At 45.8% G+C, this 121,674-nt stretch overlaps 3 protein-coding genes across 5 annotated transcripts; 2 read left to right on the plus strand and 1 right to left on the minus strand.

Annotated features, from left to right (window-relative positions):
• The first annotated feature begins 7,273 nt into the window (after nucleotides 1-7,273).
• LOC141144053 (prostate stem cell antigen-like) lies at nucleotides 7,274-27,064 on the plus strand. Its single transcript, XM_073629408.1, has 3 exons — nucleotides 7,274-7,422; nucleotides 18,845-18,949; nucleotides 25,375-27,064. Exons 1-3 carry the CDS (start codon nucleotides 7,371-7,373, stop codon nucleotides 25,614-25,616), a joined length of 399 nt encoding a protein of 132 aa, XP_073485509.1. The 5' UTR covers nucleotides 7,274-7,370; the 3' UTR covers nucleotides 25,617-27,064.
• A 19,537-nt stretch (nucleotides 27,065-46,601) lies between these two features.
• THEM6 (thioesterase superfamily member 6) lies at nucleotides 46,602-71,119 on the plus strand. 2 transcript variants are annotated; one of them, XM_073629410.1, is made up of 3 exons: nucleotides 46,602-46,702; nucleotides 62,705-63,239; nucleotides 66,004-71,119. In XM_073629410.1, exons 2-3 carry the CDS (start codon nucleotides 62,733-62,735, stop codon nucleotides 66,112-66,114), a joined length of 618 nt encoding a protein of 205 aa, XP_073485511.1. In that variant the 5' UTR covers nucleotides 46,602-46,702; nucleotides 62,705-62,732; the 3' UTR covers nucleotides 66,115-71,119. The 2 variants fall into 2 exon arrangements, with proteins under 2 accessions (XP_073485511.1, XP_073485510.1); XM_073629409.1 differs by lacking the exon at nucleotides 46,602-46,702 and adding an exon at nucleotides 53,067-53,382.
• An 11,787-nt stretch (nucleotides 71,120-82,906) lies between these two features.
• Nucleotides 82,907-103,401, minus strand: LOC141144056 (uncharacterized). 2 transcript variants are annotated; one of them, XM_073629411.1, is made up of 3 exons: nucleotides 103,254-103,401; nucleotides 89,789-89,908; nucleotides 82,907-84,958 (listed from the first exon to the last, which is right to left on the minus strand). In XM_073629411.1, the coding sequence occupies exons 1-3, from the start codon at nucleotides 103,303-103,305 to the stop codon at nucleotides 83,280-83,282; spliced, it is 1,851 nt and encodes a 616-aa protein (XP_073485512.1). In that variant the 5' UTR covers nucleotides 103,306-103,401; the 3' UTR covers nucleotides 82,907-83,279. The 2 variants fall into 2 exon arrangements, with proteins under 2 accessions (XP_073485512.1, XP_073485513.1); XM_073629412.1 differs by lacking the exon at nucleotides 89,789-89,908 and having other exon boundaries at nucleotides 103,254-103,398.
• Nucleotides 103,402-121,674: the final 18,273 nt, after the last annotated feature.

A 121,674-nucleotide genomic window follows, 5' to 3' on the forward strand; every position in this document is an offset into this window, starting at 1 on the left:
GTGGGAGGTTCATCGCAGATTGGGGGGGCAAATCTGATTATAACTAGAGAAGAGGTGAGCAGGGTATCAGCTTAACCGCTTCCGGACCAGCCGCCGCAGTTTCACGTTACTGTACGTGATCTCGCGAGGTCCGGATAGCAGGCACGCAATGACAGCCGGCCACGAGCGATCGTGACCAGAAGACACAGAACAGGGACGAGTGTAAACACACACTTCCCTGTTCTGACAGGAGTGACAGATCGTGTGTTCCTATTCGCTAGGAACACACGATCCGTCACTTCCTCCAGTCAGTCCCCTCCCCCTTCAGTTAGAATCACCTCCCAGGGAACACAGTTAACCCCTTCACTGCCAGTGACATTTTTACAGTAATCAATGCATTTTTAATCGCACTGATTGCTGTATTAAAGCCAGCGGTTCCAAAAACGTGTCAAAATTGTCCGACGTGTCCGCCATAATGTCGCAGTCCCGATAAAAATCGCAGATCGCCGCCATTACTAGTAAAAAAAATAATAATAATAATAATAATAAAAATGCCATAAATCTATCCCCTATTTTGTAGATGCTATAACTTTTGCGCAAACCAATCAATATACGCTTATTGCGAATTTTTTTTTTTTTTTACCAAAAATATGTAGAAGAATACGTATCGGCCTAAACTGAGGAAAAAAAAAATTTTAATATATTTTTGGGGGATATTTATTATAGCAAAAAGTAAAAAATAATGCGTTTTTTTTTCAAAATTGTCGCTTTTTTTTGGTTTATAGCGCAAAAAATAAAAACCGCAGAGGCGATCAAATACCACCAAAAGAAAGCTCTATTTGTGGGGAAAAAAGGGACATCAATTTTGTTTTGGTGCAACGTCGTACGACCGCGCAATTGTCAGTTAAAGCGATGCAGTGCCGAATCGCAAAAAGTGCTCTGGTCAGGAAAGGGGGGTAAATTCTTCTGGGGGCTGAAGTGGTTAAAGAGGAGCTCCAGTCCCCAAAAAAATTAAAAGTCGGCAGCTACAAATCCTGTAGCTGCTGACTTTTAGTATAAGGACATTTGCCCGTCTGGGGATCCAGAGCTGACCCAAGTCGATTCATAAACCCCCTTCAATACCCCCCCCCCGGGCACGGTCACCCCTCTTCCTGCCCAGACCCGTTTTCAGCGCTGTCACACTTTGAATGACAATTGCGCGGTCATGTAACGCTGTACTTATTTTTATCTTTTTTTTTATTGGGACAGATAAAGTTTTCTTTTGGTGGTATTTAACCGCTTGCCGACCACCTGCCCAGGGTTGCCAACCGCCAGTAATTTACTGCCAGTTTGTAAAAAATCAGTGATTTTTTTTTTACAACTGCTAGTAAATATCAGCAGCTGATCGTTTCATGCTGTGTTGACTTTTTAAGTGTAAATTAAGCAAATAACTTTGTTATCGGTATTCCAAGTGTTTCCATATCCTGTTTATACTGTTCAAATATTCACTGTGTTAGTTTTCAATAGGAGTTCTGTCATTTCTCAGGTTGCCAGTAAAAAAAAAAAGTGATCTGTCAGTAAATTTTCCATGTTTTGTCAGTAAAAAAAATGCTGCGGGAGGTTGGCAGCCCTGTCGGTGTTGCCAACCTTCAGTATTTTTACTGGCAGCCAGTAGAAAACAGGCAATTTTCTCCTGCCAGTAAATGCCAGTAAAAGTAAAAGGTTAAAAGGAAGAAAAACCGCGCTAGAAATAAAAAGCAACAACAAAAAAATCAAATCAAAATAAAAATGGATGAAACAGTCCAAAAAGCAGCAATTAAATGTGGGATATAACACAAAACATATTAGGAAGGAGAAAAATTGCGCTAATTAAAGTGATTAAAGTCCGTATATCAAATTGCAGGGCATAAGATAGTTCCAATAATTGCACAAGTGGCTGAATAGATTCAATAAGAGACACCCCAGTGATTGATCCACAGACAGGCGCACCGCCACCCCACAGAGAACACGCTTACCAGATAGCAAGCCAAATGGACAGGTGGCTTTAGCCCAGCCCAGACCTTTGCGGGAGATCGCAGGAATGCTGTATACAGGATGGTAATAACTCACAGGCGGATAACCATAAGCTCCACAGCTCTGTAAGCAATGTTGTAACAATTGGTCCAAAAAGGGATAAGATAGACCATAGCGTGATACTGTCTATATCTTCATTTATTAAAGCGGAGTTCTGCTTAAAAAAAATTGAAAGTCAGCAGCTACAATTACTGCAGCTGCTGACTTTTAATAATCGGACACTTACCTGTCCCGGGGTCCAGCGATGCGGGGGGATCGAAGCCCCGCTCGTCTCCCCCCTCCGCTCGGCGGCGCCGGCATTGCAACTGTGTGGGCACCCAGCTCTGGCTTCACAGCTGTGTAACTGTGGGCGCTCGGCTGTGGCTTCACAGCCGGACGCCGACTGCGCATGCACGAGCCGTGCAATCATCTGGGACCTGTGACATGTCCCAGATAATTGCCTAGAGGGAGGGGGCAGAGCTGATCTCCCTTCCGGCGATGAGGGAAGTGACGTCAAGAGCCCAGGTGAGTAAGGAGGCAGATTACAAGGGACCCCCTAGCAACAGGCATTAAGAGGTGAGTAAAAAAAAAAAAAAATGTCTTCAAATGTTTTTTTTTTAAATTTATTTCATGTACATTAATGACATTTTTTTTTTTTTTTTTTATGGGTGGAACTCCACTTTAAGTCAATTTAAAAGTTGCACTTACTTTTAGTAGAAATGAAAAACACATAAAATCAAGAAGCCGGCCTGCTACTACCGTTCAAGCTCCCGTCCTCCTCAACGAGACAGCGTGGTGACGTCAGCACGTTACCTCCTCCTAAGTAAAAGTTACCAGCAAAAAAATATGGCTGTGACGCTCGTGCTTGGTCCGGAGCCCGCTGAGACCATCGGAGTGCCTGCTACAGTGTAATTGGGTGGCTCTGGCTGAGGCGGTGCCTGAGCATGTCATGTGATGTCATAGTGCAATGGAGCCAAGCGGAGGGTCAGAGCCTCGTGTGCGGGTCTGCGGTATTGGAGCAAGGCAGGCTGGGACCAGGACTGTCAGTGCTGTTTAGACTGGAGGGGACTGGAGGGAGCGCTTGGCTTGGAGAGAGACGGTCACTCTGACTCCGGAGGGGACGTGTCGTGTCAGTGAGATGCCATTATCATCTGTGCTGCCGCACACTTCTGTCATTGTCACTGTGAAAGTCAATTTCACGTGTGTGCCCCCCCCCCCCCCCCCATTCTAATTTCTTGTCCTCCTCAGTCCTGTCCCTGAGCTACTTACTTACTATATCGAAAATAAAATAAGAAATATGTTTTTTGCCTTATTATCTACCTTAAATCATATTGCTAATTGCATATTGTATTTGTTTGTAGTCTAAATACTCAAATTTGCACTTAAAACCGTAATTTTGTAACTTTTGGAAATGCCAGTAAAAACTTGGCAGTGCCAGTAAATTTTGGGTGTTGTGTCAGTAAATTTCAATCTGGTAGGTTGGCAACACTGGAAGGGGGCGAGTGTGCAGATTAGTGTTAGAAGTTTAGGATGGGTAGGAGCAGGCCTTTGACCAAAATGTTTATTGTCTCAGCGGGTACTGGTAGCTAAGCAGTCCCTGTCTATTTTAACCACTTGAAGATCAGGCATTTTCTGGCACCTTTTGTATACAATGCATCCAGGAAGTATTCACAGTGCGTCACTTTTTCCACATTTTGTTATGTTACAGTCTTATTCCAAAATGGATTAAATTCATTATTTTCCTCAAAATTCTACAAACAATACCCCATAATGACAACATGAAAGAAGTTTGTTTGAAACCTTTGCAAATTTATTAAAAATACAAAAAAAAAATAAAAATAATCCCATGTACATAAGTATCACAGACTCCTCCCATGTACATAAGTATCACAGGCTCCTCCCATGTACATAAGTATCACAGCCTTCTCCCATGTACATAAGTATCACAGACTCCTCCCATGTACATAAGTATCACAGACTCCTCCCATGTACATAAGTATCACAGGCTCCTCCCATGTACATAAGTATCACAGGCTCCTCCCATGTACATAAGTATCACAGACTCCTCCCATGTACATAAGTATCACAGACTCCTCCCATGTACATAAGTATCACAGACTCCTCCCATGTACATAAGTATCACAGGCTCCTCCCATGTACATAAGTATCACAGGCTCCTCCCATGTACATAAGTATCACAGGCTCCTCCCATGTACATAAGTATCACAGGCTCCTCCCATGTACATAAGTATCACAGACTCCTCCCATGTACATATGTATCACAGGCTCCTCCCATGTACATAAGTATCACAGGCTCCTCCCATGTACATAAGTATCACAGACTCCTCCCATGTACATAAGTATCACAGACTCCTCCCATGTATATAAGTATCACAGACTCCTCCCATGTACATAAGTATCACAGGCTCCTCCCATGTACATAAGTATCACAGGCTCCCCCCATGTACATAAGTATCACAGACTCCCCCCATGTACATAAGTATCACAGACTCCTCCCATGTACATAAGTATCACAGACTCCTCCCATGTACATAAGTATCACAGACTGCTCCCATGTACATAAGTATCACAGGCTCCTCCCATGTACATAAGTATCACAGGCTCCTCCCATGTACATAAGTATCACAGGCTCCTCCCATGTACATAAGTATCACAGGCTCCTCCCATGTACATAAGTACCACAGACTCCTCCCATGTACATAAGTATCACAGGCTCCTCCCATGTACATAAGTATCACAGGCTCCTCCCATGTACATAAGTATCACAGACTCCTCCCATGTACATAAGTATCACAGACTCCTCCCATGTACATAAGTATCACAGCCTTTGCCATGACACTCAACACTGAGCTCAGGTCCATCCTGTTTCCACTGATCATCCTTGAGATTTTTCTACAACTTGATTGGAGTCCACCTGTGGTAAATTCAGTTGATTGGACATGATTTGGAAAGGCACACACCTGTCTATAGAAGGTCCCACAGGTAACAGTGCATGTCAGAGAACAAACCAAGCCATGAAGTCCAAGGAATTGTCTGTAGACCTCCCAGACAGGATTGTATGGAGGCACAGATCTGGGGAAGGGTACAGAAAAAATGTATTCAGCATTGAAGGTCCCAATGAGCACAGTGGCCTCCATCATCCGTAAATGGAAGAAGTTTGGAACCACCAGGACTGAGCGATCCGGGGAGAAGGGCCTTAGTCGGGGAGGTGACCAAGAACCAGATGGTCACTCTGACAGAGCTCCAGCGCTTCTCTGTGGAGAGAGGAGAACCTACCAGAAGATCCAGCCGTAGCACAGCCATGTGCTCCCACTGTGGAGACGCTCATAAATTCAGTACCGTTAGGACTGCAAGCATACACAGGGTGCCATGAAGAGGCCCTGCAGCTTAAGCATGCATTTGCATATGTGTGCTAACTAAACCCCTGTTTTTAACGCAGACTGTTGGACAGGTTAATTCGGTTGGTCAGCAGGCTGGTTGGTGAGTTGAGCTATGGAATGTTCTGTTTTTGTCTTTCGTGCGTTTGCCCTTCCATATGCTCCTTGCTGTGAAGACCAGTTATAGGTGAGGGCCATTTGTTTGTTACTGATGTAAATATGGTCCGGGGACACACTGGGCACCTTTGCTGCCATTGTGCTACGGCTGGGTGTCCAGTGTGCTCCTGTTCCTTTAAGGGGGATTGGGCTACCTCCAGGCCCACCTGCCCCTCATCTGTCCATTAGAATGCATGTTCTCCCACTGTGGAGACGCTCATAAATTCAGTAGCGTTAGGACTGCAAGCATACACAGGGTGCCGTGAAGAGGCCTTGCAGCTTACACATGCGTTTGCAAATGCGTGCTAACTAAACCCCTGTTTTTAACGCAGACTGTTGGATAGGTTCATTTGGTTGGTCAGCAGACTGGTTGGTGAGTTGAGCTGTGGAATGTTCTGTTTTTGTCTTTCATGCCGGCTGGTAGTTTGGGTCTCCTGGTGGGACGGGAGAGCCCAAGAGACCTGCAAAAGGCGGCGGGAGGTGGAAGGGGGGACGTCCCCTCCCGCTGCTTGTAATAGCAACCAAGTGCCTAGTTAGCCGCCCTGGTTGCTATTACAAGAGAGCCGACCACATGCTGCAGGCATCATCTTATTACAACCACTTGAAGTCAAATGACGTGCCAGGTATGTGATTTGGCGGCAAGTGGTTAGGTTAATAATGTTCTTCTTGAAGGTAGGCTAGTGTTAGCTCTCTGTCTATATTCTGTGTGTGCAAAACCATACGTAATGGAAGAATTGATTTTTTTTTTTAACATTGTGCTGAGGTTTATATGTGTCTGTGAGACTCTTGCTTGTGCCACAGCAATTACAGAAAACTTTATAGATACAAGGAAGCCCAGGTTTTTTATCCATGCCCCTTAAGCTCCTCTCACTGTTAACTGTTTGGAAACACCCACTGCTTGCTGCCGCATGGTGTGTACGCTGTAAAACTACTCTCCCTGGGATGCCCAATGGTGCCTCAGTTTGTTTTCCAATGCAAGCAAAGCCAATGGTGGTGAGGGAGATTGACCCCTCCTGATTGCCAAAATGTAACCACACCAATTTTGTTGCCATGGCATGCTACATGCGCTGCAGGTCACTCTCCCTGACGTGTCCCTCATTCTCAAGTTTCTAAAGTTGGGAGGTAGGGTGACACTAACCTTGCCCGTGTGCCTTCATCACCACATTACCTGCTTGGCCTGGCTTGGAGCTTATGGACCTTTGCAGGCAAACAAGGAGCACAGGTAAGAAGGTGGCCTTTGAGGAAAATATTTCCATAAAGTTTTTGATTCGAAGAGTTCAGCTTTAATTCTCACTATACCCAAAATTCATACATTATTTATTGCTTTCTTGCATTGCTTTCTAGAAAGTACAATGGATGTAAGTGATGAAATCACCCACATAAGTCACATGTAGTCACATGTAGTCAATCATCTCCAGTTGAGTCATTTGTCTATTCAGTATGGCAGTTTTCTGTTGTATTAAATACTGTACATTAAATACAGGTCTGCAGAAATGTATTGTATCTTTTTTTTTTCTTTGTTACATATGTTAAAATAAATACATTGTAATTGCAGAAGGAGGGGAGACATTCAAAACAATCCCTTGAAGGTCATCAGGTGGGAAGTCACGAGTAACACACCTTAAAAGTCTTGGTGTTTGGTCATTGTGGGAAGATAGCATGTCTAAAAGAAAATGTAAAGAAAAAAGAAAAACAGGTCGGTCTTGTTATCTCTAGAAAACCAGAGAGGAGTCACCAGACTCAGCTGGTATAAAATACTCTTCTAGGAGGTCGAGGAACCAGTCACTGCTCCGGAGAGGGATCACCATGAGGAACCTTGTGATAAGTGTCGTGGTGCTGCTCTGCGTAGCCCAGATGGGTAAGACCTTGTGGTGGTGGTGGTGGGGGGGGGGGTGTGCTGGAAGAGGGTCTATTTATTAAAGGTGGAAAATATAAATGACCGTGGAAAATATAAATGCAGAAACATACTGGAATGAAGATGGAAATCTTGAACAAAAATTTATTTCATAGATTCAGATAATTTATCCAAAATTTGCCACTGTGATCTTTACAAATATTTTAGTCATAACTGACCCCACCTGAAACAGAATCTGCTATTTCCAGAGAAGGAAAATAGGGAAATGTATTGTTTTCACCAATCTTTCTTTTTTTTTTTCCCACTATTTAAATCTTCATTTCCACACTGCAACTCTTTATATGGAATATTTGCAAATTGTTGAAAAAAAGCAGTGGACAATTTTGTAGAGTTCCCAAGAACCAACTGGCACTGCTAGTCCTTCTCTCAACTTAATCTCTGTAGCAAAGGGATTTTTTTCCAATTTGTAATGGGAAATATATATATATATATATATAAAATTTATTTTAAGTTTTTGCCATATACTGTGTATATACCGTATATATATGTATATATGTATATATATATATATATATATATATATATATATATATATATTATCAAAATACACAAAAATATACCTTGTATGGCTGGTGTTGTCAAGCCCTTGCGACAAAACTTGCAGAACTAATCAAAAGCCATCTTCCCTGGTTCCGGAAGTCAAGAAGGGGCTCATTATGGATAAAAAAAGATGAGGGGTCAGGTGATATTTTCTAAACAAACTGTTAGAACTGTCATCACTTCATTGTCCTTTTCAAACAATATAATATTGCTATATATAATTAATTAAAAAAAAAAATATATATATATATATATATATATATATATATATATATATATATAATTTTTTTTCTGGAATCCATCAAAAATCCTCTGCAACTGTCATTTTACATTTATATGCAAAAAGGTTTGTCATAATGTGAACAAGCTTTTATTTACAACTCATTTAGATTATAAAAAAAATAACATTACTTAATCTGGTAAAAATTGCCCAATACCTAAAAAAAAAAAAAATCACAAATTCTACTTTATACCTTGTTGTTTTCAAAGAAAGAAAAATGTGATTCTTCTAATCCTCTCTGACAATACACTACCAGCACAATAGTAAGGCACAAATGTCCGCACCACCAAAATAAATGAAATAAAACTATATATATATATATATGTGTATATATATATATATATATATACCGTATATATAAATGGCATCGACTTTGAGCGTACCCAAATTGAACCCGGGTTGATGAGACCCAGGTCAGTGACTCATGGGTTATGTGTACAACAAAATAATCATACAATATTGTATTATGATATATATATATATATATATATATATATATATATATATATATATATATATATATATATATACACATATATATATATATGTATATATATACAGTATTTGCATGCAATGCTAATCCCAAACAACTACAAATGATAAGAAAAAAATATATTAGACCTGTGGGTAAAGGAAGGGTAGTGTATCCCAGATCAGTACTAACAGGTCAAAATCAGGACTGATGCATTTTGCAGCATAACCTGCTTGATCAGCATCAGTACTTCTACAGTGTTTGATTGCCACGATAAAGTCCTGTTTTCCTGGCACATTTATTTACTTATTTCAGGTACTTATATAGCGCCATCAATTTACGCAGTGCTGTACATACACATTGTACATTCACATCAGTCCCTGCCCTCAAGGAGCTTACAATCTAAGGTCCCTAACTATCATTCATACATAAACATACTGGGGTTAATTTTAGACAGGACCCAATTACCCTACCGGCCTATCCAAATCTCGTAATAGGGTGGCATTGAGATCGCCCATGAACAGAACCTGGGCAGGGCAATGCGGAGCCAACCTTTCGTATAGAGGGTAGAGGGACTGCACCTGACTAGGAGGGGGCAGGTAGACATTTACAATAACATATTTCTTGTTGTATATGGTCAGTACCAACATAACATATTTCCCATGAGGGTCTAGATGTACATCATGTATGATACACGGTAATTGTTTACTGATCAGAATAGACATCCCACGGGAGTATGTGGAGTAGATCGTATGAAATGTTTTTTGTACCCACAGTTTCTTAAGAGCCCCTAATCTGCTTTCCATTAAGTGGTTCTCCTGCAGCAATACTATGCAGGGGTTGTGCATTTTCAGGTATTGAATCAGTAGTGACCTCCTGTATTTGGAATTGAGCCCCCTGACATTCCATGACAAGTCAATCAAGGACTATTTACCAGAGTTAGCCATCATGAAAGGCCAGGGGGTTCGTAGGACCAGGATGAGATCGGCAAGCCTCTCCGCAGTAAAATCATCATAGACAAGAGCGTGTGTGAGTCTTCAAAGTAACACGTGTTTGAGTAATAGTAGTTATATGTACATCTCTAAAACATATGTCTTCCTCTCCCCCCAAAAAATAACTCCCTTCCCTAGCATCAAAAAAATAACAGAGCAGCATTGCCAAAAACAGGGGCCAAAAAGAGAAGAAAAAGAAAAAAAACTGATGCAGGGTTTGTTCCCAGAATTGTATTCCAGTGTAGTTGTCAGGCAAGGAATCAGCAGGCATCGAGCCAAGAGACAGCTTCGGTTTCAAAGTAACGGGTGGAACTACCATCCACCACCCTGAGCTTGCTGGGGCACAGGAGGCTGTATTTCTGGCTGTTCTCTCCCAGAGGCGCTTGCGGATCTCCGTGAAGGAGCGACGACGTTGCTGCACTTCAGGTGAGTAGTCAGGGTACAGGGAGATCTTGGAGTTTTTCAAAGGATAGCTCAGTGGCATTTCTGGCGGCTGCCAGCAATCTATCCCTGTCACGGTAGTTGAGGAGCTTAATCAGGTAGGGTCTAGGTGGAGCCCCAGGAATAGATGGTGTAGTGGGGACCCTGTGGGCCCGCTCCACTACAAATGTGGGTGGGAGATCCATGAGGCCTAGCAACGTGGCGAGGAACCCCTCAGCGAATTCAGCAGGTTTGGTGCCCCCGACCCGTTCGGGGAGCCCCACCACCCGCAGGTTGCTACGACAGAGCCCGTTCTCCATGTTCACTGTTTTTTCATGCAAGGATTGAACTTGTTTTTGGAGGATTCTCAGCTCCCTGGAGTCCTTGTGCACCGTGTCTTCTGCCTGAGTTATGCGGGATTCCGCCTCAGACATCCAGGACCGGAATTTGTCCATATCGTGCTAAATTAGGCTGACCTCTGTGGTCACCATGTCAATCTTGGCGGTAAGGGTCTCCTTCAAGGAGGTGATAGCCGCCATCACTGAGGAAGGCTCTGCATCTGCCATGCTTGCAGGTGCTGTCTGGTTGCTCGCAGTCACACAGGATGGGGAGGAGGGGGCAGAGTGCATGGGAAAGATAGCCGCCGGAGGAGACCGGGCCTGGGGCGCTGTGTGTTTGTCGTATTTTCTCTTACCCGGAGGCATCTAGGAGGGCAGGAGTAGCTGGAAACTGGAGAGGCACCGTTTGGACACCAGTATGTGAGTATAGAAGCGTCAGCCACTATATCAGGATGGTCAGAAGGATTAGGTAGAAGCGGAGGTCATCTACTGCACGTCTGCCTTGCTTCACATCCGCACATGCCCCCGGAGACCACTGGTTTAGGGTGTTCCCTACTTTTATGTGTTCAGTTTTTACTACTGTCTGCACCCCAGAGTAACCCCTCTATTTGCCCTGGTGACCACTATTGCTGAAACAAATGTAATGGAAAATGTTAAGTTTTAGCGTTGTCTTTGAAATAGGAATAGGGTAAAAATCTTTCAATAGGGGTACATTTTATGGTGACTGTGACGGAACCGTCTAGTCCACCCAGCTTGGGTGCCTCTGTCAAGATATAACTTCCTCCAGTCTGGACACAGGAACCAGGTATTATAGCTGAGCATCCAAGACTAGGCGACACTATCTTAAATGCAAACTGGAAGTCTCTTTATTAAAACTCAGACACATACTTTATACCCCCCCGGAGGACATTCCCCTCTTGAGGATATTAGCACGGCAAACTGTAAACAGTAATAAACAGCCAACATAAACATAAACAATGATCTAATAAAAGCATAAGCGAATCAACATAAACACATAGCATCCCCCAATTGTTTGATAACAAAGTAAAGTGGTCACAATTTTACTCACATCTCCAAGAGATGATCAGACAGACATAAACAATAGGTGATTCAATTAAAAATGGCGATTCACACCTAGGAGGCACACAATGGGAGAGACATACTCAACAATAAACACATAACCAACAGTGATCCCACCCTACCTCAGACTGTCCGGCACCGGTCTACAACAGTCTATGAGACAATGTGCCAGCAGTCTGAAAAGGTGGAAATAATTTATCTTCATAGATCTCTTGAGGAAGATTGTCGATAAGTGAAGGAGCCTCTCCAATCCAGTCTGCAGGAAGGCCACCATATTCCCTCTCCATTAACCTGTACAAGATTATAATTACACCTTTCCATCCACTCCAGAAGGGAAGCTTTATTGTCCTTATTTAGAGAATGAGTCCAAGTCTCATCACGGGGTTGTTCATCATTAGAGAATGATCTGTTCTCTCCATGGGCCATAATCAGTGGGTAGGAGGTTCGCTCCTAGTCCCCTCCAAAAGCCCCTGTCCCCATGAGGTCTGTCACAGTGACAACTATCTAAAAGGGGAGAACGTGATTGTACAGAGATTGTACGGTCAGATTTTAAGCCTAAGTGGCATCCAGAGGGGGTGGCAGGCAAGTTCTACAAATTCCACACACCTTTTTTTGTGCCTAACTCTGTAACAATCTACACTATATTGTCAAAGGTATTGGGACGTCTGCCTTTACACACACATGAACTTTAATGGCATCCCAGTCTTGGTCTGTAGGGTTCAATATTGAGTTGGCTCCACCCTTTGCAGCTATAACAGCTTCAACTCTTCTTGGAAGGCCGTCCACAAGGTTTAGGAGTGTGTCTATGGGAATGTTTGAATATTCTTTCAGAAGCACATTTGTGAGGTCAGGCACTGATGTTGGATGAGAAGGCCTGGCTCGCAGTCTTCGTTCTAATTCTTCCCAAAGGTGTTCTATGGGGTTGTGCAGGCCAGTCAAGTTCCTTCATCCCAAACTCACTCATCCATGTCTTTATGGACCTTGCTTTGTACACTGGTGCACAGTCATGTTGGAACAGGAAGGGGCCATCCCCAAACTGTTCCCACAAAGTTGGGAGCATGAAATTGTCCAAAATGTCTTGGTATGCTGACGCCTTAAGAGTTTCCTTCACTGGAACTAAGAGGACAAGCCCAACCCCTGAAAAACAACCCCCACACCATGATCCAAGGTCCATAAAGACATGGATGAGCGAGTTTGGGGTGGAGGAACTTGACTGGCCTGCACAGAGTCCTGTCCTCAACCCAATAGAACACCTTTGGGATAAATTAGAGTGGAGACTGCGAGCCAGGCCTTCTCGTCCAACATCAGTGCCTGACCTCACAAATGCGCTTCTGGAAGAATGGTCAAACATTCCCATAGACACCCTCCTAAACCTTGTGGACGGCCTTCCCAGAAGAGCTGAAGCTGTTATAGCTGTAAAGGGTGGGCCAACTCAATATTGAACCCTACAGACTAAGACTGGGATGTCATTAAAGTTCATGTGCGTGTAAAGGCAGGCGTCTCAATACTTTTGGTAATATAGTGTGTCTTCACATTTGACATTTCTGCAATTGTAGAGGCATGAATGCTCTCACTCCCCAGAAATTCCAGCGATTCAGGGGGAAGATACAAATGTACACAGTGTATGCTTTTCGGTAGAAAGGATCATTTCTAAAAAAAGAAATACCTTCTTGTTTATGGTGACCACACCTACCTTTTCTTGTTCTACGGGGATTACGGTTGTCACGCCACATTTTTGTTGTTTCTAAAGGAAATTATTATTTTTAAATAACTTTTTCTGGAGGGTTCTGTGACTCACCCCTCATGGCTGCTGCTGACTTTCCCGCGGTATGGAGAGAAGTCCTGTGGCCCTGCAAAGCTGGAAGATGTTTGCGACGAACCCTTGTCCTCAACAGGTCTACAGTTGTGCTCATAAGTTTACATACCCTGGCAGAATTGATGATTTCTTGGCCATTTTTCAGAGAATATGAATGATAACGCAAAAAACGTTTCTTTCACTCATGGTTGGTGTTTGGCTGAAGCCATTTATTATCAATCAACTGTGTTTTACTCTTTTTTGATCAACAGAAACTACCCGAATGAACATAGGAGCGATCAGCGCTGTGGGGGCAAAGAGGGCGGTCTGGGGGTCCGATAATGGACAGAGCAGGTGATCAATGCAGCAGGTGGAGGAAATACTGGAAAAAATCTTTTGTGGCTCTCACTGCAGCAGCTGAAAGCCGGCGGGAGGGAGGAGGGGATGTCGGCTTTCAGCTGCTGCTCTGTCCAGTGTCTGCATGCCGTTCCCCCTGCTGGGGGGAGGGGGGACAGACTGCAGGGGCCCCTTATTTAAGAATTTATTAAACCCGGAGGACTTGTGAACGGCAACCAATCAGCTTCTGTCTTTCATTTTCAAAGCTTAACAGAACAAGCTAAAGCTAGAATGTGATTGGTTGCCATGCACAGCTGCTCCAGATTTTGATGGATCCTCCACCACCATTGTGGAAATTGCTGGGGAAGCTGGGAACTTTTCTTTTTTTTTTTGCACTTTGTTACTTTTTTTTTTACACTGCTTTGGTCAATGTAGTGAGAAGGGAGGGAGGACATTTATCAGAGGTTGTGGTAATCAGGAGCCATGAGACAGATCATGAGCAGCTTTATTCATTAACTCCTCTCTCGGCTGATTTACCCCTTGTCTGCTGGTGCAATTTTTCGCACACATGTTAAAAATCAGCATATTTTGCTACACTGGGGGCAACAAGGTTGCTTTTTTTTTTTATTGATTTATTATAATTTAAATTTAAACACTTTTTTAAAATGTTTTTTTTTATTTAACTTTATTGCTATCCCACGGGAGTCATATAAGGTGATAGGTCCACTTCATGGAGACATCAGGGGCCATAAAGCCTTCCCTGTCCTCCACTGCAGCTAATCAAGCACAGATCATGCTTAATTAGCTGCTTCCCCGGTCAGAGCAGACAGCTCTGAACCCAGAAGTGACTAAATGCTTGTTGCTTCCGGGTTCATTAGTTGCTCGCTTGCCATTCTAAGCACTTTTCATTGTTCACCATGTAAATAATTTATTTCAGTGACGTTTTTCATCCCAACCATGCCTGCAGAAGCAGCAAAACGGATAAGATCATCTCTCAGTCACTCTGTTCTCTCTTTTCCTATAAGCATGCCCCTTACACTGCCGCACGACTGATTGGCTCTTTGTGCTGCTTCTCTCCCCTCCAGTCTGAGCTCTCCTGTACAGGGACTGGCAGAGGCTGATACCAGGTCACCCTTTGGGGACTCACACTGCTTATATTAAAAAAAATATATTTCTGGATATATTAAAGTGTTTTTGTCCACACTTCTCTTGTACAGTAGGTCACAGGAGTGCGCTCACTTTTGTTTTCCAGTGGCCCCGAATCCGCCAACAGCGCAGAGCAGCTCAGGGCTTTGGAAGGATCCTGGCAATATTGTCGGGATCCACCAAGTTGCCTGATCAACAGCTGACTCCTCCTCTCAGCACGCGGCTGGGAGCTGGAGCCTTCTCTGCCTGTCCCCTCCCATGTCCGGTGCTCCAGAGAGCGCTGAAGGGGCAGAATAGGTGTGCGCAGCCTATTGCATTAGGGTGTGCAGCCCAAAGCTCAAACACACATGACTTCCTCTGCAGTCTCAGCTGTACTGGGCAGTGAGTGGACAGGAAGTGCTCTGTGCTGAGTGGCTTCCTGTTCATTCACAAACTAAAGCATAGTAAATTCAGTTACGAATGAACACAGTGAGTGAGTGTGTTCACTGTGTTCATTTAGAAAAGGAAGGGGCCGGTAAATAACACATTGACTAGCCCTTTCCCCCCACACTCCATCCTGAAACATCCATCGCAGCAGCCGGGGGGGAGAGGAGAGGAAAGGTGGGAAGCCAGCAGCACTGCCGAGGGGGGCAACACAGGGGTAAGCCCAAGCAGTAGAGAGCATCGGCACCGCACAGAGTGATTAGAGTGTGCCCAGGAACATCTGGCACACCCCCTGCACATGCCTATGAGGGGCAGAGAGGGGAGTGGTGACTGACAGTCGATGCTCTCTGCTCTGAGCAGACCAAGAGTTGAGCAATCAGTGGGCCATGTGATCCCCTTAGTTCTTGGACTTAGAGCCGACGTGGGAAATCAGTGGCGGCCCATCCATTAAGTGCGCAGGGTCGCCACCCCCCTAATCCATGCACCTGGCCCCTAATCTAGATGCAGGCCGTCGGACGCATGGCTTTTTATAGATTTTTATTTCTTTTTTGAAGCACATGATTAGCCCCTGAGGCTCTAACTGGCTTTTAAAAGGGGTGGACTTGGGGCGCAGAGCACTGTGCCCCGAGCCCACCCACTTGTGTGACAGTAGTGAATGAATATTCTCTAATGTCTTCCTGAGACCCGATTGGCCAGGGAGCCTTAGGACTCTCGGCCAGTCAGGTCCCAGGACCCATTTTCCTGTTCAGCTGGGAGGAGAAGCAACGGCCCCCTGGCTCTTCATTGGGCAAGCTGGAGCGGGGAGCAGCATGGGCCTCCTAAGGTAAGGCCACTGATCTCCAGCCACCACTGGTGGGAAAGCTGCAGCATAGAGGTGAGTATGGATGTTTGTTTCCTTTAATAATTACAGAGGTGCCTGTCTCGTTCAGCTTTGAATGATGGGATTCTAAAGGATTTCCACCAAGACGAGGCATTGTTCTGTCGCTCGTCACTCGTCGGACACTTGTGTATTGTGTAAACAATAGAAGATTTGTAAAGGTTTTTGCTTAGAACATACATCAGAAAATAAATGCTTGTTGGTAGAAGATGGGAAAGGCAAACAATATAAAGCCGTCAAGTCATAAAAAAGGAAACGCCTTACATTGTTATAACATAGAAGAAAAAAGAAGTCTAAAAGTCTAACCAGAAATAAAAAATGGTTCTTGTCTATTATAATTATCATAAGAAGACCGGCGTCAAGTCCACTGAGATGAGGACTCTTTCCCCCATGTGACAGAGAATGTTTTAAGGTAAAAAGCCCTCAGGCTTTGGAAGCCCTTTAAAGTGGACCTTACACTTTGCCCTGCCAAGGCTTTTCCACAAGCCCCCCACCCAAAGTGACTCCCATCACAATAACGTGCTCCAACTCTTCACCTCAGCCGTCCACAGTTGACAATGAAAACACACCATGTGATCTCTTCCGCTTCTCTGATGAATTCCTCCAATACACTTGTTAGGACCCACCGTTTGGGATGTCTATTGAATGTCTAGGGCTATTGATCCTGCTGGGGGTGATACCCCAACCCCCCCTTTCCTTTTTTTTTCTCTCTCTCTCTCTCTCTCTCTCTCTCTCTCTCTCTCTCTCGTCTTTTATGGTTGTGCTTATCACACTCGTTATTTCTATGCAATGCGAAGTTGTCTCTATATCTGTATCTGTGCCACATCTTTAATAAAAAAAATTGAAGTCAAATAAATGTTGACATTCAGGTTCCTTCTATCTGCTCAAATCTGCATCCCAATCCACACTCCTGTCCAGGGCTCTTTTTCAGCAGGAATGTGGGGTAGTGCAGTTCTGGCACCTCCAGAACTGAATGTATGTAATGACAAGGGGTGCTGCGTGTATGCTTGAGGGTCTACTGATGCTGACTGCTGGGGAATCTGTTGTTGCTGGAAAAGATCTATTTTTGTGGGAGATGAGGGTCTATTGTTGCTAGGGAGGTCTTCTGTTGCTCCTAGGATAACGATTGTTGCTGTGGGGGTGGGGGGGGGGGTTAATCATTGCTGGGAGGGGTCTACTTTTGAGGGAAGCATCTACTGTATTTTTGCTGGTTGCTGGAGGGGATCTGTTTTTGCAGGGGGGTTCTATTGTTGCTGAGGAGGTCTATTGTTGCTGGTGGGGGAGATAGTGTCGAGGAGGAGGGGCCTAATGTTGCTGGGGATGGGTCTTATGTTGCAGGGGGTCAATCGTTGCTGGCAGGGATCTGCTGTTGAGGAGGAGGGGTCTAATGTTGCTGGCTGCTGGGGGATCTATTGATGCTGGCTGTTGGGAGTCCATTGTTGCTAGATCCACACTATATTGTCAAAAAATATTGGGTTGTCTGCCTTTACACGCACATGAACTTTAAAGACGTCCCAGTCTAATGCCCCGTACACACGATAGGATTTTCCGATGGAAAATGTGTGATAGGACCTTGTTGTCGGAAATTCCGACCGTGTGTGGGCTCCATCACACATTTTCCATCGGATTTTCCGACACACAAAGTTTGAGAGCAGGCTATAAAATTTTCCGACAACAAAATCCGTTGTCGGAAATTCCAATCGTGTGTACACAAATCCGACGCACAAAGTGCCACGCATGCTCAGAATAAATAAAGAGATGAAAGCTATTGGCTACTGCCCCGTTTATAGTCCCAACGTACGTGTTTTACGTCACCGCGTTCAGAACGATCGGATTTTCCGACAACTTTGTGTGACCGTGTGTATGCAAGACAAGTTTGAGCCAACATCCGTCAGAAAAAATCTTAGGATTTTGTTGTCGGAATGTCCGATCAATGTCCGACCGTATGTACGGGGCATTAGTCCGTAGGGTTCAATATTGAGTTGGCTCCGCCCTTTACAGCTATAACAGCTTCAACTCTTCTGGGAAGGCCGTCCACAAGGTTTAGGAGGGTGTCTATGGGAATGTTTGACCATTCTTCCAGAAGCGCATTTGTGAGGTCAGGCGCTGATGTTGGACGAGAAGGCCTGGTTCGCAGTCTCCACTCTAATTCATCCCAAAGGTGTTCTATCAGGTTGAGTTCAGGACTCTGTGCTGGCCAGTCAAGTTCATGTGTGTGAAAAAGGCAGGTGTCCCAATACTTTTGATAATATAATAAAGCTTAGCACCACAACATGATACTTGGTCCTGTTTTCTCTAAAAGGGGCAGTACTGGGAAGTGGGCAGGGGGTGCAACCAAGGAACGATGCTCGGAGGTGGGTAGGGGGTGAGGTCAGCGAGTGACTCGAAAAGGGAGGAGCTCCTGCACCTATTCCCTGAGTAAAAAAAGCCCAGGGTCCTGTCAATAAAACAAAAGGAAAGATCTGTATCATTGCAACGCTATTTCTTTTGAGAACAAAAGATGTTCAGTTAGAAAATGAATTAGAAACCTAAAAAATAATATTGCTTCTCACACTTTGATGATACAAAGATGCCGACCATCAGATACAAAATCTAAATTATTGATATATTTAGAGGTTGCACCTTTGCCTATATAAATGATAGTAATAGTGTTCTTACTCTTACAGGTTACTCCTATCAATGCTATACCTGCACTATGGCCACAAGTGATGCATCGTGCACAACGGTGACCAACTGCACCGGATCCACCCAGTTCTGTGGGACTTCAGTTGGTGAGTATCATCTCATGGACTTCCTGGTCTCAGAAAATTTGGCAGAAAATGTTTTATTCATGAGCTGTGTCTAATGCAGGGGTCTCCAAACCACGGCCCTCCAGTTGTTGAACTACAATTCCCATCATCCCTGGTCATGTCGGTGAATATCAAAGTTTTACAATGCCTCATGGGACGTGTAGTTCCGCAACAGCTGGAGGGCCGTAGTTTGAAGATCCCTGATCTAGTGGAAGAGGAGATCCTATGGAATGTCTTCCTCTTGAAGGAACATCACTTTTAAGGCTTGTGTCGATGAGCTTTGTAAACGAAACAACCACAGTGCATCCACAGCGGGCGGGCGGCATTGGCAGGCTGGATCAAGGCTGTTGTTAGAAATCATGGGGCCCCATACAGCCTACCTGATAGGTCCCCCTTCCCCTGGCCAAAAGTGACTGAGGACATCGTTTTTATCAGTCCCTTTTTCTGTAGCCTCAGCAGCACAGATGAATAAATAAGAAGTGCCCTGAGGCTTCCTGCTCATTCACAAACTGAAGCATGGTAAACACAGTTTACTATGCTTAAGTGGCGAATGGACACAGTGAGTGATTGGTACACGATCGCTCACTGTGTTCCTTCAGGAATGGAAAGGGCCAGTACATATTTACCGGCCCCTTCCCCCGCTCTCCATCCTGAAACATCCCCCTGCTGGCCGGAAAGGAGAGGAGGGTAACCAGCAGCTTTGCGGGGGGAATGTAAACATCCCTTGTAACAGAAAAAAAGCATGACAGGACCTCTTACATATGAGATCTAGGGTCAAAAAGACCTCCGATCTTATATTTACATCCAAAATGCAATAAAAAATAAATAAAAAATAACATTTTGTCATTTTAAAAAAAAAGTCTCTTTAAGAGCTATGGGCGGAAGTGACGTTTTGACATCGCTTCCTCCCTGCAATGATATGGAGATGGGTGGGGGCCATCTTCCCCCTCACTCATCTCCATGTCAAGCCAGGAGAAGGATCCGGTGGCTCCGGTAAGAGGCAGAGGGCACCGGAGCGCGGCGGGAGGGGGGGCCCTCTACCGCCGCCGATAAAAGTGATCTTGCGGTGAATCCGCCGCAGAGACCACTTTTATCTGAAAGCGGACCGCCCACTGAAGAAGAGGATACGGGGCTAGCTGCTGCCATAACAACGAAATTCCATTTCAAAGTAGTGACGTAAAATGACGACGGGCGGCGGTCCGTAAATGGTTAAACCACTTTGAGACTACAATACGTAGATATAGGTTACAGCTTTGCTGCATCTTACCGGGGATATTGCTGCAGATATCAGCCAACAGCCATAACCCCAAAATTCTTTTTTTTTGCAGCCAGCGATTCTTTCTGATAAAAGCGATCTGAGCCGTTGAATCGCTTTTAAAAGCAGCGCCCCCCCCCCACCATAACCCACCCTCGCGCACGCCGCTCGCTGGTGTTTCTCGGTCTTACCATTCTCACCGGCGAGCCCAGGAAACGATTTGGCATTTCTTATGGCTGGCCTTAGGGGTGAAGCGAGACCAGATCGTCTCCACGATCCAAGAGGTCTCTCCTATAACCTTCAAAACATCAGATCAAAAAAAAATAAAAAATTATTGATCTGATGCTGTCCAAAAAAATAAAAAAGTTTACATCCTTCCAAAACCGGAAGTGATGCCATGATGTCACTTCCAGTTTTGGGCGGATGTAAACATTTTTTTTTTTTGGAAAGCAACAGATCAATGTTTTTGTTTTTGTTTTTTTTTTTTTTAATGAATTGATGTTTTCAAGGGTAGAGAAGAGACCCCAGATGCCTCCACAAAGAGCAGCTGCCATGCTTTATTTTATTTTTTTTATTTTATTTATGTATTATTAATATTCATTCATTTATTATTATTTTATTTATAATGGATGTTTACATTTCTTGTGATAGCGATAAAAAAAATGATCAAAAGAAAAAAAAAATTTTTTGTTTACAAACTATTTTTATTTGGTACAAAAGGTGGTACAACAAGCTTTGTCATATGCCAAAAAAAAAGGACAATAAAGGTAGTTTACACATTAAAAAAAAATAAAATATATTTTATGATGCTTGAGGGATATCTTTTGCTTTAGCAAGTTAACTTTATAATATTATACTCTATGAATATTGTAAATATACTCATTTTATAATGCTTTTCAGACATAAATTATTAGTAATATCATTCAGTGTTGAAAAAGACATTGGAAAAATTAAGCCACGGGTCCCATTTTTTATTATAAAATATGATTAGTGTTCTGTAATGTGTGGAATATTTCTTCCATAAGATTGATATTGTTAATTCTGGTTTCCAAATGTGTTCATGGAACTGATGAGGATTTCCAGTGAAATGCATTTTTTTTTAAAGGGACTGTGTAAAAATGTATAATTTTTACTAAAATAAATAATGAAAAAAAAAGCTTTTTTAAATTGCCCAATTCCCCCCCCCCCCCCCCCGTACTCGCATGCAGAAGCGAACGCTCACTGTACGTAGGTCGCTCACGCATATGTAAACGATGTTCATACCACACATGTGAGGTATCCCCGCAAATGTTAGAGCGAGAGCAATAATTCCAGCACTAGGCCTCCTCTGTAACTCTCAACATGTAACCTGTAAAAAAAATTAAAGCGTCACCTATGGAGATTTTTAAAGGGGTTGTAAAGGTAAATTTTTTTTTTTTTTTTAAATAACAAACATGTTATACTGACCTTCACTGTGCAGCTCGTTCTGCACAGATTGGCTCCGAACATCCTCTTCTGGGGTCCCTCGGCGGCTGTCTCAGCTCCTCCCCGCAATAACTAACCACCTTAATGCGAGCTCTCTCGCATGGTGGTTAGTTATTGCGGGCGCGCTCCCGTGATACAGCCGGCGGCTATAGCCGCTCGCTGTATCACTCGGCCCCGCCCCCGGCGCGCCGCGTCATTGGCTGTGATTGACAGCAGCGCGAGCCAATGGCTGCGCTGCTTTCAATCCATCCACTATAGCCAATCAGCGACCAGGCTGATCGGCTGAATGGAGGTCGGGAGCGAGCGGCCGAGTTTCGAGGTGTCAGGTAAGTAAAACAGGGGGGATGGGGGCGGCGGTATTTTCAAAAGTTTTTTCACCTTAATGCATAGAATGCACTAAAAAAATGTATACCTTTACAACCCCTTTAAGTATTGTAGCTTGTCCCCGTTCCACTAGCGTAAGCAATTATAAAGCGTGACATGTGTGGTATCTATTTACTTGGCGTAACATCATCTTTTATACTCTACCAAAAATTGGGTTATGAATTGTGTTTTTTTGCATTAAAGTTCATTAAAGCGGAGGTCCGCTGAAAAACAAATATTAAAAGCCAGCAGCTACAAATACTGCAGCTGCTGACTTTTAATATATGGACACTGACCTGTCCAGGGAGCCCGCGATGTCGATTCGTCCATCGGCTCTCTGCTGCGGCCACCGCCATCCTCTGTAAGGGAATAAGGAAGTGAAGCCGTGCGGCTTCACTTCCTGGTTCACTACTGCGCATGCGCAAGTCACGCTGCGCATCCTCTCTGGTCCCTGCTGTGTTCTGTGTCTCACAGAATACAGCGGTGGAGGAGAGTGTAGGCGCCGGAAGTGGCGTAGGTCACCGCAAGCATCGCGGTGATCTATGCCAGGAAGTGGGAGCAAATACCTGTATTAGACAGGTATCTGCTCCCTCCTCCCCCCTTAAAGGTGCCAAATGTGACACCGGAGGGGGGGGGGATCCAAAAATTGAAAGCTCCATTTTTGGGTGGAACTCCACTTTAAAGTGGATTTTTTCCCCCAAAAAAATTACATTTGAAAAACCACTGCGCAAATACTGTGTGACATAAGAAAATCGCAACGACCGCCATTTTATTCTCTGGGGTCTTTGCTAATATATATATATATATACACAGTGGCTTGTGAAAGTATTCGGCCCCCTTGAACTTTTCAACCTTTTGCCACATTTCAGGCTTCAAACATAAAGATATAAAATTTTTATATTTTGTGAAGAATCACCAACAAGTGGGACACAATTCTGAAGTGGAACGAAATCTTTTGGATTTTTGAAACTTTTTTTAACTAATAAAAAAATGAAAAGTGGGGCGTGCAAAATTATTTGGCCCCCTTGCGTTAATACTTTGTAGAGCCACCTTTTGCTGCGATTACAGCTGCAAGTCGCTTGGGGTATGTCTCTATCAGTTTTGCACATCGAGAGACTGAAATTCTTGCCCATTCTTCCTTGCAAAACAGCTCGAGCTCAGTGAGGTTGGATGGAGAGCGTTTGTGAACAGCAGTTTTCAGCTCTTTCCACAGATTCTCGATTGGATTCAGGTCTGGACTTTGACTTGGCCATTCTAACACCTGGATACGTTTATTTGTGAACCATTCCTTTGTAGATTTTGCTGTATGTTTGGGATCATTGTCTTGTTGGAAGATAAATCTCCGTCCCAGTTTCAGGCCTTTTGCAGACTCCAACAGGTTTTCATCCAGAATGGTCCTGTATTTGGCTGCATCCATCTTCCCCTCAATTTTAACCATCTTCCCTGTCCCTGCTGAAGAAAAGCAGGCCCAAACCATGATGCTGCCACCACCATGTTTGACAGTGGGGATGGTGTGTTGAGTGTGATGAGCTGTGTTGCTTTTACGCCAAACATATCGTTTTGCATTGTGGCCAAAAAGTTGGATTTTGGTTTCATCGGACCAGAGCACCTTCTTCCACAGGTTTGGTGTGTCTCCCAGGTGGCTTGTGGCAAACTTTAGACGAGACTTTTTATGGATATCTTTGAGAAATGTCTTTCTTCTTGCCACTCTTCCATAAAGGGCAGATTTGTGCAGTGTACGACTGATTGTTGTCCTATGGACAGACTCTCCCACCTCAGCTGTAGTTCTCTGCAGTTCATCCAGAGTGATCATGGGCCTCTTGGCTGCATCTCTGATCAGTCTTCTCCTTGTCTGAGCTGAAAGTTTAGAGGGACAGCCAGGTCTTGGTAGATTTGCAGTGGTCTGATACTCCTTCCATTTCAAAATGATCGCTTGCACAGTGCTCCTTGGGATGTTTAAAGCTTGGGAAATCTTTTTGTATTCAAATCCGGCTTTAAACTTCTCCACAACAGTATTACGGACCTGCCTGGTGTGTTCCTTGGTCTTCATGATGCTCTCTGCGCTTTCAACAGAACCCTGAGACTATCACAGAGCAGGTGCATTTATACAGAGACTTGATTACACACAGGTGGATTCTATTTATCACCATCAGTCATTTAGGACAACATTGGATCATTCAGAGATCCTCGCTGAACTTCTGGAGTGAGTTTGCTGCACTGAAAGTAAAGGGGCCGAATAATTTTGCACGCACCAATTTTCAGTTTTTTAATTGCTAAAAAAGTTTAAAATATCCAATAGATTTCGTTCCACTTCACAATTGTGTCCCACTTGTTGGTGATTCTTCACAAAAAATTAAAATTTTATATCTTTATGTTTGAAGCCTGAAATGTGGCAAAAGGTTGAAAAGTTCAAGGGGGCCGAATACTTTCGCAAGCCACTGTATATATACCGTATATACTCGAGTATAAGCTGAGTTTTTCAGCACATTTTTGCTGAAAGTGCCCCCCTTGGCTTATACTCGAGTCAAGCACTTTTCTGGTGCAAAGAATGACATTTTCCGAACCGACTTTGGGGCCTGGGGTTCCTAGCACCAAGTGGCCCCGAGATACGGGGGCCCCAAAGTCGGTTCGGAAAATGTCATTCTCTGCTGCAGAAAAGTGCTTGACATTTTCCGAACCGAATTTGGGGCCCTCTATCTCAGGGCCACTTGGTGCTAGAAACCCCAGCTTTGGATATGTTGTAGTGCTAGGTCCACTGGGTTAGCACACCTAATTCCTAACACCGAGTGGCCCCGAGATACGGGGGCCCCAAACTGTGTCCATCTGCAGCAATGTCATTTCGGGTCCCTTTGGGTCCAGAGACCCCAAATTTTGGCCGCAGCTAGGGGGCATCTAATAACCCTTAACTACCGAGTTTAAAGTTCTAGGGACCTATGGCTGCAAATGGGCACAGTGAGGCTGAAAATGGGCATTGCTGACCCTCTTTTCCACTTACAGTAGCTGCGCATTTCTCAACCTAGGCTTATACTCGAGTCAATACGTTTTCTCACTTTTTTGTGGTAAAATTAGGTGCCTCGTATTATATTCGGGTCGGCTTATACTCAAGTATATATGGTATATATATAATGTTTGGGGGTTCTAAGTAATATTCTAGCACAAAAAATAGTTGTAAACAAAAAGTGTCTTCAAGTGGTTTGATGGTCTTGTTGTTGATCTTCTGAGGTCTCTCTCGATGACGGGGATGTTTATGGTAGTGATGATTGTAGTTCCTCTGCAGCTCACCATGAATCCACCATGTTTTTTTTTTTTATTCCTTTTCCTGCAGTTAAAGGTGTTTTCGTAAATTGGATCAGCAAGTTTTGCTCCGCTGCCTGTATCAATGCCAATCAGAACCTCACCATGGTGTCTGCCTCCGAAGCTTGCTGTACGTCCGACTTGTGCAATACCCAGAAGATTGGAGATGCCAACAGCTGGCTCAACAGCTTTGGCAATGGTGCCCCTGGGTTGACCAGCAGTGCCTTCCTGATGGTGGTCCTCGGTCTCCTGAGTTATATATTTGCCTTTTAAACCCAACTCGTTCAGATGGTGCCGATTTTAACCAAAGGACTTGGCCATCTACATACAGAGCAGTCATGAGTCTCTTCAAAAATCCTCCTGCTTCTGCAATATTGCTTGATCCGGGTGAGGGGATATGATGCATTTCCATTAGATTTGATTTTAGCCTTTAGACAAGGGTGCCACATAATGGTCATGATGAAGAAAATACAGTGGAACCTTGGTTTACGAGTAACGTGGTTTTTGAAAGACGAACAACTTTTTTTTTTAAATCCTGACTCGGTTTGCGAGTGTTGTCTCGCAAAATGAGCAGGATTCAAGCCAATGGAGGGTGCAGTATCACATTTGGCCAGAGGTGCGGGGGCGCCGGTGACACTCGGAACAGTTTGGAGCCACTCTGAGCCATTCGGATATACTCGGAATCACTGGCAAATACTCGGAAACACTCGGGAACGGAGTATTTTCGGGCCTTTCCGAGGGTTTCCGAGTTCAGCCGAGCTGTCCCTGAGTATTTCCGAGGCTCTCCGGCCCCCCCCCACCTCTGGCCACATGCGGTATTGCATGCAATAGAAGTCAATGCAGTTCGAATTACCTTAGTTTCCATTGACTTCTATGGGGAAACTCGCTTTGATATGCGAGTGCTTTGGATTACAAGCATTCTCCTGGAACTGATTTTGCTCGTAATCCAAGGTTCCACTGTATGAGGATCTTGGTGTTCTTCTATAACTTTTGCTCATTTATTTGGTTCCTCACCACATTTAGACCTCCTCTTTCACCATCTCTGATGGCTTCCATAGAACTGTTGCCGAGTGGGACCTGTGCTGTCTGTGTGGTATCAGTGGTCGCTGAGCAGAGGTTGGATGCACCTTGCTGAGTCCAAGCTAGAGATTTCCAATCAACCTTGAGAATGAGCCTTACCGATTGTAGAATTATAGGTCTGACTCAGTAGGGGGTGTGTCGGACCTCTGCAGAGAGGCCACTGCTTCCACATATAAACAGAAAAGGCCACTTATCTGTAGCATGCTGGCAGGAGACAGGCTTTTCTACTCTAAAGACACAAACTGTAAGCTTACCTTTTTGTTTTCATGCACTTGTAATGTATTTAGTTGACTTAAACTGAAAGTTCAATTAGGCTTTAATCTTCCTTTTGAGAGAATATGGAATATTTTAAACTTTACAGTCATCAACGTCCATTACTATGAGGCACAAATGACTGTCCTATATATGATTATACATAACAGGCAGCAATATAAAAAACATTCCTTTTATTTCAATTTGTCAATCTTAAATTGCGATTTTTTTTTTTAATTCCTAATAAAATCCAAATGTGATTGTTATATATAGCAATGCATTAAATGCAAACATGTTAAGCAAAGCTGGAAATGAATGAGATTTGTGAACACTGCTTATGTTTTACATTCATTTGTTATTAAAATGATTGCTCTGTTGGGTCTCATTTATATTGGGCTGAAATTTTTTTGCAGAGTTATACAGAGGACTCAGAACAAATCGCATCCGTCGCTTATATGTCAAGACAAAATTGTTTTGTGTTTTACATTTTAGAATGGGAAAGTGCTCAGGTATGGGCAGATTCCAATCCCACCATGACCATATGGGCCAGCTCCTGACCCTGCCCGCTGACTCCCAGACCTCAGATAGGAGTGGCAATGTAATGCAGAGCCGAGGGAAGTCCTAGGCTCCTCCTCAGCTCTGTCATGTCATAGGACATAGCCTAGGGGAGTCCTGGGAGTGCTGCTGCATTTGAGGTCTGGTGAGTAAATTGTACAGAGATTTGTGGTACTGAACATTGCACTCTGCATAATTTATTACTGACCTTTGAAGTCTGAGTTACTTACTACAGACCCCTGCACTCCTCATTAGTTACTAGGTATTGCTGCACTCTCCTTTAATTACTGCAGACCCTTGCACCCTGCATTACATACCACAGACCCCTGCACTCTGCATTACATACTACAGACCCCTGCACTCCGCATTACATACTACAGACTCCTGAGCTCTGCATTAATTACTAGGTATCGCTGCACTCCCCTTTAATTACTACAGACCCTTGCACTCTGCATTACATACTACAGACCCCTGCGCTCTGCATTACCTACTGCAGACTCTTGAGCTCTGCATTACCTACTGCTGACCTCTGCACTCTGTGTTACTTACTTATGGCCCCTGAACTCTGCATTAGATACTACAGACCTCTGCACTCTGCCTTACATACTGCTGACCTCTGCAATCTACATTACCTACTGCTGACCCCTGCGCTCTGCAATACATACTGCTGACCTCTGCACTCTGCCTTACATACTGCTGACCCCTGCCCTCTGCATTACATACTGCTGACCTCTGCACTCTGCATTACATACTACAGACCGTTGGGATCTGCATTACTGTCAGAAACCATGAAATCAGACCGAGACAGAATTACAGTTAAATCACACTTGTTTAATAATAAAAGTAAATAGAACAAATGTAGTCAAAACATAGCCAGAGTTCAGGAACCGGAACGGATAGTCAGACAAGCCAAACGTCAGGGGGCCGGAGATGAGCGCAGTAAAAAAAGGATCTGGAGCCAGAAGGGATGTCAGCCAAGCAAGTCTTTTAACAGGAATGCAGGAGATAGTCTCTGTGATGTTGACCAAGGTGAAGGCAGAGCTCCTCTGGGCTGGACGGCTTAAGTAGGCAGGACTGACGAGCAGGATATCATCAACAGCTGAGTAACTGTGGAGAGATAGGAGCTGGCAATTAGACGACAGCTGAGCGGCCAACTCAGAGAAGGAAGGGCTGAGCCCAGCCCTGACAATTACATACTAAAGGCCTCTGCACTCTGTGTTATTTCCTGCTGACCTCTGCACTCTGTGTTACTTCCTGCTGACTTCTGCACTCTGTTACATATGGCTGACCTCTGCACTCTGTGTTACTTCCTGCTGACTCCTGCACTCTGTTACATATGGCTGACCTCTGCACTCTGTGTTACTTCCTGCTGACCTCTGCACTCTGTGTTACTTCCTGCTGACCTCTGCACTCTGTGTTACTTCCTGCTGACCTCTGCAATCTGTGTTACTTACTATTGACACCACCAAGAGAGGGGTACAGGCAGCCTTCCCATAATGGGCATAGGTCCAGTACCCCCCTCCTCCACTAATCCGATAGCCCAGGGCTGATTTGGATGATCTCAGTACAGCATCCTGCAGGGCCCTGGCCCAATCCTTTTTAATGGTGGCCAGGGAATCCTGCTGGAAACTCTGGAGGGGAATGAAAATCTCTGGGCCCCGCCCATCAGCCACTGATTGGAAGACATGGGAACTGGAGACAAAACTGCTTATGCAACTCTATTCACAGAGAGGATGTGTGATGGGTCACCTGCTGGAGCGTCTCTGCATCTCCTGGAGAGTGGTGGCTTTAGCTCAGGCCAGGGACCTCTGGGTCAGGATTACCAACCCTACCTTGATCTACCAATCCGCCTGCTGCCTCTCAGCTGTTGGGGCCCTGAAAGGTATGGCTTTCTCATCATTACAGTTGAAAATGATCATTGAGTTGACCCCACTAACCTAAGGAAAAACAAAAGAATGTTCTAAAACTGAAAACGTTCTAACTTTACTAGTTTATGGCCAGCATTAGGGACCACACTTATTACAGGCACCTTAATGTGTGGCCTCCACTTTTATGTGTAAATGTATACAAAAAAATATATATATGACCAAATGTTTGTATACCCCTGACCACCATGTTAATATGAGTTTGTTGAACATCCCATTCCAAAACTATGGGCAATAACATGGAGTGGCCTCCTCCCCTAATGTCCATAAAGATGAATTTGTCCCCCTCCTCCCATGACTGATAATATGAAGTTGCCCTTCTTTGTGGCTATACAAAAACATATTTGGGGGGCACACCCTACAATGCGTTTAAATTCAAGATGGTGCTGCTATACTTCTTTGTGGCTATAACATCCTCCACTCTTCTGGGAAGGCTTTCCACATGATTTTGGAAGTTGTCTGTGGGAATTTGTGCCCATTTGTGAGGTCGGGTAGTGATGATGGATGAGAAGACCTGGCTCAAAATCGGTGTTCCAATTTATCCCAAAGGTGTTCAGTAGGGTTGAGGTCAGGGCTCTGTACAGGACACTCGAGTTCCTCCACACCAAACTGGCCACATCATGTCTTTATGGAGCTGGTTTTGTACACAGGGGACAGTCATGGTGGAACAGAAAAGGGTCTTCACCAAACTGTTATGCCAAGGTTGTAGGAGCACAAATGTCTACAATGTCTTTGCATGACCAAGTATTACCAGAACCCTTCACTGGAGACACCTGAACTCCATCATTGTTTGGGGGTCCACTCTAGGGTTGCCACCTCATCCCTTTAAACCCAAACACATATGAATTACACGGGTTCTGAGGCAAATTTTACTGCAGATAAGGCACTAAGTGAGTTTAATTGCCACCTTAATCAGCTACAGAACCCGTGTAATTATTATGTGTTCGGGTTTAAAGGGATGAGGTGGCAACCCTAGTCCACTCTGAAGGCAAAGCTGATCTTCACTGCATCCGAGCACCACAAGCCAAAAACGCTATTTAGTTCATTTTTAGCATTCAAAAAGCAAACTCCCCCATCCATCCATGTCTCCATGCTTTATTTTGGTGAGAAATCTCTTTGAAAAACACCCCCCCCTCTAGCATTTATGGCCGTGGCCATCTTGGTTAAGGGCAAATGATTCATGTACTATTTACTTCCTGCCCTTAGCTCAAGTATGCCTGCAGGAGAGAAAATCCCTCCTCCTCCTCTCCTCCCCTTCTGAAGACTTCTGGGATGTATGACTTAGTTTGCCTAGGCATGAAACCAGGAAGTAACTGAAGAAATGTAAAAAAAAAAAAAAAAAATTATATAGTTTACTATCTATTTACTAATGCTAGCAGCATGAGGATTAAAAATAGTGTTTTTTTGGGGAGAGTGAAGTGCCTTTGTCTTCACAGCAGCATTTCGTGGATGAGACAATAAGCTGTCCTCAATACTTTTTTTTTTTTTTGTACTAAGAGTTCGTTGAGCTGAATTTTTGTTGTCCCTCAACCATGCCTCTTAATTTTTTTGGAGGAGGGACACTTATGAGTAAAATTTATGTCGGCATAGGACACACCCCCTGCCACACCCCCTTAAAGGAGAATTATACAAAAAAAGTTATTGCTTAAACCCACATGTGCTTTTTTTTTCATCACTTTTAAAATTTACAAATGCAGCAATTTAGAAATTGGATGAAAGGTTTAGTACTGGGAAACACATTTTGAAAGATACAAAGTGCATTTTGTATATAGCGGGCAAAATAAGTACAGAACACGTCACCATTTTCTAGGTAAATCTATTTCAAAAGGTTCTATTAACATTCAATTTTCCCCACATGTCGGTAACAACCCGTCCAATCCATACATACAAAGACACCAAAACAAATACATCCAGAAATGAAGTTCTGTGTAATAAAATGGATGGACACAGAGAAAAGTATTGAACACGTTAACTGAAATGTATTTAGTACTTGGTACAAAATTCTTTGTTGGTAATGACAGCTTCAAGACGCTTCCTGTATGGAGAATCGAGTCGCATGCGTTGCTCAGGTGTGATTTTGGACCATTCTTCCACACAAACACTCTTCAAATCTTGAAGGTTCCGTGGGCCTCTTCTAGGAACCCTGATCTTTAGTTCTTTCCATAGATTTTCTATTGTATTCAAGTCAAGTGATTGGCTGGGCCATTCAAGATTCTTTATTTTCTTTCTTTGAAACCAACGGAGAGTTTCCTTGGCTTTGTGTTTGGGATCATTGTCCTTCTGAAATGTCTGCTCTTGTGTCATCTTTATCATCCTGGTAGATGGCGGCAGATTTTTATCACCATTTATCCTTCAGTGATATGAAGTTTGCCAGTACCGTATGCTGAAAAATGGCCCCGCCCACACCATGTTCCCTCCTCTAAACCTCACTGTTGGTATGGGGGGGGTGTTTTTTGGGGTGATGTGCCATGTGACCTCCATACATGGTGTGCATTATGGCATCCAAAGAATTCAGTTTTGGTCTCATCTGACCAGACTATATTCTCCGTGTATTTTTCAGGCTTGTATAAATGTTGTGCAGCAAACTTTAAACGACCTTCAACATGCTTTTTCTTCAGCAATGGAGTGTTGCGTGGTGAGCGTGCATACAGGTCATGGCGGGGGAGTGCATTACTTATTGTGTTCCTTGCTAATTCCAGGTCTTTCTGAAGCTCTCCACAAGTGGTCTCTTGGTGAAAGGAAATAGTAGGTATTCTGGATGACCACCCTTCTTATAGGTGCACCACCAGCACCCTCAGATATCTGGAGACACCATGAAAACGAGAAGCAAGTTGTGCATTCGTAAAATGTCTGCCTTTATTTAGGTGTGTTACAGCTTATATATGGTTCAACATACCAATAGAAGGAGGGGAGGGGGGAGTGGTTAGTAAATGATGTATTTGTATAGAAATATATAAGTCAGTCACCCTAAACCCCTTGCCGACTGCCGCATGTACATATACGTCCCTTTTTTGGGGACTGATATCGTTGTTATGGCAGCAGCTAGCCCGGTATCCCCGTGTTCGGCAAGGCTACAAGATAAAAGTGGTCTCTGCGGCGGATTCGCCGCAAGATCACTTTTATCGGTGGCGTCGGCAGAGGCGGAGGCGATCGCGTCTGTCCCCTGGGCTGACATGGAGACGAGTGAGGGGAAGATGGCCCCCACCCGTCTCCATGACACTGCAGGGCGGAAGCGACGTCAAAACTTCACTTCCGCCCATAGCTCTTAAAGCCACATTTTTTCAAATGACAATTTTTTTTTTTTATTGCATTTAAGTCCAAATATGAGATCTGAGGACTTTTTGATCCCGGATCTCAAATTTAAGAGGACCTGTCTGTTTTTTTCTATTACAAGGGATGTTTACATTCCTTGTAATAGGAATAAAAGTGACCCATTTAAAAAAAAAAAAAAAACTGTGTAAAAATAAATAAAATCAAGTAAAATAAATAAGAAAAAAAAAAAATTTTAAAACGCCCCGTCCCGACGAGCTCGCGCAGAAGCGACCGCATACGTGAGTAGCGCCCGCATATGAAAACGGTGGTCAAACCACACACGTGAGGTATCGCCGCGATCGTTAGAGCGAGAGAAATAATTCTAGCCCTAGAACTCCTCTGTAACGCAAAACATGCAACCTGTAGAATTTTTTAAACGTCGCCTATGGAGATTTTTTAGGGTAAAAGTTTGACGCCATTCCACGAGCGGGCGCAATTTTGAAGCGTGACGTGTTGGGTATCAATTTACTCGGCGTAAAAATATCTTTCACAATATAAAAAAAAATTGTGCTAACTTTACTGTTGTCTTATTTTTTTATTAAAAAAAGTAATTTTTTTTTTCCAAAAAAAGTGCGCTTGTAAGACCATTGCGCAAATACGGTGTGAAAAAAAGTATTGCAATGACCGCCATTTTATTCTTTAGGGTGTTAGAAAAAAAACAGTATATAATGTTTGGTAGTTCTAAGTAATTTCCTAGCAAAAAAAAAAACAGTTTTAAACATGTAAACACCAAAATCTCAAAATGAGGCTGGTCCTTAAGTGGCTAAGATACATTATCATGAGTTAACACGGGTTGACGGGCTGTCTGGTTATGAGTCACAAATCATGTGTCTTGTCCCATGGCATGTCTACAGAACAGAGAACAGATATATATATATATATATATATATATATATATATATATATATATATATATATATATATAGAATATAGAGCATCCTTCTAAGCATTCTTTTATAGTTGCAGATTTAGGCCATCTTCTATCCTGAAATGGCAGAGCATATTTTGGGCATATTACTACAATCCTCTCTTTTGTCAAGAACGTGACAATCACAAACCCAATATGCCCCCGACATTCTCCTGGACTACTTTCCCACAAATTTACCACCACACTAAGCATGTAAAAATAGAAAAACAATAAACACATAATCTCAGCTGCATTGCAATTGTCCATGAAATATAAAGGGGGAAGGGGCGTGACAGTCCATAAGAGCAAGTGGGAGGGGCATGACAGCCTTTAGGCCAAATAAAAGTAGTCCCAAAGAAAAGCACAAAAAAAAAAAAGTCTCTTGTATGGCTTCTGAATGTCCATTAAATTCATAAAAAGGAAGGAAAAGGAAATGTCCACATTACAATTCTCATTCTCCTAAACTTTTTCCCAAAACGTTTGGTTCGATTCTGTGCTTACCCATATTTAACAAAGATCCTCCACCCCAAAAACCCTGCCTCTCTTTGTAAGGATAGAACTCAATATCCACAGGCAGACTGGAACTGATGCATTGGGCTAGACTTGGGTCTTCGGGGTGGCATATCTGGATCTCTCCCTTGTGAGGCTCACTGGAATTCCGTAGACCTCGGGCGTGAGTCATTGGCTAACCCTCAACGTGTCATTCCCAGGAACATTTTCCAGCAGGAGTCCGCCTTTAGTCATCTCAGCACCTCCTATGGTATTTGAACAACAAAGATGAACAACGAAGATTTCCATGTAAAAGCCGTGGTCATCTCTTCACCCGGATAGGGTATGGGGCAGGGTATGAAAGGGGGATAGGGTATGAATGGGGTGGGCATTTCTTCATGTGCATGGGGCTAGGGGTGAATGCTGGCTGGCTGGGGTGGATACTGCTCATCCAACATGAATAATCACAGAATCTACCTGATCAATTCAGGCCTTAACCATTGGAGATATTAAAAATAATATTCCTCATTGACTCATAACATAAGTAAAGCATGCAGAAATAAAATTGTTTCTCAGCAAGAGTTTTCATTATATAGATTAAATATATTTAATTAAACATTTTTTTCCCCTTCAAATCCAGTATTTCAGCAGGATTTCAACAAAACTTAAAACACTTTTAGTTCCTTCTATCCCCGGGACCCAAATGGACCCGAGGGTCTCAGAACAGAACATCTTACCCAAACACATATTCTGACTCAGAAGTCTCCCAACTTTGCAGATATATCTGATCATCAGCAAAAAACAAAACATTGATTGATAAACAACATTAGATCATTAACACTTCATGATTGACATTCTGGGAATTCAAAAGGTAAATACTGTATATCCAGAATAGTCACTCTGACTGTTATTCAAACAAACATTCCCCTCAATATTTTAGTATCTCATGGACTCAATACATGCAGCAATTTATTTTGGTCCTGGTTACTTAATTTCAGTAAGGCCGCGTACACACGGGCGGACTTTTCGACCGAACTGGTCCGACTGACTTTCCGGCGGACTTTCCACAGACTTTTGACAGACTTCCGACGGACTTTTTAACGAACCGACTTGCCTACAAACGATCACACCAAAGTCCGACGGATTTGTACGTGATGACGTACACCGGACTAAAATAAGGAAGTTCATAGCCAATAGCTGCCCTAGCGTCATTTTTTGTCCGTCTGCCTAGCATACAGACGAGCGGATTTCTGGGTCCGGCGGAGTTACGACGTAAAGATTTGAAGCATGTTCCAAATCTAAAGTCCGTCAGATTTTCAACTGGAAAAGTCCGCTGAAGGTCCGGTGAAGCCCACACACGATCGGATTGTCCGCCAAACTCGGTCCGTCGGACCAGTCCGATAGAAAAGTCCGCTCGTGTGTACGCTGCATAACTCTTCAAACATTTATAGTTTCACCCTTTTTTACCAAAATCCCATTTATCAATTTTAATTTAACCCCAAACTTTTAGGGAAATATACATTATCAGTAACATGGGCCTAATAAAATCCCCTTCCCGCCGACCGAACGCATATATGCGTACTCGGCTTTCCGGGGTTATACCGGGATGATGCCCGCAGCTGCAGGCATCATCCCGGTACCGTTGTTTTCAGCGGGCGATCGGCTACCCGAGTATAACAACCGATGCGGCTAAAAGCCGCTCGGTTGTTATACCGGAGGAGCGGGAGGGGACATCCCCCCCCTCCCGCCGCCTCCCGCCGCTGTTACCGGGCCTCCCGTGCGATCGGGAGGCCCGGTGTCCGTTACGCTGCCTTCGGCGGCTGGGGGCGGACTGGAACGAAGCTGCGAGTGGCTTCGTTCCAGCCTTCTTCTTGTAAATGCGGAAGCGACGTCATGGCGTCACTTCCCGTTTACTCGGCTGCCAATGGCGCCGAATTTAAAAAAGTACACAGTATTCAGAATCGCCGTTTTCGGCGATCTGAATACTTTGAAGTGTAAAGGAGGGATCGGGGGTCTTTTAGACCCCCGATCCCTCCATAAAGAGTACCTGTCACCACCTATTACTGTCACAAGGGATGTTTACATTGCTTGTGACAGCAATAAAAGTAAAAAAAAAAAAAAAAAATTTTAAACACAATTTATAAAGTACAAAAATAAATAAAATAAATAAAAAAAAAAAAATTTTTTTTAAAGTGCCCCTGTCCCCGCGAGCTCGCGCAGCGAAGAAAACGCATACGGAAGTCGCGCCCGCATATGTAAACGGTGTTCAAACCACACATGTGAGGTATCGCCGCGATCGTCAGAGCGAGAGCAATAATTCTAGCCCTAGACCTCCTCTGTAGCTCAAGCCTGGTAACCGTAAAAAATTTTTAAAGCGTCGCCTATGGAAATTCAAAGGTACCGTAGTTCGTCACCATTCCACGAGTGCGTGCAATTATAAAGGGTGACATGTTTGGTATCTATTTACTCGGTGTAACATCATCTTTCACATTATACAAAAAAATTGGGGTAACTATACTGTTTGGATTTTTTAAAATTCATGAAAGTGTCACTTTTCCAAAAATTTGCGTTTAAAATACCGCTGCACAAATACCGTGTGATAAAAAATATTGCAACAATCGTCATTTTATTCTCTAGATTCTCTGCTAAAAAAATATATATAATGTTTGGGGGTTCTAAGTAATTTTCTAGCAAAAAATACGGATTTTAACTTGTAAACACCAAATTTCAAAAATAGGCTTAGTCATGAAAGGGTTAACTTCTACTCCCAAAACAAGAAAACACAATATGAGACAACTCTTTGTGTACATTTTAGTGTTGAAAATGTTTTTTATTGGTAAAATAAACATTATACTAAAAATACAATTGACACATTACTTAGAGGAAAGCGGCAACAAGCGTGCCAAATGGCTATCGCCTACAGCAGCGCTTGCGCCTGACGGTTTTGTAAATAGTTTTAAATTTAATTTATGTCAAACAATAGAAGATCAGGGGGTAGAGAGAAAGGTAAAGGCAGAAATGATTGGGGAGGAAGGAGGGGGAGAGGAGGGGGAAGGGATCTGCTGGGAGAGCCTGGGACAGAAAGACAGTAGCTGGGCACTTTAGGGTCATCCCTATTGTAACGGATCCTATCCCACAATACGCTGAGTGCTTTCGTCAGTAATACCGCTTCCTCCAGTCTGACCATCAGAGAGATATATTATTATAGCTGCATTGAATACAAGTCTAGCCAAAAATAGCTTGTAGAATCTTGAACGATTTATTGGACAGAATACAGCCTTTTTATACACTTTTAACACAAGGGGTTAGATAATGAGGTAGGGCTGGCTCATGGATACTCCCCCCTCCCCTCTAGCAACAACTTAAAAGATAATTATATAATTAACATGTTAATTAACACAGCACTTAAGGCAGCCTAGGTGACCAGACAGTCCGTCTCCGGAGGTCAATGTGATCAGCTCTTTCAATGATCATGTATTGCTCAGAATTAACAACCAAGAATAGTCTTTACATATATCCTGGGAGATATTGTGGATAAATATTACTGTCCCATTTTAAGTAATCCAAGATATATTTTTTCACTCACCCTGTGCCAGGATGGCACAGGGTGACTTATACATAAGAGGTGTATAGGGAGCTAAAACATGGGTTTTCCAACCTCTCCAAGGGATTTTAGGCTCCACGGGCCCTCCAGTCACACCTATATTTTGGAGAAAAGTCATGGTAGTGGTGGGGCTGGGCTTGGGGGAACAGGTAGCATGCCAGCCAGGGTATCTGAGGAAGAGAAGCGCAGCCAGACAGACCATAAAACTGTATATTTGTCATAAGTGTTATGGTCGAGTGCCAACATCTCCTCCATTCTTATGATGTCATTCACTGTGGAGACCCAAAGGGATAACGGGGGGGGGGGGGGGGGGGTAGTAGTTGTTTTCCAAAAAAGGGGGATAAGTTCTCGGGTCGCAGACAGGAAAAAACGTAAAAGACATAGTTTCTGGGAGGCTATCGATCCTGGCAACATGGAGAGAAGGTCTATCTCAGGGGTTAGCAGTAAAGATTCCTTGTATATGTTATTGTATAACTGAAATACCTGCTTCCAGAAGGGACGTATCCATTCACACTCTCACCAGACATGAAGATAAGTGCCCGTGGCTGCATTGCATCGCCAGCAGGAGGATGAGGTAGATGGAAAAATTCTATGTAGCGTAGTGGGGTCCCTGTACCATCTGGACATGATCTTGAAGTTCTTCTCTTGCGAGTAAAAGGAGATAGAGGACTTATGTGCGAAGTGGTATGCAGTCTTCCATTCCGCTCTGGGGAGGGTTTTTCCCAGGTCTGCCGACCACATCCTAGTGTACGTGGGCATGTCATCTTGGGTGAGGGCCTGGATTAAGCTGTAAACGTGTGAGAGTAGATGTCTGGGTAGCTCCTGAAGGGAGCTTAGATGTTCGAATTCTGAGAGTGGGCGATGGATTTGAGAGGAGAGGAATAGGTGTTTTGTAAAGGTTGTTAGGTGTAGGGACGTAAGACAATCGCGTGTCCCCCCAGGGGCGATCCGGGTCCCGGTTCCCGTGTGGATGAAAGTGTGTGCCGGAGGGCAGGAGGAGCGGTGGAATGAGCCCAGTTGATGGGCCCCGATGCCCTGAGAAAAGGCCGACTGTCAAATAAAGAGGATAGGGAGGAGGGATCCGAGGAAAGAACCTTGCATAACCCTCTCCTATACCAAAGAACAAGGACAGCAATAGTTAGAGGTGAGGTGCAGGATAAATGAGAAAAGCTGCCCTTGTAACCCGAGAGGAGAGCCCGTAGGATGACTGGAGCTAGGTCCTGCTCGATCATTACTGAGGCCTTTTGAAAGGGTTGCGGGAACCACTCTAGGGTACGGGCCATGAGAATAGCTTTGTAGTAAAGCTCATAATCTGGTAATCCCATTCCATCTTGTAGCTTTGGGTGTGTGAATAGTTTGTACTTAACTCTGGATAGCCCCTTATTCCAGATAAAATGAATGGGGAGGGAACGTAGGGCCGAAAAAAAGGATTTAGGGATGGTGACTGGTACGGTTTGGAAGAGCTATAATAATTTGGGTAGGGTGTCCATCTTGAGGGTGTTAATGCGACCAAACCAGGGTAGGGCCGTGCTCCACCAGGCAGACAAGTCTTTCCGAAGACGGGAGAGGAGAGAGATGTCGTTTATTGCGAAGAGGTTAGAGAGGTTGACGTAAATCGTTATGCCTAGGTAGGAGACGCCCTTGGTCTGCCATTGAAAAGAATAATTGGAGCGAAGCAAGGACATGGTTGTAGCAGATAGAGATATATTGAGGGCCTCTGTTTTGGAGATGTTGAGCTTGAAATTACTTAGTAAAGCATTTAAATTCAGAAAAGAGTGAGGGGAGGGTCGTGTGGGGTTGTTATATTAATAGGTCATCCGCGTATAGAGATAAATTATGGTGTTTGGAGGGTGTTTGACTTCCCTGTATGGAGGCAGTTTGGCGAATGGCACACGCCAGGTGCTCAATTACAATGACAAATAGGAGCAGGGAGAGGGGACAACCTTGACGTGTGCCACTGGATATATCAAACGCATCTGACGAGGTGCCATTCACCAAGACCGATGCAGAGGGGTGTGAGTAAAGAGAAATCATTTTGGTGATGAAGGGGGATCTGTCAGTGTCAGATTGCAGTGGGGAGACAGAACTATATGAATAGGCCACTAGGTGGCACCAAATGGTCAAAAGCATATAAAAATAACATACATAATAAAGTGTTGTGAAGAACATGTTAAAACCAAGAACACTGCCAGGAACTGTCACCGAGTATGCCTGGGGGAGTGAGTGGGAGGCATGGAGGGGCCCCACGGGGCAGGATGTAAATAGGAACAATATAACCTGTCATGGGGAAAAGAAGCGTTATAAACATTAACATATAACATACGAACAGAACAGGGGATGGTAGGACAAAGAGTTAGCATATTCTTGCTATGCAAGCATGGAAGCAGTGTGTTCAAGTACATGTGTCCCTATGAATCAAAAAAAAAAATTAGGCCCAAAAAGCAAAATAGTAAGTAGCAAGGGAAGGATTCTCAGGGTAATGTGTATCAGAACACTAGGGGATTTGCAGGAAACAAGTCTGCTCAACTGGGACAAATGTTCATCCAGGTAGGGTGATTAAATCGTTCCGGTCCTCAACTGTGGAACGTGTCGTCTTCTGTAAGTGAGTCCCAATGTGGGCATACAGCAAGAGGCCTTCCATGCGGAAAAAATTGCCAAGTGTAGCAATGTGCTGGAAGGTGTTCAGTGTGGAGAAAAGAGACAGGTGGACCCTGTAAAGGATGTACTCAGAGGATTTTGAGTAAACGCAGGAGTTGATCTTGCCAAAAAGGACAAACGGGGAGGAGGAACCGGGCACCGTTTGTGGCTTTGTTTGTGCCATTGTGGAAGGTATGGTAGGCCTGGGGTGGTGGGTGTAAAGGGCCAACCAGGGATAGAGACTTGCGACAAATCCAGTGTGCTAAGGAATGTCGGGGGGTCCCAAGAGTGCGGAAAATGGCTGTTTTGCCCTCGTGATGAACCCGGAGCTGAAAAGGATAGTGCCATTGGTATTTCAGCTGGCGTGATTGTAGTAGATGCGTGAGGGCCTTCAGAGCTTTCCGCATGGTCAAAGTTTGACGTGAGAGGTCAGGTAAAAGCATCACTGGGGTAGTGTTGAAAAGAATAGAGTCCTGTGTGCTGGCAGCACGCATGTTGGCTTCTTTAATGTTATAGAAGTGCACTCTGCACAGGGTGTCCCGCACAAATGATGGATCAGGTTTCCTGGGGCCGAAGGTCCTGTGGACACGGTCAAGTTCCAGGGGATTGTCTTTAGGTAATTGCAATAGCTGATTGAAAATGGCTGTCACTGCCGCACTTAAATCCTTAGGTTCCACTGATTCAGGTATCCCACGCACGTGAATGTTATTGCATCTATTTCTATTTTCAATGTCTTCTTGCTGGAATGATAAGTGTTGCAGCATGACTGTATGGGCATTTAATATCTCTTCGTGGGTCTGTCCTGCACATGGAGGCCCTCAGTAGTGTGTTCTATGTCCTCAAAACGAGCCCCAGTGTACTTTTTAAGCTCAATTATCTCCTGCTTGTATGTTTTTTCAATGCGCTTTACACAGTGTTCAAAGTCAGCCTTTGTGGGGAGAGAGCGTATGTAACTATGCAGGGATTCTATGTCCCAGACATCCTCCGATCCCAGGGAGGTATTGGAGTGGCTCCTGGAGCGTCTGGAGGGGCAATCCTGGGTCCCTGGGGGTGGATGGCAGGTCTGAGATCCAGCCAGGGAGTCTAAGGCTGATTCAGAGCGGGCTGGAAATGGAGGCGCCGGCGCCGTCTTGGATTCCGGCCGGCGCTGGGCAGCGGCCGAAGATCGGATGAAAAAGTGCCCCAAATCGCCCCCTGATCGAGATCCCCCTGTCCCCTTCACCTCCTTGTACTTATCTTTCCCCATGGAGACCGGTTAGGCAGCGTTCTGAGGTGCGGAGAAGCCCTGTAGGGCCACGGGATCCGGGAGCCGAGACACTACACGTCCTCCAGCTCCATGCAGCAAGCTCTTTGTGTACATTTTAAACAAACACTTTAAGATAATAATACTCTATGCATTTATTAAACACAATACAACCATTTTCTCATTCCACATTCATTTGGCCATTCCATTCATTCTTCATTTAGACCTGTTTTCCATGTTTTTCCCTCAAACACCTTTGAACACTTTTTTCCATATTTTTTAAATCCTTATCTCGTAGGATGTTGTGTAGAATGGACAATCTGCGCTACCCCCAACCAGCTGAGGTATTAAAAAATGTGAACAATTCTAAAATAGTGATAACCTAAAAGGGCTGCAACCTGAAAAAAACCTGAATATCCGGTTTTAACAAAATCTATAAATGGAAACAGGTGCGCTACCTGTGTGAGACACACTTAAAGGAAGGTCAACATATAAAAATCGACATATAAACGTCAACCTTAGCTATAAGCTGAAAGTGAAAAGTTAATTAAAATGTGAATAAAAGAAATAGAAATCAATAGTGTGCAAAGTCCATCAGGAGGCTAGTTAGCGTCCTTATTAGGTGACTGTCTCCTCTCCCAGTCGATGCCCCATACGGAGAAACGCAGCGTCGGGTGAAGCTACAGAATCTGACTTCACCACATACCAGCTGTCTGGCTTTGCCGCGGCTGTGCTGTTCGTTTGAAATTTTCTGCTCTGCTATATGATGTCAGCCATCCATCATTTGGAATAAAGGAATTTTTATTAACTTACTACACTATGGAGCGCCTTTTTTCCCTCTTTCGAATTTCTAATCATACACTACGAGTGACCCCATTGAAATTAAGGCTGCAAGGAGAACACTGCAGCTTGCTGCACCGGTATTACGGCGCTCTGAACGGTCTGAGGAGGAGAGAATTTTGCTTGAAGTTTAAAATCAGCTGTTCCTGCCTGAAAGACCTGATACACCTGAGCCCTTATGATCTCTGTTAGGCCCCTTTCACACGAGGCGGACTCCGTTTCTACGGAGCCCGCCTCGGTCCGCCGGCTCAGCGGGAGATCTGCCCGTTGATCTCCGTTGAGCCGGCGGATGACAGGTCCCTCTCTGCTCACTGAGCGGGGAGGGGCTTGTCAGGCGCCGCTGCCGCCTATGGAGGGATCGGATGAAAACGGACAGCGTGTCCGTTTTCATCAGATCTCACCCGATCCGATCAGCCAGTGACGGACCTGGACGTAGAGCTTTTAGCGTATCGGACTGGGTCGGATGTCAGCGGACATGTCTCCGCTGACATCCGTCGCTCCATAGGCTTACATGGAGCGCCCGTTCAGGTCCGCCGTCAAAACTGACAGGCGGACCTGAACGGTCCGATCGCGTGAAAGGGGCCTGATAGGGGTCCCACACATCTGGTAAGCAGCTTTTTCCACCATTACTTGGCTTGTGAAAACATGTGTAGCACTTACCCCCGAAGGAGCTGCTGATTAGATTATATATCCGTAAGTCACGTTTTCCACCTAGCCCATAGAAATAGAAACAGTCCATTTTGTACTTTTTCTCTTGCTTTATGAATACAACATAAACTTGGATGGGAGAAGGGTTTTCTGAGATTCTCTTTTGTTGCTTCGTAATCTTTTCTTTGCCTTCTTATGCAAAGACTTAGAACAATGCGGACTATAAGAAAAATCACTTTGAATGATTTCTTTAGTGGGGAAAAACGGAAGTAGATTTGCTAGAGAATATATGGTAAAGAGTCACTCTGAATAACTTCTTCACCTGCAGAACTTTCTAAGAACAGTCTGTATCTCTAGTTGTGCTGGGAGCTTTACTGCTGCCTTTTGACCACTACTTCCCGTCTGCATGGTACTTCCAAGTTGAGCTAAGGAAGAGATAACTCTGAATAATTCCTCCCGCCTGACTGATTGGAATCCCGGGGCATTGTTGAACCCAAAGTCACAGGCCATCACCACCTGTCTCACTGACTTGCGTACCAACATCCCTCAGCCTCTGGCAGTACCTTTCCCCTGGGCTTTCACTCTCTTGATCAACAGTCCATGTGCCACTCATAAACGATTGATTGCCCAGTTGTCCTCCGATTAGGTGCTACTTCTTCTTGAAATGGCTTCTCCATTCCTTTTCTCTGGTCTGGAACGCTCCCTTCCCCACAGGGGCGTCCAGTGACACCAGCGACTACATGCTGTCCGGTGTCATTAACTCTTCTGCAGGCCTCGGTCCCCCCTCCCCTCCCCGTGGGTGGAGGGTTGGGAAGGCTCTTGGCTCCCCGCAGGGGAACCTCTCCCCTCGCTGGACACCAGACTGAACTCCTCCTAACACGTGACCCCCCAGCTTTTATGAGAGTCCCGCCTCCTGCCAAACAAATTAATGATTGGCCAGGACTCCACACATGAGCTGCCTGTCACTCAGATCCCAAGTCCAACTTCTCTTCCAAAATCATCTCATTGAAAGCAAGAGGTGGCATCTCTGGGTCCAAGCACAGGTGGCGGCACCCTGCACTACACTGACACTCCCAGTTCTAAAAGTAAACAAACAGGCCTGTTGTAATAGCACAAGCCTGCCTAAATTTTACCTGAAACTGCACTTTGAAACTTGAACACAGAAAAGGTCACCTACAGGAAAGTAGGTGCTACACATGTAATGAAGACTATATCCCGCACCTGAAGGAAGGATATTGTCTCGGTGAAAGTGTACACCGCCGGGGGTCACCTAATAAGGACGCTAACTATCCTCCTGATGGACTTTGCACACTATTGATTTCTATTTATTTTATTCACATTTTCACTAACTTTTCACTTTCAGCTTATAGCTAAGGTTGACGTTTATATGTCGATTTTTATATGTTGACCTTCCTATAGGTGTGTCTCACACAGGTACAGTAGCGCACCTGATTCCATTTATAAATCCTTATCTAACCCGAAGTATATAACTTCCCTAGTGCATAGGATTACACAACACAGTTACTTCTCTTTTTCTCTACTAACCACAATTCCTCTTGCATAGAGCCTGGAATACATAACTTCCTTATTCTTTCCATAGCATAGATATATACTTCATAATTATAATATTCTTAACCACTTCAACCCCGGACCATTTCGCTGGCCAAAAACCAGAGCACTTTTTGCGATTCGGCACTGCATCGCTTTTACTGACAATTGCGCGGTCGTGCGACGTGGCTCCCAAACAAAATTGACGTCCTTTTTTCCCCACAAATAGAGCTTTCTTTTGGTGGTATTTGATCGCCTCTGCGGTTTTTATTTTTGCGCTATAAACAAAAAAAGAGCGACAATTTAAAAAAAAAAACACATTTTTTTTTACTTTTTGCTATAATAAATATCCCCCAAAAATATATAAAAAAAACCAATTTTTTTCCTCAGTTTAGGCCGATATGTATTCTTCTACATATTTCTACATACTACATAGAGGTTGATTTACTAAAGGCAAATCCACTTTGCACTACAAGTACACTGCAAGTGCACTTGGAAGTGCACTCGCTGTAAATCTGAGGGGTAGATCTGAAATGAGGGGAAGCTCTGCTGATTTTATCATCCAATCACGTGCAAGCTAAAATTATGTTTTTTATTTTCCTTGCATGTCCCCCTCAGATCTACAGCGACTGCACTTTCAAGTGCACTTGTAGTGCAAAGTGGAGTTGCCTTTAGTAAATAACCCCCATAGTGTCATTTACACAGGAATCAATGCATTTGTATAGCACTGATTGCTGTATAAATGACAATGGTCCCAAAAATGTGTTAAAAATGTCAGATGTGTCCGCCATAATGTCGCAGTCACGATAAAAAATCGCTGATCGCCGCCATTACTAGTAAAAAAAAAAAAAAATATTAATAAAAATGCCATAAAACTATCCCCTATTTTGTAAACGCTATAACTTTTGCGTAAACCAATCAATAAACGCTTGTTGCGATTTTTTTTTTTTAACCAAAAATATGTAGAAGAATACATATCGGCCTAAACTGAGGGAAAAAAAATGTTTTTCTATATATTTTTGGGGGATATTTATTATAGAAAAATGTAAAAAATATTGCATTTTTTTCAAAATTGTCGCTCTTTTTTCTGCCAGTGACATTTACACAGTAATCAATGCATTTTTTTAGCACTGACCGCTGTATAAATGTGAATGGTCCCAAAATCGCACCAAAAGTGTCCGATGTGTCCGCCATAATGTCGCTGTCACGGTAAAAATCGCTGATCACCGCCATTACTAATAAAAAAAATTAATAATAAAAATGCCATAAAACTATCCCCTATTTTGTAAACGCTATAACTTTTGCGCAAACCAATCAATAAACGCTTATTGCGATTTTTTTTTTTTTTTTTAACAAAAAATATGTAGAAGAATACATATTGGCCTAAACTGAGGGAAAAAAAATTTTCTCTATATATTTTAGGGGGATATTTATTATAGCAAAATGTAAAAAAATATTGCGTTTTTTTCAAAATTGACGCTGTTTTTTTGTTCATAGCGCAAAAAATAAAAACCGCAGAGGTGATCAAATACCACCAAAAGAAAGCTCTATTTGTGGGGGAAAAAAGGACGTCAATTTTGTTTGGGAGCCACGTTGCACGACCACGCAATTGTCAGTTAAAGCGACGCAGTGCCGAATCGCAAAAAGTGCTCTGGTCATTGGCCAGCAAAATGGTCCGGGGCTGAAGTGGTTAAGCTATGTTCCAACCTTTATTATTGAATTATCAGAACAAAGATGGCAATGTTATATGTGTTAAAACACTTTGGTCTGTGTTTGGCTAATCATTTAAAACAAGTAACAATATGCTGAATGGCAAGTTCCCCCTTTTTTTTCTTTATATTACATACACGGGCTTACACATATCTCCAAATTTCTCAATATCTCCTGTGTTGATTGCAAAAATATAATTTCCTCATTTCAAACAGAAACTTTTCTTTAATCACTTTAGCCTTAACTGCTTAAAACCTTGGATCTTGACTGCCCCTGACGATCATTCCTGATCATCCCGTAAACATACCTCATAATCAATAAATACATGAAAATGAATATTCTCACGTTGCTACACTAAACATGGACACTCGCCAGGCCTGGTTTGCATCGCCATTGATGTGGTCCAACGTCCCCTTTAAGCCTCTATAAGCTCTGTAATGTTACTTCCTCTTTTTAAAACTAAATTCCACTGCTGGGTATCTCGTCTCTGAACTGTATGGCGGACATATATCGGTAACGTACTAATTCACCTTCTATAATGGATTTAACTGCAGACACAGTGTCCCCTAAGTTTCTAGATGTGAGCTCCTCTACCTGCCCCCAGGAGTGGTAAGTTCTATAAACTTTTCCACTGCAATCCCAAGACCTCAAATACTTTCATTAATAAATAACTCCCCTCTTAGGCCCCTTTCACACTGGGGTGGTAGGGGGTGTCGGCGGTAAAACAGCGCTATTTTTAGCGCTGTTTTACCGCGGTATTCGGCCGCTAGCGGTGCGGTTTTAACCCCCCGCTGGCGGCCGAAAAAGGGTTAAAACCACTCCTATAGCCGTGGTATAGCCGCGCTGTCCCATTGATTTCAATGGGCAGGAGCGGTTTAGGAGCGGTGAATACACCGCTCCTTCACCGCTCCAAAGATGCGGCTGGCAGGAGATTTTTTCTTCTCCTGCCAGCGCCTCCGGCTTTCACACTGAACAAACAGCAGAGGCTGTTTTGGGGCGGTTTGCAGGCGGTATTTTTAGCGCAATAACGCCTGCAAACTGCCCCAGTGTGAAAGGGGTGTTACTCTACCCCTTTAAAACTTAACTTGCTTTACCCTCTACAATGTAGGATATTTTTATCAAAAACACCTGTAAAGAGGGAGTCCCGCAAAAAAAAAAAAAAAAAAATTTAAAGTCAGCAGCTACAAATACTGTAGCTGCTGACTTTTAAAATAAGGACACTCACCTGTCCCCGAATCCAGCGGTGTCGGCACCCGAGGCCGAACCGTCCCTCGGTCCTCGGCAGCTGCCGCCACCATTCTCTGTGAGCGAATCAGAAAAAAAAAGAAAAATAAGTGTAGCGCTGACAAATAAATGTCCAATATGAAAAAACATATGGAAAAAATGGTTCAAATGTAAACCATAAAAAGTCATCCGTATGTATACAGATATGGAGTCTCCAACGGACTGAACACTTCAAGGAGATATACACGGCATCTGAGATAAAAGCAAACACACTACCACCTCGAGATGAAGAGGCTTACCGGATAGGATGGACCCAAAGGGCATACGCCGAATTAGGTCAGATAGGCTTGGGTGGTGAGTGGTTAGGAGACGATGCTTGTGGATGGACCCGCTTGATGCTGTATCCCTCTGAACGGTGGGTGCCGAAACCAGGGGAAGCAATATGGATGAAACAAACCAAGCGTTGTCGTGTCCCTCGGACTGTAGTCAAAAAGCCAAACGATGGTGCGGATAAATGGGAAAAGGAAGGAATGGCCACATAGCGTGAATCCGTAAAAAATAAGTGATTTATTGAAATAAAAAGATATACACTCACATGTAAAACAAAGTAAAACAGCGCTGAGAGAAAGTGGCAACAGTGGGGTCCTACCCAAGCCTATCTGACCTAATTCGGCGTATGCCCTTTGGGTCCATCCTATCCGGTAAGCCTCTTCATCTCTAGGTGGTAGTGTGTTTGCTTTTATCTCAGATGCCGTGTATATCTCCTCGAAGTGTTCAGTCCGTTGGAGACTCCATATCTGTATACATACGGATTACTTTTTATGGTTTACATTTGAACCATTTTTTCCATATGTTTTTTCATATTGGACATTTATTTGTCAGCGCTACACTTATTTTTCTTTTTTTCTCTTGTTATACCTTGTTGGTCGTGTTAGCTGCTTGGTCTTCCTTTTTTAGGGCAGCGCTGAATTGTTTTGTATATATTTTCTGTGAGCGAATCAGGAAGTGAAGCGTTGCGGCTTTGCTTCCCGATTCCCTACTGCGCACGCGCGAGTGTCACGCTGCGCGTCCTAACTGGTCCCCGCTATCTCCTGGGACCCGCGGGGGGGGGGGGGACAGGAAGAGGTGTAGACTCCCGTGGGAGTCTTTGGCGGAAGTGGGTGCAAATACCTGTCTTAGACAGGTATCTGCACCCCCCCCCCCCCCCCTGAAAGGTGCCAAATGTGACACCAGAGGGGGGGAAGGTTCCGAAAAGCAGAGGGTTCCATTTTTGTGTAAATCTCCGCTTTAACCACTTGCTTACTGGGCACTTAAACCCCCCCTCCTGCCCAGGCCAATTTTCAGCTTTCAGCGCTGACACAATTTGAATGACAATTACGCGGTCATACAACCCTGTACACAGATGACATTTTTATAATTTTATTCACACAAATAGAGATTTATTTTGATGGTATTTAATCACCTCTGCGGTTTTTATTTTTTGTTAAAATTTTTTTTAAAAAGACCAAATTTGTAAAAAAAAAAAAAAAATTATATTTTTTTATAAAATTTTGCAAACAGGTAATTGTTCTCCTTCATTGATGTAGGCTGATGAGGCGGCAGTGATGAGCACCGATAGGTGGCAGTGATGGGCACTGATGGGTGGCAATAATGAGCACTGATCGCCACTGGTTGGTTACACTGATCGGCAGCACTGCTAGGTGGCACTGATTGGCACCACTTGTGGGCATTGATAGGTGGCACTCGTAGGCATTGATAGGTGACACTGGTGGGCACTGGCAGGTGTCAATGGCAGGGGGTACTGGTGGGCACAGACGAGGCAGAATGGCCTCTTCCTCTTTGGGACCGATGTCCCTTGCACATAAGCCGGTGATCACACTGTATGTCTATTTTGGTCTCTTAAGATATTTGTTGACACTCAGCAAAAATATAAATATCCGTCCCAATTTTATTTTTATGCGCTATAAACGAAAAAAAAAAGAGCGAAAATTTTTGAAAAAGAAACAATATTTTTTACTTTCTGCTATAAAACATTCTCAATTAAAAAAAAAAAAATTAAAAATAAAATTTCTTCATCAATTTAGGCCAATATGTATTCTGCTACATGTTTTTTTTGGTAAAAAAAAATAAATATATATAGTCTGTGCAATTTGCAACATTGCTCCAGAGATTAGTAAATGAGCGAAAGCTCTGCTGACTTCCATCGTCCAATCATGTGCAAGAGAAAATGCAGTTTTTTTTTTTTTTTTTTCCTTGATTGGGTACATTTTTTGCAAAGTGAAGCTTTACTAAACTCCGAAGCCTAGCGCACATCTTTATTTTACCTTTAGTAAATCAACCCCCATAGCGTCTACAAAATAGGGGATAGATTTATGGACTTTTTTATTGTTTTTACTAGTAATGGCGGCGATCGATTTTTTGTTAAGCGGGACTGCGACATTACGGTGGACAGATCTGACACTAAGTGACACTTTTTGGGGACCAGAGACACCAATACAGTGATCAGTGCTAAAAAAAAAAGCACTGTCACTGTATAATGACACTGGCTGGGAAGGGGTTAACATCTAGGGGCGATCAAAGGGTTAAGTGTGTTCCCTGGGAGTGTTTTCTTACTGTGTGGGGGGAGGGGGACTGACTCAAGGAAGAGACACATCTGTGTTCCGGATTGGCAGGAATCATAGATATCTCTCTTCCTGTCTGACAGAACGACGGTCTGCCTTGTTTACATTGTCAGACCATCGTTCTATCTCTCCAGAGAGCGATCGGAGGTGTATGGGGGCCGGACCGCGCTGATTTTTGCACTTAAGCACACCTCCCAACATTTCCAGATGAGAATGAGGGACACCTACTTGCAAACGTATGTAGGCATAGGACTCGCCCCCGCCACACCCTCTTAAAGGAGAATTAACCAAAAAAAAAGGTTAATTAAATCCACAAGGACTTTTTTCTACCACTACTATTCCTTTATATTGGCTTTTAATTTTACAAATGCAGCAATTTAGTGATTGGATGAAAGGTTTAGCTCTGGGAAACAATTTTGAAAGATAAAAAGTGCGTTTTAGATACAACTATAGAGATCAGACCAAAATGAGGGACACATGAGGGGCAAAGAGGGACATTGCTCCAAATCAGAGACAGTCCCTCAAAATCAGGGAACAGTTGGGAGCTATGGCTTTTAGGGCCGCCTTGCCACAGTAAATGTACGTGGGGCGGTCCTTAAGTGGTTAAGGGGGGCGTGTTTAAAGCGTCGCCTATGGAGATTTTTATGTGCCGTAGTTTGTTGCCATTCCACAAGCATGCGCAGTTTTAAAGCGTGACATGTTAGGTATCTATTTATTCGACGTAACATCTTTATAAAAAAAAAAAAAAAAAGGTTGTCTATTTTGTTTTTTTTGCATTAAAATTCATTAAAGTGTATTTCTTCCAAAAAAAAATTGCGTTTGAAAAACCACTGCGCAAATACCGTGCGGCATAAAAAATTCCAATGATTACTATTTTATTCTCTAGGGTCTCTGCTAATAAAAAAAAAAAAAAAAGATATAATGCTTGGGGGTTCAAAGTAATTTTCTAGCAAGAAAAGACTGGCTTTAAGCCCCCCGTTCACACCGGTGCGATTTGGCCATTCCTAAATCGCCTGACAAGCCGCACCCCGTTGTGGACAATGGAACCGTTACTCAGGGCCCCCAAACATACATATATATATATATATATATTTTTTTAGCAGAGACCCTAGGGAATAAAATGGCGGTCATTTCAACTTTTTATGTGACACAGTATTTGCGCAGCGATTTTTCAAACGCGTTTTTTTTTTTTTTGGAAAAAAAAACCCAGTTTCATGAATTTAAAAAAAAAAAAAAACATTAAAGTTAGCCCAATTTTTTTGTATAATGTGCAAGATGTTACGCTGAGTAAATTGATACTGAACATGTTACGCTTTAAAACTGTGCCCGCTCGTGGAATGGCGCCAAACTTCAGTACATAAAAATCTCCATAGGCGACGCTTTAAAATTATTTTACAGGTTACCTGTTTAGAGTTACAGAGGAGGTCTAGTGCTGGAATTGTTGCGTTTGCTCTAACGCACGCGGCGATACCTGACATGTTTGGTTTTCACGCCGTTTACATATGTGGGCGCTACTCGCGTATGTGTTCGCTTCTGTGCGCGAGCACGCGGGACGCTTTAAAAAACATTTTTTTTTTTTTATTCTTTATTTTACTTTTATTTTTTTTACACTTTCTCTTTAAAAAAAAAAAAAAATGTTTTGATGACTTTTATTCCTATTACAAGGAATGTAAACATCCCTTGTAATAGGAATCGTGTGTGACAGGTCCTCTTTATGGAGGGATTTGGGGTCTTTTAAGACCCCCACATGTCTCCCTCAGGCTGGAAAGACCGAGATCAAAAAATAAATAAACTCTCTCGGTCTTTTCAGCCGCGTCCTCGGCTTTGTTTACTTCCGCCAGCCTGGACGCGACGTCATAACGTCGCGCCCGGGGCCTCCGAGGGTCATAGAGATGACTGGGGACCATCTGGTCACGGAAAATATCTATGGTAAACTTCCGGCGGCCGACCGATTCGTTTTCCGGCTCGCCGATCGCAGGGGCTCAAAGTCCAGGAACGTCATATAACGGCCTGTGGGCGGGATGTGGTTAATGGTCGGTACTAAGATGGCCCCCCACCTCCACTCTATGCCCTTGGAGGACTGGAGCAACGTCTGATGTCACTTCCGCCTAACGGCCTTAAAAAGGTCCAATTTTTTTTTTTTTTTTTTTTTTTTTTAGTAAATGTAAAATTACATTTTTTTGTTTTGTTTTTAGGTGTAAATATGAGATGTGAGGTCTTTTTTGACCCCCCAGATCTCTCCATTAAGAGGCCCTGCCATGTTTATTTCTATTACAAGGGATGTTTACGTTCCTTGTGATAGAAATAAAAGTCATCAAAAAAATTATTTTTTTTAAGGGACAGTGTAAAAATCAAAAAGCAAAAGTAAAATAAATAAGAAAAAAAGAAAACAAAAATTAAAGCTCCCCGTCCCGCTGAGCTCCTGTGCAGAAGCGAACGCATACGTGAGTCGCGCCCACATATGAAAACGATGTTTGCACCACACATGTGAGGTATTACTGCGATCATTAGAGCGAGAGTAATAATTCTAGCCTAGACCTCCTCTGTAACTCTAAACATGTAACCTGTAAACAAAAAAAATGTAAGCGGCGGTGCGTCGCCTATGGAGATTTTTAAGTGCCGTAATTTGTCGCCATTCCACGAGCGGGCGCAATTTTGAAGCATGACTTGTTTGGTCTCTATTTACTCGGCGTAACATCATCTTTTACATTATAGAAACAAATTGGGCTCACTTTATTGCTTTATTATTTATTTCAAAAAAGTGTATTTTTTCCCCCCCAAAAAATGTGTTTGAAGCACCGCTGTGCTAAAACCGTGTGACATAAAACATTACAACTATCGCCATTTTATTCCCCAGGGTCTCTGCTAAATATATATATATAGAATTATAATGTTTGGAGGTTCCGAGTCATTTTCTAGCAAAAAATAATGATTGTTATTTGTAAACAAAAAGTGCCAGAAAAAGCCTGGACCTTAAGTGTGATTATATATATATATATGTGTGTATGTATATATAGTGTGACGTGTGAGGTGTGAAGGATTATAGGTCACACAGAACTCTATACACAGCTGACAAGGCAGATGAAGTGATCTGAGGAGACATGTGAGGAGAGTTCTCCCCCCCTCCGGCCCGGAATGGTTCAGTCCGCTCTGTGTAATCTCCGGTAACACTAGGCGTCGGAAGATTTCATCTCGGCGGGGAATAGGGAGGTGCTCTGTGACGACACCTATCCAGCCTGGCCCCTTACAATGTAATATAGATGTGTAGATATGAAGAATGAGGATTATAAATGACGAGTAATGTGGTTAGAGGGGTCGGTCTGTCCGAGGTGAGGAGTATAACCCGTCCGGGTGTGTTGGTCTCCCCCCCGCCGGCTGTGTGGATGGTTGGTTCCGGGGTAGATGTCAGTCAGGCGGCAGGAAGATCACTGGAGAACTGGAGAGGTGTGTATGGGGGGGACCGTCCATTCATTCATTACCGGGGGGAGTCTGTCCATTCATTCATTACCGGGGGGAGTCCGTCCATTCATTCATTACCGGGGGGAGTCTGTCCATTCATTCATTACCGGGGGGAGTCTGTCCATTCATTCATTACCGGGGGGAGTCTGTCCATTCATTCATTACCGGGGGGAGTCTGTCCATTCATTCCCTTGGTGGTTGGATCGGTGGATGGGGAGTTGTGTACAGTGAGAGGCCATTCATCCTCTGGGGGGTGTGGTGATGACGTATAGGGGGACATTTAGGGCCATTTTTGAATGGGAGCACTGTGGGGGGTGTGGTGTGGGGAGCACTGTGGGGGGTGTGGTGTTGGGAGCACTGTGGGGGGTGTGGTGTGGGGAGCACTGTGGGGGGAGGTGTTGGGAGCACTGTGGGGGGTGTGGTGTGGGGAGCACTGTGGGGGGTGTGGTGTTGGGAGCACTGTGGGGGGTGTGGTGTGGGGAGCACTGTGGGGGGTGTGGTGTTGGGAGCACTGTGGGGGGTGTGGTGTTGGGAGCACTGTGGGGTGTGGTGTTGGGAGCACTGTGGGGGGTGTGGTGTGGGGAGCACTGTGGGGGGTGTGGTGTTGGGAGCACTGTGGGGGGAGGTGTTGGGAGCACTGTGGGGGGTGTGGTGTGGGGAGCACTGTGGGGGGTTTGGTGTGGGGAGCACTGTGGGGGGTTTGGTGTGGGGAGCACTGTGAGGGGAGGTGTGGGGAGCACTGTGGGGGGAGGTGTTGGGAGCACTGTGGGGGGAGGTGTTGGGAGCACTGTGGGGGGAGGTGTTGGGAGCACTGTGGGGGGTGTGGTGTGGGGAGCACTGTGGGGGGAGGTGTTGGGAGCACTGTGGGGGGAGGTGTTGGGAGCACTGTGGGGGGAGGTGTTGGGAGCACTGTGGGGGGTGTGGTGTTGGGAGCACTGTGGGGGGAGGTGTTGGGAGCACTGTGGGGGGTGTGGTGTGGGGAGCACTGTGGGGGGTGTGGTGTTGGGAGCACTGTGGGGGGAGGTGTGGGGAGCACTGTGGGGGGTGTGGTGTTGGGAGCACTGTGGGGGGTGTGGGGAGCACTGTGGGGGGAGGTGTGGGGAGCACTGTGGGGTGAGGTGTTGGGAGCACTGTGGGGTGAGGTGTTGGGAGCACTGTGGGGGGAGGTGTTGGGAGCACTGTGGGGGGTTTGGTGTGGGGAGCACTGTGGGGGGTTTGGTGTGGGGAGCACTGTGGGGGGAGGTGTGGGGAGCACTGTGGGGGGTGTGGTGTTGGGAGCACTGTGGGGGGGTGTGGTGTGGGGAGCACTGTGGGGGGTGTGGTGTTGGGAGCACTGTGGGGGGTGTGGTGTTGGGAGCACTGTGGGGGGTGTGGTGTTGGGAGCACTGTGGGGTGTGGTGTTGGGAGCACTGTGGGGGGTGTGGTGTGGGGAGCACTGTGGGGGGTGTGGTGTTGGGAGCACTGTGGGGGGAGGTGTTGGGAGCACTGTGGGGGGTGTGGTGTGGGGAGCACTGTGGGGGGTTTGGTGTGGGGAGCACTGTGGGGGGTTTGGTGTGGGGAGCACTGTGAGGGGAGGTGTTGGGAGCACTGTGGGGGGAGGTGTTGGGAGCACTGTGGGGGGAGGTGTTGGGAGCACTGTGGGGGGAGGTGTTGGGAGCACTGTGGGGGGTGTGGTGTGGGGAGCACTGTGGGGGGTTTGGTGTGGGGAGCACTGTGGGGGGAGGTGTGGGGAGCACTGTGGGGGGTGTGGGGAGCACTGTGGGGGGTTTGGTGTGGGGAGCACTGTGGGGGGAGGTGTGGGGAGCACTGTGGGGGGTGTGGTGTTGGGAGCACTGTGGGGGGTGTGGGGAGCACTGTGGGGGGTGTGGTGTTGGGAGCACTGTGGGGGGTGTGGGGAGCACTGTGGGGGGTGTGGTGTTGGGAGCACTGTGGGGGGTGTGGTGTTGGGAGCACTGTGGGGGGTGTGGTGTTGGGAGCACTGTGGGGTGTGGTGTTGGGAGCACTGTGGGGGGTGTGGTGTGGGGAGCACTGTGGGGGGTGTGGTGTTGGGAGCACTGTGGGGGGAGGTGTTGGGAGCACTGTGGGGGGTGTGGTGTGGGGAGCACTGTGGGGGGTTTGGTGTGGGGAGCACTGTGGGGGGTTTGGTGTGGGGAGCACTGTGAGGGGAGGTGTGGGGAGCACTGTGGGGGGTGTGGTGTTGGGAGCACTGTGGGGGGTTTGGTGTGGGGAGCACTGTGGGGGGAGGTGTGGGGAGCACTGTGGGGGGTGTGGTGTTGGGAGCACTGTGGGGGGTGTGGGGAGCACTGTGGGGGGTGTGGTGTGGGGAGCACTGTGGGGGGTGTGGTGTTGGGAGCACTGTGGGGGGAGGTGTGGGGAGCACTGTGGGGGGTGTGGTGTTGGGAGCACTGTGGGGGGTGTGGGGAGCACTGTGGGGGGAGGTGTGGGGAGCACTGTGGGGTGAGGTGTTGGGAGCACTGTGGGGTGAGGTGTTGGGAGCACTGTGGGGGGAGGTGTTGGGAGCACTGTGGGGGGTTTGGTGTGGGGAGCACTGTGGGGGGTTTGGTGTGGGGAGCACTGTGGGGGGAGGTGTGGGGAGCACTGTGGGGGGTGTGGTGTTGGGAGCACTGTGGGGGGGTGTGGTGTGGGGAGCACTGTGGGGGGTGTGGTGTTGGGAGCACTGTGGGGGGTGTGGTGTTGGGAGCACTGTGGGGGGTGTGGTGTTGGGAGCACTGTGGGGTGTGGTGTTGGGAGCACTGTGGGGGGTGTGGTGTGGGGAGCACTGTGGGGGGTGTGGTGTTGGGAGCACTGTGGGGGGAGGTGTTGGGAGCACTGTGGGGGGTGTGGTGTGGGGAGCACTGTGGGGGGTGTGGTGTTGGGAGCACTGTGGGGGGAGGTGTGGGGAGCACTGTGGGGGGTGTGGTGTTGGGAGCACTGTGGGGGGTGTGGGGAGCACTGTGGGGGGAGGTGTGGGGAGCACTGTGGGGTGAGGTGTTGGGAGCACTGTGGGGTGAGGTGTTGGGAGCACTGTGGGGGGAGGTGTTGGGAGCACTGTGGGGGGTTTGGTGTGGGGAGCACTGTGGGGGGTTTGGTGTGGGGAGCACTGTGGGGGGAGGTGTGGGGAGCACTGTGGGGGGTGTGGTGTTGGGAGCACTGTGGGGGGGTGTGGTGTGGGGAGCACTGTGGGGGGTGTGGTGTTGGGAGCACTGTGGGGGGTGTGGTGTTGGGAGCACTGTGGGGGGTGTGGTGTTGGGAGCACTGTGGGGGGAGGTGTTGGGAGCACTGTGGGGGGTGTGGTGTGGGGAGCACTGTGGGGGGTGTGGTGTTGGGAGCACTGTGGGGGGAGGTGTGGGGAGCACTGTGGGGGGTGTGGTGTTGGGAGCACTGTGGGGGGTGTGGGGAGCACTGTGGGGGGAGGTGTGGGGAGCACTGTGGGGTGAGGTGTTGGGAGCACTGTGGGGTGAGGTGTTGGGAGCACTGTGGGGGGAGGTGTTGGGAGCACTGTGGGGGGTTTGGTGTGGGGAGCACTGTGGGGGGTTTGGTGTGGGGAGCACTGTGGGGGGAGGTGTGGGGAGCACTGTGGGGGGTGTGGTGTTGGGAGCACTGTGGGGGGGTGTGGTGTGGGGAGCACTGTGGGGGGTGTGGTGTTGGGAGCACTGTGGGGGGTGTGGTGTTGGGAGCACTGTGGGGGGTGTGGTGTTGGGAGCACTGTGGGGTGTGGTGTTGGGAGCACTGTGGGGTGTGGTGTTGGGAGCACTGTGGGGGGTGTGGTGTGGGGAGCACTGTGGGGGGTGTGGTGTTGGGAGCACTGTGGGGGGAGGTGTTGGGAGCACTGTGGGGGGTGTGGTGTGGGGAGCACTGTGGGGGGTGTGGTGTTGGGAGCACTGTGGGGGGAGGTGTGGGGAGCACTGTGGGGGGTGTGGTGTTGGGAGCACTGTGGGGGGTGTGGGGAGCACTGTGGGGGGAGGTGTGGGGAGCACTGTGGGGTGAGGTGTTGGGAGCACTGTGGGGTGAGGTGTTGGGAGCACTGTGGGGGGAGGTGTTGGGAGCACTGTGGGGGGTTTGGTGTGGGGAGCACTGTGGGGGGTTTGGTGTGGGGAGCACTGTGGGGGGAGGTGTGGGGAGCACTGTGGGGGGTGTGGTGTTGGGAGCACTGTGGGGGGGTGTGGTGTGGGGAGCACTGTGGGGGGTGTGGTGTTGGGAGCACTGTGGGGGGTGTGGTGTTGGGAGCACTGTGGGGGGTGTGGTGTTGGGAGCACTGTGGGGTGTGGTGTTGGGAGCACTGTGGGGGGTGTGGTGTGGGGAGCACTGTGGGGGGTGTGGTGTTGGGAGCACTGTGGGGGGAGGTGTTGGGAGCACTGTGGGGGGTGTGGTGTGGGGAGCACTGTGGGGGGTTTGGTGTGGGGAGCACTGTGGGGGGTTTGGTGTGGGGAGCACTGTGAGGGGAGGTGTGGGGAGCACTGTGGGGGGTGTGGTGTTGGGAGCACTGTGGGGGGTTTGGTGTGGGGAGCACTGTGGGGGGAGGTGTGGGGAGCACTGTGGGGGGTGTGGTGTTGGGAGCACTGTGGGGGGTGTGGGGAGCACTGTGGGGGGTGTGGTGTGGGGAGCACTGTGGGGGGTGTGGTGTTGGGAGCACTGTGGGGGGAGGTGTGGGGAGCACTGTGGGGGGTGTGGTGTTGGGAGCACTGTGGGGGGTGTGGGGAGCACTGTGGGGGGAGGTGTGGGGAGCACTGTGGGGTGAGGTGTTGGGAGCACTGTGGGGTGAGGTGTTGGGAGCACTGTGGGGGGAGGTGTTGGGAGCACTGTGGGGGGTTTGGTGTGGGGAGCACTGTGGGGGGTTTGGTGTGGGGAGCACTGTGGGGGGAGGTGTGGGGAGCACTGTGGGGGGTGTGGTGTTGGGAGCACTGTGGGGGGGTGTGGTGTGGGGAGCACTGTGGGGGGTGTGGTGTTGGGAGCACTGTGGGGGGGTGTGGTGTTGGGAGCACTGTGGGGGGGTGTGGTGTGGGGAGCACTGTGGGGGGTGTGGTGTGGGGAGCACTGTGGGGGGTGTGGTGTGGGGAGCACTGTGGGGGGTGTGGTGTTGGGAGCACTGTGGGGGGTGTGGTGTGGGGGAGCACTGTGGGGGGTGTGGTGTGGGGGAGCACTGTGGGGGGTGTGGTGTGGGGGAGCACTGTGGGGGGTGTGGTGTGGGGAGCACTGTGGGGGGTGTGGTGTGGGGAGCACTGTGGGGGGTGTGGTGTGGGGAGCACTGTGGGGGGAGGTGTGGGGAGCACTGTGGGGGGTGTGGTGTGGGGAGCACTGTGGGGGGAGGTGTGGGGAGCACTGTGGGGGGTGTGGTGTTGGGAGCACTGTGGGGGGTGTGGTGTGGGGGAGCACTGTGGGGGTGTGGTGTGGGGGAGCACTGTGGGGGGTGTGGTGTGGGGAGCACTGTGGGGGGTGTGGTGTTGGGAGCACTGTGGGGGGTGTGGTGTGGGGGAGCACTGTGGGGGGTGTGGTGTTGGGAGCACTGTGGGGGGTGTGGTGTGGGGGGTGTGGTGTGGGGAGCACTGTGGGGGGTGTGGTGTTGGGAGCACTGTGGGGGGTGTGGTGTGGGGGAGCACTGTGGGGGGTGTGGTGTTGGGAGCACTGTGGGGGGTGTGGTGTGGGGGGTGTGGTGTGGGGAGCACTGTGGGGGGTGTGGTGTGGGGAGCACTGTGGGGGGTGGGGTGTGGGGAGCACTGTGGGGGGTGTGGTGTTGGGAGCACTGTGGGGGGTGTGGTGTGGGGAGCACTGTGGGGGGTGTGGTGTGGGGAGCACTGTGGGGGGTGTGGTGTGGGGAGCACTGTGGGGGGTGTGGTGTGGGGAGCTCTGTGGGGGGTGTGGTGTGGGGAGCTCTGTGGGGGGTGTGGTGTGGGGAGCACTGTGGGGGGTGTGGTGTTGGGAGCACTGTGGGGGGTGTGGTGTGGGGAGCACTGTGGGGGGTGTGGTGTTGGGAGCACTGTGGGGGGTGTGGTGTGGGGGAGCACTGTGGGGGGTGTGGTGTTGGGAGCACTGTGGGGGGTGTGGTGTGGGGGGTGTGGTGTGGGGAGCACTGTGGGGGGTGTGGTGTGGGGAGCACTGTGGGGGGGTGTGGTGTGGGGAGCACTGTGGGGGGTGTGGTGTTGGGAGCACTGTGGGGGGAGGTGTGGGGAGCACTGTGGGGTGTGGTGTGGGGAGCACTGTGGGGGGTGTGGTGTTGGGAGCACTGTGGGGGGTGTGGTGTGGGGGGTGTGGTGTGGGGAGCACTGTGGGGGGTGTGGTGTTGGGAGCACTGTGGGGGGTTTGGTGTGGGGGGTGTGGTGTGGGGAGCACTGTGGGGGGTGTGGTGTTGGGAGCACTGTGGGGGGTGTGGTGTGGGGGAGCACTGTGGGGGGTGTGGTGTTGGGAGCACTGTGGGGGGTGTGGTGTGGGGGGTGTGGTGTGGGGAGCACTGTGGGGGGTGTGGTGTGGGGAGCACTGTGGGGGGTGTGGTGTGGGGAGCACTGTGGGGGGTGGGGTGTGGGGAGCACTGTGGGGGGTGTGGTGTTGGGAGCACTGTGGGGGGTGTGGTGTGGGGAGCACTGTGGGGGGTGTGGTGTGGGGAGCACTGTGGGGGTGTGGTGTGGGAAGCTCTGTGGGGGGTGTGGTGTGGGGAGCTCTGTGGGGGGTGTGGTGTGGGGAGCACTGTGGGGGGTGTGGTGTTGGGAGCACTGTGGGGGGTGTGGTGTGGGGGGTGTGGTGTGGGGAGCACTGTGGGGGGTGTGGTGTTGGGAGCACTGTGGGGGGTGTGGTGTGGGGGAGCACTGTGGGGGGTGTGGTGTTGGGAGCACTGTGGGGGGTGTGGTGTGGGGGGTGTGGTGTGGGGAGCACTGTGGGGGGTGTGGTGTGGGGAGCACTGTGGGGGGTGTGGTGTGGGGAGCACTGTGGGGGGTGTGGTGTGGGGAGCACTGTGGGGGGGTGTGGTGTGGGGAGCACTGTGGGGGGTGTGGTGTTGGGAGCACTGTGGGGGGAGGTGTGGGGAGCACTGTGGGGTGTGGTGTGGGGAGCACTGTGGGGGGTGTGGTGTTGGGAGCACTGTGGGGGTGGGGTGAAGGAGCAGTATACAAATTACAAATGTATCCTGAGACACTGTAGCGCACATTTCATACGTCTCGGATTGTAGCATTTCTTCAGATTAGCTCAGTTACACTTTTTGAATACATTTTTCTCCTAAACCTGCGGTGTACAATATTTTAACTGCAGCAGATCAAATTTTATCATTTAGAGCCCTTGCACACTGGGGCGGGGGGCGGCGTCGGCGGTAAAACGCCGCTATTATTAGCGGCGTTTTACCGTCGGTATGCGGCCGCTAGCGGGGTGGTTTTACCCCCCTGCTAGCGGCCGAGAAAGGGTTAAATACCACCGCAAAGCGCCTCTGCAGAGGCGCATTGCCGGCGGTATAGCCGCGCCGTCCCATTGATTTCAATGGGCAGGAGCGGTATACACACCGCTCCTTCACCGCTCCGAAGATGCTGCTGGCAGGACTTTTTTTACCGTCCTGCCAGCACATCGCTCCAGTGTGCAAGCCCTCGGGGCTTTCACACTGGGATGACAGCAGCGGCACTTTCGGGGCGGTTTGCAGGCGCTATTATTAGCGCAATAGCGCCTGCAAACCGCCCCAGTGTGCAAGGGCTCTTAAATTAAAATGTCACCATTATTATTATTATTATTATTATTATTATTATTATTATTATTATAAACAGATTTCTTTTGCGCCGGTGACACAATTTCCTATTTTGTGATTGGTCACTGAGTAGCAGCACACAAATGAGGGCGTCCCTCTGCTCCTCAGTCCTGTACGGGGCTCACAGACATCGCTGTGTGGAGCAGTAGAGGGGGACTCGGGCCGGACGCACCTCTCTGCGGCCTGCGAAACGCATCACACAAATCGCACACATTCCAGACCCGCAGAGAAACGTGCCGCACTTTATCCAATCATTCCTAATGACGCCCCCCCCCCCCACACACACACACACACACACACACATCGGCACCCTCAGTGCCGCGGCATCACGCAGTCAGCTGCAGACGGTGACGTCTTTCCCTGCAGTTCTTGTGGCCGGGGCTGTAATCATTTATAACATCAGCCATCTGAGGTCAGCAGAGTAAAGTCTCATTGTACAGAAGCCATCAGTGCAGTGCCGGGGGGGGGGTTCAATTACCGGGATGTGCCGGGGGAAGGTGATAGATGCAACATATGAGAACCCGCAGCAGAGAGGGAACAACCAAAACCAAACATTTCCCTCCATACAGAATATCTCCACCAACCAACATAACACGGAACGTGTGGGAGGAAATACGAGACACTTGGGGCTCATTTACATTTGATTCAAAATGTGGAGTTGGACACACTTTTTTTTAACCACTTCAGAACCGCGTTATAGCCGAAAGACGGCAACATTGCGGCTCTCTCATTCTAGGAGGACGTCCTACCGGAACCGCGCCCCTTCGGACACAGCTGATCACACATTCTTGACCCCTGCACTCTGTATGATATATACTCCCGACTCCTGCACCCTGTACATTACACACTCCTGACCCCTGCACTCTGTACATTATACACTCCTGACCCCTGCACCCTGTACATTACACACACCTGACCCCTGCACTCTGTACATTATACACTCCTGACCCCTGCACCCTGTACATTACACACTCCTGACCCCTGCACTCTGTACATTACACACTCCTGACCCCTGCACTCTGTACATTACACACTCCTGACCCCCTGCACCCTGTACATTACACACTCCTGACCCCCTGCACCCTGTACATTACACACTCCTGACCCCCTGCACCCTGTACATTACACACTCCTGACCCCCTGCACCCTGTACATTACACACTCCTGACCCCCTGCACCCTGTACATTACACACTCCTGACCCCCTGCACCCTGTACATTACACACTCCTGACCCCCTGCACCCTGTACATTACACACTCCTGACCCCTGCACCCTGTACATTACACACTCCTGGAAGCAAGACCGCGACATACAGGTACGTTATCCGGCCTGCCTGTGCCGCCCGCCTACTGTGGGCGGGTGGCATGTAGTTAAACGATTTCAGATGGGAGGTAAAGCGTTTTTTGTTGCATACATTTGTAAATACACGTGGATCCGGTCTTCACCTCTGCAAAGTGTGGTCCCTAACTCTAAACTGTCTGTGCTCCAGTCCCGGGACGTATACATGGCGGTGAATAAACAGGGAGCAGGCTGGTTTATGGCCAGTGGTGTCATTGTCTGTGTTTCTAAGTTCTTGTCTTCTCCTGCAGGTCTTCCGTGTCCTAACCTGAAGGCACCATGTGGCTGGTGGTTTCCCTCCTTGGCCTTACCGCCGCCTTGTTCTCCCTGCTGGACGTCTGGTACTTCCTCCGCGCTTTCTTCTCAGTCCTGAGAGCCCGCCTGCAGCCCGTGGTGAAGGATCTGCTGAAGGAGCACACCTTCTCAGGTTTGGTTCTGCCCCACGACCTGGATTTCCTCCTCCACATGAACAATTCCCGCTACCTCCGGGAGGCCGACTTCGCCAGACTGTCCTGCTTCACCCGCAGCGGCCTCTTCGGAGCTATCCACGGGTTGGGGGCCGGCATGGTGATGGCCGCCTGCACCGTTCGCTATCGGCGCTCGCTGCGCCTGTTTGAGGCGTTTGAGATACGCACCCGTCTGCTCTGCTGGGACGACAAGGCCTTCTACGTGGAACAGCGCTTCGTGGCACCAAACGATGGCTTCGTCTGCGCCGTTCTGCTGAGCCGGCAGCACATCATAGGAAACACCCCGGACAAGGTGGTGCAAAGCATGTGCAAGAGAAAGGTGAGCCGGGCAACTAGGGATGGGAGGTACGCTAGGGATGGGAGGTACGCTAGGGATGGGAGGTACGCTAGGGATGGGAGGTACGCTAGGGATGGGAGGTACGCTAGGGATGGGAGGTACCCTAGGGATGGGAGGTACCCTAGGGATGGGAGGTACCCTAGAGCAGAACTCTTTACAGTTGTGCTCAAAAGTTTGCATCCTCTTGGAGAATTGGTAAAATACGGTATATACCCAACCACTTCTGGACCAGCAATGTACCAGTATGTTGCTGGACTTTCAATGGTGATACCGGGATGACGCCGGTATTTTGTCGAAAACTCCAACCCGTCAAAATCTCCAACCACATCACTTCCGGTGACTCTCCAGCATCGGTAATTGGAGATTTCTATGGGTTGGCTGTTTGACAGAACACCGGCAGCATGGACATTGTTAGTTCGCCCGCTAGTAACCAACAACATGGCGCCTCCAAGGCAGAGACAACTTTTTTTTCCTTCTCACCCGGTGTTCTGTCAAAACAGCCAACTCGTCCAAATCTCCAACCACGTCACTTCCGGTGACTCTCCAGCATCAGTAATTGGGGATTTCCATTGTTTGACAGAACACCGGCAATGTGGACATTGTTAGCCCGTCCGCTAGTATCCAACAACATGGCCGCCTCCAAGGCGGAGACAACTTTTTTTACCCTCCTTACCCGGTGTTCTGTCAAAACAGCCAATTTGTCCAAATCTCCAACCACATTACTTCCGGTGACTCTGACTCTCCAGCATCAGTAATTGGAGATTTCCACGGGTTGGCTGGTTTGACAGAACACCGGCAGCGTGGACACTGTTAGTCCGTCCGCTAGTATCCAACAACATGGCCGCCTCCAAGGCAGAGACAACTTTTTTTTTTTCCTCCTTACCCCGTGTTCTGTCAAAACAGCCAATTCGTCCAAATCTCCAACTACGTCACTTCCGGTGACTCTCCAGCATCAGTAATTGGAGGTTTCCATTGTTTGACAGAACACCGGCAGCGTGGACATTGTTAATCCGCCCACTAGTAACCAACAACATGGCCGCCTCCAGCATCGGTAATTGGAGATTTCAACGAGTTGGCTGTTTTGACGGAACGCCGGGTAAGGAGGAAAAAAAGTTGTCTCCGCCTTGGGGGCGGCCATGTTGTTGGTTACTAGCGGGTGGACTAACAATGTCCACGCTGTCAGTGTTCTGTCAAACAGCCAACTTGTTGAAATCTCTAATTACCGATGCTGGAGAGTCACCAGAAGTGACCTGGTTGGAGATTTCGACGAGTTGGCTGTTTTGACAGAACATCGGCTAAGGAAAAAAAAAAAATTGTCACCGTCTTGGAGGCGGCCATGTTGTTGGTTACTAGCGGGCGGACTAACAGTGTCCACGGCGGTCAGCTCTTATAAAAGCAATCCTAGCAGCTAACTAGCCAGTGGACTGCTTATATAAGCAGCAGAAGAGGACGCCCCCCCCCCCGCCTTCTGCGGCTTGCTCTGGCTCGCTCGTCCTCTCTTGTCCCACCAGAAGACTCGAGCAACCAGTCCACCGGCTGTTCGGAAAGCAGAACAAAGGCTGGATCGGCTTTGATCGGCTCTCTGTTATGGTAACCCCCGGAAGCATTGACCTGACATTTGAACACACCAATCTTGGCGTTTTGAATGCTTTTAAGGGCAGAGGAGGGGTTTGGGGTCTTTTAGACCGTAAAGAGTACCTGTTGCTGCCTATTGCTCTCACAGGAATATTTACGTACATTCCTTGTGACAGTAATAAAAGTGATGAAAAAAAAAAAAAAAAGTAAAGCAACAGTGTTAAAAAAAACAAACAAAAATTAACAATTTAAAAAAAAACAGCGATCGCCCCACACATGTGAGGTATTGCCGCGAACGTCAGATCATGGCCAGTAATTCTAGCACTAGACCTCCTCTGTACATCTAAAGTGGTAACCTGTACAGGCTTTTAAAGCGTCGCCTATGGATAGTAAAATTTACAGTTTTTTTTTCGACGTTCCACAAGCGTGCGCAATTTTAAAGCGTCACATGTGTGGGGCGATCACTGTTTGCACGTGTGTAGGGCCGATGTGCGTATTCGTGAGCATGGGAGGCTGGGGGCACCTTTTTTTTTACACTGTTGCTTTAATTAATTTTAATGCAAAAAAAAAACAATATATAACCCAATTTTTGGCAAAATATAAACAATAATGTTTCTAAGTAAACAGATTCCTAACATGTCACACTTAAAAATTGCGCACACCTGTGGTATGGCGACAAAAACTACGATATTTAAAAAAATCTCCATAGGTGGCGCATTTTTTTTTTACAGGTTACTTAAAGTTACAGAGGAGGTCTAGCGCTCTCGCTATAACGTTTGTGGAGATACCTCACAGTTTACCTTTGCCCTAGACTGGAAGTGACGTCATAACGTCGCTCAGGTCCTCCAAGACCATAGAGGCGATCAGAGACCATCTGGTCTCTGGTCACATCTATGGCCACAGCCGCGTGAACCACCTGATTTGGTTCCCGGGCGCCCCGGTAAAAACAGTTAGCCCGAGAAACACTAGCGGAGGATGCTCCCCTCCCGCTGCTTCTGAAAACGTTTCAGCAGCTAATTACTGTGGCGGGGTGGCAAGTGGTTAAAGCAATTAAAAAAAAAGCTAACCTCACAAATAAAAAAACAAAACAAAATTGACTGAGAACCATTATGCTCCACTTAGAAGGCAGCTATTTGCCAATGTTTTCATGTTCCTGTTTGTCCTCCTGCAGGTGGAGTCTCCAGAATTCCCGGATGAGCTCCTCCACTGGATCGACTACAACGACAACAGCAGCCAGAAGCTGAGGGCAGAGAGTGGGATGTCTCACACTAAAGACCAGTAGCCACCCGTCCAGCACTGGCCTCCCCCCCTTTATTCCTGCTGACCCTGCCTGGTCTAGTGCAGCTAGTTTAGGATTGTGGCTCCAGTGTAGACGTGTAGTCCTCTGCTCCAGACCTGTAAGATAGAAGCTGTATCATTCCCGTTGGTGAGCCTCCAGGAGAGAGCTGTGTACAGGTAGTGTCAGGGGGGGCTCAGCCGTCTGCGTCTCCTGAAAGAGTTTTATCTTAGTTTTTTTTTTTGTGTTTTTATATTTGATTTGCAGAAGTGAACTCCCCTCTCGGCCCTGCATACAAAGCTTTTTTGCAACTAAATGCTGCAACTTCTAGTTTTTGAGGGACTGTAGTTCTTGGTGTTCCCTATGAGAGGGCAAGCTGGAAGTTTAAGTTCTTTAGCATCAAGCGCAGCCTTGCTCAACCTTTTTACCCCAGGGGGAACCCTAAAATATTAGTCAGGTCTCTGGGGACTCTTACTAAAAACATTTAATCGGGGGGTCAATGGGGAAAGGTCCCCTTACATTTGTGGTCAGTAGGAAAAATGCAACCCTTACAGACAGCTAAAAAAAAAAAATTGGGTCATACTGGTGGTTTTGCCAAGTAGCATGGGCCCTGGAACTGTCCAGGCACAATCAGATAGGAAGTCAACCTGCCACAGATCCGGGAACCCATAGCAACCTCTGGAGGAACCCTAGGGTTCCATGCAACCCTGGTTGACAATGGCTGATATAGAGTAGTGGTTCTCAACTACTTCTTCTCTCAAGCCTCCAGCCAGCTGCAGAACCCTTAATCTCCCACAGTGCCCCCCAACCTCCTATAGTGCCCCCCAACCTCCTATAGTGCCCCCAGGCCCCCTGAAAGCCCTTAGCTACTACTGTGCCATCCAACCACCAACGGTGCTGGGAGGCACTATGGGAAGGGGTCATAGTGACCCACAGTTTTCCTAGGCCCCCCTGAGAGCCCTCAGCCTCCACCGTGCCACCCAACCTTCAACAGTGCTGGGAGGCACTGTGGGAAGGGGGTCATAGTGACCCACCCACAGTGCTCTCAGGCCCTCTGAGAGCCCTCAGCCACCACTGTGCCACCCAACCTGCATTTTTCCTATTTATTCATGTTTAAAAAAAGAGCCTTAAAGAGGTCAGAGAACATTTGGCTGATCCTGTTTCTATGAAGGTTCTCATTTCTCCAGGTAGTGATATAGCTAGTAGTAGTTATACACATTTAGCTGGACTGTAATTTTAAGGCTTTTTTTGCTTGTCCAAGTCACCTCATAAGTTCTAATGAGTGTCAAGAACATACCCCAGCATTTAAAGCCACACTCAAACCAGTCATCGTGGTGTCATGTAATCTGTCTAGGTGGATGTGCATGCCAAAAAACATGATGGGAGCTGTGAAGGTTTGTGAAAGCACCCTGTTCTAATTTACAGTATCCAGTCACCATGGTACCTCTTTGGAACCTGTTGTGCTCTTTGTCCAGTGGGATGCAGATTTTGGACAACTGGTTTACATGGACCACCATCTGAATGTGTCAAGGATAATGCTGATTGTCAGCAGAGCACGGGAGGCCAAGAATGTGAAAGAGGCCATCTACATCAAACCTGAAATGGCCTATTTCAGGTTTTAGGAAGATGGACTATCTAAATCAAACCTGAAATAGGCCACCTTCATCAAACCTGAGATGGGTCATCTACATTGAACCTGAAATGGGCCATCAACATGGAACCTGAAATGGGCCATCAACATGGAACCTGAAATGGGCCATCTACATTGAACCTGAAATGGGCCATCTACATTGAACCTGAAATGGGCCATCTACATTGAACCTGAAATGGGCCATCTACATTGAACCTGAAATGGGCCATCTAAGTCAAATAACCCATCTACATCAAATGGAAACCATGATCCCTAAACAGCTGGGTTGGCCTTCAACACACTCTGCCAACTAAATAAAATATAATTTTAGCATCTCTAACCCTGGGAAATTGACAACAATTTTGACCTTCAGCCACATAACTCTAACCATTAATACTACTCCAGGCTTTATGGGCGCACATAACTTAGCTTATGGAAACAGAACAGAGCAGTTTCTTGGTATTTCACACCTTCCATCATGTTCTTGGTCTGCCTTGACTTCTTAGATGTCACCATGGTGATTGAAAAAGGGCCATTGACCTATCTGGTATTCCTGACAGTCATTGTAGCTGAGGAAGCTACTTGGATGGGAGGTGAAACGTCTTTAAGATAAGGGAACAAGTGCTGTTGCATGGGAGTAAATACTGCCAGTTGCCTGGTCCAGTGTTTTTTGGTTGGATTGGGGAATGTTCCTATGTCTGTGGACCAATTATTAAGTCTTTGGAGTTGGCTGGGGTGGAATTTTTCCTTGCAGTATCCCCTTACTTCTTCATAGGGCCCCCTTACCTCTTCATAGACACAAACATGAAGCATGCCATGGCCATCTTGAATGTTTGTAGGAAGATCGTTTTTATGTTGTCTATAGGCACCTTTATATGTTATGCAGTTTTTTCATTCTTCTCTTTCTCGGACTTTACTCCAAGCACTTTTGTTGTTTTGTGTGATGGTTGTGAATATGAACACCCCGTTCAACTAGGCTGTCACCTAAATGTACATGGAATTAGTCACACAGCCTAAATAATGGTAATAGTGTGGCAACTTGGCCATGTTTAGAGGGAAAACATCTATAGTAAATGATGGCAGAGCTCCAGGAGCTGAAATTTCTCTTTCTGGACCCAGCACCATGTTAAGGAAGAAGTCTCACTGTTCCTCAGGAGACAACGTACATGTAATACTTGGTCCCATCCTCCTATGTGCTGTTTAAGGCTAGTTGCGAGATTGGACAGGGCACCCCGTTCACCACTGCCCATCGCAGCTAGCAAGGAGATGGCTGCTTTGACAGAAGGCACTTTTCTCCGTCTCCAAGCACTTGCTTGAGACGAATGTCTAACGAGGAATTCAGGGTCTGTCTCCATGCACTTGTTCGAAACAAAGGTCTAATGAGGAATGCAGGGGCAGGGGAGCTTGTCAGGTAAAGAATGTCCAATCAAGCGGGCAAGTGCTTGGAGATGGAGAAGCACGCCATCTGTCTAAGCAGCCGTCTTGCTAGCTGCGTTGTTGGATAGCCGTGGACAGAGTTGTCCCCCTTTCTGACCTCACAGCTATTCTTAGTACATGTATTACTTTGTCCCCTGAGAAACAGAACACATCAGTAGAAATAGAAGTGAGATTCTTCTTCTTCAAGTCCATACATGCCATACATGTGTGTCTTGGGAGTGTCAACGGAAGAGGGGGTGACAGCGATTGGCTTTGCGTTGGTCGCTGCAGGGGGATCTTCCAGCTGGAGACCCCAAGAGGTATAGGAAGCCATTGTGATCCATCCCACTAACCTGTATGCAATCCAGAAATACCGGTTTGGTGCAAAATTTACCTTTTAAAGAGCTATTAATATATTTATTGTTAAGTTATGAATGTTATTTACTCCGATAAGAAAAAAAAAAAAACGGTGGACAGCTAGTGTCCTTTTTTTGTAGTTGGAGACGTTCGATAGAAGCTGAACATCCTGGGTCAGCACTGTGTGTGGGATGGGCAGCTTTGCTCCTCTGTGCTCCCGAAACTCCCACTTTCTCGTCCCGGCTCAGGAGTCGACTCAGCCGGTGTATGACACTGAACGCCGAACTAGCGGGGCAATGCCCGCTGCACTCTTATTTGTGAAACTTGAATACATAGTTAGTGCTTTTTGTGTATAAATAGAAAAAACTGATGAGCAAAGCTTGCACTGGAACAGTGGAGAACATAGCTTTAAGTATTTAAGTTGTAGAGACTGGAAGCTTTTGAACAAAAACTGTGACTGAGCATGTGATCGACTTAAAAACTACTTAAAAGGATAGCCATACAAAGGTGTAGTTATCCACCTGCCCGCGTTCCTGCGAGATCCACATGGAGGTCCCCCGGACCAGGAGCTCTCCTTTTCTGCCTGTGCTTGGAAGAATCCCTTATATTCCAATGGAGAGATTGGAGGGGCATTCTAATTAATGTAGACCATTTGGAAGGACAGTCAGCTCTCGGGTAAGCCATCAAATGGCAATTTATCATTATTATGATTATTGAAATGACATGAAACAGCTGTAAAACATCCAATGCATTTCGGCATGGCTCATGTGATTGAGGCCTGATGGACGAAACACGTTGGATGTTTTACAGCTGTTTCATGTAATTTCAATAATGGATATTTGCCATTTTACCCCAGTGACGAGTGTCCCTCCAGTGGTCTACACCAATGTTTCTCAACTGCAGTCCTCAAGTACCCCCAACAGGTCATGTTTTCAGGATTTCCCTTCAGATGAAACGGCTGTGGTAATTACTAAGGCAGTGGAACTGATCAAATCACCTGTGCGAAATAATGGAAAGCCTAAAAAACATGACCTGTTGGGGGTACTTGAGGACTGGAGTTGAGAAACATTGGTCTACACGATTTACAGAGACATTGGCTGCCTCATAGTCTGAGCACGGGGGGAAGGTAGTAGAACCACTACACCTGTTGGCATTGCATTCTAATAATGCCTAGAAAGGGCAGCCTATCCATAGAAATGGATGGTATATGTGGCTTTGATCTTGCAGGGAGCATAGAAAGAGAACTACCTGACCTCCACTACGGGAAATGTGGTGGAAGAAGAATCCTGCACCCTGAACACTATCCTCGGTCTTTTCAGTATTGTCTTTATGTTTGCACTATGAACATTGGTAGCCTAGCCCGTGGTCCTAGAGGCCACTAACGGCCCCACTGAAGCTCGCTCAAACCTTTGTCTTTATCAAGGCCCTGGTATACAGGGTTGCCTCTGTTGTCCAGAGCAACCAGATTCCTCCTGTACTTGTGCAGGTGGAATATAAAAGGTGAAGCTTATCTGGTTGTCCATGGAAAGTATAGACCTTTCTTCAGGGTTCTTCAGACCCGATGTGACTTGTAGAGGTTCTCCATACTATTTAATGGTCACGTTCCAGTAAATTTAAAGCATTTGGCATGCTGCCCTTTTGGCTTCCATCTGTGTGCCACATACCCAACTTCTAAGGGACTTCTAATTTTTTTGCAAACCAACTGAAGATCCCCTTTGAAGTTGGTCATACACCCATAGTTGTCAATTGTTGAGCCTAATGCCAGAGCAGAAGAAATCTAAAAGGTTCCTCCATCGTTCCTCCATGCAGCCGCTGTTCGCCTGACAGTTTTCCGTCCGGTTCCTTCGCTTTCCAATAAATGTTGGTTGAAGTTTTGCACACGGGGCCACCCTCTGGTTGAGTTTCAGCCACCTTCAGTAGGAACAGGGCCTATATTTGGTCAAGTGTATGACCGGCTTAATTTGCTGGAAGATCCTTTGTCAGGACAGAAATACTGTAACTGGCTGCTATTTGCTGGCTTCTTTCTGAAAGTAGTATTCCCAGCCTGACAATGACCTGGAAGAAGCATGCAGCCAGTGAAGGCAGAGCTCCTTCGAGACCATTAACGTGACTTTAAAAATGGATGCAACCATTAAATCAGCTTGACGCCCCCAACTATCATTTTCAGAAAGAGGTGATCAACACAAGACCTGTGCTCCTCACTTGGAGCTTTACACAGTGCTGGGGGGCTCTTTCCCATCAGCCAATCACATTAGAGGAAAGGAGGAAGTGAGTCACATGCTGCCCATAACGGGGATGTCTCTTCCCTCCTGGTGACCAGGAAGTAAAGAAAGGTGAGCTGCTGGTGGGGCTGGCATTAAAGTGGACCTGTCACCTTGTCCTACCCGGACAAAAACCAGATTCATTTTACGCTTTAGCTTGAGCGAACGTACAATTTTTAAGCTTTAATTAATATTCCTATCTCAGATTATTCTTATTTATTCTGAATATTTAAAAAAGAAAATGCGTATGAAGTAAAATGTATCCAATGTACTGTATTAGAATGGTAACTGCTGAACAGATAAACTTATATAAAAAAACAGAGATACATCTATAATATATTATACTTCTGTGGTATAGTATACGTCTATAATACAGTATACATCTATAGTAATCATTATTATATATATTGAGGTATAGTTATACACTATATTAGCAAAAGTATTGGGACGCCTGCCTTTACACACATGAACTTTAATGACATCCCAGTCTTAGTCCGTAGGGTTCAATATTAAGTTGGCTCCGCCCTTTGCAGCTATAACAGCTTCACCTCTTCTGGGAAGGCCGTCCACAAGGTTTAGGAGGGTGTCTATGGGAATGTTTGACCATTCTTCCAGAAGAGCATTTGTGAGGTCAGGCACTGATGTTGGATGAGAAGGCCTGGCTCGCAGTCTTCACTCGAATTCATCCCAAAGGTGTTCTATCGGGTTGAGGTCAGGACTCTGTGCAGGCCAGTCAAGTTCCTCCACCCCAAACTCGCTCATCCATGTCTTTATGGACCTTGCTTTGTGCACTGGTCCAAATCATTTGGTGGAGGGGGATTATGGTGTGGGGAGGGGAGGGGGGATTATGGTGTGGGGGAGGGGGGATTATGGTGGGCTGATGTTTTTCAGGGGTTGGGCTTGGCCCCTTAGTTTCAGTGAAGGAAACTCTTAAGACGTCAGCATACCAAGACATTTTGGACAATTTCATGCTCCCAACTTTGTGAGGTCAGGCACGAGAAGGCCTGGCTCGCAGCCTCGGGACGGCCCCGAGGCTGCAGTTTCGGGACGGCCCCTTCCTGTTCCAACATGACTGCGCACCAGTGCACAAAGCAAGGTCCATAAAGACATGGATGAGTGGGTTTGGGGTGGAGGAACCTGACTGATTTGCACAGAGTCCTGACCTCAACCCAATTAATTGAAACGGAGGCTGCGAGCCAGGCCTTCTCGTGCCTGACCTCACAAATGCTCTTCTGGAAGAATGGTCAAACATTCCCATAGACACACTCCTAAACCTTGTGGACGGCCTTCCCAGAAGAGTTGAAGCTGTTATAGCTGCAAAGGGCGGAGCCAACTCAATATTGAACCCTACGGACCAAGACTGGGATGTCATTAAAGTTCATGTGCGTGTAAAGGCTGGTGTCCCAATACTTTTGGTAATATAGTGTGTGTATTGTGTATTCATCACATGGCATACAGGAAACCAAAAAGAAAACTAAAACTACAAAAATATGTAGTAAAATGTACACATTAATGATATGAGATGCCGCAAAGGGGCCTATTATTTATAAAAGGAAAATATATATAGGAAATGTATCGGGAGGGGTATTTATTCCTGGCGTAACTTGATATTTTCCTTTTCAAAGTTAAGAAACAATTTTATTTTATTTTTTTAAACCTAAGAACTAAAATTTCAGCAGAAGGAGAGGTTTGTACTTAAAAAAAAAGAATTGTTGCTGTCACAGTGGGGTATTATTCCCATTGATTCCAATCTGGAAGGTTTATGAATGTGACGCGTTTCAGTATTCTAACAAACGCTCCAAAGTGGGAGGCAAGTCCAAACCGAACCGAGCCTAAACCTGCTCCCCACCCCCATTCTGAGCCTATTCTATGTACCCTGTAAAATGAAAGATGTCTATACTTTATTCTAAAGTCGCTACAGTGTAGAGGAGAGATCACTGAAAACTACTGAAGAGCCTGCGTGATGACGTCATCCATAGGCTTACTATGTGGCATCCGTTGTTCCCTCCTCCACACTGAAACCTTTTACAGGGTGGATGTAAAAAGGGAAAGGTGTATATGCTTTACCGATTCTGAAGTCGCTCTGGTCCAGTCACGTGATCGGGTCGCAGCGCCAGCTTTTGGTGTAGCAGAGGGACAGCCGTCAACAGATACCCCATAGTGACGTCATCGCGCAGGCTGTGCATCCATTGTTGGCGATTTCTCCTCTACACTGATTCAGTCTTAAGCCTATTCTATATATCCTGTAAAGGAAAGATCTGTTTACTTGCCTATTCTGAAGTTGCTCTGGTCCAGTCACATGACCTGCCCAGCGCTGGCTTCAGTGTAGGCACAATCTGTGCACCTCAACACAAACCTGTGCCTTGCATGGTATAATGCACACTGTCGGATGTATTTATTTAAAAAAAAAATGCTATTCATCCTGTTAAACTGCATGTTCTCTGTGGATGGGGGAAAAATTGAATGTTTCCAGGCTCTCGTCTCTACAGTTTAAATGTTAATAATGAAAAGAAAATCTGTATAAATAGGGAAAATACTGCATTATGGCCACCAGATGGAGCTGAGGAGCATACTCCTACTTATCAGTGTCATCTACTGGCCATAATGTGGTATTTTCCCCATTTATACAGATTTATTTTTATTATTATAATTTGAACTATAGAGACTATAGCCTCAAAATATTAAATTTTATTTATTAAAAAAAATGAATATTTTGAGACTTTAGTCTCTATAGTTCAAATTATAACAATAAAAAAAAATCTGTATAGATGGGGAAAATACCACATTATGGCCACTAGATGTCACTGATATGTACGAGTATGCTCCTCAGCTCCATCTGGTGGCCATAGTGCAGTATTTTCACTGAAAAGAATAGGTGGGAATGGTGAAAATACTGCATTATGGCCAGCAGGTGGAGCTGGGGAGCATACTCATACATATCGGTGCCATCTACTGGCCATAATGTGATATTTTTCCCATTTATACAGATTTTCTTTTAATTATTCTCTACAGATAATCTGTATAAATGGGGAAATACCACGTTATGGCCAGTAGATGGCACTGATATGTAGGAGTATGCTCCTCCGCTCCACCTGCTGGCCATAATGCAGTATTCTCACCATTCCCACCTATTCTTTTCAGTGAAAATACTGCATTATGGCCACCAGATGGAGCGGAGGAGCATACTCATACATATCAGTGCCATCTACTGGCCAAAATATGGTATTTTCCCCATTTATACAGATTTCTTTTAATTATTATAAATTTGAACTATAGAGACTATAGCCTGAAAATATTCAATTTTGCTCCCATCCACGCAGAACAAATGTACATGCAGTTTCACGGGATGAATAGCTTTGCTTTTATTTATATAAAAAAAAAAAAGAATATTTTCAGGCTATAGTTCAAATTATAATAATAAAAAAACAATGGGGAAAATACCACATTATGACCACTAGATGGCACTGATCTGTATGTGTATGCTCCTCATCTCCATCTGCTGTCCATAATGCAGTATTTTCACTGAAAAGAATAGGTGTGAATGGAGCATACTCATACATATCAGTGCCATCTAGTGGCCATAATGTGGTATTTTCCCCATTTTATATTGATTTTTTTTTTTAATTATTATCAATGTAATTTGAACTATAAGACTTAAGCCTGAAAATATTCAATTTTGCTCCCATCCACACAGAACAAATGTACATGCAGTTTCACAGGATGAATAGCTTTGCTTTCATTTATTAAAAAAAAAAAAAAATTTTCAGGCTAGAGGCAAATTATTATAATAAAAATCTGTATAAATGGGGGAAATACCACATTATGGCCAGTAGATGGCACTGATATGTACGAGTATGCTCCTCAGCTCCATCTGGTGGCCATAATCCAGTATTTTCACCATTCACACCTATTCTTTTCAGTGAGAATACTGCATTATGGCCACCAGATGGAGCTGAGGAGCATAATCATACACATCAGTGCCATCTACTGGCCATACTGCGGTATTTTTATGCAGATTTTTAAAAAATTATGATTTGGACTATAGCCTGAAAATATTCAATTTTTCTCCCATCCACGCAGAACAAATGTACATGCAGTTTCGCAGGATGAATAGCCCTTTTCTTAATAAATACTTCAGGTGCATTTAGTGTAATCACTTAAAAAAAAAAAAATAGAAATCTGTGTGTCAAGGGGCAGAGGGTATAAATGCATAACTTGGAGGGAAAATTTTGTATGGATTGCCAAATGCATTTAATCGCTGGCAGTCCGCCCAATAGCAATTCTACTGCTACAGGGTGGGAGCTCTGCGTCGGATCACGTGTGTGTATATATATATATATATACATGATTCAGTACTTCCAGGTGGGGGCGCAACTCATATACATGTAAACACCACACAAACACAATACTTTACACATTATTTGCTCCTGCGATCGAAAAAAAACAAACGAACGCAGGACGCTCGTGTGAATGAGGCCCCAGACAGCCTGCCGGTCTACCATGCTCTGTACATCAATACTCTGAGAAAATTTAAGATATCAGGGTATAATTTATTGAATGTCTACCGATTATTTATTGATCGTTATTGTCTGCTGAATATATTTAATGTTTGCTGATTATTTATTTTTTTGATCGTTTTATTGTCTGCAGAGTTTATTTAATGTCCACCAATAAATATATTGATCATATTGGAGATCGGTGTCAGTTGCATGTCTGTTCGTTATAATATTCTCTCTGTTCTCTCTGTTCTCTATATACTAATATATATAAACGTTTTAAAATGTTCTATTTTCTGTACATTTTTGTTACATAGAGGTGTCTCGGTGCGAAGAGCACTGTGTGGATGAGAGTTGTGGATGGAGAAGAGCACAAATATATTTAAAATAAATGAATCCTATATGACACATTGTATCGTTTTCATTATGAAGTCTAATTGTGTGATTTTAAAATGAATATATTATCAGCCAGTGAATGTCACTTAAACCGTTAAAAAGGAAAGTGGCCAGAAGTTCTATCCCTGTGAAAAAAAAAGTGTTTTAAAATCTGTCACCACCGGGGGGCACTGTGGACCACACAATAAGGTAGACTACGCCGCGTCCTGTTAGATTGTCAACAACATTGGAGTGATGGAAAGAATGGATTTTTTAGGCATATTAAAAAAAAAAAAATACAATTTTTATTTATGAAACAAATTAAACACATAGACAAATTTAAAAAAAAACATGCAAGTCTGTGACAATGACTAAAAAAGTGTCTCCATGACCAAACACCGGCCCAAAGTCCAACTGGACTAAATAGACTATGTTTGTGGGCCAGAAACCAATCCTGAGTATGAGGAATAGTGCCCCATCATTGGTGTCAGTGGGAGGAATAGTGCCCCATCATTGGTGTCAGTGGGAGGAATAGCGCCCCATCATTGGTGTCAGTGGGAGGAATAGCGCCCCATCATTGGTGTCAGTGGGAGGAATAGCGCCCCATCATTGGTGTCAGTGGGAGGAATAGCGCCCCATCATTGGTGTCAGTGGGGGGGGGGTGCCCCATCATTAGTGTCAGTGGGAGGAATAGTATCCCATCGTTGGTATCAGTAGGAGGAATAGTGCCCCATTATTGGTATCAGCTGGTGGAATAGTGCCCCATCATTGGTATCAGTGGAAGGAATAGTGCCCCATCATTGGTATCAGTGGAAGGAATAGTGTCCCATCATTGGTGTCAGTGGAAGGAATAGTGCCCCATCATTGGTGTCCATGGGAGGAATAGTGCCCCATCATTGGTGTCCATGGGAGGAATAGTGCCCCATCATTGGTGTCCGTGGGAGGAATAGTGCCCCATCATTGGTGTCAGTGGGAGGAATAGTGCCCCATCATTGGTGTCAGTGGGAGGAATAGTGCCCCATCATTGGTATCAGTGGGAGGAATAGTGCCCCATCATTGGTGTCAGTGGGAGGAATAGTGCCCCATCATTGGTGTCAGTGGGAGGAATAGTGCCCCATCATTGGTGTCAGTGGGAGGAATAGTGCCCCATCATTGGTGTCAGTGGGAAGAATAGTGCCCCATCATTGGTGTCAGTGGGAGGAATAGTGCCCCATCATTGGTGTCAGTGGGAGGAATAGTGCCCCATCATTGGTGTCAGTGGGAGGAATAGTGCCCCATCATTGGTATCAGTGGGAGGAATAGTGCCCCATCATTGGTGTCAGTGGGAGGAATAGTGCCCCATCATTGGTGTCAGTGGGAGGAATAGTGCCTCATCATTGGTGTATTATATAGATTTTAAAACTTTTAAATTATTTGCATCTGAGCTCCTTTTGATCTCTCTGTCAGGGCAATTAAGGTGTGGAACTCTCTTCCACAATTGGTGGTGGCTGCAGGGAGTGTGGACATTTTTAAGAGACTCTTAGATGTCCATCTTAAAGAACACAACATACAGGGATATGGGAAATGATTATCGACACCGACACACATATACACCTACACAGGTTGGACTGGATGGACTATTGTCTTTATTCAACCCTACTATGTAAATACTGGTGGGATGCATAAAGGATTTGCAACTGACGGTATTGTTTCAGAAGAGCGTGGTGGAGTCAGCAGACCTTTGCTGAATACAGGTGTAATGAGAACGATACCATTAGCAGTAATCAGCATGGATTCATGAAGAATCATTCTTGCCAAACCAATCTATTAACCTTCTATGAGGAGGTGAGTTGCCATCTAGATAAAGGAAGGCCCGTAGACGTGGTGTATCTGTATCTGGATTTTGCAAAGGCATTTGACACAGTTCCCCATAAACGTTTACTGTACAAAATAAGGTGCGTTGGCATGGACCATAGGGTGAGTACATGGATTGAAAACTGGCTACAAGGGCGAGTTCAGAGGGTGGTGATAAATGGGGAGTACTCGGAATGGTCAGGGGTGGGTAGTGGGGTTCCCCAGGGTTCTGTGCTGGGACCAATCCTATTTAATTTGTTCATAAACGACCTGGAGGATGGGATAAACAGTTCAATCTCTGTATTTGTAGACGATACTAAGCTAAGCAGGGCAATAACTTCTCCGCAGGATGTGGAAACCTTGCAAAAAGATCTGAACAAATTAATGGGGGAGGGGCAACTACGTGGCAAATGAGGTTCAATGTAGAAAAATGTAAAATAATGTATTTGGGTGGCAAAAATATGAATGCAATCTATAGACTGGGGGGAGACCCTCTGGGGGAATCTAGGATGGAAAAGGACCTGGGGGTCCTAGTAGATGATAGGCTCAGCAATGGCATGCAATGCCAAGCTGCTGCTAACAAAGCAAACAGAATATTGGCATTAAAAGGGGGATCAACTCCAGAGATAAAACGATAATTCTCCCGCTCTACAAGACTCTGGTCCGGCCGCACCTGGAGTATGCTGTCCAGTTCTGGGCACCAGTCCTCAGGAAGGATGTACTGGAAATTTGTGAGCTCTGAACTTATTCTCTCTGGAGAAGAGACGCTTGAGAGGGGATATGATTTCAATTTACAAATACTGTACTGGTGACCCCACAATAGGGAGAAAACTTTTTCGTAGAAGAGAGTTTAATAAGACTCGTGGCCACTCATTACAATTAGAAAAAAAGAGGTTTAACCATAAAGTACTTACAGGGTTCTTTACTGTAAGAGCGGCAAGGATGTGGAATTCCCTTCCACAGGCAGTGGTCTCAGCGGGGAGCATTGATAGTTTCAAAAACAATTAGATAAGAACCTGAATGACCGCAACATACAGGGATATGTAATGTAATACTGACATATAATCACACACATAGGTTGGACTTGATGGACTTGTGTCTTTTTTCAATCTCACCTACTATGTAACTATGTAACTATATATGTAATGTGTGTGCTCTCCACCCAAAAGTGAAATGGATCACTCAGCATATAGGTGAACCCTAAGAACATATGTAGTGTCCTCCTAGTCAGGTTGGTAGGATATTGGGCAAATATAGTTCTTTTTAGCTCCCCTGTAATCAGTGGAACAGTTGGGGAATTATTTTGGATGTTCTCGATTTCGCAGGTTTGACTGCTCTCCCCTGCCTTCCATGGAGTTCTAGAAAATAGGTAGTGGAGCAAGGCAAATGGGCATCATGAATATTTATGGCGCTGCAGCCAATCCCTGGGAAGGTGGACCCAGAAGGTGGCTGTGGAGCACATTAATAGTCTGGGCTTTAGAAGAGAAGGGTTCTTCCTGTTGAAGGGATTCTATCTGCCTGGGTGGGAGTGGCTACACCCCTTCCACACATACATTCTACTGACCCAAGCTGATGTTCATCGCTGTGGCAGAGCCAGGGGGCCTACACCTGAAAGGTTTCTCTGGCCCCCCGAGCCTCACTAGAAGGTACCTGGAGGAAGGTTAATTGGGCACAGCTGCTCCCCTGGCTTTGTGAGTATCACTCTACTATGAGATCTCATAGAGGATCCTATAGAGGTCAGTTAGTGCTTATCCGAAAATTGTCCTCCTGTAATCCAACAGCAGGTTTCCCCTCCGCTCCTGAATCCAGCCAAGGAGGATTACCTATGTGAAGCAAATCTGAAGGACTCTGATAGCTCAAATAATGTTTTTTAAAACTAAAAAATATATAAAAGTATTAAAAGCTGACTAGCAGTAGCAATACACACACCATTGGTCCATATGAGTAGGTATGGCGTCAATGTTTCTGAGGTTCTGTCCTATGTGTTTCATCCCAGGAGCCCCTGATGACGTTCCTCTAGGATGGAAGAGGTCACTGGGGGGTCAATGCTCCAATAAGCACTAACTGATCTCTATAGACTTTGGGGTCAGCCTATCTGCTGAGTGATCCATTTCACCTTTTGGTGGAGGACTTGGCTAAGCTAAGATCTTCATAGATTCATCACATTTTTTTTGGAAGTTTGTATATCAGTGTATATTTGTGCTACTGTAGACTGATTCTGTGTGATTATTGGCATGAACTTTTGCCTTTTTTTAAAGAAGAACTGCAGTCTGCTCACATAATTTGTAATAAAAACATCTTTGCCATTCTGAAGCTTCCCTCTAACCACTTTGCATATTATTTTATATATACTGTGATTCTGTACTTGCCAAATATGCTGCAGAAATCTCCCTCCACTGAGTCTGGCTGCAGCCATTTTAACTGTGGGCAGCTGAAGCTGCTGCCTGTTCGCTTCCTGTCTTTACACAGACACACAGAGGCACACCTCCAGCTCTGCAGCTCTCATTGGCCCTCTTATGACTCATCCCCTCTCCCTTCCTGGCAAACTCTCACAAGAGTGAGAGAGAGAGCTGTGCATGATGATCCATGTAGCATTTACTTCCTGGAATCCATCTGCCCTTAGCTCAGGCATGCAGGCAGGAGGTTGTGCTTAGCTGAGAAAAACCCTCCTCCCATGAAGACTCCTGGGATGTATGAAATCATTTTGGCCTAGGCCAGAAACCATCCAAACCAATACCTGCCATGCCTCTTACTAAACACCTTGGACTGTCTACTTTCCAAAAAGGGGTCATTTGGGGATCATTGTACTGTCCTGGCATTTTAAAGCGGATCTAAAGGCTAAAGTTTTTTTACCTCCATTATATGCATTAAGGTAAAAAAAAAAACCTTCTCTGTGCAGCTATTATTTGTTAATGAGTTGGTGGGATGTGGTGTCGGGCAGCTCCTGATTGGACCCTTGGCAGTATTTATTTACATATTTCTAATTCAACATCCTTCCGGAGGATTGGTGACCAAGATTGAACGGCATATTCAAGGTGAGGATGAACCTGTGCTTTGTAAAGGGGTAGAATGATTGATTTGTCTCTGGAATGCATGAGAGTAGTCTGTATGAGAGTAGTCTGTATGAGAGTAGTCTGTATGAGAGTAGTCTGCATGAGAGTAGTCTGCATGAGAGTAGACTGCATGAGAGTAGACTGCATGAGAGTAGTCTGCATGAGAGTAGTCTGCATGAGAGTAGACTGCATGAGAGTAGACTGCATGAGAGTAGTCTGCATGAGAGTAGACTGCATGAGAGTAGTCTGCATGAGAGTAGACTGCATGAGAGTAGACTGCATGAGAGTAGTCTGCATGAGAGTAGTCTGCATGAGAGTAGACTGCATGAGAGTAGACTGCATGAGAGTAGACTGCATGAGAGTAGTCTGCATGAGAGTAGACTGCATGAGAGTAGACTGCATGAGAGTAGTCTGCATGAGAGTAGACTGCATGAGAGTAGTCTGCATGAGAGTAGACTGCATGAGAGTAGATTGCATGAGAGTAGTCTGCATGAGAGTAGTCTGCATGAGAGTAGACTGCATGAGAGTAGACTGCATGAGAGTAGTCTGCATGAGAGTAGTCTGTATGAGAGTAGTCTGCATGAGAGTAGTCTGCATGAGAGTAGTCTGTATGAGAGTAGTCTGCATGAGAGTAGTCTGCATGAGAGTAGTCTGCTGGCTTACTGCATGAGAGTAGTCTGCTGGCTTACTGCATGAGAGTAGTCTGCATGAGAGTAGTCTGCTGGCTTACTGCATGAGAGTAGTCTGCATGAGAGTAGTATGCTGGCGTACTGCATGAGAGTAGTCTGCATGAGAGTAGTCTGCTGGCTTACTGCATGAGAGTAGTCTGCTGGCTTACTGCATGAGAGTAGTCTGCATTAGAGTAGTCTGCTGGCTTACTGCATGAGAGTAGTCTGCATGAGAGTAGTCTGCATGAGAGTAGACTACATGAGAGTAGTATGCTGGCTTACTCCATGAGAGAAGTCTGCTGGCTTACTGCATGAGAGTAGTCTGCATGAGAGTGGTCTGCATGAGAGTGGTCTGCTGGCTTACTGCATGAGAGTAGACTGCATGAGAGTAGTCTGCTGGCTTTGTTAGCCGTGGCTTTGCATTGCATGCTATTGCTAAGTCTGAGATCTACAACCACCCCAAGATCCTTTTTTTATCAAGGTTTCCTCTTTGGAGGTTAAAAAGTACTAAAAGAGAACCTGGATGACTTTTGGTGAGACTCCATCTGTGCTGGAGGCTGCCAAGTTCCGACTTCCAGAAGCAATGGTGGAAACGATCAGGAGTACGTCAATGGTGGCCTTCAGCCGGGTCCCAGGTGACAGAAGCTCTAGAAGGTCCTCTTTACAATGGATCAGACTTAGTTGTGGTCTTTGGTGTAAGCAACAGATATTTTACTTATTTTTTAACAAATATTTTATTTATTTTTTTATACAATAAAAGGGTAATCCAGTGTTCTGTGTTATAATGCATGACATTTAAACATTCCGAGAGGCACATGGCATGAGTACATTACATCTTGATTTCAATAAGACATTGCAAATAATACTCAATGCATAAACATAACCTTGTAATGGGACCAGGGGAACAAAAGCACAATGGCTGCTGGTGTTTATCAGGCAATATCCCTATACAATAGTTTTTAAGTGGTCATCGACTGAGCCAAAACTTGAATAGGTAGGTAGCAGGATTAGTAAGTTGTCCGAAGTTTTACTGGACCTGTCAGTTTATGATCAATTTTTGTACTGCGGACCAGTTTCCGAGCTTATGATTTAGTTGACTTGATATCAGAGTGACTGGAAGGAACCTTGGCTAAGAAAGTATTGTAGAAGGAGCCACTCATATGCGGGTTGGAGCCATCAGAGGAAGAGGACCCAGATGTGCCAGGGTTATAAGCAACATTCGAGGAACCAGATGGGCCAGAATTATACATAACGTTGGAGGAACCAGCAGAGGACCCAGATGTGCCAGGGTTATAAGCAATGTTGGAGGAACCAGACGGGCCAGAATTATACATGACGTTGGAGGAACCAGCAGAGGACCCAGATGTGCCAGGGTTATAAGCAATGTTGGAGGAACCAGATAGGCCAGAATTATACATGACATTGGAGGAACCAGCAGAAGACCCAGATTTGACAGGGTTATAAGCAACATTGGAGGAACCAGCAGAAGACCCATATGTGCCAGGGTTATAAGCAACATTGGAAGAACCAGAAGAAGACCCAAATGTGCCAGGTCTATAACCAACATTAGAGGAGCCATAGAAACCAGGTCTGCCAGCGTTATATATGACATTGGAGGAACCAGGAGAGGATCCAAATGTGCCAGAATTATAACCACCCTTAGAGGAGCTTGGTGTGTCAGAGTTGTAAACATTAGAGGAACCAGAGGACCCCGATGTGCCAGAGTTATAATTTACATTGGAGGAACCAGCAGAGAATCCAGATGTGCCAGGGTTATAAACAACATTGGAGGACCCAGGTGTGCCAGAATTATGATTAATATTGGAGGAACCAGCAGAGGACCCAGATGTGCCAGAGTTATAAACAACATGGGAGGAACCAGCAGAGGATCCAGATGTGCCAGAGCTATAGACAACGTTGGGGGAACCTGCAGAGGATCCAGATGTGCCAGAGCTATAGACAATGTTGGGGGAACCAGCAGAGGACCCAGATGTGCCAGAGCTATAAACTACGTTGGGGGAACCAGCAGAGGACCCAGATATGCCAGAGCTGTGAACAATGTTAGAGGAACCAGAGTTGGAAACATTGCTGGTATTGGTGGTGGTATGACTGGTTTGGTTAGCAGAAGAATTTTTCATTAGGTTAGTGCCTGAATTGCCAAGAACAGTACCGCTGGCTGCCGAATTACTGGAGCTGGAGCTGGAGGAGTAATTGCTGGAATAGTTTCCAGAAGAACTGGTGGATGAGTAGATAGTTGAGTGAGTAGTGGAGTTGGCGACAGAGCTGCTGTGTGAACCGCTGGCTGAACCGCCGGCTGAACCGCTGGCTAAACCACCAGCCAAACCACTGGCTGAACCGCCCGCCGGACCACTGGCTGAACCTCCCGCCGGACCACTGGCTGAACCGCCCGCCGGACCACTGGCTGAACCTCCCGCCGGACCACTGGCTGAACCTCCCGCTGGACCACTGGCTGAACCTCCCGCCGGACCACTGGCTGAACCTCCCGCCGGACCGCTGGCTGAACCTCCCGCCGGACCACTGGCTGAACCTCCCGCCGGACCACTGGCTGAACCGCCGGCCATACCACTGGTCGAACTAGTGACAAAGCCATTGCTATTATTGCCAGCCAAAGCTGGCAATTCTTCCAGAGTGTTGCAGAAGTTGTTGACGCAGCAGAATGTAACATGTTTCATGCCTTGGGCGTGCGAGTTGCTCTCTAGGCAGCTCTGGATGCAGTCTCTTGTAAACACATCCTTTCCATCTACAAAACAAGCAGGAGAAAATGACATTTGAGCTGCCACAACGAACACAAAGTGCAGATCTCAAAAACCTTTACATAATGCAAATGAATAATGCATGAGAAAAAAAACATTTGCCGTAATTGCTTTAAAAAGTGTTAAATTGAGTTGGTCCTTAATTAGTTTCTGTCCTTCTTAAAGCCCTTCTAAAGCTCCATAACTATTTTATCCAACCTCATCTACATGGTGACCGCGCTTTATGTGATTGCACTGCCGAGCGAACCGTGCTGCCACCAGGAGCGTGCCTAAATTCATTTTTGCCACCCCGTTAGGTTGCCACCACCCTAACCTTAACGCCCTCATGCTACCCCCTTTTTTTGCCCCCTCTCCTTTGGTTGCTTTGATGCTGGCATGACAACCAATGAAGCTGTGGCCCAGCTGCCAGCGCCCTAGCAACTAAAGATGCTGTATGGCTTGTGCAGCATGGGTTGCTAGGACACAAGCAGCTGGGCTATACAACCCAACCATCAGCATCTTGGTAACCAGACTGGTAATGCTGCCCTGTGACATACAGGACAACGTTACTGAGCTACAGTGAGGATGTAGTGAACGTTATGGAGACTCCAGCGCAGTGCTGACCCCAACAAGTGCCACCTGAGGGGGTCATTTCATTTTGTCTTATTGGTGGCACACTCCTGACTTTCACTGTGCTACAGGAAGTGGACAATCCAGAGATCTGCTGGCAAGGATCAAAGTTCTCTGTGTCTTAGCAACCCCTGACATTGAGTAGCCTGGGCACCAGTGTTCCTGCAAGACTCTTTTGCTAGGATGAAGGCATCCTCTGTTGCACAACATCCTGGCCTAGCCACCAGTGTCCTAGCAACCAATGACTTAGATGTTAGGATGCAGGCAGCCCCTGCTGCACAGTGTCATTGTTTGTTATGGTAAAGACAACCGCCTACACCAGGGGTCGGCAACCCGTTGCACTCGGGCTGCATCCAGCCCACCGCCGCTAGAACTCCGGCTCATCAGTGCCCATGATTAATTCACGGGCACCCGGCCCGCGGACATGTTCGCCGCTGTCCTCTTTATCAGACAGCGGCAAGCGGCGGTATCACAGGGCTGGATGGGGGTGGGAACCGCTGGAGTTAACACTTTACATTACACAGCAGGTGATTGGTTGCCGGACGATCCTAGCAAACAATCACCAGTCTGGTAATGTGAAAAGTTTTTTTTTTTGTAATGTGAAAAGTTAACCAGCAGTTCCCGTCCCCATCCAGCCCTGTGATATCGATCTCTGCTCTGCTCGCTGTACACCTGTGTAAGGTAGGAGAATTCTATCTACCTACCTGTGTGTGTGTGTGGTGGAGGGGAACAGAGGACACTATCACCCCTGGGGACAGGGACCCCTTCTCTTCTGGGGACAGGGACCCCTTCTATCCTGGGGACAGGGACCCCTTCTATCCTGGGGACAGGGACACCATCACCCCTGGGGACAAAGACCCCTTCTCCCCTGGGGACAGGGACCCCTTCTCCACTGGGGACAGGGACACCATCACCCCTGGGGACGGGGGCATCATCACCCCTGGGAACAGGGACACCATCACCCCTGGGGACAGGGATCCCTCTTCTCCCCTGGGGACAGGGACCCCTTCTCCCCTAGGGTCAGGGACCCCTTCTCCCCTGGGGACAGGGACACCATCACCCCTGGGGACGGGGGTATCATCACCCCTGGGGTCAAGGACCCCTTCTCCCCTGGGGACAGGGACACCATCACCCCTGGGTACAGGGACACCATCACCCCTGGGGACAGGGACCCCTTCTCCCCTGGGGACAGGGACACCATCACCCCTGGGGACAGGGACCCCTTCTCCCCTGGGGACAGGGACACCATCACCCCTGGGGACGGGGGCATCATCACCCCTGGGAACAGGGACACCATCACCCCTGGGGACAGGGACCCCTTCTCCCCTGGGGACAGGGACCCCTTTTCCCCTGGGGACAGGGACACCATCACCCCTGGGGACACGGACCCCTTCTCCCCTGGGGACAGGGACACCATCACCCCTAGGGACAGGGACCCCTTCTTCCCTGGGGACAGGGACACCATGACCCCTGGGGACAGGACCCCTTCTCCCCTGGGGACAGGGACACCATCACCCCTGAGGACAGGGACACCATCACCCCTGGGGTCAAGGACCCCTTCTCCCCTGGGGACACGGACATCATCACCCCTGGGAACAGGGACCCCTTCTTCCCTGGATACAGAGACCGCTTCTCCCCTGGGGACAGGAACCCCATCTCCAGACCATGCTGGTTAGCAGGCCTGCGTCAGCCACCCCTTGGGTGCCAGGATGGGGGAGGGGCAGTAAAATCTGAGCCCCCAGCCGCATGCTCCCTCAGGGTGAACTGGCTTTGTATTAGTGAAGCACCTTAAAGTGAGGTAAACCTGTACTGTTATTATTACTATGTTAGGATTATTATTATCCTCATTTATTAGCAGGTGAATACGGCCCTCCATGCATTCACATACATGGAATCCGACCCTTAAGTGGAAAAAGGTTGCTGAACCCTGTGCCTGCACCATAACAACAAATGGCGCTGCCAGTGTCCTAGCAACCAATGACTTAGATGTTAGAATGCAGGCAGCCCCTGCCACACAGCACCTGTTGTTGCTAGGATGCAAGCAGCACCTGCTGCACAGTGGCCTTGGTTGCTATGGTGCAGGCAGCCACCTACACCATAAGAACCAATGGCTCTATGCCGTCTGCATCCTAGCAGAATCTGTTGATGGATGCCACACAGTGTCCTCTGTTGCTAGGAGGCCCCTGCCGCATGGCCTGTAAAATGCAAATGGCCGTCCTGCGTCCTAGCAACCAATGACACTGTCCTGGTACCTTAGTAACCAACCACAGTGGGAGGTAATGATGGAGACAAAAGTAAGTATGGACTGATCAATTTCTAATCCAGTAACTTCTACATCGTTGCCCTCCCTGGGGAGACCCCCTCCCACCACACTTCCTGTTGTGGTGACACCAGGCCAGGAAATGTGAAAGTGTGGATGTCACAGACAGACAGGACTGGAAGACACAGAGAGCAAAACAAACCTGACAGACCCATTCCATCAAATGCATTTGCTTTTGTTGCTGCCTCTGTCCCCATCCTAGAGAAATCCCATCACTTCCTGTCCTGGTGACAACCTCTTATTGGGACAATATAGCACACCTCCCAGCTTTAGACTTTCATAACGAGGGACAGCCTGGAGAAAGGATGATGTAGTGCGTGCGGCGTGCCCTGGCAAAGAGTAGGTGTGGCTACATAACCCAAACAGAGGCGGCTCTCTAATTAGGCAAAGTAGGCGGTCGCCTAAGGCCTCGCCCTCCCCGGGGCCTCGACGCCGCCTGCTTTGCCTAAAGAACCGCCTCTGGCTATCCTCATGCATGACAGTTTTATATAAAACCTTTCCATGGTCATGACATGCCTTATTTTACATGCTTCTCTATGCAATGCAGGCAGATCATGGCTGGTGGGAGGGGCCTGTACATAGCTTCCTGAAAACATCACAGCGCCCCCCTGCCTCAGTACTCCTCTCAAGAGCCCCTCAGTCCTGATGCAAGCACACCTGCTGTATAAACAAGTCCCATAGGGGTCCCTCCAGGCTGACCTCCATTGTGATTGGGTGTTTATATAAAATAAAGACTATCAGTTGCAGTACCAAAAAAACAAACAGAATCTTGCGAGCTACGATGTGAAAATCCAAATGATAATTAGAGATGATTAAAGGAGAGCTGCTAGCATTGATCACGTCCCATATGCTCGTGCCAAAAAGTTTTATACCAATATAATGCTGCGCTATCCAAATGTAATCATATGGTGACCGTACTAAATCATAATATTACTGGCTGCAGTTAAATAGTGGTGGTGAGATATTCTATTCCTATATAAAAAATGTGTGTGTGTATATATATATATATATATATATATATATATATATATATATATATATATAGTGTATGCTACAAAGGTTGTCATTGGGACGATCGCATAGGATTGCAATTTTTAATTGTTCAGGATCGCAACTTATAATCATATAAGATTGCATTATTATGTTCACTAGAATTTTTTATATAGGAATAGAATATCTCACCACCACTATTTAACTGCAGCCAGAAATATTATGATTTAGTACGGCCACTGTATGATTACATTTTATATAGCACAGCATTATATTGGTATAAAAAAGTTGCAGTACCGGCTCTGACCTGCAGTCCACAGCAGTGCAGTGACAAGGTCTTCTAGAGCCCAGGGCAAACATGCCACACTGCACCCCCCCCCAATAATATGTGTCAGCAAAATTGCCCCCACAAAATTACTGAGAACGAATCTGCATTCTTACCCCTACAAATAAAATTCCCCCTCCTCCCAGTACAAATCTGCCCCCCCTGCTAAACCCCCCCCTCAGCACAAATCTTTGCCCCCCAATCCCCCCAGCTCAAATCCTCTACCCCTAAAATTTCCCCTCTTAGTACACATCTTCTCCTTCCCACCTTAAAATACCTCCCTCCCAGCACAAATCTTCCCCCCATCCCCCCTCCCAATACAAATCCCCCTAGATCACCACTCTTAGCAACCCCCCTCCCAATTTCCCCTCCTAGAACAATACTCCCCAAATTCCCCCTTCCAAAACAACCCCCCCCAATCTCCTTGTGGTGCCCCCCACCTCACATTGTACCATAGTGCTCAGGGAAGCCGCCCCTCCCCCCCCCCACCACCCCTTGTGCTGGCCCTGGTCCGCAGACATACAGTCTTACAGTATGTGATCGCATACTGGTGCGCACTGATCGTACACTCACCAGACTCTCGTTGGTACCTGGTGCTATAACAGGCGTTTTGTCCCGGCAGACAGTTCTTTACCCCCCAGCAGTTCGACTTCTCGGTTTGATCTTGGCAGACATAACATTGAATGGAGCTTGCTGTGCAGAGATCGAAGGAAAGCACATCAGTCAGTTGAGGTCACATTAAAGTCGGTGACTTATAACGGTCTATTTATAAAAACATTTGCCGTGCCATCGTGTCAATCATTCGCACAGCCGTCACGAATCATCACCGTAATTTAGGTTTACATGCTGGGATTGTCAGCGCCATCCAGTGGCAATAATGCTGTATTTTTCCTAATTGAGGTATTTACAGGAAAATACCGCATTATGGCCACTAGATGGAGCTGGTTATCCCAGGAAATAAACCTATTGTACAAATTACAGTGTAGATCTGTGACGGCTGTGCGGATGACACAGTGAATGTTTTATAAATGGACCCCCTAGTTTACTATATGTATTTTGTATCATAATTAACTGCATTTATTTATTTATTTTAATAAAATACTTATTCCCGCCTTATTTTCATCTTTTGTTATGCCTTCGTGCTGCTGATCTCCTGCAGCCACTTTGCACCGGGTCATTATGGGTTTTTAATAAGATGTCCCCCCTCCGGGAGCCTACTTTATAAATATAATTCCAGCCCATTAGGATAAAACTGCCTCTGGATTGGGAAGCCTTGTTGAAGAAGAGACTCTCTCTTTTTTTTTAAATATCCAATGTACCAATCAATCAATTAACCAATTAATTGATCACTCATCAAAAAAAAAATTAAAAACCCTGTCACGTTTGGCGATCAATATCACTGCCCAATGCAAACTGCTCAGTTTCGGCATGGTGGTTCAGCCTATTGAGGGTTAAACAGAAGGGGGGGGGGCGTATTGCCTTCCCTTTTTAATCATGAATAAACCCATTTATGCTGCACTTAGCTGCCCCCCCCCCTGTGTTTCTTTTTTCGTAATTTCTGAGATTTGTTCCTGTTTGAGGTGGAACTTCCTATTGAAGTACAACGCCCTTCCTATGGGATTTTTAGGAATTCCTTATGAACTACCAATGCTACACAAGCGTATCTTCACATTTTTCGGGGGGGGGGGGGGGGGTAGTAGAGGCTAACTTATGTGGAGGATGGTGCATTAGCATTTGTTTACGCCACAATTTCAATTGTTGTTTGAGTAAGCATGGACCTTCCTGAGCCCCGTCTCTTCATAGTAACATAGTGCTAGTTAATTCAGTCCTAGTCTAGCTAGGACTGAATTAACTAGCACTAAACAGGAAGGGGAGGGAGGGGGAGGCAGAAGGAGATACCAAATCACATAAGTAAACAAGTTGTAGTGGCCCAATACCACCACTAGATGTCACCATACTACAGAACTCTAATAACCGGATGCAGTTCAATAGAACACTAAAAAATACATAACAGTAACAGGATGATTGGGATTATAGCGGTGCCCACAATTATAAGGAATAGATTTTATATAAAAATAGTAGGTTAATTCATAAAATAACAACAATTATTGGGTTCAGTAAAAAAATCAGAGTATGATACATATCACATTAATGGCCACTGGTGTCCAACTATATAAGGTGATCAATACTTGATGTTATATCCCAACATGTTTCCCCAACATTGGCTTCTTCAGGGGATTTCTAAGGACCACCAATTTTCTTAAAGCTCTAGTGAAGATAAGATCATATACATAATCCCAATCATCCTGCTGCTGGTATTTCCAATTAAATAGGTGTCGGATATTATAGTGTCACCTAATCTATCATTTGAGCTACTAAAAAATACATATTAATAGGACAGAGCAACTACAATCAGCTGAGCTAAGAAAGTCAAATGGTGTTACCAAAGTAGTTCAGAATGCTCGGCCAATACCAGGGAAATGTGTCCTAAAGTAAAAGTGCAAACCTGATCTACCTAGGAGTTGGTGGTGTCTAGCTGGAAGGAGGTTCCCCCTCCTGGTGGTGGGTTTATCCCCCCTCATATTGTGTCACGCTCCAGGTGGCCCCCATGTCTGGTGGACCTCAGATGTACGGACTAACCTTGGAGCCTTAGCTTGGAACCAAGGAATGTGCAGGGCCCAGCAGGAGAGTGTGCTCCGGGTGTAAAGAGGGGTGGGCGTAGAATTGGATCGGGAGGATGAAGTGTATGAGGTCACCATCCATGCACAGGTACGTATTTTATGTTGCCTTTGGTGCCACTTTAAGCCTTTCGTCTTTGACTGCTGGAGAATCTTGGCCGGCACTGTAGAGGGGTAATTAGTTTGATGGCTCCAGAAGCCCGATAACACGGTTAATATTCACTTTATCTTTCAAGCAGCTACTCTATGCAGCAGGTATAATTATAGGTACAATTATCTTCCTTCCTCTCCCCGTCACACACCAGATTGCTCTCTTATATAGAGACGTCTGCCATGGTGTGCCGGGCCGTGTGCCAGGACGAACCAGTCTATCTGCTACCTGACACCGCAAGCTCCACCAAGCTGGATCACTTCACCCAGGAAGACAAGGATCTCTCGGGGAGAAGATGACTTATGGGATTGGGAGAAGATGACTTATGGGATCGGGAGAAGATGACTTATGGGATCAAGAGAAGATGACTTATGGGATCAGAAGAAGATGACTTATGGAATCGGGAGAAGATGACATGGAATCGGGAGAAGATGACTTATGGAATCGGGAGAAGATGACTTATGGGATTGGGAGAAGATGACTTATGGGATCGGGAGAAGATGACTTATGGGATCGGGAGAAGATGACTTATGGGATCGGAAGAAGATGACTTATGGGATCGGGAGAAGATGACTTATGGGATCGAGAGAAGATGACTTATGGGATTGGGAAAAGATGACTTATGGGATTGGGAGAAGATGATTTATGGGATCGGGAGAAGATGACTTATGGAATCGGGAGAAGATGACATGGAATCGGGAGAAGATGACTTATGGAATCGGGAGAAGATGACTTATGGGATTGGGAGAAGATGACTTATGGGATCGGGAGAAGATGACTTATGGGATCGGAAGAAGATGACTTATGGGATCGGGAGAAGATGACTTATGGGATCGAGAGAAGATGACTTATGGGATTGGCAGAAGATGACTTATGGGATTGGGAGAAGATGATTTATGGGATCAGGAGAAGATGACTTATGGAATCGGGAGAAGATGACTTATGGGCTCTTCATCAGGTCATGGAGACCCATAGCAAAATTTTGATGGGTTCCCCAGTGACCTCCCTCCTGTCAATGCACTTAACATAAAGTATGTCTACATCAAAGACAGAAGAGAAAGTGTCAGCATAGTCACTAGATTACTAGGGACTGGAGCTGAGGACAGAAGTTCTCAGGGGAGGAGGTGCATCAGTGAAGGGAATTAGACTTCTGTTAAACTAAGTTGCAAACCGCAATGAATATGGAGGTGCGAAAAAACAACCAGGGCTAAACTTTTACCATTAATTTTCCAGCTGACCGCCCTGTCCTCAGGAGCTCCCCAGCCTTTCCCACCATCTCAGATCTCTCAGGACCTTGGTGTAAACTCTAAGTCCTCCTACTGCCACAGCAAGCAAGTGCTGGAAGAGGTGATGTATCAGTCAGTAAAAAGAGTTGTAGAAGCAATAATGTCCATCACCATATTTTATATGATGACTTCATAGTTACACACCATTTCACAAATACAAACTTCTTTAACCATTTATATACTGTTGTGCACTTTGATGAGCCCCCCTTTTCTGTAGTGCTGTTTACAAATGGAACTGCAGAAATCACCCTTAGGCAGGAAGTGTGTAAGAAGGTGGAAGCCGCTAGGTGGCACCTCTTCCTAGGATATACTGTACACAGTATATATATATATATATACACTATATTACCAAAAGTATTGGGACGCCTGCCTTTACACGCACATGAACTTTAATGGCATCCCAGTCTTAGTCCGGAGGGTTCAATATTATTTTGGCCCACCCTTTGCAGTTATAACAGCTTCACCTCTTCTGGGAAGGCTGTCCACAAGGTTTAGGAGTGTGTCCATGGGAATGTTTGACCTTCTTCCAGAAGCGTATTTGTGAGGTCAGGCACTAATGTTGGACAAGAAGGCCTGGCTTACAGTCTCCGCTCTAATTCATCCCAAAGGTGTTCTATCGGGTTGAGGACAGGACTCTGTGCAGGCCAGTCAAGTTCCTCCACCCCAAACTCGCTCATTCGTGTCTTTATGGACCTTTCTTTGTGCACTGGTCCAAATCATTTGGTGGAGGGGGGATTATGGTGGGGGGTTGTTTTTCCGGGGTTGGGCTTGGCCCCTTACTTCTAGTAAAGGGAACTCTTAAGGTGTCAGCATACCAAGATATTTTGGACAATTTCATGCTCCCAACTTTGTGGGAACAGTTTGGGGACGGCCCCTTCCTGTTCCAAAATGACTGCGCACCAGTGCACAAAGTAAGGTTCATAAAGACATGGATGGGCAAGTTTGGGGATGAGGAACTTGACTGGCCTGCACAGAGTCCTGACCTCAACCCGATAGAACATCTTTGGAATGAATTAGAGCGGAGACTCCGAGCCAGGCCTTCTCATCCAACATCAGTGCCTGACCTCACAAATGTGCTTCTGGAAGAATGGTCAAACATTCCCATAGACACACTCCTAAACCTTGTGGACAGCGTTCCCAGAAGAGTTGAAGCTGTTATAGCTGCAAAGGGTGGGCCAACTCAATATTGAATCCTACGGACTGAGACTGGGGATGCCATTAAAGTTCACGTGCGTGTAAATGCAGGTGTCCCAATACTTTTGACAATATAGTGTATATGTTGTATCAGGGGTTCTTTGAGTGGCGTGAGTTGGAGACTAGAGCAAGAGCAGACAATGAGTTCTGTAAGCCCCCTTGGGGGTTGTTGGGGTCTGTCCTAAAGCCATGAAGCTCTGCCAGTCGTTTTCCCTGACAGGGGAATGCCTGATAGGGTCCTGCTACCTTAAATGGGAACATAAGCACGGGGCAAAGATGCCGTGGAACCAATATACCGATCTTGTAAATGCCACTGTTATGTCGTTAAGTAAAGCATTAAAAAGCGGCAGGACTGGTGTCTTCCCTAATGTTTGCCTATTCTAAATTGAAACCTGGCTTGGCTGGGGTAAATGTGTTACAAGACTGTACGCTTATGTGCTCCATCCAGAAATGGGGGTTCACATTGACAAGAGGAACAGGATTGGAAGGCCTAACTTCAGTTCCCAAGTAGGTCGTAATATACCCATGTCTGGTTGGACCTGCTTTCAAGGGCAGTGAGGTATCATCAGATGGCTCTGGTTACAGACACAGTGTACAGAGCTGATCCGAACGGCTCTGTACCATCTGAGTGCTGGGATGACTGATCACAGATATTACAACTGTAATCACTGTGGTGTCTACATTGCAGAACCCGCCTCTTCTTCCAATAGAAGATGGAGGAAATAATGAAGGAATGAACCATTCAGTGGATCCCAAAGTTGTGTGATCATTTTTAACCCTTTCACCTACCTCTTCCCTATATCTCAGCCTCTGCTTTTCTTTGCAGTGACCTGTATGCTAACCACTCACATCCCTTATCCTTATCCATGCAAATCTGTACAATGACCCCGTCATCTCCATCCTCTCTCTGCATGTGACCTGTACATTAAACTTTACCTCCTCCTCCCTCTGTGTATGACCTGTGTGGTTCATGTATCCAGTGTACTTTTACCATGCCCCATGATTTACCCCCCCCCCCATTACCAGTGTGTTTCTTATAGGCTAAGTTCACGTTTTAAATTCCATTTTCCTTATGTACAATTTGACCATTAATGTACTTCTGTTGCAGAAAAGAAAATGCTTTCTCTATATTCTAGGGCAGACACTACCTCAGCCCCCAGTGTCTCGTATAGAAAACTCCCCCATGACTTCCTGATACCCGTCCTGGTCCCGTCCTGAAAACTGTTAGTGAACATAAGCAAGTATTTCAGCAACTGACCTCATTAACGCACGCCTTGCACCCGCCCTCCCCCTCCAGGAGATTGCACACAAGCCTCCTGCATCAGGACTGAGTGCCAATACTGCACATGGGTGCCCACCCTGTCTACATCAAGGGGTCTTCCTGCATCCTCATGCCAAGACAATACCTCACATGAGTGGCAGGGCTTAGGGTGGGTCCAGGAAGACACTGTTTTGCAGCAGAGCCACTCTATAGGAGGATATGCCAGCGGCATAGACTTTGAGGACTGTGCTGTAGACACAGGTGCTTTAATAGGACACACCCTGCACCTGCCCTCCCCTTCCAGGAGATTGCTCCCGCCCACCTCTGTAGTTTCATTCTTCTCCAATGCAGGCAATGTCAGTGAGCACCATTCTCCCTCTATACACACCTAGCAATTGTTTTGTACCTTCATCTTGCATTGATTGTTTTGGCAAAGTGTGCAGGAGCTGAGTGATCACATAACAGCCTAGTTCCTGGAAGTCTGTAAAGCTCACTATACACTATACAATCTGAATGTACAAGCTCCTTTAGATCTGCCATCTACTGTGTCGTGCAAGGCCCTGTCTGATTGGATAGATGGTATGTCCTCCTTATTATCTTCTTAACTGGTTAAAGTAGCATTAAACCCTCCAGGGTTCTTGCATGACTTCATTCTGCCCAACCAGAGAAACATTTCCCAGTACATCATTTAGAGTACTTGAGCTTTCAAAGACAATCTGTGCCCCTCAATGCCCCCCACCTCCTGATCACATAGTGCGGCTTCCCCCAATATTTTGGATTTGGGAGCACTCACTGCAGAGCCATGTGATCTTACCTCCCATTTTGTCTCTGCGCACACAGCCTCCTGCATCAGGACTAAGTGCCAAAACTACACATGGGTGCCCACCCTGTCTACATTAAGGGGCCTCCTGCATCCTCCTGCCAAGACAATACCTCACATGTGTGGCAGGGCTCAGGGACAATACCTCACATGTGTGGCAGGGCTCAGGGACAATACCTCACATGTGTGGCAGGGCTCAGGGACAATACCTCACATGTGTGGCAGGGCTCAGGGACAATACCTCACATGTGTGGCAGGGCTCATGGTGGGTCCAGGAACCCTGTATTGCAGCACAGCCACCCTATAGGAGGATATGCCAGCTGTATAGACTTTGAAGACTATGCTGTAGACACAGAAGCTTTAATAATAGTTTTGGATTTTTGTTCTCTATGTTTAAATTGCCTCAACATCCCCCCCCCCCCCACCTCCCCAATGGGGCCCAATGCCTCTGAATCCTCGGTGTTTGGGGCATATGAGGACACCTCATTTATAGCACATGTGATCGGTTTATTAGTGTTGGGAAGTAGCTGTGTTCAGAAATGTATACATATAATTATAGGAAGTTATTAAAAAAAAGGAACTCCCGCCAAACCCACTTTTATTAATGTTTGGATAGATTGGAGACGTATTAATACCTCTGTCAGTTTACAATTGGGAAGTTGTGATGAGTAGAGATGGGCTTGAGTTAGGTCCAGACTTGGGTTTAGGCCAAAGGACTTTCCCTGCTCATTGCCCGGCACTTACTGCTTACTTCCAGGTTCTCGATAAACATAATATATTTATATGATGTCATAATTGTTAGTACTCTTGCACACTATTACTCTATACCTGAGGTTTGGACAGTGCAGATGACAGCACATAGACTCCTGCACATAGACATTGGAGAGGAGCCACAGAGGAGGAGTGGACAGTACCCGGGACCCATGGAGGCGGATCGGTTGCGGATTTTTTTTTCTTTTTCGGTCTGTTGGGGGGCGAGATAGAAGATGAATGGACATCGTGGGACATTTTATTTTTTTTATTTTTTAATAAAGGACTTGTCCCAAGCCGTGTCTTGTTTTTAACATTTTGACACTTTTTTGTGAAATGGTAGGGATACATTTGTACCCCGTTACCATTTCACACAGGGGGGGGGCCGGGATCTGGGGGTCCCCTTGTTAAAGGGGGCTTCCAGATTCCGATAAGCCCCCCCGCCCGCAGACCCCCACAATCACCGGGCAAGGGTTGTGGGGATGAGGCCCCTGTCCTCATCAACATGGGGACAAGGTGCTTTGGGGGGGCTACCCCAAAGCACCCTCCCCATGTTGAGGGCATGTGGCCTGGTACGGTTCAGGAGGGGGGGGGGGCGCTTTCTCATCCCCCCTCTTTTCCTGCAGCCTGCCAGGTTGCGTGCTCGGATAAGGGTCTGGTATGTATTTTGGGAGGACCACTATGCCATTTTTTTAAATTTTGGCGCAGGGTTCCCCTTAAAATCCATACCAGACCTGAAGGGTCTGGTATGGATTTTGGGGGGGGGGGCCCTACACCATTTAAAAAAAAATTGGCGTAGGGTTCCCCTTAATTTCCATATCAGACCCGAAGGGCCTGATATAGATTTTAGGGGGACCCCCATGCAATTTTTTTTAAATTTTGGTTTGGGGTTCCCCTTAATATTCATACCAGACCCAAAGAGCCTGGTAATGGACTGGGGAGGGATCCCATGCCCTTTTTTTCAATGAGTTTTATCTATATTGCCGAGACCCGACAATTCATTACAGCCGCGATCAGTTTTAAATGACAATTTTTCCTTTAGAAATATCATTTTGCTGTTGTATTGTTCTAAACATGGGAAAACTGCAACACTTTACAAGCATAATATAGACACCCCCCAGGCACGATATTTAAAGGAATATTTCATTTTTATTGTTTCACTTTAAGCATTATTAAAATCACTGCTCCCGAAAAAGTGGCCATTTAAAAAAAAATGTTTTGCATTGATCCATGTCCCCTGGGGCAGGACCCGGGTCCCCAAACACTTTTTATGACAATAACTTGCATATAAGCCTTTAAAATGATCACTTTTGATTATTCATGTTCGTGTCCCATAGACTTTAATGGTGTTCGTGTGTTCTGCCAAATTTTTTGCCTGTTCGCATGTTCGGGGTGTTCGGCTCATCCCTACTCATAACTAATATCCTCCAGACCCTTTATTAGCTTTGTTGCCCTTCTTTGTAGTCGCTCCATTTCCAGTACATCCTTTCTGAGGACTGGTGCCCAGAACTGGATGGCATACTCCAGGTGAGGCCGGACCAGAGTCTTGTAGAGCAGGAGAATTATTGTTTTATCTCTCCATCCTAGATTCCCCCAGAGGTTCTCCCCCCCAGTGTATAGATTGCATTCATAATTTTTGCCACCCAAATTCATTATTTTACATTTTTCCACATTAAACCTCATTTGCCATGTAGTTGCCCACCCCATTAATTTGTTCAGATTTTTTTGAAAGATTTCCACATCCTGCGGAGAAGTTATTGCCCTGCTTAGCTTAGTATCATCCGCAGATACAGAGAATGAACTGTTTATCCCATCCTCCAGGTCGTTTATGTACAAACTAAACAGGATTGGTCCCAGCACAGAACCCTGGGGAACCCCACTACCCACCCCTGACCATTCTGAGTACTCCCCATTTATCACCACCCTCTGAACACGCCCTTGTAGCCAGTTTTCAATCCTTGTACTCACCCTATGGTCCATGCCGACAGACCTTAGCTTGTATAGTAAACGTTTATGGGGAATTGTATCAAATGCCTTTGCACAATATAGATACACCACGTCTACGGGCCTTCCTTTATCTAGATGGCAACTCACCTCCTCATAGAAGGTTAATAGATTGATTTGGCAAGAACGATTCTTCATGAATCCATGCTGATTACTGCTAATGATACCGTTCTCATTACTAAAATCTTGTATATAGGCCCTTATCATCCCCTCCAAGAGCTTGCATACTATTGATGTTAGGCTAACTGGTCTGCAAATTCCCAGGGATGTATTTTGGGCCCTTTTTAAATATTGGTGCTACATTGGCTTTTCTCCAATCAGCTGGTACCATTCCAGTCAGTAGACTGTCAGTAAAAATTAGGAACAACAGTCTGGCAATTACTTGACTGAGTTCTCTAAGTACCCTCGGATGCAAGCCATCTGGTCCCGGGGATTTATTAATGTTAAGTTTCTCAAGTCTAATTTTAATTCTGTCCTCTGTTAACCATGGAGGTGCTTCCTGTGTTGTGTCCTGAGGATAAACACTGCAGTTTTGGTTACTGAAGCTCCCGATTCACTCGTGAAGACTGAGGAGAAGAATAAATTCAATACCTTCGCCATCTCAGACGGTACTCAGGACAGCTTATAGCCAATGGAGAGAAGCCACAGAGGAGGAGCGGACAGTACCCAGGACAGCTCATAGCCACAGAGGAGGAGCGGCTCTAGAGTTCTGGAGCTTTTTTTTCATCTCGAATCGAGCAGATTGGTGCGTTTCTGAAGCATTTTTTTCTATATTCATGCACGGAAACGTTTGACTCAATCGGTTTTGAGCGTTGTAGGCTGCATTCACACATGGGCGTTTTGAATCACGGGCAGAATAACCATGATTCTGCCCCCACAATTTCAAAACGGCCATGTGTGAATAATAAATCGCACAAAACACATTTTAGTAGCCAATTCATTTGAATAGCACCTCAAAATGCGGTGCGGTTCTGGAAGGATTGTCAAGCGATAAATAGCAGCAAAGCACATCGCGTGAAGCATGTCGCCGGAAAGAAGCCCCTGAACTTTTTTCAGGTGACACGCTTCACACGATGCGGTTTGCCATGATTGCAGCGTGATTTATCTGAATTGTGTGATTTGTCATTCGCATCTGGGCGTTTTGAAATTGTGGGCAGAATCGTGGCTATTCTGCCCGCCATTTAAAATGCCCATGTGTGAGTGCGGCCTCAGTGCATTTTGTCATACATTTTTGAGCGTTTTCTGCTAAAATGCAATGATGAAATAAATGAATAAATTATAAAATAAATAAAAACACAAATTCTAAACCTTAACCCTAATATTAACTCCTAACCCTAATCCTAAACCATAACCCTAATATTAACCCCTAACCCTAATATTAACTCCTAACCCTAATCCTAAACCATAACCCTAAGATTAACCCCTAACCCTAATTCTAAACCTTAACCCTAATATTAACCCCTAACCCTAATTCCAAACCATAACACTAAAATTAACCCCTAATCCTAAACCCTAACCCTAATATTATCCCCTAACCCTAATCCTAAACCTTAACCCTAAACCCTAACCCTAATATTATCCCCTAACCCTAATTCTAAACCCTAACCCTAATATTAACCCCTAATCCTAAACCCTAACCCTAATATTAATCCCTAACCCTAATTCTAAACCCTAACCCTTATAACCCCTAACCCTAATTCTAAACCATAACCCTAATATTAATCCCTAACCCTAAACCTTAACCCTAATATTATCTCGTAACCCTAATTCTAAACCCTAACCCTAATATTAACCCTAATCCTAAACCCTAACCCTAATATTAACCCCTAACCCTAATCCTAAACCCTAACCCTAATATTAACCCCTAACCCTAATCCTAAACCTTAACCCTAATCCTAAATCCTAACCCTAATATTATCCACTAACCCTAATTCTAAACCATAACCCTAATATTAACCCCATAACCCTAAACCTTAACCCTAACATTATCCCCTAACCCTAATTCTAAACCCTAACTCTAATATTAACCCCTAACCCTAATCCTAGACCTTAACCCTAATATTAATCCCTAACCCTAATAACCCCTAACCCTAATTCTAAACCATAACCCTAATATTAACCCCTAACCCTAATTCTAAACCCTAACCCTAATATTAACCCCTAACCCTAATTCTAAACCCTAACATTAACCCCTAACCCTAATTCTAAACCCTAACCCTAATATCAACCCCTAATCCTAAACCCTAACCCTAATAGTAATCCCTAATCCTAATATTAGCCCCTAACCCTAACTCTAAACCCTAAACCCTAACCCTAATATTAACCCCTAACCCTAATTCTAAACCCTAACCCTAATATTAACCCCTAACCCTAAACCTTAACCCTAATATTAACCCCTAACCCTAATTCCAAACCATAACACTAAAATTAACCCCTAACCCTAATTCTAAACCATAACCCTAATATTATCCCCTAACCCTAATTCTAAACCCTAACCCTAATATTAACCCCTAACCCTAAACCTTAACCCTAATATTATCCCCTAAATCAGATTCTAAACCCTAACCCTAATATTAACCCTAATCCTAAACCCTAACCCTAATATTATCCCGTAACCCTAATTCTAAACCCTAACCCTAATATTAGCCCCTAATGCTAAACCCTAACCCTAATTCTAAACCCTAACGCTAATATTAACCCCTAACCCTAAACCTTAACCCTAATATTATCCCCTAAATCAGATTCTAAACCCTAACCCTAATATTAACCCTAATCCTAAACCCTAACCCTAATATTAGCCCCTAACCCTAATAGTAATCCCTAACCCTAAAATTAGCCCCTAATGCTAAACCCTAACCCTAATCCTAAACCTTAACCCTAATATTAACCCCTAACCCTAATTCTAAACCATAACACTAATATTAACCCTAATCCTAAACCTTAACCCTAACCCTAATATTAACCCCTAACCCTAATTCTAAACCCTAACCCTAATATTAATCCCTAACCCTAAACCTTAACCCTAATATTAACCCCTAATATTAACCCCTAACCCTAATTCTAAACCCTAACCCTAATATTAACCCCTAATCCTAATATTAACCCGTAACCCTAACTCTAAACCCTAACCCTAATATTAACCCCTAACCCTAATTCTAAACCATAACACTAATATTAACCCTAATCCTAAACCCTAACCCTATTATTAACCCCTAACCCTAATATTAACCCCTAATCCTAAACCCTAATATTAATCCCTAACCTAACAAAATAAATAACAAGTAACTAAATAATAATAAATTTATTAATTAATCTCTACCCTAACCTTTAAACCCTTTAAAAAAAAAGATAAATAATAAAAGAGGATGAAAAAGCTGAAAAAACATAGCAAAAAATGATGAAACAGATGATATTTTTCTCTATTGACTAATTAAAAATCGTTAAAATCGCTGTACACAAATGCTTAAAAGAAGCCTAAAAAAAAAGGTACAAAAACACGAAGCTCAGGTGTGAATGAAATCAGAGTTTTTGAAAAGAACACAACAAGAATTCGTATTTTGCATTGCTTAGAACCATCGCCTTACAGCAAAGTGAAATAATCCCCATCAGTTCTCTTCAGAAGACTTTGCCTGTGTTTGGCCCCTTGTAGTCTGTAGGGTGACAACACCTGAACACAACTGGGTGACAGGGACAGAGCGTTGTCACCCGATCACAGGAGGTCCCTCAACAAGGACGGGGTCACCAGGGATTGCTGTAATGAAAGCTGCTGATTTTTAAAATATGATTAAAAATGATTTGTGAAATGCCCTTAGCATGTTAGAGCCTCCATGATAATTGAACGATTGGGTTTCTATCTACCATACGGCAAAGAAAGAAAGTCCTGAGGACTCTTACCCAGATCCAGTGAGATGGCCAGAAGGGCCAGGCAGGGGCCGAACCTTCTCATCCTCGTCTTCTGAAGTGTGAGCGGAGAGGACTACAATCCTATAGACGGGCACCACCTCATTTATATAGAAGGATCCCGGTGAGCACGTTTTATGGGTTTCATAAAACGTTTCATAAATGAGTCCTCGTTAGAGGAGTGGCCCCTTTATTATTCTATTAATAGCCGTATTATCATCACACACAATAGGAACAATCAAGGTGTTCCTTCTTCTCTGAAAGATAAACTCTTCAGGGCGACTCTCGTTCTGACAGCCTCTCCCTTGCCCACGCGCCACAACGCCTGCCATCCGGAGGTGGCATGGCAACGTGATCCTGGGCACGTGTGTTGGTGGAAACCAGAAATCTGAGCCAATGACTTGTGAGATGGGTGAATCTGCCCGGGGTCAGTTCGTTGAGGGTCTGGGGAATATTCAGTGAACCCCCTGAACCCTGGTTAGTACATTCTGCCCATTTTTCTTGCTGATAGGCACTCCGCTGCAGCTAATCAAGAACAAATTATGCCCAACCAGCGGCCTTCCTGGCCAGAGCAGCTTTCTTTTGGTGGTATTTAATCACGACTGGGGGATTTTATTTTTTGCTAAAAAAAAGAAAAAAGACTGAAAATTTAGAAAAAAAAAAAAAAGAACCAGTTTCAAAGTCTGGGATAAAATTTTGCAAACAGGTAATTTTTCTCCTTCATTGATGTGCGCTGATGAGGCTGCACTGATGGACACTGATAAGGCGGCACTGATAAGCACTGACAGGTGGCACTAATGGTTGGCACTGATCGGTGGCACTGATGATGAGGCACTGATGGGCATTGATAGGCAGCACTGGTGGGCAAAGGTAGGTGGCACTGTGGGCACTGATGGTTGGCACTGATGGGCGGCACTAATGGGCACTGGTAGGTGACACTGATAGGCAGCACTGATCGGTGGCACTGATGATGAGGCACTGGTGGACATTGATAGGTAGCACCGGTGGGCAAAGGTAGGTGGCACTGTGGGCACTGGTAGTTGGCACTGGCAGGTGGCACTGCTGGGCACAGATGAGGCAGCCGCGGCTGTCTGTGTGAGGGACCGATGTCCTTCTGGCAGGAGGCGGTGATCAGCGTGAGGAAAGAAAAAATTCCAATTACCGATCTTCTGTTTACATCATGTGATCAGCTGTCACCGGCTGACAGCTGATTTACGTGGTAAGGGGCCGGGGTCAGAAGAGTCTCATCGACTCAGTGATCACAAAGTGCACCGCACACGACCCGCAGGGACACACAGACAATGCATGCTCAGGAGGACGTTCCATGTACGCTCTCCCGGCAATTAAGGTCCACTCTGTAGCCGTCTTTCGGCTATAGCGCAGGCGGCAAGAAGTTAAGACCCGGCCTTTTCTGGAACTTTTTGTTTAAAAAGTTTAAATCAGTATTTTTTGCTAGAAAATTACTTAGAAACCCCAAACATTTATGTATTTTTGTTTTTTTTACCCTAGAGAATAAAATGGCGATCATGGCAATATTTTATGTCGCACCGTATTTGCGCAGAGGTCTTTCAAACGCATTTAAAAAAAAATAAATATACAATTTGAATAAAAAAAAACCAGTAAAGTTAGCCCAGTTGTTTTGTATACTATGAAAGATGATGTTACGCCGAGTAAATAGATACCTAACATTTCATGCTTTAAAATTGCACACACTCGTGGAATGGGACGAACTACGGTACCTAAAGATCTTCACAGGGAACGTGTTAAACATTTTTACAGGTTACATGTTTAGAGTTACTAAGGAGATCTAGCCATAGAATTATTGCTCTCACTCTGACGATCGCGGCGATACCTCACATCCGTGGTTTGAACATCGTTCACATATGTGGGCGTGACTTACTTACGCATTCGCTTCTGCGCGCGAGCACGGAGGGAAGGGCGCTTTAAATTATTTTTTCTTCTTATTTATTTTACTTTTTTATTTTTACACTTTCCCTTGAATTTTTTTTTGATCCCTTTTAATCTCTACCATAAGAGATATAAACATCTCTTTATGGAGAGATCTGGGGTCAAAAAGACCCTGAATCTCGTTTACCTTTAACCTCTTGGCGCTGGTGGGGAAGCCGCTGGTCGCGGCTTGAAATCATGTGACCGCAGTGATTGGCTGTCATGGCGGTCACGCGGTCTGAAAACTCGATCAGGATCTTTCGGAAAAGCGATGGTAACTGTGCCAGTAGCGTGCAGCGGGCACACTCTCGGCACAGGTGTATTGGGGGGGGCAAATATGTGGCCCCTTGGCGATAAGGACCAGGCGCTGAGAGGCCGCATATTTGCATACGAGGTAAGAGGTTAGAAGCAACAAAAAAAGTAAATTAGCCCTTTAAGGTCCATGAGGCGGAAGTGGCGTTAGACGTGTAAGGGCATAGAGTCCAGTGGCGGCCATCTTGCCCTCACTCGACTTCCTGCCCATCGCTTCAGCAGATTGGATAATTTCCGCTCTTACGACAGCTCCAGTATGTGGGGAGACGATCGGAAAGCGGCATGGGGGGGGGGTGTGGTGGTTGGGGGGGTACCACTCCCAACGCCTCTAAAAGTGATCTTGCGGCGAATGCGCCACTGAGACCACTTTTATTTTGTAGACAGTCGCCCACAGAGCAAGAGGATACCGGGGTTATGACAGCTAAGCTGCTGTCATAACGACGTTTTTTAGGGTCAAAGTAATGACGTAAATGTACTGTGGGTGGCCGTCAAGTGATTAAGGAACCGTACAATTTTTTTATGCTGATGGCTCCTGCTCTCTCAGTGCTGCTTCCCAGAACTTCACAGGAATGAGTTAACAGTAGACAGTGCAGTCTAGAGTCAGTCTGTTAGCTTGGAGGGGGGGGGGGGAGAAGTTCCTTGCCATCCTAGGCTATGGGGCTGTGTGTTTCTATTGATGCACACAGTGTTGGGAGACACAACTCTGGTCCCTGCATGCAAAGGTGGCTCCATAGGACGCTGCAAGAGAAAAGCAGAACACCCTGAAACAGGAAATCCGAGGCAGCGGTCCTGGCACCGACCTAAACTGGAGCATAGGCAAAGAAAAAGCTGCATAGTCATTAAGTAATTAAATCAGCTGCTGAAAGTGATTAAAATCTGAGGGTTTAATATGACAATATAAATACAGCAGCAGCACATCAACCTGATTCTTTACAACTTGCAAAAAAATAAATAAATAAATAAAAATCTTTTTATAGGTGGTTTTGGCGGTGACACCTGATTACCAGCAGTGATAGGTGGAATTATCAGCCAAAACAGATCTAACAGCTGGAGGAAACTTTACCAAAAAAGAAATAAAAATAAAGCTAAAGCCGTCAACGTCGTCCAAATTGCCCAGTAGTGCAGCAGTACAGGTTATAAGCTTCTTTTTTTTCGCATTTCCGCACTGCATTGTATTGTATTGAAAAGTTAGATAAAATGCCAAAACGGTGTGCAGAACATTGTCTCCTGGCAGGACATTTTTTTTTTTTAATGACGTGCCCCCCCCCAAATCCATACAAGACCCAAAGGGCCTGGTATAAACGGGGGGAACCCATGCTGCTTTTTCTTAATTCTGTGATAGGGCTCCCCTTAACAACTTTAATACACTATATTATATATTATACACTGCACTATATACTCTGCACTGTATTATATATACTACACTGACTGCACTATATACCCTGCACTGTATTATATATACTACACTAAGTGCACTATATACCCTGCACTGTATTATATATACTACACTGACTGCACTATATACCCTGCACTGTATTATATATACTACACTAAGTGCACTATATACCCTGCACTGTATTATATATACTACACTGACTGCACTATATACCTTGCACTGTATTATATATACTACACTGACTGCACTATATACCTTGCGCTGTATTATATATACTACACTGACTGCACTATATACCTTGCACTGTATTATATATACTACACTGACTGCACTATATACCTTGCACTGTATTATATATACTATACTGACTGCACTATATACTCTGCACTGTATTATATATACTACACTGACTGCACTATATACTCTGCACTGTATTATATATACTACACTGACTGCACTATATACCCTGCACTGTATTATATATAGTACACTGACTGCACTATATACCTTGCACTGCATTATATATACTACACTGAGTGCACTATATACTGCACTGCATTATATATACTACACTGAGTGCACTATATACCCTGCACTGTATTATATATACTACACTGACTGCACTATATACCTTGCACTGTATTATATATACTACACTGACTGCACTATATACCCTGCACTGTATTATATATACTACACTGACTGCACTATATACCTTGCACTGTATTATATATACTACACTGAGTGCACTATATACCTTGCACTGTATTATATATACTACACTGACTGCACTATATACCCTGCACTGTATTATATATACTACACTGAGTGCACTATATACCTTGCACTGTATTATATATACTACACTGAGTGCACTATATACCTTGCACTGTATTATATATACTACACTGACTGCACTATATACCCTGCACTGTATTATATATACTACACTGACTGCACTATATACCTTGCACTGTATTATATATACTACACTGACTGCACTATATACTCTGCACTGTATTATATATACTACACTGACTGCACTATATACCCTGTACTGTATTATATATATATACTACACTGACTGCACTATATACTCTGCACTGTATTATATATACTACACTGAGTGCACTATATACCTTGCACTGTATTATATATACTACACTGACTGCACTATATACCTTGCACTGTATTATATATACTACACTGACTGCACTATATACCCTGCACTGTATTATATATACTACACTGACTGCACTATATACCTTGCACTGTATTATATATACACTACACTGACTGCACTATATACCTTGCACTGTATTATATATACTACACTGACTGCACTATATACTCTGCACTGTATTATATATACTTTACGGACTACAATATATACTATGAACTGCAGTATATATACTATACGGACTGCACTATATACTCTGAACTGTATTATATATACACTACACTGACTGCACTATATACTCTGCTGAAACATTGGGCCTTAGGTGTTGGTGGTGGCAGAACACGGTAACACCTCATAGTTACTCTTGTTGGGTGCAGGAAGGTCCCGGGTGTTAAATATTATTTTGGAGGCTGCTTGCCCTCTTTTAGTGGCCTGTGAGCGTCTGCCTCTCCTTGGAGGCCTTCCGGACATGATGGGTATTTTTTTTTTTTAACGCCGCACTACACTGTATTATATACTGTACACTGCCGAATGCACTGTATATATAGGCTACACTGAAGGCAAAGTATATATATATATATATATATATATATATATATATATATATCAAATACACTGCCAATAACTAACTAACCTTCCTGCCTGGACTGTAGATAATACTGGGGTGCCGTGAAGAGGCTCTGCAGCTTGCGGATGTATTTGCAAATGTTTACACACTAAACCCCTGTTTTTAATGCATACTGTTAGACATAATAATTTGGTTGGTTGCAGGCTGGTCAGTAAATTGAGCTGGGAATTTTCTTTGTTTTTTTATTTGACATGGGCTCCTGGCTACAAAGGCCAGTTAGAGGGAAGGGGCAGTGGCCATTTGTTTGTAGCATGTGAATTATTGACTCTGCACCCCACCTACATGCCAACCGGTCACAGTACAGGCAAAAAAACCCACAGCTTGTCCTCTTCATGCACTATGGGGTCCGGGTATTATTCTCTTAAGCAATTTCACTGTAGGAATGGATCTTGATAACACCAATTTCCTTATTCCCGCTGGAGCTATTGAAATCTCTGGTAACCTCGTGCAGAGCAGGGTGCAGCATGGTGTGACGGCCAATAAACACACAGAATCCAAGCTAGGCAAAAGCAATATATTGTAGGAAGGTCCAGCGCAACTCAACTAGGCCCGGCAAGTAGGCATGACCATAGGGGTTGCCACCTCATCCCTTTAAACCTGAACACATATGAATCACACAGGTTCTGAGCCTAATGAAATGCAGATAAGGTAACAAGTGAGTTTAATTACCACCTTAATCAGCCACAGAACCCGAGTAATTAAAATGTGTTCGGGTTTAAAGGGATGAGGTGGCAACCCTACATGACCATCCAGAGCCACTTACGAACTGTGACAGTGGTCTGTAGACTTGAAAGATGCTGACGGCATCTGCAATGAGGAGCAGAATGCAGCCTCGCCGGTCCACACGCAAGGAGGATGCTTCCTGAAGCGAGGTAGATGTAGACTCTGCAATGTACCTACTGCTCTCGACCTTTTCCCTACCTCTATGCATTGTCCCTGCCAGATGGAGAACCTGTCCCCACTTTAGGCACCTGGAAGCTGGGATATAAAATAGACTCTGCCTCACCCAAGATGTCCACTGAAGGCACATGGGCATCAGCGTCCAATTGGACAGCTGCTTTTTGTGGCCACAGGAAGTTATAGAGGAACCAAGTTCCTCGCAACTTTTTTCCCCTTCTGCATTGCCTCTTTGGTCGAGCGCCACCTACAATCGGGAGTACAGACTGCACCTGCCTACAAGTGACCATCACCTTCAGACAAGAAGTGAAAAAAAACGGAAGTACTTCCTGTATGGGAGGGGTTATATAAGAGAGGACTACCCATATTTTTTTGCTAGTGTCCAATCCCCATTAGGTGGCTCAAAACCCCTAGGAGTATGGACTCCATGGAGTAATCTGGTGGCTTTGGGTTCCATGATATACAATAAAGAAATTTTCAGTCAAAGTTGCAGAACCTCCGCCTCTCCCTTTAGGCCTTCATAATTCTCATTGTTTTTTTTTTTTTTCCTATTGGGAATCGCCTACATTTAATGACAACTGCACAACTATCCACTTGTTGACATTGCTGGACTTCAAGTAGGATGATATGCAGCCGCAGACAACACCTTGGTACTGTTTTTTACAGCCGGCGGTCGGCTCTCTTGTAAAAGCAATCCTAGCGGCTACCTACCGTGTTTCCCCCCAAAATTAGCCCCACCCCAAAAATAAGACCTAGTGTGATTTTTGGGGAGGGCTGCAATATAAGCCCTACCCCGAAAATAAACCCTAGTAAAGTCCTTGTAAAAATATATAATCCTTTTTGAAAACAGATTATATAATGTCCAGTGTGTCCCCTTTTGTAAATTTATTGTGGAAAATACCTTATTTACAGCGCCGCTGGGCGCTCACGTGACCCGCCGGAGATCTTCTCCTCTCCTCCCGGCTGACGTCAGCGGCCCCTCCCTCTGCGGTGCACAGAGCGGGGCTGACGTCTGCGGAAAAAACTCGGCCCTTCCCTCAGCAGTGCTCAGAGCAGGGAAGACGAGCTGCGGCGGATCACGTGAGCGCCCAGGAGCCGCTGTAAATAAGGTATTTTCAACAGTAATGTTTCATAAAGGAGACTCACTGGACATTATATAATCTTTTTACAAAACGGATTATATATTTTTACAATGGCTTTAAGACTTATTTTTGAGATTAACCACTTTCAGACGGGAAGATTTTCCTGCTTAATGACCAGGCCATTTTTTGCGATTACGGCATTGCGTCGCTTTAACTGACAATTGTGCGGTCGTGTGACGTTGTAACTAAACAAAATTGATGTCCTTTTTTCCCCACAAATAGTGCTTTCTTTTGGTGGTATTTGATCACCTCTACGGGTTTTATTTTTTTTGCGCTATAAACAAAAAAAGAGCGACAATTTTGAAAAAAAAAACAATATTTTTTAACTTTTTGCTATAATGAATATCCCCCAAAATGTTTAGGCCAAAAAACCCCCCACAAATTCCAGGAATGGGGTGACACTCATCACTCCCTCTGCATGGATGTGCGTGTGTATGAGAAACCGTTTGCAGTTGTACCGGATATGGGAAGGTGGATCCTTCATATGCAGTGGCGGCTGGTGCTCCATTTTTTTTGGGGGGGGGAGGGGGCGGTGGCAAACAGACCCCCTCCTGTCATGTCTGCACTTACCCCATCCAGGTCGCGGCTTTCCCCGGCTTCTCCTCCCGGTCAATCCGACCTTAAGACCTGCTTCCTGTCCTGATTTGCCGGGAGGCGAAGCCGGAAGAGAAAAGCGAATATTGATTCGCTAATGTCACAACTGGGTGGGATTGGGGCGCATTGCTCTGTGCCCCAAGTCCACCCTTTTAAAAGCCAATTAAAGCCGCAGGCTCTAATTACGTGCTTAAAAAAAAAAAAACTTGCAGAAATCTATGGTGTCCGGTGCCCCCCATGTGGATTAGGGGGCGGTGCATGGAGACTAGGGGGGCAGCGCCCCTTATGGACCGGCTGCCGTTGTTCATATGAATAAAAATAGTATCCGGTGTTCCATTAATGCTGCAGTATGTTTTGCTAATTTTAACCACTTCAGGGCACATTCACCCCCTTCCTGCCCAGGCCAATTTACAGCTTTCAGCGCTGTCACACTTTGAATGACAATTACGCGGTCATACAACACTGTACACATATGACATTTTTATCATTTGTTTCAGAAATAGAGCTTTCTTATGGTGGTATTTAATTGCTTGCCGACCAAATAAACAAAAAAAAAGACCTAAAACTTTGAAAAAAAAAAATACACATTCTCTTAGTTTCTGTTACAAAATTTTGCAAATAAATAATCTTTCTTCATAAATTTAGGCCAAAATGTATTGTGCTCCATTTCTTTGGTGGAGGATAACCGAAATCAGTGCATATTATTTAGTCTGTAGGAAAGTTATAGAGTCCACAAACTATGGGATAGATATCCGAAAATCGATCAATCCTGATGTACTGACGGACGATCTCGATTCTTGAGGCCCAAAAATGCCAGGACAGGACAAATATCACCCAAATGACCCCCTTTTTCTAGAAAGTAGACAGTCCAAGGTATTTAGTAAGAGGCATGGCAAGTTCTTTGAAGTTGTCATTTTTTTGTCACAATTTTTTGAAACATGAAGAAATTAAATAAAATTGTTTTTTTTTCACAAATTTTTTTTTTTTTTACATACCGTCACCAGTGCAGTACAGCTCTACAATATATATATATATATATATATATATATATATATATATATATATATATATATATATATATATATATATATATATTTATATTATTATTTTTTTTTTTTTTATACAAACATCTTTTTTTTTGTAGATGCTGAAAGAAGACATTCGTTTTCCTGATTTATTTAATATGTAGCATTTAATCTGTTTTGTCATTACATACATAATTTAACATCTTATACTGTACAGAAAAATGTCAGCTTCTCCTTCTCAGTTAAATCGGTATTAAATCCAAAATGTAATATATTGCAGCTTACCAATCATCAGATGTGGTGGCTGCATTTGTTTTCTATTTTTAGGCCTTTCCCCCTCTATATTTACCTAGTGATCTGGCCAGTAACACACCTTCTGTATTAGAGCCCCCCTCCCCCCTCACTCTGGATGAAGGAGCACAGGGGAGCATCTCTGGACAGCAGCATTTATCAGACTGGGGGGTGGGGGGGGGAGTGTTAGATCTAGAACAGGGATATGCAATTAGCGGACCTCCAGCTGTTGCAAAACTACAAGTCCCATCATGCCTCTGCCTCTGGGTGTCATGGCTTGTGGCTGTCAGAGTCTTGCAATGCCTCATGGGACTTGTAGTTCCATAAAAGCTGGAGGTCCAATGGCGCCGCGCTGCTGTCTCAGCCAATGAGGAGGGAGAGTCCTGGACAGCCGAGACTCTCGTGTGACATCGCCGGGTCGAGATGGGGCTCGGGTAAGTATTAGTTGGGGGGGCTGCTGCACACAGAAGGTTTTTTTATCTTAAAGTGGGTGTAGAGGCAGAAGGTGCATTCTACCCTGTTTCCCCGAAAATAAGACCTAGCGTGATTGTCGGTGATGGCTGCAATATAAGCCCCTTCCCCCCAAATAAGCCCTACCCTGTTTCCCCGAAAATAAGCCCTACCCTGAAAATAAGACCTACAAGGACTTTAACTAGGGCTTATTTGGGGGGTAGGGCTTATAATGCAGCCATCACTGACAATCACGCTAGGTCTTATTTTCGGGATAACAGGGTATGCAATAAGTGTGCAGCAGCCCCCCCTTAAACTTACCCGAGCCCCCTCTCGATCCGGCGATGTCCATGAATACCTCGGCCGTCTGGGACTCTTCTTCCTCATTGGCTGAGACACAGCAGCGGCGCCACTGACTCCCGCTGCTGTCAATCAAAGTCAGTCAGCCAATTAGGAGAGAGAGGGTGCAGGGCCGAACTGGGGCTCCGTGTCTGAATGGACACACACGGAGCTGTGACTCGGCTTGGGTGCCCCCATAGCAAGCTGCTTACTGTGGGGGGGGGGGGGGGGGGGCATTTGTCGGGAAGGGAGGGGCCGGGAGCACCAAAGAGGGACCCGAGAAGAGGAGGATCCGGGCTGCTCTGTGCAAAACCATTACACAGAGCATGAAGGTAAATAAAACCTTGTATGTAGTGTGTGACAGACTCACCTGGGACAGAGGCTTTTGGAGGGGACTGAATGCTAGGCTCTTGCCTGCCGACTATGGGCCCTGGTTTGTTAAGGGAAACCTTGTGTGTCACCCTGTGTGTCTATTAGGGGCACAGGGTGACCAAGAATATGGAACATTAAAGGGGTTGTAAAGGTAAAAATGTTTTCACCTTAATGCATTCTATGCATTAAGGTGAAAAAACTTCTGACAATACCGCCACCCCCAGCCCCCCCGTTTTACTTACCTGACGCCTCGAAAGTCAGCATCGCGTTCCCGACATCTATTCCTCCGCTCACCCTGGCCGCTGATTGGCTACAGTGGATGGATTGGAAGCAGCGCAGCCATTGGCTCGCGCTGCTGTCAATCACATCCGATGATGCAGCGCGCTGGGGGGCGGGGCCGAGTGATACAGCGAGCGGCTATAGCTGCCGGCTGTATCACGGGAGCGCGCCCGCAAGCACTAACCACCATGCGAGGGAGCTCACATTAAGGTGGTTAATGCTTGCGGGGAGGAGCTGAGACAGCCGCCGAGGGACCCCAGAAGACCAGGTTCGGGGCCACTCTGTGCAGAACGAGCTGCACAGTGAAGGTAAGTATAACATGTTTGTTATTTTTAAAAAAAAAAAATTTTACCTTTACAACCCCTTTAATATTTATCCACAATATCTCCCATGAAATATACAAAGACTATTCCGGGTTTATTTGATTCTGAACTCGACATGTTAATTGAAAGAGCTGATCACATTGGCCTCTGTACAGTGTAGGAGACGGATAGTCTGCTACTGGTGGTCTCCTGCTATTGTGTGAAGGTGTTCTGTGTTTATTCTTATGATAATGTCACCTAGTCTGGTTAAATGACTAGTTAATGAGTTCATGTTAATTTATGTTTCTGGTTACAGTTTGTATTGTTAGGGTAATATGATCAGGAAGGGGGAAACCTACTTTTCAAGTGTATAAAAAGCCTGTGTCCTTGTCCAATAAAACATTCCATGTTGCAGTTTTGTAACTGAGCTAGTCTCGCCTGGTTCTTGGTTACAATATGTGGCTGTAATATCTGCTATCTGAAGGTCCAGACTGGAGGGAGCAGTGTACTGACGGAAGCACTCGAGTGGAGTGTGACGGGGTTCCGTGACATACTGCTCCGCCCACAGCCCCCCCCCACCCCAATACTCACCCGAGCCCCCTCTTGATCCAGCGATGTGCACGGGAGCCTCCCGGGTCTCTCTCTCCACTTTGGCTGAGACACAGCAGCGGGAGCCATGGGCTCCCACTGCTATCAATCACAGCCAGTGAACCAATGAAGAGAGAGCAGGGAGGGAGGGAAGGGCTGAGCCCCGGCTCTATGTGTCTTATGGATGCAAAGAGCAGGGCTCGGGAGCAAGCATGCACCAGGGCCCCGATACCAAGCGGCTTGCTATTGGAGGCACTGGTCAAGGGGGAGGAGCCAGGAGCGCCGGCTGGGGGACCCAAGAAGAAGAGGATCTAGGCTGCTCTGTGCAAAACCATTACACAGAGCAGGTAAGTATAACATATAAAAAGAAAAGAATTGCGCTAGGTGCAAAAAAAAATTGAAATAAAAATATATTAGTGAAAATGACAAAAAAAAATTTTTTTTGAAAAATATCCTGCAGCTGAGCACTATAACCCTGATATAAGGGCACAAAGAATAAAGATAAAAGTATGAGTGCAGCGTATAAAATATTATAAAATATTCAGTACAAAAACGATCCTTGCAAGGACATGGGATAAAACAGCTCTGCTAGTATCGAAAAAACAAGACGCGCATGCGCAGAGCTGTTTTACCCGGGTCGCCACGCTCGCACGCATTGCGCGTGCGCGCCTTGTTTTTTCGATACTAGCAGAGCTGTTTTATCCCATGCCCTTGCAAGGATCGTTTTTGTACTGAATACTTTTAATAAACTATCGAAGAAGTTCTACACCATTGGAGTCTCCTTTTTTCTCCCTTCTTATGCCGGACCTATGGAAACCTTTGCGATATAGGGGGATGGTCTTCTGGGAACACACCGTTTAGGTCAGTTACAAAGTATGAACAGCGATCTATCTCTTCCCCTACACAGTCCCCTCCCCCCCCTCAGTTAGAACACACACTAGGGAACACATTAACCCCTTGATTGCCCTCCCCCTAGTGATAACCCCTTCCCTGCCAGTGACATTTTTGCAGTAATCAGTGCATTTTTACAGCACTGATCGCAGTATTAATGACAATGGTCCCAAAAAAATGTGTCAAAATTGTCCGATGTGTGCGCCGCAATGTCGCAGTCCCGATAAAAATCGCAGATCGCCGCCATTACTAGTAAAAAAAAAAAAAAAAAATTACTAATAAAAATGGCATAAATCTATCCCTTATTTTGTAGACGCTATAACTTTTGCGCAAACCAATCAATATACGCTTATTGTGATTTTTTTTTTTTTTTTTATCAAAAATATTTAGAAGAATACGTATCGGCCTAAACTGAGGAAAAAAATAGTTTTATTATATATTTTTGGGGGATCTTTATTATAGCAAAAAGTAAAAAATATTGCGTTTTTTTTTTTTCAAAATTGTCGCTCTTTTTTTTGTTTATAGTGCAAAAAAGTTGTACTGGTCGAATAAATGTATATGTAATGCTTTTTAAAAAATTCAAATAAAAACAATTTAAAAAAAAAAAACATGGAGGTGAAGAGTTCATTAGTGAGAAGAGATGTAGTCCTTTAGGTGGCACTCCGGGGAGAGCGGGAAATGTCACCAGACCCAGGAAGGGAAGAGAACAATGAACACACCGAAGCCCACGACGAGTCCCCCGTACGCTCCGCTCTGCAGGTGGTAGGTCGATGCCCCCTGGTGGTTGGCGCAGGTCGGGACAACTCCATACTGATTGTTACACAGGTCTCCTTTGCAGCAATAGACTTCCGTCTGTGACCCCCAAGTCCGCCATGTCGCTATTTTGACAGTTTTCGACGCAGTCCCTGGTGACCATCAGTGTTGATGAAGTGTAGGGGAAGCCTGAGATGCACAAAGACAAAAAAAAAGAAGGGATTACCATAAAAAAATGCTAATTTTGGGTCTACCGAGTCCTGAAATTAAAATTATATGAGCTCTCAATTCCGCTCTACCTATTGATAGATATCTACGTGTGAGCGATAGAAATATATACTCACCGGACACTTTATTAGGTACACCTGTTCAATTGCTTGGTAACACAAAGTGCTAATCGGCCAATCACATGGCAGCAACTCATTGCATTTAGGCATCTAGATGTGGTGAAGACGACTTGCTGAAGTTCAAACCGAGCATCAGAATGGGGAAGAAAGGGGATTTAAGCGACTTTAAACATGGCATGGTTGTTGGTGGCAGACGGGCTGGTCTGAGTATTTCTGGGATTTTCACACACAACCATCACTCAGGTTTACAGAGATTGGTGGGAAAAAGAGAAAATATCCAGTGAGCGGCAGTTGTGTGGAGGAAAATACCTTGTTGATGTCAGAGGAGAATGGGCAGACTGGTTCCAGATGATAGAAAGGCAACAGTAACTAAACCACTTGTTACACCCAAGGCATGCAGAATACCATCTCTGAACGCACAACACATCGAACGTTGAAGCCGATGGGCTACAGCAGCAGAAGACCATACTGGGTGCCAGCTAAGAACAGGAAACTGAGGCTACAATTGGCACAAGATCACCAAAATTGGAGAAGATTGGAGAAGATTGGAAAAAACGTTGCCTGGTCTGATGAGTCTGGATTTCAGCTGCGACGTTCAGATGGTGGGGTCAGAATTTGGCGCATGGATCCATCCCGCCTTGTATCACCGGTTCAGGCTGGTGGTGGGGGTGTAATGGTGTGGAGGATGGGATATCACCGGTTCAGGCTGGTGGTGGGGGTGTAAAGGTGTGGGGGATGGGATATCACCGGTTCAGGCTGGTGGTGGAGGTGTAATGGTGTGGGGGATGGGATATCACCGGTTCAGGCTGGTGGTGGGGTGTAATGGTGTGGGGGATGGGATATCACCGGTTCAGGCTGGTGGTGGAGGTGTAATGGTGTGGGGGATGGGATATCACCGGTTCAGGCTGGTGGTGGGGGTGTAATGGTGTGGGGGATGGGATATCACCGGTTCAGGCTGGTGGTGGGGGTGTAATGGTGTGGGGGATGGGATATCACCGGTTCAGGCTGGTGGTGGGGGTGTAATGGTGTGGGAACCACAGCCGGGCGCCCACAGTTAAAATGCCGGGCGGTGGGGGGGACGAGCGGGGCTTCGATCCCCCGCATCGCTGGACCCCGGGACAGGTAAGTGTCCGATTAAAAGTCAGCAGCTGCAGTATTTGTAGCTGCTGACTTTTAATTTTTTTAAAATTTTTAAATGGGAACACCTCTTTAAGAGTGTCCTCTCTCCTCTCTCCCACAGTTCTGTTTAAGAGACAATACGTCTCTTTGCATTCAAGAAGTGTCTGGCGCCCATCAATCTACTTTGCATTACACCCACCATGCATTGTAACCAACTCTACACAGAGGGATGTCAGCTGTCCCTAACTCTGGAGATCACCATTAGGCCTAGAGAGGACCGGGACTTTGCTACATTGGGAATGAGTAATAGGAGGTACTAATGTGCCAATGTATCCATTTCACCTAGGAGAGGGGGGATATTTGGGCTCCCCTAATTAAAAAGGGGCTTCCAGATTCCTTTATAAGTAGCCCACATCCTTTTTGATGTCCTTATCCCTCAACAGTGCAAGAATGCTTCTTTGCAGTGGTGGAAGGAAGTTTTGGCACTCTCTCTTGCCAGGTTACCCCACAAATGTTGAAAATGATGTGGCCTGGTATGGTGCAGGAAGTGAGGGGTGCATGCTTGCCATCCTCCCTATCCTTGAAACATAGCCCCACAAAGCCCCACATCCTTTTTGAGGCTCCTTTGCAAGGGTGGATGGGCTTTGACACCCCCTCTTGCAAGGTTACCCCCCCCCCCCCCAGTATTGAAAGGTATGTGGCCTGGTATGGTACAGAAAGAGGAGGTGGATGCTTGCCATCGTCCCTATCCTTTATAAGCCCCCCCCCCCATAAACTCCCACATCCTTTTTGAGGCCCTTATCCCTCAACATTAAAAGAGGGGGGGTTTGACACCCCCTTTTGTAAGGTTGCCCCACCAACGTTGAAAGTTATGTGGCCTTGTATGGTACAGGAAGTGGGGGGAGGCGTGTTTGCCTTCCTCCCTATGCTTTATAAGTCCCTCCCACCTTACCCCTTAACATTGGAAGAATGTTACATTGCAAGGGTGAGGGAGAGCTTTGACACTCCCACCAATATTGAAATGTCTGTAGCCAGGGATGCTAAAGGAAGAGGGGGTGCATGTTCACCATCCTCTCTATTCTTTATAAGTTCCTCACACAAACCCCAACATCTGTTGGATTATAGCAGAAATAGCACTGGATTTGGTTTTCGGTGGAGGCTGGTTGGGAAGACATGATATGGGTTAGTAATGTCATAAAGTATACAATCACGCTTACTAAGAAGATAAATAAGCTTAGCACTACCCCCGCAGGAACCGCTGGATCTTGATTACCCCTATTCCTGCACAGCCAGTCAACACACATTTCCAACTTGCATTCAGACATAAGTACTCAGTTCATGGGCTGGTTTTTGTTGTTCTATTGGAGGAAACAACTTGGATCCATGGGATAGGGATTATGGAAAGGCCAACTTGAATTGAAGAACAACAGATGAGGACAAATTTCTTCTCTATGTACACAAAAAATGAAGATCCTGGACTGTGCTCCCTCTGGAATATTTGCAGGCTCTGTGGATCTGTGGTAAAGTTCTCCTCAGTAGAACTTCACACAGTTCTGACACTTGTAGATACTAACAGCCCTCCTGGCTGCTTAACTACCAGACCACCTTCATGCTTCTGAGGAATTCCCCAGGATAAGGGATTGGGATTTAGCACAACGCTGTCCCTGGAAAGTATGCTACGTCTGGCAGTCTCTCCCCTTGTATGCCCCTAGGTGTGCTGAGGTTCTCACACTGTCCTTGTTCAGGCCTCCAACAAATCTTCCCAGGCCAGCCCAGATGTCTTCTGCACAAGACCCAAAGGTAACGGAGATCCCTTTCTTAGGCTTCCTCTCCTTCCTTTCCTCAGCTCCAGCCTGGAGACAAAGCCCCCAGACCTGGAGTCCCCGGGGTCCCCTCCCTGGCCACACGACAGCAACCTCAGCACTCTATCTTCCACTGACTCCCCTGCTGCTCAGGCTCTACCATATTTAAAGCGGTAGTAAGCTCTGATAATGATACAACATTTAAGCTATATGTAAATCCAACTAGTTGTTTGTGTAGCACTGCCCCCTTGGGGACTGCTGGAAATTACCTGCTCATCTGCACGGCCATGACCAAGTAAACCTTCGAACCCACCTGACACTCTGGGTTCAGACATCCTTGTAACACTGTGCAGCAATAATTAAACAACTCAGTAGTATTAGGTACTGAAATATTTTACTTGAACCAAATAATGGAAGTTATTTCACAGAAAGGGGTAATAGATCTGCTCAACTCGGATTACAGCGCCAACTCAGCAAACAAATTCCTCCCAAGGACACAAACAATGGTTCAGCAACAAACAATATTATATACATATATATACACTGTATTTAGATCCAAAGTCACCTCCTAGCAGATGTTTCAGGTAACTACTTATGTGGCTACTTTGAGAAAGATATAATCTAACCAGCCTATGCTGGTGAATGTGAGAGATGACATCACTGAGGGGGCTAGGGAGGAGGTGGAATCTTTATGGGTAGAGCTCCAAAGGGATGAAGCTAAGGGGAAAATAATACTGGGAGTATGCTATAGGCCCCCTAACCTGAGGGAGGAAGTGGAGACGGATCTCCTATCACAAATTGGATTAGCAGCAAGGATGGGAAGTGTTATCATAATGGGGGATTTTAATTATCCAGACATAGACTGGGCGGAGGGAACCGCGCATTCATTTAAGGCTCGCCAGTTCCTTAATGTCTTGCAGGACAATTTTATGCGTCAGATGGTAGACGCACCTACTAGAAATAAAACATTACTGGATCTACTGATTACCAACAATACAGACCTGATCACAGATGTGGAAATACGGGGCAATTTAGGTAACAGCGATCACAGGTCAATTAGTTTCAGTATAAATCACACAAATAGGAGACATGAAGGGAACACAAAGACACTGAATTTCAAAAGAGCCAACTTCCCTAAACTACAAACCTTGCTAAAAGACATAAATTGGGATAAAATATTAGGAACAAAGAATACGGAGGAGAGATGGGTTTGCTTTAAGAGCATATTAAATAAGGGCATTAGCCAATGTATCCCATTGGGTAATAAATTTAAAAGAGCGAACAAACATCCTGGATGGCTTAACTCCAATGTAAAAATGCATATAAAAGCAAAGGAGAAGGCCTTCAAAAAATACAAGGTTGAGGGATCATCCACAGCATTCAGAATTTATAAAGAATGCAATAAGAAATGTAAGGGTGCAATTAGGATGGCTAAGATAGAACATGAAAGACACATAGCGGAGGAGAGCAAAAAAAATCCCAAGAAATTCTTTAAGTATGTAAACAGTAAAAAAGGGAGGACAGACCATATTGGCCCCATAAAGAATGAGGAAGGACATCTGGTTACAAAGGATGGGGAGATGGCAGAGGTATTGAATTTATTCTTCTCCTCAGTCTTCACGAGTGAATCGCGGGGCTTCAGTAACCAAAACTGCAGTGTTTATCCTCATGACACAACACAGGAAGCACCTACATGGTTAACAGAGGACGGAATTAAAATTAGACTTGAGAAACTTAACATTAATAAATCACCGGGACCAG

Source organism: Aquarana catesbeiana, linkage group LG05, assembly GCF_042186555.1.
Source record: "Aquarana catesbeiana isolate 2022-GZ linkage group LG05, ASM4218655v1, whole genome shotgun sequence".
NCBI classification, from domain to species: Eukaryota; Metazoa; Chordata; class Amphibia; order Anura; family Ranidae; genus Aquarana; species Aquarana catesbeiana.

Coding starts and splice junctions, on each gene's coding strand:
- LOC141144053 (XM_073629408.1), top strand. CDS start 7,371: ATGAGGAACCTTGTGATAAGTGTCGTGGTGCTGCTCTGCGTAGCCCAG. Junction 7,423..18,844: donor GCTCTGCGTAGCCCAGATGG/GTAAGACCTTGT, acceptor TTACTCTTACAG/GTTACTCCTATCAATGCTAT. Junction 18,950..25,374: donor GTTCTGTGGGACTTCAGTTG/GTGAGTATCATC, acceptor CTTTTCCTGCAG/TTAAAGGTGTTTTCGTAAAT.
- THEM6 (XM_073629410.1), top strand. CDS start 62,733: ATGTGGCTGGTGGTTTCCCTCCTTGGCCTTACCGCCGCCTTGTTCTCC. Junction 63,240..66,003: donor AAAGCATGTGCAAGAGAAAG/GTGAGCCGGGCA, acceptor GTCCTCCTGCAG/GTGGAGTCTCCAGAATTCCC.
- LOC141144056 (XM_073629411.1), bottom strand. CDS start 103,305: ATGAGAAGGTTCGGCCCCTGCCTGGCCCTTCTGGCCATCTCACTGGAT. Junction 89,909..103,253: donor GGCCATCTCACTGGATCTGG/GTAAGAGTCCTC, acceptor ATCTCTGCACAG/CAAGCTCCATTCAATGTTAT. Junction 84,959..89,788: donor CAGGTACCAACGAGAGTCTG/GTGAGTGTACGA, acceptor CTTGTTTTGTAG/ATGGAAAGGATGTGTTTACA.